The sequence below is a fragment of the Dendrobates tinctorius genome, unplaced genomic scaffold, assembly GCF_039654945.1.
Source record: "Dendrobates tinctorius isolate UK_male_01 unplaced genomic scaffold, ASM3965494v1 ptg000021l, whole genome shotgun sequence".
In the NCBI taxonomy this organism is placed as follows: domain Eukaryota; kingdom Metazoa; phylum Chordata; class Amphibia; order Anura; family Dendrobatidae; genus Dendrobates; species Dendrobates tinctorius.
The window spans coordinates 2666775-2793013 of NW_027361689.1; the positions used below are offsets into that span (position 1 = coordinate 2666775).

The window sequence follows — 126239 nt, forward strand, 5'->3', positions numbered from 1 at the left end:
AGACTGGATATAAGACAGCCGACGCCCTATCCTGTTGCTGGTGATTCAGTCTGCTTCTCAGGTCTTGGACTTCAGCTCTGCTCCATTCTTCTCAAGTTAAGTTTGTTTTTTGCTAATGTTCACACTTGCTCTTGTTGGTCAGCTCAGTTTCTTGTGTGGTCAGCCAGCCCGGATGGGCTGTGCTGAATCTCCACTCTTATTTATCTGTATTTGCCAATTTGCCTTTTATTAGATTGGCCTCTTTTTTGCTCTGTCTCAGAATATTTCAGAGTGCTGATATAGTGGGAGAAGTCTAGTGACTTCAGGGATAATTTTGTTATCAGAAGTGTTGGACATTATTTTGGGTAGGGTTTTTTGGCAGATTGCAGACAGTATCTTTCCTTTCCTGTCCTTTCAAGTTAGTTTGGCCCCATCGTTTGCTCAGCCTATTTTTCTGCCTTTGTTTGTGTTTTCATCTTGCTTCACCGTCAATACATGTTGGGGGCTGTCTTTCCTTTGGGGTCTGCTCTGGGGGAGTTAGTTTTACCTTTTCTTACTTTAGGCTTATTTAGTTCTCCGGTTGTGACGAAGCGTCCAGGGCCATCGTAGGCACGCTCCACGACTGCTGCTAGTTGTGTGTTAAGATCAGGAGATCTGCAATCTGCATAGTTACCAACCTCTCTGGTTTTCTGAGACTTAGCGTGTGTTGTTTTTCTCCTCGGTGACCCATTCATAACAGACGGCACCATATATAACTAGAGAGGATCATACATAATAAGGGATGGTGTTATACATAATAAAAGAGGAAACTACTGTATGTAACTAAGGATGGTGTTATACAGAATTAGTGAGTACACTATATGTTAAGGGACTGTGTTATACATAATAAGTACGTACACTATATACTAAGGGACTGTGTTAGACATTATGTGAGTACACTATATACTAAGGGACTGTGTTAGACATAGTAAGTGAGTACACTATATAGTAAGGGACTGTGTTAGACATAATAAGTGAGTACACTATATACTAAGGGACTGTGTTACACATAATAAGTGATAATGTCTTCCTCCACCTCCCCCTGTTCCTAATGCCATTATAAGTCCCCCTTCATCGCATCCCAATCCCCTACACCCCTCATTGTCCTCCCACCCCCGCATCCCATTAAGTAATGTGTTCTGCAAGTGGAGCTCTAGATAACTGTGTTATTTCCTGCAGAGATGAGCCCTGGCTGGAAGACGTGATGGCGGTCTGTGCTGGATGAAAGATGAAAAGCGAAGCTGAAGGACTTTACCTAGAGACGTTACTGGTGAGTCAGTGTGTTACCTGTACACTGACACTATACAGTATATACAGAGTGCCTGTGTACAATGTCACCAGTGATGACTGCATTACCTGTACACTGACACTATACACTATATGCAGAGCTCCTGTGAACAATGTCACCAGGGATCACTGTATTACTTGTTCACTGGCACTATATACAGAGTTCCTGTGTATAATGTCACTGGTGATCACTGTATTACCTGTACATTATATACAGAGCTCCTGTGTATAATGTCATTGATCACAGTATTACCTGTACACAGACACTGCATACTAAGTACAGATATCCTGTGCATAATGGCACTTATAGTGATAGTATGTTTTTTTTTAATAATGATTAGTATTGTAGTATTCAGTCACCATGTGGTGGTAATATGGTGTCTGGTCATGGTGCGGTGGTATTTGTCCCTTGTATGTGCTATTATTCTGTCACTGTGGTGGTAACTTGTGGTCTGGCCATGGTGTGGCTGTATTTGTTCCTTGTATGTGGTATTAGTGGTCACCATGTGGTGGTAATATGGTGTCTGGTCATGGTGCGGTGGTATTTGTCCCTTTGGATGTGATATTATTGGTTATTTTAAAAATTGAAAACTAAATCAAAAATATACCTAAGTTGTATTGGATATTGTAACAAATGTTTAATAGGTTAGAGTAGAGTAGGGCCTGGCGAAAAGAGTATACCTTGTCGGGTGGCAGATTTCAAAAATCTTTTGGCCAAAACACGAGCTGCTGGCTATGTGTGTGATCTGGAGATGGGAACTGTTAATGTGTGATTGGTGAGAAGTGAAGTTTCCAAGAGAGAGCGGTGGGACTGTGGACAGTTTGAGGGGTGGAGGCGGGGCTGGGGTGGAGCCTAGGCGGCGTCTCAATGGTGTCCCGAAAATTTTGCCAGTATGGGGCCCTGTAAGTGATACATATCTACAGCCCATAATTCTGATAAGAAGACTGTGCTCACTGTAAACAGTAAACAGTAAAATGATGATAATTACAGTTGAAATAATCTGTAATTAAAAAAAAAAATAAGGATGCCTTCAAAAAATTTTATGGACAGGGCAAAAAAGACTTATGGACTGCCCTGGAATTTCTGAACAGTTGACCATCATGATCTACACCTCATTAGATAATTTGGTTTTCTATTTGAAGGTATGTAGTATGGCAAAATGTACAAAGAACTTTAATAAATCCGACTCGTTACATAAATAGGTCACTACTGGTTTACGTTCTGGTCTTGGCATAAAAACACGTTCCACGATCATGATGGACAAGAGGCCCAAAGTGTATTTGATAGATAACGAGCTGCAATCAAGGAGAATATTGGCTCCGCTCTATCACTTGTTCGGTCTGGTGCTTTATTGAAGTCAGTGCCGATCTCATCCAAACCTTGTGCTTCATCTACAACTCATTGACATCTTGTGCTGCTCCTAACTGATGGTGGGTTACATCATGGACCATTCTCTTGTTTCCCACACTTTTTTTGGTGCCTAATTATCCAGAAGAGCAGCTGAAAAGTTTCAAGCAGGAAACAGTTTACAGATAACACTTGTGACTCCTTGAGCTCCAGAGCTGAAGGCATCTTTTTCAATTAAGATCTGTCAGCCTTCTGTAAACAGCAGCAATGAGGTTCACGAGCCTTGCGAAACAGAGGACAGTTCCAACCCAAATCCTCACGGGAATATCAGGTAGGAAACTTGCTCAACTTTTTTTTCAATATACTTCTTCTACCTGTATTTCTTCGTCTTCTACGTCTTTTGAAAGATGAGGCTTTTAGGTCATCTCATTTTTATTTTTTTCTTCACCTGCATTCATGCATACGTAGCAATGATGATCGCTTCCATCACTGCAGCTATAAATCTTGGAAACCAGAATCGGATCCAAATCTTGATGCTTCGCACCTATGTGACAGGCAGAGGTGACCTGACATTTTGGTCGCAATTGCGGGAAAAATTGATTTACGGTCGTGGATGCCTGTGATAGAATTTTTGTTCCAGTGGTAGAGTTGTGATCTTCTATTCTTCAAGCATGATTGTCACATCAAAGCTATAGAAAGTCATAAGTCAAAGTTACAGTATAAAATATATTATAAAACTTAGACATGTTGGGTGGCTTTTTTAGTGCAGTTTTTGAAAAAAGAATTAGGAAGGGGTTAAAAGGAAAAGTGAAGAATTTACTTATGTCCTTCCCTTTATCGTCTATCCATCAATAACTTAAAACAAAAATTGCATAAAAGATGCAACAAAAAAGTGTCAGCATTGTGACTTCTTGTAATTAGCACAAAAACTGAGAAATGTGTTTGGCAGTGAGCTGTGAATGATAAAAATGACGCGTTGCACATACTGGATGTGGGTTAATATGAGCTGATCAATAATCCACAGTCAGCTAAAGGTATGCTCCGTAGTGCCATTTTTATCAATTTAATTTTTTTAGATTTTTTTTTATTATAAAGCATTAAAGGAAATGCACTAAAAACATCACATATCAACATACTGCACCCACTATGATACACAGGAGTGACACGAGACCGAGGAGTATTTCCCTAGATTTCACTGTGTATATGACTGTACTATGAGGCTACGTGTTTGGATGTAGTTTTTGGTGCAATTTTTGCTAAAAATGTAAATCATACCAGTGCAATCCGATAAAAAAAGAAATTTCACTCGGGCCAATGTTATTCAACGAGGCCGTGCAAATCTGCGTATTTTTTTCTTAGCTGTATTTGGCATGAGAAAAAAATTGCAGCATGCTATGATTTCACTCCGAGATTGGATGAGTGCGAAAAAAATATCGGATACCGTACGGATTCCGATTTCAATGGATATATTACAATTCTGTAACATAGGAAACTGCAAATGATTAATAACTGCTGAGTAAGATCATGGATTGCACATGGGTGACAAATTAAAAATTGTCCCACTTTCCTTCATGCAAATCGGACCGATTTTTTTTTATACGATCATGTGACCCTGGCCTTAGTCAACGTTTGGCAACTTCTACTGAAAAATCAGCTATGTTTCTTTCTTCTTCTTCTTTTTTTTAGGCCACGTTCGCACGGTCAGTTTTTGGTCAGCATTATACATCAGTATTTGTAAACCAAAATCAGGAGTGGAACTATCAGAGGAAAAGTATAATAGAAACCCGTCACCACTTCTGGATTTATCACCAACTCCTGGTTTTGGCTTGCAAATACTGATGTAAAAACTGACCAGATACTGCTGTGTGAATGTGGCCTTTGAAATGAAAAACTGAGCTGTTTTGTCTTTTGGCCTTCCACATTTTTACTTTTTAGCAAAAAAATAGTATTTGGCCATAACTTTCTTTACATTGTAGACTTCACAAAGTACTAAAGATCTAGATATTGCCACTTGTTAATCCTGTGATATATACAACCCCTATTTACGGATAGTACATGCAGGATGGTAAAAAAAAAAATAGACTATCCTAATATCAAAGGGCTTTTTATGCTGCTCCAATCACAAAGGTGAGCAGCCGTTGTGGTGGGCGCATTCACTAATATTTATTGTGCAGCAGATGAAAGAGATGCCACATTCTCCTTGTGTTTGCAGGATGCAAAATTTGGCCGGAATGACATTTTTAGGTTTGTATAAATGCTACAATTTCCAATTATTAATTATACAGCAGAAACATTTCTTGCGGCATAAAACAGAGTAGAAAATATGCTCACAAATATAATTAAGACTCAATTAATTGTTAGACTTAAAGGTAGCGATCGGAGAATTAATTTGCAACATTCCAGTCTATCTGACAGGTCCGTTATCTGTGCCCGTCAGACATGACCCCTGTGAATCTCCTCTTCCTTACTGGAATTCTAAGTTCTTCTGATTAGCCAGGTTAATCATTGCATCATGACGCATACACAACTTCATACCAGCCCGGCTAATCAAAAGAAGAGCCGGGGATGTTGGGAGGTAAGGAGATTCGCATGGCTCCTGTCTAGTAGTCACAACTTACTGACCTGGCTGATGGACCAGAGCCCTGCGAATTGAAGTCCTCCCATCTCCACTTAAAGGGGTTTTGCAGCCAGGACATTTTTTTTTTTTAAACAATATAATTTGTTTTACTATAGGAAAAGAAGCCATACTTGCATGACTGATCCCCCATCACTCAGATGGTTAACCCATATTACAGGCAAGGTACAAGCATGCAGGCTTAAATGGATCTATGTTGTATAGCTCTGTAATGCAGCACCCACAGAAATCGATAAGTATATACTGTACGTCTGTGTGCCTACAAATTTATACAGACGACATGTTCCATCAGGTGTTCTTTCATAGAAGCAACGCATTTCTTCCAAGGAAAAATATAGTGATGTGTAGAAGCTTTATATGTGGAAGTGCAAAGGCTTCAATTATGACCATGAAATAAACTCACTAAAATTATGTATAACTAGGTGAAGAGCCCGGCATTGCCTGGGCATAGTAACTAACTGCCGTCATGCTCTCTCCCTCCGCAGCCCTGCTCTCCACTCACAGTCCCGCTCTCTCCCTCCGAATTCCAGCTCTCCACCCACTGTCCCACTCTCTCCCTCCGAAGCCCAGCTCTCCACCCGCCATCCCGCATTCTCCCTCAGCAGCCCGGCTCTCCATCCATCATTCCGCTCTGTCCCTCTGCAGACCCAGTCTCCACTGGCCATCCCACTCTCTCCCTCAGCAGCCCAGCTTTAGCTTCGCAGCCCCGCTGTCTCCCTCCGCAGCCCCTGTCTCCACTGGCCATCCTGCTGTCTCCCTCAGCAGCCCGGCTTTCGCTCCGCTGCCCCTCTGTCTCCCTCCGCAGCCCAGCTCTCCATCCTCCATCACTCTCTCTCCTTCCGCAGCCCCACTCTCCAATCGCCGTCCTGCATTTTCCCTCCACAGCCCCGCTCTCTCCCTCTGCAGCCCTGCTCTCCACTGGTCGTCCTGCGCTCTTCCTCTCCAACGCCGCTCTTAACTCGCTGTCCTGCTCTTCGCTCGCCATCCCACTCTCTCCCCTACCGCCTCTGTCTCCACTGGCCTTCCTGCTCTCTCCCTCAGCAGCCCCGCTCTTCACCCCTTCACGCTTTCTCCTTCCGCAGCCCCACTCTCCACCCGCCATTCCGCTCTCTCCCTCTGCAGCCCCGCTCTTCACCCCTTCACGCTTTCTCCTTCCGCAGCCCCACTCTCCACCCGCCATTCCGCTCTCTCCCTCTGCAGCCCCGCTCTCCATGCGCCATCCCTTTCTATACCTCCGCAGCCCCGCTCTCCATCCGTGTCCCACTCTCCCTCCACAGCCCCACTCTCTCCCTCCACAGCCTCGCTCTCTTCCTCCACAGCCTCGCTCTCTTCCTCCACAGCCCCACTCTCCACCCTCATCCTGCACTTTCCCTCTACAACCCCGCTCCATCCATCAGTGGGCGGGGCTATGTGGAGTGGGCATGGCTTGAAACATACACACACACATACAGTACATACACTCAGCTTTATATATAGATATACATACCTTAACCCCAAATGATCATCTAAAAAATACAAGACCATAAAGGGTCAAGTCATCTTCACTATCTCTACATGACTCATACTAGACAAGTAACTGGAACCATCTTACTGGACTTCTGGAGCCAGTGACTGTATTTTAGATCCAGTGATTGTTTGTTTTCCCCACATTGTATCTAGATGATCTATCTTTTCATGAATTTACAACATATGACCCTCAGAAGAGTGGCCCCATGCAGGAACCTGTATACTACATTGCCCCTATGATTCCTTAGATTATTATTGCTATGTGTTGGGTTAGCATAGAGGTGTAGCTAGGTTTTCTGGCGCACGGGGCAAGAATTCAGTTTGGTGCCCCCCTCCAGCACACTTAGTCACATGCTAACGAGCTGCTTTTTTTTCTAATTCTGAGAGAAAAACTGAGAGAAAAAAGAAGAAAAGTTCTTTGTCACATGACTGTAAGTATGAAAATAGCATATGAGTGAAGAGCCATGTAATGACTGACGAAATTAGCAAGCAGACCTGATTTCCTACAGTGAGTATATTACACACTGTTAGGATTGGCTACAGGGCTTAATTTTATAATTAAAGAGCTTGTCCAGGTTTGAGATGAAAGACTACAGTCACTATAGGTGGCTGCAAGCTTGTGAATTCTCACAGCGAATGCACTGCACACTTTTAAGATTCCCCCTTGCCAGTGGTAAAAGTGGACGGTCATGTCAGCACAAGTATGCGATTTGTATACTTCTGGCCACATTCCGACTACATGTGTCTGGCCTCGCTCAATTCATTTTCATTGAGTGAGCCCATGCATGTCTAGTCGGCAGGTGACCACATGTATGCAAATCGCTGGCACCAGAGAATCCTGACAGTGTGCAGTGCGCACAATGAGAATTCAGAAGTCTGCAGTCTCCTCCTCCCAACATAAAGAAAAATATGAAAATTAAAAAAAAAAAAACAACTTTACATCTAGGTACCTGTTAGATGACGTAGTCTCTGGAGTTATTCTCTTTGTTCTTGTCCAGACTCAATGATGACTTTTCTCATCCATAGTTAGTTTCTGCAGACTTCCATGCTCTCTGGTCTTCTGCAGCACATCCCCACACGATACCCATAAAATTAACAGTGTTTTTATAATGATCCTGAATAAAAATATCTGCCATATGCTGAGACCCTGAATAAATAATTGCCGCTCAATATATTCCCTGCACAAAATATGATCCCACACGCTGTCCATCCTATAGTTAGTACATGCCCTCCACACTGTCGTCGCCTTTTCATACTGGGCCCCCTCTTCACACTGTCCTCTCACACTGTGTCCCCCTTCTGGGGACCAGTCTCTATACTTTGTTCACACCCATCCTCCCCATTTTATGTCTGCACCAATCCCCCACACTCAACATACTGTGTCTGCACCTCCACCCCCCAATAAATTTCTCCCGCCTCTCACTCCTCATACTGTGTCCGCATCTACCCCCACTCATCATACTGTATTCACACCATCCCACTGTTAGGCAACCCCTGCATGTGTTGCAGCTGTGGAGAGATCTTAAAATTGCTGTTGGGAGAAGGTGCTTTCAAATATGAGAGACCTGGAGCAGTTTGCAAAAATAAGAGTGGTCCAAAATTCCAGTTGAGAGGTGTAAGAAACTTGTTGATGGTTATAGGAAGCTATTGATTTCATTTATTTATTCCAAAGGATGTGCAACTAAACATTAAGTTGAGGGTGCCAACAATTTTGTCCAGCCCATTTTTGTTTTTTGTTTTTGTGAAATCATGTCCTATTTTCCTTTTTTTTCTCAGTTTTTTTGTGTTGTTCCAATACACACAAAGCTAAAAAACGTGTATAACAAAATGTGTAATTGCAATAATTTTTGGGGATAAATACTTCATTTTCTGAAGCAATTTCAAGGCCATGACGGTGATTTCGGCCATGATCTTATATTTATTGAGTGTCTAAAGAAGTATCCCCAGTTTATGGAGTGATGGCATACTACTGGCTCATGCCATTACTTTATGATTGGTGTGGGTTACCCTCTAGAACCCCTAATGATCACTGATCCTGTTGCTCCAAGGCATGCAGGAAGCTTGTGCAGGAAGCTTGCAGCCCTACATACATGAATGGAACTCCAATGGACTGTGTGTGGCAGGGTAAAACTCCTGACAAAAGGCTCATTTTTCCAGAGAGATGAGTTTGTCAGTTTTAGGATATGTTCACACTTTTTGTATTTGGTCAATATTTTATAAGCCAAATCCAGGAGTGGGTTAAAAATGCAGAAGTGGTGACATGTTTCTATTATACTTTTCCTCGGATTGTTCCACTCCTGATTTTGGCTTCCAAATAATGATGTAAAATACTGACCAAATACTGAAGGTGTGAACATGGCCTTAAAGGTTTATACCCATCTTTAGGAGCGTAGTGCTGCACAGCCTCATGATTTCCTTGTTGCTGGGGGACGCAGGTGCTTTTACTTGCGTGACAGTTCAGGTCAGCAGCATTGTTGTGCCACTGGTGGTGGGAAAGGTGGGGTGTTGAGCGGCTCAGTTGATCGGCTACTTAGCTTCTGTGTTTGCCGAGGAGCCGTTTTATATAATGGGTGCTGAGAGCTGGACAGGATCAGGAGTTGATGCATGCTTAGAAGCTAAAGGGGTTTCCTAACGTTTGACACTTGTACCTATCTGTGGGATACACTATAACTATCCGATTGCTGCGTAGCCAAGCTCTGGGATCCCACTAATCTTGTGAATTGGGACCTTGAAGAGCCCTGGCTAAATAAGCCGTTGTTGATCATGAATACTGGTTTTCCATTCATTCTTACTGGGAACGCCAGAGACTGCCGAGCGTTGCGCTCCTCTGGACTTCGGCACTCCAATGAAAATGAATGGAGCAGTATGGCGCATGATCAACCACCAGTCCATTCAGTCAGAGCTTTTTAGAGTCCTCGTTCTTGGGATCAGTGGGGGGCCATAGCAGTCAGACCCCCCACAATTAGGAAGGTATTTTGTATCTCCAGATAATGGATAACCTTCCAAACTTGAGAATACTTCTTCAATAGAAACTGCATACGTTTAGGGAACCGGTGACCACTGCCATCTTGGATTGGTGGCTTGTCCTCCAGGCATAAAAATGTAAGTAATAAAACAGGAACAGTGGTATATTGGGAGATCTGGGGGGAGAGGGGAATGTAATATGGATGTAAATAGCAACTACCTAAATACCGTAACACAGTTAAAAAGAAGGGTATAACACTTCAAAGAGGGTTTTCACTGTTAAAATAGTGGCCCCAAAATGATAGCAGTCACGTAAAATAACAAAATCAGATAGCACTAATATTGCCTGGATCCAGAGCTTTTTGTCAGCTGAGGCTCCTGATTTTGTGGTTTGTCTTCAGTTTAGAGACATTACATTTATAGCACTCCAGACCGCTGCAGCCAATCTCTAAGTTCTGTAACTCATGCAGTCTCCATCTGCAGAGTAGCTGAGCTCAGTGATGTGCACTGTGGACTTGATATCACTGCTGCAGCCGAAACATAGGGACAGGAGCAGTGTTGGACAGCTGGTGCTGGATCCGGGGTGGGTGAGTACTAACTAATTTTGTTATTTTACATGAGGGCTGTCATCTGGGGACCACTTTTTTTTAAAGTTGGAAAACCAATGTAAATTTCCCTGTAGCATATAAGTATAGCAGTACATGGCAGCCATTCAGATTAAGGAAGCAAATATAACAAACACTTTCTCACCAAGACAATCCTTAATTTAAGAGTGAAATGAGTCCAAGCCCTGGGGTGTAGGTATTACTGAAGGGGGGGGGGGTCAGGGCTGACAACAAATTGTCAGTACAGAAGTATAAGTGTAACACTACATTGTGGACATTGTAATAGATGGGTGGCATCTACCAGAGGGAGCAGTTAGGCCACGTTCACACGTTCAGTATTTTACATCAGTTTTTGTAAACCAAAAACCAGGAGTGGGTGATGAATACAGAAGTGTTGATGCGTTTCTATTACACTTTCCCTCTGATTGTTCTATCAGCAGGTGACAGAATGCAACATGCAGATGGAGACAAGGCGACAGTAAACAATTAAACTTTTTACTTCTCTAGTAAGGCAAGAAATTGTAGTAACTATAGCAACAGTGAATAGTGCAAAACCGAGTAATTACAGCGTTAAATACAGGTTTACGTCAACTAATACAATAGTTTCTTGTTATATCTTCTTATGACCTTCTAACAGTGATAATGATCGTAGGACTATGTGAGACACTGTACTGCTTCTTCCTCTAACACAGGCCCTAGCGGAGGTCTCTGGTTTTTCCAGCTGGGCCGCAAGTCCTCCTGACAAAGTCTAACAAGGTTCGTTGGGCCTACTTCGCTTTAACCAGCCCCTGCCCTGTCTGTATTAGCCCAGGCCAATGGGTCGCCCTCCCAGGGCAGTGGGGTACTCAGTACCGGGCCGGTCTCTCAAAGGGGAATGTCACAGCAGCGGTGACCCAGTCCGTGGCCCTGGGCGCCCATGTAAAAGGGGATAAGTGATGGAATAAAGTTTATGAGTGAATGATTCGTGACGCCACCTGTGGTGTTCGGCAATGAAGATGTTAAGCCGACGCTGCGGACAGATCCCCTGGGACAGATGGTGTGGTGCAGCTATGATGTTGTGGCCCTCCACAGGTAGGGCAGTAATCCCAGGGCAGTGAGGATAGGTGTTGAGGAAAAGGGTGCAGTGTCTGGCACAGGGGTGAAGCAGTGCTGACGGGGTTGCAGGAAGAAGGCAAGGACACAACAGGGTGCAGTTTCTTTACCTTTACTTTGCTTGGCAAATGCAGTCCAGGGTCCAGATTACAGATGGCACAGGAGCTATCTAGCCTGGAAGCAACTTATGAATCTCTCTAGGCAGATGGGTTGTGTAGTCTCCTTCCTAGCGCTTATTTGAAGGTACTTGCAGTACTGTGTTACACTGAAGTTCCACTTGCTTATTCTCTTTAGAACTCCCTCGTATGGCAGACAGCTGTAGCCTTCCTCTTCTGGCTCACACATCGCTGTTGTGCCTCCGAGTCTTATGTGGGAATAAAGCATTTACAGCTTCCTATTCCTCCGGTTTCTGTTGCAGGACCATCAGTGTCCATACAGCCTTGGAGACCGGGCTCCAGATCATGTGCTATAGCTGGGAATGAGCCTGAACTCTCTGCTCAATCTCCCAGCTCTTCTCGTCCACACACGTTTCCCTCCTCACACGAACTCCTAATTTTCCCTTCCTGGCCCCCAGAGAGTAGCTCTTCCCGCAGTTTTGCTTCAGAGCTCCCTCTGCTGACCTGGAATGGAAACTGTGTTGTGTGTTGTGGTTAACTGCTAGAGAGATCCTTTATTGCTTCCAAGCATGACATCACACTCCCTAGGAGGAAGGCTATGCCACTGTGGCGACCATACTCCTGGGGGCGCCACACCAACCCCCGGTATCGTACATCAGTGCTGGAAGCAACGGCTCAGCTCACTCACACCTCCCATTCACCACGGCTGGCATCCACTCCCACCGGCGTTTCCTCACAGATTTTCGGTGCTTGACCGACGGCGGATGTCTCTCATACTCAGTGGGATGAGGGCCAGGCCTCGGCTCTTGACTGACTTTGTCTGGGCTCCGTGTCTTGACCAGCACAGGTCTGGTCTTCTGGCCTTGACTGGCGTAGTCTGGATTCTATACCTTACCTGAAGCAGGTCTGGTCATCGGGTCTTGACCGGCATCGTCTGGGTTCTGGAGCTTGTCTGGCCTGCCTGGGTTCTGCTTCTAGGTGTGCCACAATCTGCTGGCTCACACATTCCTGCCACCCCGGACTCAGCATCTTTCTCTACAGATGACTTGACCGTCCCTTCCCTTGGCGCCAAATTCACTCCTGTTTGAGCGCGCTGGCTTTTTATACAAGGGCACTGCGCCATCAAAGTCACCTGACCTGGTACTCCATCTAATCTCATCCCTCCTGAAACTCTTCCAGTTGGTTCTGCAGGGTCCCGTTTGGACAGTACATGGCAGTCCTTATGCACAAATGCCACACAGCACTCGGGATTCTCATCCTTTGCCACACCGCCTTACAGTTTCATTCCTGATTTTGGCTTACAAATACTAATCGTGTGTACGTTGCCTTACACCAAAACTCTCTGGTTGGGCTCGTAGAAGAAAGTCCTGAAAAGGGTAATGGACTGATATTGTTTTATTGTTAATGCATGGATGGTTAGAGTCTTCTTTCTAATTGGGTATATGAAGAAATAATTTTTTTTCAACGAGTCATTTATCCTATGTCAACCTTATCACAACAAAATGATTGTTAAAAACAAGTACATAGTACTAATGAAAGTAGTCCTAACAAAAAAACAAAAATAGGCGCTGATGACATCCGATTTCTCTCCCGGAAACATGCGCCGCTATTAGCGGTATATGGGACACATGGAGTGGCGGTATATAAGGTGGACAGTAAGACAGTGAATATCGCAACGTCCCCCGGAAGAAGCCCTCGCGAAACGCGCGTTGGGGCACAGCGTGCAGATCTTCCTGACAGCCATGGGTAAGACACAGTGATTGGGGTTACAACCTGCTAACAGATGGGGAGGGATCACTAGGTTATGTGCACACCTCACTGTGGGTTTATCACACCTCCGCCTAATTTTGTTTTGTGGGGCCCTGTATATATTATAGCACTGGCAATATACATAATTAAATACCCTATTGTCTGGAATACTGCACTAGTGTTGCACTTTGGGCTCTCGGATTTAACTCTGCCATGACTTTGCACTATCCTTTTGTCTTAAATGTGTGAGGCTATGTGCACACTCTGCGGATTCACCTGCGGGTTTTTCCGCGTGGATCCGCAGGTAAAACCACAGGTAAAGTGACCTGCGGTTTTCCTGCGGATTAGTCTGCGGTTTTGCCCTGCAGTTTCACACCTCTACTGTGCTAAAGGTGTGAAACCGCTGCGTAATCTGCACAAACAATTAACATGCTGCGGTTTGTAAACTGCAGCAAAACCGCGCTGAAAAAACCGCATCGTGTGCACAGCGGATTTGAATTGCCATAGGCTAACATGGTACTGTACCATGTCTGCGGAACTGCTGCGTTTCCGCAGGGCCAAAAACGCTGCGGAAACGCAGCAGAATCCGCAACGTGTGCACACAGCCTGATATTATTTATCCAATAAAATAGTGAGGTGATTTTACAATATGGATATAGACTCCTTTCTTTCTGTGTGTTCACTAACAAAAAAGGAATGTGACTTAAAGAAAACCTCTAAAACGATAAGCTGAAGCCTACAGGTCGTCTGTTTTTCCCTGACTTACAGATAGGAGAAGGTGGAGAACATTTTTTTCAGTGAAAAAAAATAAATGAAGCTCTGACCAAACTCACTCAATGCTAAACATGGTCTTTTTTTCATGTAAAAACTTGATGTCTGATTGAGACCTAAGGACATGTGTACACGTTCACTATTTGATCAGTATTTTACATCAGCATTTGTAGGTATCATTATTCATAAATGTGATAAAAATGAGATGTGTTCAATAATATGATGTACATGTAATATTTTTTCAACACGACACGTTTTTGAGGACCGTTGTAAAGAAAATGAAAATGGACCTGAATACCATCATAATGCTAAAGAGAAAATATCAATTTAGTAATATTCGATTCGTCTAGCTATTGTTTTTCTTGAGGTAAGGGTAATTTGGAATGAGACAGAATAATTCTAAACCAGATTACTAGGAATTTACCAGATAGTCTGGAAGTTGAGACACTGGCAGGCAGGCTCGGACTGGCCCATAGGGTAACAGCGGAATCCCCCGGTGGGCCCCTGTGCAGATCCTGGCCCCCAATCCCAAAGTGTGGGCATAATTCACTCTGTACAGCAAAAAGCATCTCATCTTTCATTAACCAAACTATCCAGTTTATTATTATATAGAGCTATAGGTAAATTTATGATCAAGGGTAGTGTAATATTTGTATGCAAGTGAAAAGGGGGCCCTCCCAAAGTCAGTTTTACTGGTGGGCCCTTGGCACCTCAGTCCGACACTGCTGGAAGGCACATATAATGCCCCTGCAAAAGAACATTACATAGACCCTTTGCAGTCCAACAGCTTATCCGAATGCCATATTAACTGCAGATTTTAACCCCAAGCCTGGACAACCCCATACAAAATAGAAAGTTGGACTAACCTGCCAATATTGGCAAGATCGGTCGACAGTCTTATGTACTGTACAAGGGGACCTCCTGACTTTGCCCTGACAGATGAACAATCATTCAGTTGATAACTTTCTAACCGTGCTCATTTCACGGTAGTATTGCCAATCACCCGATGAACAAGCAAATCGTTATTTTGTCGGATGAAATGATGTTTTGGTTTACCCAAATGGTCATAGCATAGTTCTCGGCAGTGCATCGTCCTATGCAAAAAGCAGTTGTGTTACTGAGAACAATGGCCACCTATGTGCACTGAAAGATCTATTATTGCATGTGGGTGTTTTTAATCCTCTTAAAAAGAAACTGTCACTTGCTTAAAAAAAATGAGTAAAATATATTGTCAAAATCCCTGAACTACCCTGATTCTGCTGCTCTTTTCTGTTTTGTGATGCGTCGCTCCATTGCGGAGATATTCACATTTGTCGCTTTTTGAGTGCAGTAAGTAAGTGAAATCTCTGATTGTAGTGTAACTGGGCGTTTCTACAGAGTCTTCTCAGGGGTCTTGTGCTTTATCCTCTCCCTCCCAGACCCTGTGAATCACAGCTCGTCAGCAAGCAATTTATCAGCCTCAGATACTTCTGAACTGTGAATGCTAGCGCCTGGTAGAGAGGGGTGAAATTACACACCCCAGAAGAAGAAAAGCCTAGTTGACCTACAAGTAGAAATTTCACATACTGAGCTCCAAAACAAACAATTGTGAATATTTCTGAAATGGAACCACATAGAACAAAATGGAAAAGAGTGGCAGAATCGGGTACGCTTAGGGATTTTTAGAAGGCATTTAACCCAATTTTTTGAGCAAGTGAAAGGTCCCCTTTAAGTAAGACAAACTTCTGTGACAAGTTATCAAGAGGGTGTTTTGTGATCATGATTACGTTTGCTACAGCGGTATATGCGAAGTTAAATCAAAATCATAATCCAGCACCTCAGTGCCCCTGTGTATGCCGGATTATCGGAATTTTACGAAAATGATAATAATAATAATAAAACAGCAACAGGGACGTAAACGTTTCCTATTGAAATAGGCAGAAGAACACCTCCGCCTGTTTTCCTGGTATTTGGCTCATCATGGGGCCCCCTGATGGGTAGAATTAATAGTTACACCTATTTGACATTCAGTTCTGGGTATCTGTGCTCTTGTGAAATTTCCTGCCTGGGCACGGTCGCTTAAGAGTTTCCTTATTTGAAAAACATTTTTGGGAATCTCTGCTTAAATCTTCTTTTCTGATGTGGCTCCAATTCCTGCAGTCAGCAGCAGTCCGTGTTTGGAGAGGAGCTCGGCCGGTTCCATCCCTGTGTTGTGCTTGGACTGCACTCTGTCCACAGTTCTCAGAAGAACTTTTCATAACATCTTTATTTGACTTCTCTACCTCCATGCAAATTTCACTTGCGGAGAACAGGAGAAAAGAATGCAACGTTACATGTCATTAAAAAGCACATGAAATTCAAGTGCGATGTAGCTGCTGGGGGCAATAATAACCATATAATAGGGCCAGGTTCTACCCGACACTACACGCACGGACCCTTAGTTATAGCAGAACCACAAGAACATTTTCTCTATCGTCTTCATTTGATTTGGTTAAATGCAGAAAAAGGACAGATAAGAAGCATCTGGTCGTCTTTGCTGGTAATAAAGGTGAGGTTATCTACTCCTTAGTAGTCATTTTGTATAGATGTAGCAGAGCTGGATGGGTTATTTAATGGTGCGTTACCATAACTGTCTTAGTTAAAGGATATATGCACCTTGCAACATCATCTGACACATCCATGACACTTGTCAGACAATGTTCCATCAATTAAGACCCCCCTACCCACAACCTTATTGATTTCAGTGGCAGATGGAGACATAGCGGACTTAGGTTTGCAGAAGATCCTTTGGTTTAGTGTTCAGTGGAGTTTTCAGCAAAAGGATCCCCTCTAATAATGTCTTCTGCCGTGTCTCACAGATGTTTCTTTTTTTTTAAACTAAATGCAAGGATTTTTAGGGCTAAAAATAATGTTTACAGCTGGGTTTCTTTAACAAAGTTGCACCATTTGCCTTTCATACCCTCGTCCATTGCCGGCTGCTGAATGAGTTAACTGAGAGTCTGTCAGTCAGTCTGTTATGATTGTTTGACGGGAGAGTTTGTAACGTTAAAGTAAAATTAAATTTACTAGGAAATAAAGCCAAATTGTGCAACATTTAGGCAGTTAAATACCCAAAAACATTTTTTCTTTTCCTTTACTTTTTATAGGCTAAAATATATGTATTTAAGTAAATAAAAAAAATATTGCTTCCAAAGATGGACAACCAAATGTTCAGCCCCAGATGCAGTTTATTACCAAATAACAGGTTGTGCTGTATTCACCGTCCTCGGATCTATTGCTGAACACGTTCATTATTTGCTGCAGATGTCGGTGCAGAAATTTCTGAGACTGAAAATTGATTCTATTCATGTGAATGAGTTCATTTCAGATAAATGGGACCGATGCAAAATTTTCTACAGCAAATCCGCAGCAAACAACCAACTTGTGAAGATGCCCTAAACGTTATGTGATTGTACCTGGGTCTGAATCTGTGTAATCCTGGTACAGAAGGGGCTACAGAGATGATGCAGTCATTATGGCCTCCCTGCAGTTCCTTGTGCAGCACTACATGAGCATTGTGGCCCCTTTAGGATTAGTGGTGGTCCTGGACCCCAACAATTGTAAATTAATGTGTTATCTAAGCAATGTCATGACATTAAAGTGTTGTCCACTTTATTTAACAAACATGTTGGGGACAGGAACTTGTGGCACTTAGTGATATAAGCGTTATAGTCTTCTCCTTTGTCAGACTGCACAGCGATCCTCTTATAATAATGTACAGTGATGGAGGAACTTGTGACCAGACCCGGCCATCAGCCTCCTTCAAAAGAAAAGCAGCTGTCCAATTTTAATGTTTTCCACTGAAAAAGACCGGTGGACAAATCTGTTGACATGTTCCTCCACAAGCAACAGCCATTTATATAACAAGGGAGCTGGGCAGTCTTTCAGGGAGGAGAAGAACCTATAATACTTATGACGCCCCCCAGAGGCCGTGGGATACTCGGTACCGGGCCGGTCGTCTTAAAGGCATGTGTCACAGTGGCAGAGACCCGGTCCGTGGCCCTAGGCGGTCATGTAAAAGGGGTGTATTGATTAGGGATAAAGTTTATGTAGTGATTCGTGACACCAGTTGGAGTGTTCGACTGTAGTATAGCCGACACTGCAGATGATCCCTGGGGGAGTAGATGGTGATGAAAGTGCAGATGTTTAACCCTCTCCAACCAGGGCTGTCCCCCAGAGATTGTGATGGAAGTAGAAGGCACGGAGTAATAAGGCAGGAGATAGGAAAAGTCACTTTATCATTTACTGTAGTTCAGGTGCAGTTCAGAGGAGACATTACAACTCTCGCCAGGTTACAGTCTGTTCTGGAGAATGGGAGTTATCCTTCTCTCTGCTGTGACTCAGTGTAAGATTCCTGCTATTCTAATCCCTTCAGGGACCAATGCTTCCCAGAGTCTGGAACTTCTAGTATAGCCTCTACTCACTGTGATTTCCTCCGCTGGCAACTTGCAGCTTGGATCCTGTGTCAAGCTCGAGTTCCTTCTTGCACAATCCTTCACTGATCCTAGTTTGCGGCAGTCTTCCTGGGGAAAACACTATGCTGTTGGTTGTATGAACTTGCACAGTCTCTCTCAGCTTACCACCCTGCTCTGAAAGCATGGATGGCCTAGGGGTTGACCCCCTGATGCTTCTTAGCTTTACTCCTGGAGGAAGCACATGGCATAGCTTCCAAGAGCGTTCTCCATCTTTCTTCCTTCTCCTTCACTGAAAACAACTCCCGACTCCTCCCCCTCCCATTAAGGGTATGTCTGCAAAGCTCTAAGCTTCAGACAAGTAAGGGAGTGAGGTAAATTGTGTGTGGGTGTTGTGGTCTCTAGCAGAGAAAGCATAACTCCCATTGCTCACAAAACACATGCAAAACAGTACATATTTAACCCTTTTGTAGCGGTAAAGACGCAGGGCGCCACACTTATACATGAGTAAGTGCCAAAAATTAATGTCCCCAAAACGCCTGATAAACTAAGGCTAAAGTGAACATCCAGGGATGGGGTTCAATTTATTAACAAAAGGCTCATTGTGTACTTGAGGGAAGTACCATCCCTTTTTCAGGCCATGCCCTTTATTGCAGACCACACCCAGTTAGACGTCCCTTCCTCACCCATAAAATAATTGTAGGTAATGAGTTATGTGTTCCCTGCAGTCCTATGTAACACCACAAATATCACACAGTGATACCTCTTTGAACACATACAGTCATATGTTCAAGTTTGGGCACCCCTATTAATGTAAACCTTTTTTCTTTATAACAATTTTGGTTTTTACAACAGCTATTTCAGTTTCATATATCTAATAACTGATGGACTCAGTTATATTTCTGGATTCAAATGAGGTTTATTGTACTAACAGAAAATGTGCAATCTGCATTTAAACAAAATTTGACCGGTGCAAAAGTATGAGCACCCTTATCATTTTCTTGATTTGAAAACTCCTAACTACTTTTTTCTGACTTCCTGAAGCACTAAATTGGTTTTGTAACCTAATTGAGCTTTGAACTTCATAGCCAGGTGTATCAAATCATGAGAAAAGGTATTTAAGGTGGCCACTTGCAAGTAGTTCTCCTATTTGATTCTCCTATGAAGAGTGGCATCATGGGCTCCTCAAAACAACTCTCAAATGATCTGAAAACAAAGATTATTCAACATAGCTTTTCAGGGGAAGGATACAAAAAGTTGATTTAACCTGTCAGTTTCCACTGTGAGGAACATAGTAAGGAAATGGAAGAACACAGGTACAGTTCTTGTTAAGCCCAGAAGTGGCAGGCCAAGAAAAATATCAGCAAGGCAGAGAAGAAGAATGGTGAGAACAGTCAAGGACAATCCACAGACCACCTCCAAAGACCTGCAGCATCATCTTGCTGCAGATGGTGTCACTGTGCATCGGTCAACAATACAGCGCACTTTGCACAAGGAGAAGCTGTATGGGAGAGTGATGCGAAAGAAGCCGTTTCTGCAAGCACGCCAGAAGCAGAGTCGCCTGAGGTATGCAAAAGCACATTTAGACAAGCCAGTTACATTTTGGAAGAAGGTCCTGTGGACTGATGAAACAAAGATTGAGTTGTTTGGTCATACAAAAAGGCGTTATGCATGGAGGCTAAAAAACACAGCATTCCAAGGAAAAAATTTGCTACCCACAGTAAAATTTGGTGGAGGTTCCATCATGCTTTGGGGCTGTGTGGCCAATGGCGGCACCGGGAATCTTGTTAAAGTTGAGGGTCGCATGGATTCAACTCAGTATCAGCAGATTCTTGACAATAATGTGCAAGAATCTGACGAAGTTGAAGTTACGCAGGGATATTTCAGCAAGACAATGATGCAAAACACCACTCCAAATCTACTCAGGCATTCATGCAGAGGAACAATTACAATGTTCTGGAATGGCCATCCCAGTCCCCAGACCTGAATATCATTGAACATCTGTGGGATGATTTGAAGAGGGCTGTCCATGCTCGGCGACCATCAAACTTAACTGAACTGAAATTGTTTTGTAAACAGGAATGGTCATAGATACCTTCATCCAGGATCCAGGAACTCATTAATAGCTACAGGAAGCGACTAGAGGCTGTTATTTTTGCAAAAGGAGGATCTACGAAATATTAATGTCACTTTTATGTTGAGTTGCCCATACTTTTGCACCGGTCAAATTTTGTTAAAATGAAGATTGCGGCACGGTGGCTCAGTGGTTAGCGCTGCAGCCATGCTGCGCTGGGGTCCTGGGTTCGAATCCCACCAAGGACAACATCTGCAAGGAGTTTGTATGTTCTCCCTGTGTTTGCGTGGGTTTCCTCCGGGCACTTGGGTTTCCTCCCACATTCTAAAGACATAGGAATTTAGATTGTGAGCCCCATCGGGGACAGTGATGATGATGTGTGCAAACTTAAAGCGCTGCAGAATATTTTAGCGCTATATAAAAAATAAAGATTATTATTATTATTAGATTGCACATTTTCTGTTAGTACAATAAACCTCATTTGAATCCAGAAATATAACTGAGTCCATCAGTTATTAGATATATGAAACTGAAATAGCTGTTGCAAAAACCAAAATTGTTATAAAGAAAAAAGGTTAACATTAATAGGGGTGCCCAAACTTTTACATATGACTGTATAATGTATTAGGTATTACTATGTATGTGGGCCTGTAATGTGGGGGCATAATACTGTATATGTGGGACTGTACTGTGGGAACATCATACTGTGTATGTGGGAATGTTCTGTGGGGGCATAATACTGTGTGTGTGGGACTGTACTGTGGGGACATCATACTGTGTGTGGGACTGTACTGTGGGGACATCATACTGTGTGTGGGACTGTACTGTGGGGACATCATACTATGTGTGGGACTGTACTGTGGGGACATCATATTGTGTATGTGGGAATGTACTGGGGGGGCATCATACTGTGTGTGGGGAATGAACTGTGGGGGCATCATACTATGCGAGGGAATGTACTGTGGGGGCATCATACTGTGTGTGGGGGAATGTACTGTGGGGACATCATACTATGTGAGGGAATGTACTGTGGGGGCATCATACTATGAGGGAATGTTTTGTGGAGGCATAATACTGTGTGTGTAGGAATGTACTGTGGGGGCATCATACTATGCGAGGGAATGTACTGTGGGGGCATCATACTATGCGAGGGAATGTACTGTGGGGGCATCATAATGTGTGTGGGGGAATGTACTGTGGGGGCATCATACTGTGTGTGAGGGAATGTACTGTGGGGGCATCATACTATGAGAATATGTATTGTGGGGGCATAATACTGTGTGTGTAGGAATGTACTGTGGGGGCATCATATTATGTGAGGGAATGTACTGTGGGGGCATCATACTATGCGAGGGAATGTACTGTGGGGGCATCATACTGTGTGTGGGAGAATGTACTGTGGGGGCATCATACTATGCGAGGGAATGTACTGTGGGGGCATCATACTGTGTGTGTGTGAGAATGTACTGTGGGGGCATCATATTGTGTGTGAGGGAATGTACTGTGGGGGCATCATACTATGTGAGGGAATGTACTGTGGGGGCATCATACTATGTGAGGGAATGTACTGTGGGGGCATCATACTGTTTGTGAGGGAAAGTACTGTGGGGGCATCATACTATGTGAGGGAATGTACTGTGGGGGCATCATACTATGTGAAGGAATGTACTGTGGGGGCATCATACTATGTGAGGGAATGTACTGTGGGGGCATCATGCTGTGAGGGAATGTAATGTGGGGGCATAATACTGTGTGTGTAGGAATGTACTGTGGGGGCATCATATTATGTGAGGGAATGTACTGTGGGGGCATCATACTATGCGAGGGAATGTACTGTGGGGGCATCATACTGTGTGGGAGAATGTACTGTGGGGGCATCATACTGTGTGTGAGGGAATATACTGTGGGGGCATCATACTATGTGAGGGAATGTACTGTGGGGGCATCATACTATGTGAGGGAATGTACTGTGGGGGCATCATACTGTGTGTGGGGAATGTACTGTGGGGGCATCATACTATGTGAGGGAATGTACTGTGGGGGCATCATACTGTGTGTGGGGAATGTACTGTGGGGGCATCATACTATGTGAAGGAATGTACTGTGGGGGCATCATACTATGTGAGGGAATGTACTGTGGGGGCATCATACTATGTGAGGGAATGTACTGTGGGGGCATCATACTGTGTGTGGGGAATGTACTGTGGGGGCATCATAGTATGTGAGGGAATGTACTGTGGGGGCATCATACTGTGTGTGGGGAATGTACTGTGGGGGTATCATGCTATGTGAGGGAATGTACCGTGGGGGCATCATACTGTGTGTGGGGAATGTACTGTGGGGGCATCATAGTATGTGAGGGAATGTACTGTGGGGGCATCATACTGTGTGTGGGGAATGTACTGTGGGGGCATCATACTATGTGAGGGAATGTACTGTGGGGGCATCATACTGTGTGTGGGGAATGTACTGTGGGGGCATCATACTATGTGGGGGAATGTACTTTGGGGAATGTACTGTGGGGGCATCATACTATGTGAGGAAATGCACTGTGGGGGCATCATACTGTGAGTGGGGAATGTACTGTGGGGGCATCATACTGTGTGTGGGGAATGTACTGTGGGGGCATCATACTATGTGAGGGAATGTACTGTGGGGGCATCATACTGTGCGTGGGGGAATGTACCGTGGGAGCATCATACTATGTGTATGGGAATGTACTGTGGGGGGCATCATACTGTGTGTGCAGGGCTGTACTGTGGGGAGGACATCATATTGCGTATGGGGGGAATATACTGTGGGCAGGGGTGGACATATCATTGGTGCAAACTTTTCAGCCGCAATACTTCAACCTCCAAAACAGCAAGCAGCTTCTGTCATTGACAGAACTATTAAACTGTTTGTTCAAAGAGGCCCTTTTCTGTCGGTGTCTTCCACTGCCTCTGAGTACTGTTAATGTAGTAGATGCTCTCTGCAGTCCTATGTAACACCACAGGTAAAACAGTGATAACTCCTTGAGTCTAATAATGTAGTAGATGTTAGACAAGCATGCCATGAACAAACAGAATCTATACAGATTGCACACCACATCAAAGCAGAACATTCATCTTTCAATCCCCCCATCAAATCCAAAGGTTTAATGCTCATAACATAGTAACCCTTACTACTTTATTGACGTAGTTATGTAGCATGTCATCTGACGCGTTATGGGTTGCTTCATCTGTAGTACAGGATCAGATCATGGAGTACATGCCGATAGCACCGACTGTAGCACAGCGATCAATGGCAAAGTCAGGTCACCACTCACCATATACATACAATTCTCAGGTTCTCGTATACATTGATAAGGACTGGAGATACTGGTTGTTACCTGTCATCATCAGACTGCGGACCATACAGGGACCACAGTATTAATGGGAAGTAGTCAGTATCACAAATAAACATTTACATCCAGGTACCTTATAGTTGACATCTTCTCTGATTGGAGTCATTCTTTTGCTTTTTTTCTTCATTTGGTACAGATCCCATGATGACTTTTCCTATCCACAGTTCGTCTCTGCAGACTTCCATCTTCTCCGGTCTTCTGGAGAACATGGTGCCTTTAAAAATAACATTGTCATTTTAATGCTCCTATATAAAAATATCTTCCCTTTTGTGCCATAAATAACCCTATGCTGTGTCTCTAAATAAATAATTGCCATTTGCCGTCTTCCCAACACAAAATATGACCCCCACACTTTTGTTTTTAAGACATATGCCCTCCACACTGTTTTCTATCAAATATTACCTCCACATTGCCCACTCCCCCTATTTCATCTGCCCTTATGAACTATCTGCATATCTCTTCAATTCTATCCCGCTGTCATTGGCCCTGATAAAATTGAACCCATTGGGGATCCGTACTGAATTGTCGAACTGGCTGTTAATTTTACAACCGGTTTTGCAGTACCAGGATGACCCAGCTGAATCTCACCACTGTAGATGTAAGCAGGTTGCGGGATGCAGTGACAGACAGAAGGCAGAGCAAGGGTTAACAAATTTAATAGTTGTAATTTAACAGGGGTTAACTCCTAGCAGGGAGATAAATGGTTAAATGAGGGTTAAACAGTTCAATGGCAAGCAACAAGCAAAGTTAATGAGCAATAAACAAGATAACAGCAGTTCTTTAAATCACTTATCATGTCAGAGGCTTCCCAGTCCACAACTGAAGCTTTGAAGGTAGTGGGCGCCAACAGTGGCTGGCGCGGTGCTGTTCCAGTTTTGTCCTGCAAACAACGGTCTGCCTTCTGGCAGCAGTGGTCGGTCTCCGGCACTTTTCGCTGTGCCCCTAGTCCATAAGTTGGTGCGGCCAAAGCAAACAGGGTCACAGCACTGACAGAGTCCAGTGTGGACTGGCAAGTGTCAACTGGCAAGGTAGGCCGCAAATGTCTGTCCAGTACTTGGTTTTCTCTATGCGGCATGTTCGCTGTACTCACAGTCATGGAGCGCACTTATCTCTCTCTCAGTAAATCTCTCACACAGTAAGTCTCTCACACAGCTGTCCCAGATCTGTGCTCTGTGGCCAGGAGCTTTTCCAAACCAACTCTCGCTCGGAGTACTCTGCGCATCTATCAGCATTGGAGAACATACCTCAGGATCCTGCACCCGGCCCCTACTCCTCTGCGCAAGCACCGCACTGCACAGCCGGGCACACGGCGCTCTGCACACACACTGTCTCACCGGAGTGCCCACTGAAGTTCTGCTGGAGCACGGCTCTGGGCTGCCTCTCTCGCTGCGGAGCGCACCGCACACCTGCCTCCGCTCTCACTGCCGGCGAGGAACTGACTCATTCTTCGTGCGTTTTCTCCTCACTGCCTGGCTTAGCCACACCCCTTCTTCTTGGGTCATGGGGCCTGTCCTGTCCCCTATTCTTTCCCCCAGACAACAAGGGACGCATCCTCAGCAGTTCCGGACCCAGCATGATGTAGGCTCCTGCAGCCTGGTGTTCCTCCTTACACTTCTCCTCTCCTTCAGCTCGCCATTGCACGGGCGAGGATTCTGCGCCCCTTTATGTTCTTCGGAGGTGGGCCAGAAGCCCACATTTTTTTCACCCATTTCTGCCTCTCTCTTTCATTTCGTTTTGCCAAAGAGAATGAATCTACGTATATTGTATGGGCAGAACACCAGAGTGGTCATTCTGAGTACTTTGAGGCACCTCTTGAATATTCGCGTCAGGAGTACTCAGAACCTCAGGTATCTCATGCAGAATTTCAACATCGGGCTCTTATCCATAGCATTCAATGCCCTCCTCCACTAAGTCATCTGACTGTGCACTAGGTGTGAGCCCTACCTCCGCCTCTTCACTGGGGTTGTCATCATCTTCGACATTCTTCGCGCACTCTGGCTCCACCCGATTCACCTCCATGCTCTTGAGTAACGCAGACATCTCGCTGTAGGCAGATGATGCCTTCTCCCTCACTTCTCAGCATCCAATGTCGAGCCTCTATCTTGCTCTGGGTGAGACTCCCATCCGCTCACCCTACCATTTGTTCCAAGTGTTTGTCCGTAATCCATGGTCACTCTGCGATGGGTGGACCTTCTCTCTCCACTCTGTTCCTCGAGGGCGGGTTTCCCTGTCCAAGGTCTGTCTCCAGGTGCGGCTTTCTCTCCTGTGAGCATGACCTTTGGAGGGGTGAGCGAATCTCCGCCATCGGCTGTCTCATGTAGGGCAACTCCTTGACAGGTGTCCCATTTTTCCACTAGTCCAACACTCACTTCTGCACCTGTCTGGTGGGCGCTTCGGTCTGGATCGCCGTCCTCCAGGAGAGGCATACCCCCTCTGTAATCGCTCTTCATCCCAGGATATGGGATTAAATTCTGGGGCTGCTGCTGTTGTTTCTCTTACCCTCCATATCTCTCCTCTAACTTCACTTATCTCTTGCCATAAGTTACCCAGGGCATGGGATTGGACTCCAAGGTAGCAGCAAGGGTTTCCTTTAGGCTCCCTATTTCTGCTTTCATTTTCCGCATTTCCTGCCGTAATTCGAGGGACCACTCCGGCTCTGCTGCGATCAGGGTTAGGTACTTCGAGACTCCGGACCATCCCTGCCAAGCCTGCGGTCCTCTGCTCCTGCTCGTGTGCGCATCCGGCCCGATTTCCAGGAAAGACATGCACGGATTGGCCCGCAAGCGCTCACGCAATGCCTGCTTTAGCAGCGCATCTGTAAAAAGCCTACCACAAGCTGGTCTCTCAAAATTACATCAAGAGGCCCCACACCCACATCGTCCCGCTTAGCGATCGCCGCATGGATCTCTTGCAACGCGTTCATAATTTGAGTCATGGACTCCCCCTCCCTTTGGCCTTTGGACACGTGGAACAAGCTCATATGCAGTTCCCCAACATCAGTGGGATCTTCGTGCATTTCCTCTAGGATCTGGAGTACCTTGGTCAAAGTTTCCCCTCATTAGGGGGGTGGAACATTACAGAATACCGGGCCTCACCGTCTAGGGACATTAACTCTATCTCTGCCTGCAACGCAGGGGCCTTGGGGTACATCCGCAGCATTCTCCTAACTCTTTCAGTCTAGTCCCACAACATCATGTTGCTCCCCAGGAACTTTGGGAGATAACTATGCATCGCCCCCAACGGTTAGCTGGCCCTTGGGGCACCGATGACCGCTTGGTCTGCCACCTCTGTGCCTTTGGACTGCATCCTGCCAACTATGCCAAGTGTAAGCAGGTTGTGGGATGCAGTGACAGACAGAAAGCAAAGCAAGGGTTAACAAATTTAACAGTTTTAATTTAACAGGAGGTTAACTCCTCAAAGGGAGATAAATTAAACAGTTCAATAGCAAGCAATAGGTATATATATACTGTATAATGAGCAATAAACAAGATAATGGCAGTTTTTTAAAATACTTATCGTGTCAGAGGCTTCCCCGTCCACAACTGAAGCTCTGAAGGCAGTGGTGCCAACAACGGCTGGTGGAGTGCTGTTCCAGTGGTGTCCTGCAAACAACGGTCTGTCTTCTAGCGGCAGTGGTCGGTCTCCGGCACCTACCGCTGAGCCCCTAGTTCATAAGTTGGTGCGACCAAAGCAAACAGGGTCGCAGTACTGACAGAGTCCAAAGTGGACTGGCAAGTGTCAACTGGCAAGGTAGACTGCAAATGTCTGTCAAGTACTCGGCCTTCTCTATGCGGCACGTGCGCTGTACTCAAAGCTGCCGTAACCTGAATGGCTGCTCTGCATGGCTCTGCTCGGTTTGCTCTGCTCTGCGCTTCCACCGATACGAGTAAATCTCTCACGCAGTAAATCTCTCACAGCTGTCCCAGATCTGTGGCCAGGAGCTTTTCCCAACCAACTCTCGCTCGGAGTACTCTGACCAACACGGGAGCTGCTGCGTGTCTATCAGTCTTGGGGAACACACCTCAGGATCCTGCACCCGGCCCCCGCTCCTCCGCATGAGCACCACACTCTGCACACACACTTTCTCACTGGAGCGCCTGCTGAAGTTCTGCTGGAGCACGGCTCCGCGCTGCCTCTCGCACACATGCCTCCGCTCTCACTGACGGCGGGGAGCTCACTCTTTCTTTGCGCGCTTTCCGCTTTCTCCTCACTTCCTGGCTTAGTCACAACCCCTCTTCCTGGGTCATGGGGCCTGTCCCCTATTCTTTCCCCCAGGCAACATGGGACGCAGCCTCAGCAGCCCCTTTAACTCAAACCATATGTGATGTAGCATGCAAACTGGAGACATATGCCAATATGGATAAACATTTTAAGAATTTGCCACAAATAAAAATACCATACTTGAGATAAGTAGTCGCGATCTATTTCCGAAGCTTCTTTCTTTCCGCTTTGTTATCTCAAGTTACATGGCTATTTAAGGATAAGTCATTGCCATTGCATATTTTGTGTAATGCAAGGAAATATGCTAGTGATTTAGTGATGCTTGTTCTTGCGTCTGAAGTCCAATAGGCAAGGCGACCACACAGTCCACATCTACTGTAGCCGCCTAAAAGATGGAATAGTCATAATCAGGTTGGCACAGGCTAAACCGGTTTTCACATTCTTAGCGACCCATCCTTTACCTACACTGGACTTTGCTTCAAGTAGTCTGCAGATCATGGTCCTAGTATAGTCCCCAGCAAATAGCCCAGTTGCAGGTGAAGGAATATAATCAAAATAGAGATTAGCCGTGGTCAGGGGTACGCACAGCTTGGTTCACCAGAGAAAAAGATCAGCTCTGGCCACTTGTATACACAATTTGGCTAACTGGAGAGAGATGGCAGCCATGGTCAGGTGCACGCAGAGTGTGGTAGCCAGGTAAGCAGAATGACTGACGAGCCAAAATAATTGGATGCAGATAGTACAGCGCTGTGGCAAAAGTCGGACAGAAATGACTGTTATTGAAAATGGCGTAACTTGAAGCTTGTGTGCGCCAATGCAAAATCTCCAACAGGGCCCCCAATTATTACAGGTCTTAGTATAGGCCTTCTTATGTAGGCCAAAAGGTCTTTTGGGGCTTCCCTAGGCTTAGGTGCAACTGCAACCTGTGCACCCAATACAGTTACGCCAATAGTTTTTGGCCACAAAAAAAATGTACAAACCATAACTAATCACCCTGGCAGGCACATGGCTGGGGCAAAGCTTCAGTAGTCAAGGCTGTAATGCAAGGCTGAGTTATGTCCAAAGTACAAGCATGCAAGTATGGGTAACTTAAGTTCCTGACAGATAATTTTATGCAAATCAAATGGGCATTCATCAAATTATGATAGGTGGTGTGAAGATCTGAGATTGTGGGTTGTAATATTCACCTAGGCAGGTTAACGATGCAACCATTTTTATTCCATACATCCATGGTATTGCAACAAATCCAGGTAGATGAACAAAATACAATGTCCTCAGTCCACAAAATCCCCTCCCGTGTGCCGATAGTCCCACTGCCCCATACCAGGCGATACTCACTGTCTCTCAACTTTTGGTTGGCCCACAGATTTCGTATCGCCCGTAGTCACAGTCCAGGCTCCTCCAGACAAATAACACAACCGATGTCTATGTATCCAGGACCAACAATCCTTAAGAATGTTTGTGAAATCCAGACGACATATCCCTCAACCATAGGAGGAGGAACCAGCCCAGCTGGCAATCGATCTCCAAAACTCCATAGACCATCCATCCATCCCAGGTTGGAACCTCTCCCTTCAAAGTCACTGCAACAACTGCCTGACTAAACCTTTGGTGTCTTTTTCTCCCTTCCCCAAACATTTTCCTTTAGATAACAGAATAAAGCATATTTACCTTTGGCAATCTTGTGTCTGGCCGTAGGTATATATAAGATTCAACTTGCACGCCTTCCTCTGCTCGCTGTCACTGAATGGAAACATTGATTCCTGAGTCTGAACTGATGATCAAGCAAATATCTAATAAGACACAATAATATCGATGTAACCGATGCTCCAAGCTGGAAAAAGTCTTTATCCTTTAGATCTGTGGACTCCGCTCTATGTCTGTTTGTCCTATAGTCTTTATTAAATGACCAGTTCCTCACAGGTGGGGCAAATGGACAAAATCTTTGTACAATTATCAAACATTAGATAATGGTTCATAGATCACACTGATGTCAAGAGGATTTGATAGCAAGCTAAGGGCTCTTTCAGAAGTAAGTTTTTCCACATACGGGTTTGTTCCACGTTTTTCACGGATAGAATTCATACCCATTATACTCTAGTGAGATGCTAATATGTCTGTGTATTTCTGTGGACGGAATGCTCCAGACAAAATCAAGGAGACATGTCCGATCTGAGTCATGGATTAAAATCGCCAATACAAGTCTATGGGTCGGGGAAAAAAAATCAGATAGCGCTCAGATGCCATCCACTGTCGCTGTTTGATAGAAGCTTCAAAAACCTCAATAATTTTTTTTTACATACGAGAAAAACGGATGAAACTCTGATGTTAAAAACTGAAATTCAGAGTAAAATTGAATCAAAAGCATTAATGATACTAGAATCGTTTTTGTGTACCACAGTAATCACTGACAACTAATGTGTATGAGGGTAAAAAGTTGGCAAAATTTCATACTTTAAAGACTGGCAGCTGTGTCTCCAAAGTTGCCCTTCTTATCATCTAGCATTGCATATTTGTGGGACTTTGTTGCTTTGTGGTTAGACATGGAGGCTAGGAGAACTCTATTGAAGGAAAGTGCCAGAGCCTAGAATGTGGTTTAGATCCTACATTAAGAGTCCCTTAGTTACATCATTTTATATCACTGTGAAATGAAATACTAAAAGTATTAATAGCCTCATATACAGTGGGTGCTGAAAGTATTCAGACCCCTTTAAATTTTTCACTCTTTGTTTCATTGCAGCCATTTGGTAAATTCAAAAAAGTTCTTTTTTTTCTCATTAATGTACACTCTGCACCCCATCTTGACAGAAAAAAAACAGGAATGTAGAAATTTTTGCAAATTTATGAAAAAAAGAAACACTGAAATATCACATGGTCATAAATATTCAGACCCTTTGCTCAGACACTCATATTTAAGTCACATGCTGTCCGTTTCCTTGTGATCCTCGTTGAGATGGTTGTAACTCCTTCATTGGAGTCCAGCTGTGTTTAATTAAACTGATAGGACTTGATTTTTAAAGGCGCACACCTGTCTATATAAGACCTCACAGCTCACAGTGCATGTCAGACCTAATGAGAATCATGAGGTCAAAGGAACTGGCCAAGGAGCTCAGAGACAGAATTGTGGCAAGGCACAGATCTGGCCAAGGTTACAAAAGAATTTCTGCAGTGCTCAACGTTCCTAAGAGCACAGTGGTCTCCATAATCCTTAAATGCAAGAAGTTTGGGACCACCAGAAGTCTTCCTAGACCTTTCCGTCCATCCAAACTGAGCAATCATGGGAGAAGAGTTTTAGTGAGAGAGGTAAAGAAGAACCCCAAGATCACTGTGGTTGAGCTCCACAGATGCAGTAGGGAGATGGGAAAAAGTTCCACAAAGTCAACTATCACTGCAGCCCTCCACCAGTCAGGCCTTTATGGCATAGTGGCCTGACAGACGTCTCTTCTCAGTGCAAGACATATGAAAGCCCGCATAGAGTTGACTTTGCTAAAAAACACATGAAGGTCTCCCACACTATGAGAAATAAGATTCTCTGGTCTGATGAGACAAAGATAGAACTTTTTGGAGATAATTCTAAGCGGTATGTGAGGAGAAAACCAGGCACTACTCATCACCTGCCCAATATAATACCAACAGTGAAACATGGCGGTGGCAGCATCATGCTACGGGGGTGCTTTTCAGCTGCAGGGACAGGACGACTGGTTGCAATTGTAGGAAACATGAATGCGGCCAAGTACAGAGATATCCTGGATGAAAACCTCTTCCAGAGTGCTCTGGACCTCAGACTTGACCGAAGGTTCACCTTCCAACAAGACTACGACCCTAAGCACACAGCTAAAATCTCAAAGGAGTGGCTTCAGAACAACTCTGTGACCATTCTTGACTGGCCCAGCGTTAGCACCACAACGGGTCTCTGCTCTGACAGGCAGGGTCTCCGGCGTGTCAGTTCACTCACCCACATTGCAGTTGGATCCTCTCTTCCTCATGCTTCGCATGCTCCCAGCAGCACTTCTAGCCAGGTCTCTAGCCATGTCCTAAGGGCATGTGCGTATGCACTCCCGCCCTCTTAAAGGGCCAGTGTGTGCACTTGCTATTTCCTCCCCAGCCAATGGTTATGAAGCATTATGTATATATTGCTTCCTCTCCACCGGGGAGGTGCGTGAGCAACCTTCCTGTTTACAGTCTATGATGTGAAAGGTCGCATACCAGTGCAAGTCCTGTTTGCTGTGCTCCAAGTGTAAGGGGATGGAACTAACTAGGCATGTCTCCTCCGTGAAGAGTCCGGAACCATCGGGGTTGTCACCCATATTGTGGGGTAGAAAGCTTGAGACTCCAGACCGTACTCTGTGTTTGAGAAAAGGGGGCGTGGCTAAGCAGACAGAGCTGCAGCGCGAGTGACCAGACAGTTTGGGGTGTTTCCTAACTAGCAGCACTCACCATGGTTGATTGCTCTGGTACATGGCCGCTGACATTTGAAGCAGCCAGGGGAGGATGCTGCTAGTTAGGGAATATAGTGGAGGCTAAGAATCTGTAAGTGCATTGTCATACCTCCATGCACTTCCAGACAGAACTTCAAAAAGTAATTTATCCCTGCTGGAGCAGGACTTTGGTTTCAAAAAGTGATCAACTGGCTTATTTTTAAAAGCTACACATGGTTTGGGGAGGACAGATAAAGGGCTGATTTAAGAGTTCAAGGTACCTAGCTTCGGCGTTCTCACCATCAGAAATAATCCGGGGAGCTAGGGGGTCCCTAGTGTTAGGCACAGGGAAGGAGCCCCTGACCCCATGTATTCCAACAAAAGAACTGTGACATTAACACTGGCCCATACTATTTTTTAAGATAAGATAAGATAATCCTTTAATCGTCCCACCATGGGGAAATTCAGAGCATTACAGCAGCAAGGCAGGAACAAGTACAGATACAGATGCATAAAGGCATTACATTGACAGTAGGCAGGTACATATACGAAAAAAAAGAAAGATATAACCGGACTATCACAACTTTGGATCTATCAGTTTTTGATCCATCTTAGAACTTATTACTGCTCTGGCTGGGCAACTACAGCCACTTAGCCTGGAGGTGGCAGATCTTCACTCTGTTGTTACACAAAACTCAAACATGACTGGTCTGGGGACCACTACTCCCATGCAGTCCCAGGTGGAGCCCAAGATTGCTTTGCCTGACGGGTTCTCTATGGGGTGCAAGAAGAGTTTGTTGTGTTAAGGGAGGCAGATAAGTTATACTTTAACTTGCGTCCTCATTCCTCTGGAACTGAGGAGCAATGGGTGGAGATCGTAATTTCGCTACCTCAGGGTGACCCTCAAGCCTGGGCACTTTCTCTTCTGGCTGACTCTCAGTCACTTTGGACGGTTGAGGAAATTTTTCAGGCGCTGGGTCACATATACGATGACCCTGACAGTTTCTCCCTGGCCAAGTCAACACAACATCAGCTTCGGCAGGGAGATTGGTTAGAGGAGTATTGCTCCGAATTTCGGAAGTGGTCCACCGATACTAAGTGGAATGATCCCGCACTCCGTAGCCAGTTCTATCTAAGGTTATCTCCAAGCTTAAAGGATGCATTTGCCCTGCATGCGACTCCGGTCTCCCTTGAGGCGGTCAGGTCTCTGGCCTTCCATGTCTACCGCCGTCTTCGTCAGATACATAAGGACGCACTCCAATTTGCGGGGAGCCTGGAGTCAAGGGAACCTGAGTCTAAGTCAACCAAGAAACCCATGCAATTGGGGCGATATGTTCTGTTGGTCCAACGGTAGTTCGGCGTAAAAGGGGAGTGTGTATCTTCTGTGGTGGAAAGGGTCATTTTATGGGTGCTTGTCCTTCCATATCCCACCATAAACAGTTGCCAGAAAACTAAGAAGCTTGGGTTGCAGGGAGGTTGGCAACCCAGGTGTACTTATTTCCGATATCTATCTTGGCAAAGATAAAATGGTCATTTCTGCCTTTCTGGACAGTGGGACGGGGTTTAATTTGATCAACGTTAGGTTCGTTCAGGATCATGACCTCAAACCACAAATATTCTACAGTAGATGAATACCCCTTATCGCTATTGACTCTGTGCTCTTGAGCCAGGGGTATTTTACTCAGGTTGTTCGTATGTTGCATTTACAGGTAGGGGCATGCACTCTGAATTTATTGACTGTTATGGGCTAGAGGGTTTGAGCTCTCCTGTGATTCTTGGACTACCTTGGTTTACGCTGCGCAACCCTGTCATAGACAGGTAGACTCGGGAGGTGGTGAAATGGAGTCAGTATTGCCAAGAACATTGCTTGAGCACCCAGCTAGCCAGGGTGGGTGCACAATGGCTGCCTGAATACTTGTCAAGAAAAACGGAGGGGGAATTACACCTTTGCCTTGACTTTTGCAAACTCAATCAGATCACGGTCTGGGATCCAGACCCTCTCCCTCTTATCCCGGGCCTCTTCAATAAGACTGTGAGAGCCAAATGGTTTTCTAAACTAGATCCCCCTTGGGACTTACAATCTGTTTTGCATCAAGGAGAGGGATGAGTGGAAGACAGCCTTCAATACGCCTAAGGGACACTGTGAAAACCTTGCGATACCATTTGGGATGACTAATGCTCCTGCCGGCTTTCAACACTTTGTTAATGACATTTTTAGTCACCCGGCTGGAAAGTTTGTTTTGATCTACCTTGATGACATTTTGATTTAATTTGATTTGATATATCTGACCTCGAGTCACATCAGGTACATGTCAGGCAAGTCCTTCAGATACTCTGAGATAATAAATTATTTGTCAAACCAGAGTAATACATGTTCTTGGTTCAGGAGATCCCTTTTCTGAGTTATTTTTTATCATCCACAGGTTTTGGCTTATCTCTGGTGAAAGTCTGAGCGGTACTGGATTGGGATTGTCCTGAGGGCCTATAGGCCTTACAAAGGTTTTTGGGTTTCGCCAACTAGTAAAGTTCATCAAAAACTTTTCGGTAGTAGCCAAACTCCTGACGGATATGACCAAGAAAGTGACAGACTTTTCCACATGATCCAATCCAGCCCGGGAGGCTTTTGATACCTTGAAAAGATGTTTTGCAACTGCGCTAATCCTTATACATCTTGACATCACTGAGCTGTTTATTGTAGAAGTTGTGTCGACTTAAGTTGGGGATGGAGGCTGCATTATCGCAGGATGCATCTCCCAGTAAATGGCAGCAGTGTGCATATTTTTCTAAAAACTATCTTCCACTGAGAAAAACTATGATACTGGTAACAGGAAACTCTTGGCAATTAAGTGGGCTTTTGAAGAATGGCGTAATTTTCTGGAAGGAGCAGTTCATCCTTTCATGGTAATCATTGATCTTGAAAAACTTTTATCTATAGAATCTGCTAAGCGTCTGACGTCTAGACAGGCAAAGTGGTCTTTGTTCTTCACCAGATTCAACTTTTTTGTAATGTATAGGCCGGGGAATAAGATTGTTAAGACGGATGCCTTATGCCATTGTTTTCCTGGGGGTGGAGATATTTGTGATCCTGTTCCAATACTACAGAAAGGGGTAGTCATTCCTGATATAAGTTCTGACCTTGATAAAGAGGTTGTAGGGAGACGGCCCTGATCCTAGTCCTTCAGGTAAACTGTTCATACCTGTGAACATCATGATTGTCTTGTCTTGACACCCTGGTAGTAAAGCCATTACAGATCTCCTTACCTGGCAATTTGGGTATCGGGGGGTACTTCAGAATGTTCGGGAGTATGTCGCTGCCTGTAGTGTGTGTGCGCGTTCTAAGTCTCATCATACTCGTCCACTGGGTCTCTCAGTAGACCTTGGACTCATTTGTCAGTAGATTTCATCACTGATTTACCCATATCCGCAGGTAATACAGTTATTTTGGTGGTATTAGATAGGGTCAGCAAGATGTCTCATTTCATTGTGTTATCTGACTTACCCAACGCCAAGACCCTGGAGCAAATTTTCATAAAAGAAATCATGAACATACATAGAATTCCTACCAAATATTGTTTCTGACCAGGGGTGCAATTCATTTCCAAATTTTGGAAAGCGTTTTGTTCTCGGTTGGGGACTCATCTGTCATTTTCCACAACCTCTCAGCCACAATCTAATGGGCAAGCTGAACGCATTAACCAGAATCTTGAGATCAGTAGGATTGACTTACTTATGTACCTCTAGTTGAATTTGCAGTGTATAACCGTTGTCATGAGTCTATTGGGAATTCCCGATTCTTCCTCAGTTCAGCTCTTTTAATAGGAATCGCTCCTCAGGAATACCTGAAGAGGAATGTTTTCATCATCTATTATGCCTGTGTAGCAAGGGTTCTTAATAATTTCAGGAAGGTGGGTTTCAAATATGAGTGTAGCTGATCAGAGAGGTTTGGTGGGTCCGGATCTGTGTGTTGGTGATTTGGTGTGGTTTTCCTTGAGCAACATTAAGTTAAAGGTCCCTTATTGGAAACTGGGTCCCAGGTTCATTGGTCCTAATAAGATTGTGGCTGTCGTCAATCCTGTAGCATTCTGTCTTGCTGTGCCACTTACTTTTAGGATTCATAATGTGCTTCACCAGTCTCTGCTCAAAAAATACTTTGTGTCCTCTGAACCATCACCACCACCTCCATCTCTGGTCATTGTTAATGGAAATTTAGACTTTCAGATAGCCAAGGTCATGGATTCTCACTTGGTTCATCATTCTCTTCAGTATCTGGTACTCTGGAAGGGTACCAGCATCTGATGTCCATGCGGTCAGGTTAATCCGGTACTTTCGCACAACACACCTTGTTAGACCTGGCCATGAGGTTCCGGAGGTCCCTCTTAAAAGGTGGGGTACTGTAATGGGTTTACCATGACAGAGAGGGGCCAGAAGACCACAGTCTGATTTCCCTCACTTCTGGACTGATTAGGAGCACTTTACCTTCATATCAAACGGTGCAGGTTTCTGGTAGCAGGGCAGGGGATAAACTGTTCAGCTTAGAGTCTCTGGAGCTTTCTTGCTTGGATGATCTCAGCTGTGCAGTATTGGCTACTCCCCTCTCCTATTCAAACTCACCTCTGACAATCTGCAAGAGCATCAGATGCAATATGCTAATGAGCCTTGGCTCCTGCTCTGCTGCGAGTGGGAGCAGAGTGTCATGCTACTGTGCTCTGAACCTCTCGTACAGAGAGGATCGGCGCACAGCTGGGGAGGATGCGGAGAAAGTAATTCCTCCATCTCCTCTTCTGTCAACGTATGATATTCAAGTGATGTGCGTTGTGTCACTCGCACCCATTGACTTATATTGGTGCGAGTGAGCCGAGACTTGTCCGAGTCTCGGTACGAATCGCAGCATGCTGCGATTGTTCTCGCATGCCGATTCGGCATGATAAAATAATCGCAGACGTGATCTACCCCATAGATTAACACTGTGCCAAGTGCTACAGTCATATGTAAAAGTTTGGGCACCCCTATTAATGTTAACCTTTTTTCTTTATAACAATTTTGGTTTTTGCAACAGGTATTTCAGTTTCACATATCTAATAACTGATGGACTCAGTTATATTTCTGGATTCAAATGAGGTTTATTGTGCTAACAGAAAATGTGCAATCTGCATTTAAACAAAATTTGACCGGTGCAAAAGTATGGGCACCCTTATCATTTTCTTGATTTGAACACTCCTAACTACTTTTTACTGACTTCCTGAAGAACTAAATTGGTTTAGTAACCTCATTGAGCTTTGAACTTCATAGCCAGGTGTATCAAATCATGAGAAAAGGTATTTAAAGTGGCCACTTGCAAGTAGTTCTCCTATTTGATTCTCCTATGAAGAGTGGCATCATGGGCTCCTCAAAACAACTCCCAAATGATCTGAAAACAAAGATTATTCAACATAGCTTTTCAGGGGAAGAATACAAAAAGTTGTCTCAGAGATTTAACCTGTCAGTTTCCACTGTGAGGAACATAGTAAGGATGTGGAAGAACACAGGTACAGTTCTTGTTAAGCCCAGAAGTGGCAGGCCAAGAAAAATATCAGAAAGGCAGGGAAGAAGAATGGTGAGAACAGTCAAGGACAATCCACAGACCACCTCCAAAGACCTGCAGCATCATCTTGCTGCAGATGGTGTCACTGTGCATCGGTCAACAATACAGCGCATGCATAACGCCTTTTTGTATGACCAAACAACTCAATCTTTGTTTCATCAGTCCACAGGACCTTCTTCCAAAATGTAATTGGCTTGTCCCAATGTGCTTTTGCATACCTCAGGCGACTCTGTTTGTGGCGTGCTTGCAGAAACGGCTTCTTTCGCATCACTCTCCCATACAGCTTCTCCTTGTGCAAAGTGCGCTGTATTGTTGACCGATGCACAGTGACACCATCTGCAGCAAGATGATGCTGCAGGTCTTTGGAGGTGGTCTGTGGATTGTCCTTGACTGTTCTCACCATTCTTCTTCTCTGCCTTTCTGATATTTTTCTTGGTCTGCCACTTCTGGGCTTAACAAGAACTGTACCTGTGTTCTTCCATTTCCTTACTATGTTCCTCACAGTGGAAACTGACAGGTTAAATCTCTGAGACAACTTTTTGTATCCTTCCCCTGAAAAGCTATGTTGAATAATCTTTGTTTTCAGATCATTTGAGAGTTGTTTTGAGGAGCCCATGATGCCACTCTTCATAGGAGAATCAAATAGGAGAACTACTTGCAAGTGGCCACCTTAAATACCTTTTCTCATGATTTGATACACCTGGCTATGAAGTTCAAAGCTCAATGAGGTTACAAAACCAATTTAGTGCTTCAGGAAGTCAGTAAAAAGTAGTTAGGAGTGTTCAAATCAAGAAAATGATAAGGGTGCCCATACTTTTGCACCGGTCAAATTTTGTTTAAATGCAGATTGCACATTTTCTGTTAGTACAATAAACCTCATTTGAATCCAGAAATATAACTGAGTCCATCAGTTATTAGATATATGAAACTGAAATAGCTGTTGCAAAAACCAAAATTGTTGTAAAGAAAAAAGGTTAACATTAATAGGGGTGCCCAAACTTTTACATATGACTGTATGTAATGTTTTATCGCATAGCACTCGTCGTATTCTACGATAGTGTGACTCCGGCCTTAGCCTTATACTGCCTGGTGTGGAATGGAGGTGGCAGTTGTTGGTAGAGGCGTTTTGAGTGTTGATCTATGACTGTTGCTTGGTGTTTCGGCTGTATGCAAATCTTCATCCTCTCCTATTTGGTTTTCCTGTTTTCCTTCCTTTTCTCCCTGGTGTTCCTCATTGTTGTTTGAGTGCATATTCATATGTTTGGTATTTTCATTTATCCCTGTATGTCTTCCCTTGTTTGTCTGATTTGTGTATATACATACACCATTACTCCCCACTTTCCTTGGTGGGGGAGGGAGACAGATATAGGGCTGATTCAGGAGTTCAGCAAGGTACGTCGCCCAGGCATCTTCATCATCAGAAGAAATCCAGAGAGAAGGGATAGCTAGTGTGCCCCTAGTATTAGGGACAGGGAAGTAGCTCCTGTTCTCAGGTATTCATTTCTGACAACAAAGTTGTGACACTACTCCTCTGCGTGAAGGATTTTGGGGCACCTTAATTTTATAGCAGTCTCTAAAGGATCTTTCACCAGGATTTCATTTTTGAATGTAGGGAGATACAATGCCCAGTATAGGCAGCTTCTATTATAACTCCACTGCTGTCAGAACCTGTGTTTGTCTTGTGTACTCTGAGTTATGTGGTTGACCAAGGAGCCCCAGATAAAAATATAAATGATCATGTCCCACTCGGTAATATTCAGACAGCTTCCAGTAAACGCTGTGGTAGCAATGTGGCAGGCCTAATTCACTGAGTGTTTATGCATTCTTGTGTGCAGGAGTCAATGACCTACAACGCCTCATTATGAAGAGTCTTCTGGTTTCTGTGACAACTCTGATTAACCTCCTGCTCCTGATATTGTCAGGATCTGGGTATTGTCAGCACATTACAGATGAGTCCTGTTCTGTTCAGATCCTCGTTCCTGGTTTAAAAGGTACATCGTCCCACATAACACACTTTTATTTCATTGTTTTCTGTTGTTACTTTGTTTTATTGATATTTCTATTGTTAAAAAGCTTAAAAGGATTTCATGATTTAGTAAAGAATGTGTGAAAATAAAGGTATTGAAAAATGTTCAAAATTTCTGCAGGAATATGTGACAAAAAGACAGAATACAACAATTTGAAAAATTTTTAAAGGGCTTTTTCAGGCTTCCAATAAAAATGACCTAACTTTAGGATACATTCACACGTGTGTGTGGTGGTTTTGTTTTCCCGGACAGCACACTGACCCCTAGAGTTTAATTCATCCATGCACACATCAGATTTAAAAAAAACGGTTCTATGTCTCTAGATCACATTCAGCCATTAAAGTCTATATAGGAACATATTTTGTATTTCATAGTTTCAGCAATTTTTAATTTATACATTAAAGCTGTGTGCACACGTTGCATTTTTTTTTGCGTTTTTGCAGCGCTTTTCCGCTTCGGAATCGCCGCGAAAACGCAAAAAAATGCATCCCATGCAATCCTATGGGATTCCGCAATGCAAAAATCCGCAGCATGCCCATTCCTTTTGCGGAATTGCGGCGATTCCACACCCATAGGAATGCATTGATCCGCTTACTTTCCGCATGTGGCTATGCCCACCATGTGCAAAGTAAGCCGATCATGTGCGGATGGTACCCAGGGCCTGGAGGAGAGGAGACTGTCCTCCAAGCCCTGGGTACCATAATCCTGTAAAAAATAGAATAAAAATAAAAAATAGGCATATACTCACCCTCCGGCAGGCCCCGGAGTCCTCTCGCGAGCGTGACGTCATCTCAGGTCCTTCGCGCAAAGCATTACTGGGACCGGAAGATGCCGGGAGCACCGCAGAGCAGATTGGAGCCGTCGGAAGGTGAGAATAACAATATTTTTTATTTTTTAAATTATTTTAATATTCTACCTATCACATTCCAAGTGATGCTAAAACGCTTGTTTTCTGCGGGAAAAACACATGCAAATTCACATGCATTTTACCCGCGGCAGGAGTGCAGAAATGTTGCGGAAATTTCGGCAGCATTTCTGCAACGTGGGTACATAGCCTAAAGTGAACCTGTCACCTCATTTTTAGCAACTAAACTGTCCCCGGCGTGTTGTTAGTAATGCAATGTGCATCACTACCAAGTTGTTTTCAATCAAAACGGGGACATAATCATCTCCAAAAATCACTTTGTATAGTTATATAGAACCTTCTCTTTCGTCATATGGGTGGTGCTTCATTTTCTTTCAGTCACGAGCTTGTCATATTGTCGAGGCCCACACGCTCTGATCGATGTTCTGGGGTGCGCCGACTACACGGGAATCTGCTCTAAAATCTTGCTCTTATGCAGTGTTGAGCCACTCCCCATGCTTGCGCAGTGTAAAGTGGCTCCCCGCGCATGTGCAGTGAAGAGAGGCTCCCCGCGCATGTGCAGTGAAGAGAGGCTCCCCGCGCATGCACAGCGAAGAGAGGCTCCACGCGCATGTGCAGTGAAGAGGCTCCACGCGCATGTGCAGTGAAGAGAGGCTCCCCGTGCATGCGCATTGAATCTGGATGTACGTACTCAGCTACATTGACTGTGCTGTTGTCTGTCACGGGCTCAGTGACCACACTCGTCACTATGCATGCGTGGGGAACCGCTCGACTCTGCAGAAGTGCAGGATTCCCGTGACATGGGCGTCCACAATATGACGAGCCCATGACTGAATGAAAATGATGCGCCAACCCTATGACTGAAAAAGAAGATACTATATAACTATACAAAGTGATTTTTGGAGATGATTAAGGGGGTCGTTTTGATTGAAAACAACATGTTAGGCTAGTTTCACATTAGCGTTTTTTAGCGCAGCGCTTCGTGAGCAATAGAAACGCATGCAAAAAACGCATCATGCGTTTTGCATGCGTTTGCATTTTTAAGCGCATGCGTTTTAACCAGTTTGTAGCCATGTTAACTCTTAATACGCATGTGATTTCAATCGCAGGCGTGCGCATGTCCATGCGCACGCCTGCACTCCCATAGACTGCAATGTGTTATTTTTGTGCATTCCATGCGCTAGCGTGTGCATGCATTTTTTGGATGGACCCAAACACGCAACAGGTTGCATCGGGCGTGCCTAGGCGCACACTACAAAAAACGCATGCGCACGAAAACTCATAGGTGCGCAAGCAAACGCTAGACCATGCGCCCACCATGTTAAACATAGGGGCGCTGCGCTAAAAAACGCTAATGTGAAACCAGCCTTAGTGATGCACATTGCATCAATAACAACACACTGGGGACAGTTTAGTTGCTAAAAATGACCTGACAGGTTCCCTTTACGTGTGAATGGATAAAAAAGTTACGGTCTACCTGCTTCATTGAAAACCAAGCGATTAGGAAAAAAAGCATGCAGCTAGGATGACACCTGAGGAAAAAAATCCACCCGTTTCTCTCGGATCGTTACACTAACACAGAAGTGTGACCTTACTATAGGTCATCAATATCCAACGCCTGATAACCCATGATAAAAATTTATTAGCTCCGCAGCTGGCTGTAAACAGTGAACAGATCCAGAACAGCACAGCTTCATACCCTCTGTAGTAGCAGGCTTAGGTTTCAGGTGATAAAGCTCAGCTCCTAGCTTAGATGAGACCCTGATTACATCGATGTGTCACTTGCTTGTCTGCATGCTGTCATTTTGATACGATCACAGTTTTATCTACTGCAGATCTAGCACTGCTCAGAATGCTGAGTTGTATATAACCTCGCCCACATCACTGATTGGCAGCTTTCTCTGTACACTGTGCATTGACAGAAAATGTTAATCAGTGGTCGGGCGAGGTTACACAGAGCAGTTGACTAAGAGGAACCAGCAGGGGCGTAACTAGAACTGATTGGGCCCCATAGCAAACTTTTAAACGGAGCCCCCTCAAAGACACCCCCCTCAAAGACACCCCCCCTTCAAGACATTCCCAGAGGTCCATGCGGGCAGCTCTGCAGAGAGCTAATAGACAGTGAGGGCTCAGGGAAGGGGCGGGACTGAACTAGTCTGAAGCAATACACTCTGTGACTGGCTGCAGGCAGGGAGGCGGGCCCAATATGTGCTTCGCTCCGCACAGCAGGCACAGAAATGCAGCGTAGGCTGCGAAATCATAGTGTACTTTTTTTTCTGCCGGGGCCCCGGATCCCCTACACTACACGCACCGGGCCGGCGGGCCCCCAAGACAGCGTTGGCCACCCACAGCACCCGCCGGAGCGCCGCAGTAATGTACTTAATTAAAATTACACTACCGGGTAGCGCAGGGGTGGACAGTGACAGCTTGGGGCCCCTGTGCAAGAAATGTGTCTGGGCCCCCCTCCTTTTATGGCGTCAAAGTTATATATATATATATATATATATATTGATATTATATAGCCACACACACATACATGTATATATATTACAGTCTCCTTTATTATGTATATTGCTGTCCCTTACACAGTGCCCTCTCTTATGTACAGTACCATCCCTTACATATTGAATTATATAGAGCCCTGTTTTTTATTACATACCGTCCTGTCTTGTTAGCTGTATAATGCAATGATGGCTGATGGAGCATGGGAAAGCTTCCTTTCTAATGGAGGAGCTGATGGACTGGTAGTTTGGTCACCGGCTGCTCCATCAGCAGTCATTTTATATCTAACAAGAGAGGGGACTATGTAATAAAAGAGGGCACTGTAAATAACAAAATTAATAAGAATACACTATGTAAGAGACAGCACTATACATAACAGCAGAGGAAGCTATATAATAAGGGACGGCACCATATATAACTAGAGAGGATGGTACGTAATAAGGGACGTGTTATACATAATAAAAGAGGAAACTATGTAACTAAGGGTGGTGTTATACAGAATTAGTGAGTCCACTATATACTAAGGGACTGTGTTAGACATAGTGCGTACACTATATACTAAGGGACTGTGTTAGACATAATAAGCGATAATGTCTTCCTCCACCTCCCCCTGTTCCTAAGGCCATTGTAAGTCCCCCTTCCTAACATCCCAATCCCCCACACCCCTCATTGTCCTCCTCCCCTTGCATCCCATTATTGTCATCTCCCCCACCCCATCATTGCCCTCTTCACCACCTCCATCATTTTCTTCACCCCCACCACTCCCATCATTGCCCATTCCACCACCTCCATCATTTCCTCCTCCTCCACCACCCCATTATTGCCCTTTCCACCACCACCAGTGCATTCTCCCCTACCACCCCATCATCATTTCTTTTTCCCCCACCACCCCATCATTGCCCTCTCCATCACCCCCATCATTGCCTTCTCCCCATCACTCCCATCATTGCCGTCTCCATCATCCCTTCACTGCCTTCTCCCCATCACTCCCATCATTGCCGTCTCCATCATCCCATCACTGCCTTCTCCCCATCACTCCCATCATTGCCTGCTCCATCACCCCATCACTCCCATCATTGCCTTCCCCCCATCACTCCCATCATTGCCTTCTCCATCACCCCATCACTCCCATCATTGCCTACTCCCATCATTGCCTGCTCCATCACCCCATCACTCCTATCATTGCCTTCTCCCCATCACTTCCATCATTGCCTGCTCCATCACCCCCATCATTGCCTGCTCCATCACCCCATCACTCCCATCATTGCCTTCTCTCCATCATTGCCTTCTCCCCATCAATGCCTTATTTCCATCACCCCCCATGGCCTTCTCCCATTACCCCTCATGGCCTTCTCCCATCACCCCGGGCATCATGGCCTTCTCTCCTCATCACAGTCTTCTCATGTCCGCATCTCCTCCAGGGCCAGGCTAACCTACACACACACACACACACACACACACACATACACACATACATACACACAGACATACATACATACACACACAGACACACACACAGACATACACACAGACAGACATACACATATACACACACACATACATACACACACATACACACACACACATGCATACACACAGACACAGACATACATACACACACAAATACACACAGACATACATACACACATACATACACACACATACATGCACACAGAGACACACACATATACACATACATACACACATACATACACACACAGACATACACACATACATACATACACACAGACACACATACATACATACAGACACACATACATACACATACACACAGACATACACACACATACAAACATACATACACACATACATACACACACATACTCACACACACACAGACATACACACAGACATACACACACAGACATACACACATACAGACATACACACATACACACAGACATACACACAGACACACAGACACACACACACATACATCATACACACATACATACACACAGACACACACACACATACATCATACACACATACATACACACATACACACACACAAGTGACTGACTGACCTGCGGCTGCAGCCACCGTCCGGTCGGCGCCACAGGCACAGTGAGTGAGACAGTCTGTCTCCTCCTCCCCCACAGCAGCAGCGCAGCACAGCGTGACTGACGCTGATATCATCTCACCTCAGGCTCAGGGCTGGCTCCTCTCCTCCTTGCGCCTGGCGCTCCACATCGCTAAATTGAATAATTAGCCATGCGGTACTGGAGGGGCCCCCTCTCCCCTGGGGCCCCCGTGCAATGCACGGGCGGTAGGTCTTCCCCTGGGGTAGCGCCGATCGGAGCCGGGGCCCCGGGCCCCTATATGGGCCGGGCCCCAAAGCCACCGCTTAGGCTGCTACCCCGGTAGTTACGCCAGTGGGCACCAGACACCTGTTCCTTTAGTGATAATCTCCTGCTGATAAAACACTGATTTTATTAAAATACAACACACAGCCTAGTAAGTGACACATCACTGGAATCAGGCGATCAGCCCCTATTTCATGTTGTTAACAGATTACATAGCAAAAACCTGTTGACAGATTCACTTTAATATTGGTCTCTTTGTGTCTATATCAGAAAATATGTACACGTCATTAGAATCAATCAGTTTGTATATTCCATAAACACTTTTTTTAACTTGTGATACGTATGTGCATATGTGGCGCCCCTGAGGCTCAGTTGCCACAGAGGTACTACACCTCCTCCTGAGGTGTGGTGCCCCACCATCCAGGTAAGGTGGAGACACCTGACCACACTCCAACACCTGCACCCCGCACCACAAAGTAGTGTAGCAAAGCACCTTCGGCGCTCCCTGCTTGGAGTATAGCAAAGCACCCATTGGTGGCTCCTTGCTTGGAACACGAAACGTGCTGGGAGGTGGGTGGAGTTAGTTTACATTACAAGGAGCGGGAAGAGTGTAGGATTAGAGGTCACTTGGTTAGAGGGTTGGAGAGAAGAAGATCCCTGGAGAGAGGGATAGATGGATGGAGGTGCTGCAGCAGATCCCAGTGACCTGGGTCTGCTGACACGGGAAGGGAAGAGAGAGAGCAACATAGACTGAAAGCCTGATTCTTGGACTCTGGAAGCCGCTGGGTGTTGTCCTCAGGTATATTTGATTTGGTCTTTACCATCATTGTGGCACCATTTATGGTGTATCTGTATAACTATGGGAATGTGCTCTATATTTGCTAGCTATTTCTAATTGAGGACATTGGGGATTTGTGCATATATTAAGACACTATTAGATTACCACCTTTGACTGGCTTTCCATTTTCCAGCCCCTTTGCTGCTGTGCCCATTTGGTATGGTTATGACACTACACATCCCTGTACCCCTATCTGTCCATAATCTTCTATTTGTTGTTATTTGTAATTAATTATACTAATAAATTTACATTTTATGACATCAAGTGTGGACCTCTTCATCGCGGTTTTCTGGAGCTTTGCTCACGTTTTTTTTGTATAATTGAGGCAGGAGGCGTTATGGAAGTTAAACTGGCAGCATGCCCCAGAGGGGCCTACGCCATGGGCACCTCTAGTCCCGGTACCTTCCCCCTTGGTACCCACCACCGCCGCACTGGACTTTTCTCAGGCAGCGCCCGTTTACATCTCTACGCTATCAGTACAGTTGGTCGTGTCCTGTACGGGAGAGCCTCCGGAGGGCCCGGGAGCTGAAGCAGTGCTCCCGCCTGGACCTGACGTGGCCGCGCAGGTCCCACCGAGGACTCCTGCTGATCCAGAGCCGCCATCTGCTCCACCACCACCGACATCCGGGCAGAATGCCCCTGTGGTAATCCCTGCAGCTGCCCACCGCTTCAAGCCTGCACCGGAGCCGGAACACCGCCAGGAGGCCCAAGGTACGTCTGCTGTCCCTGCACCTGGGAAGGCCCTGGGGTGTATGCCCATGGCAGCATCAGGACAGGTCGTGCTGGACCTTGTATGGGACCGGGACTCTGATCCCTGGAGGGGAACGTCTGAACCCCTAGCGGTGGTACCCTTCTCCATAGTGGGTAAAAGCAGGTCCCGGGAAAAGGAAGAATCTTACTACCAGCAGACCCTCCGCAAGTTGGCAGCGGAACAGAGGTAGAGGGAGCAGCAGAGACTGGCGGCGCTAGGCCCTCATCTGGACCGGAAGGAGAAGGTCCGTGCTGGTCACTACGGTCCCCGGGACTCAGCTGGATGGGGACAGGTCCTCAATGAAAATCAAGAGAAAGGATTCGGGTTCATTGCAGACCCCAAGAGGATCAGTGACTTGTTCTTCAGCAGGAGGGATGTCGAGTCACTCCGGAGGAAGGGACACCCTGCTAGAGATCTACAAGCGGGGGAGTATGTGACCTTCACCCGGCATGAGGGGTTAAGAGGATGGTACGCCATGAACATCCGCCGCATCCCTGAAGAATTTATTGCGGTCTATAAAAAGGAGAAGGTGTATGTACCCCCAGCGGGAATACCCCCTGCAGTGGTGATCACCCCTGCCAAGGAACCTCAGGCCGCAACCCACCTAGCTGTCACCACCTCGTCCTATATGAATCCGTCTGCAGGAAGAGGATGTCAAGAGATTCTCCCCTGGAAGCAGCAGCCAAGAAAACCAGCTTCCAGTAATCCAGGAGGGGATCACTAGCCATACCTTTGATTTAAACTAACTTTTGTTGCCCAGGAGGGTATTAGCAGTTTCCAGTTTTTCTATTTTTTCTATTTTTGATTATGATGTTTATTTGTTGATCCCGTTGTTGCCCAGTTTTTTTAGCAGTGTTCTTCTATTACTTGAACTGTGGAGATCATGGACGCTGAGTGATCCAGAACTGTAAATGTAAATAGTTTGCGCCTCTTTAGGTGCTTTCTCTTGGTTTTACATAGGAACCTCACCTTGGAATAAGGACTACCTCATTATAAGGACATTTTCAGACATGATGGCCGGACCAATGTCTACTCTTTGCACTTATGAATAATGCTTAGTATTTTTGAACTAGAAATTGGAAAGTGATAGTGTGTAGTGAAAGTATTAATGACAGCTTTCATAGGGTTTAATTGAGAAAGAAATATAGTGAATGTTTTACCATGTTTTAATAAACATGTGAGAATTGAGCAATGATATGCAGATGATGAATCAGACACCAGCAGTTGTCACTTGAGAGTAAGAAGAATAGAAGTAGAAAATGTGAAAGATAACAGAAAAGAAATGTGTTGCTAGAAAATGTGTTCTGATAGTGAATTTGCTTCCATAGCACTTTAAATTAGGTAGAATAACTTCAAATAGCGATAGACAGTTAAATAGTTTGTAACGTTCAAGAAACAGTGCCTCCCACATTGGGACGTTTAGTGTAAGACATGTTTATTATGCAATATAAAAATTTTGTATGTTCCTCTACTGTCAACTGTGTTTGCCTTGCAGCCCGCGGACGTGCTGTGTTTAACGGGGGGGTATGTGGCACCCCTGAGGCTCAGTCGCCACAGAGGTACTACACCTCCTCCTGAGGTGTGGTGCCCCACCATCCAGGTAAGGTGGAGACACCTGACCATACTCCAACACCTGCACCCCACACCACAAAGTAGTGTAGCAAAGCACCTTCGGCGGCTCCCTGCTTGGAGTATAGCAAAGCACCCATTGGTGGCTCCCTGCTTGGAACACGAAACGTGCTGGGATGTGGGTGGAGTTAGTTTACATTACAAGGAGCGGGAAGAGTGTAGGATTAGAGGTCAGTTGGTTAGAGAGTTGGAGAGAAGAAGATCCCCGGAGAGAGGGATAGATGGATGGAGGTGCTGCAGCAGATCCCAGTGACCTGGGTCTGCTGGCACGGGAAGGGAAGAGAGAGAACAACATAGACTGAAAGCCTGATTCTCCATAGAAAGAAAGATTAGTACGGAACGTGAGGAGTAAAAGAGGACAGAGGACGTGGGTTAGAAGGGAACCCTTCCTAGAAGTTCTAAGCGCAAGGCCGGGGCCCGGTCCCCAAGGTTGTATGGATACTAATGGTCCTGCAGCAGACACCGGAGGAATAGAAGTAGTGACCACTTTATTCCCACACAAGACTTGGGGGCACAACAGCAACTGGATAGTGAGCCGGGACTTAGTAGCAAGGAGTCCCCGAAGCAGGCTACAGCTGTCTGCCGTACAAGTAGAGTTCATAGGAACATCGGACAGGAGGAACTCCAGTGTAACTCAGTACTAGGAGTACTTCATTTAAAGGCGCTATAAGAGGAGACGTTCAGAAAGGCACATGTTGGCAGAGTGTTGGAAAGGAGTATTCCATCTGGCCTGGAGGTTGACTGAGTCCCTGACCCAGAGGACACGGCACGGAGGCAGGTGCCTGTTTTACAACAGACTGTGAGTAAAGCTTTGGAACTACATGCCCTGGTGTCCTCCACTTATTCCCTGCGCCATCCTGCCTAGCACAGCTGCCACCTCTGCGCCTGACACTACACCATCTACGTGTCACTTCACCTACACTGCCCTGGGACTCCAGCCTTGCCTGTGGAGGGCTGTAACATCACTGCTGCACCACACCATCTGTCCCAGAGGATCTGTCTGCAGCGTCGGCTTAGGCTGGTTTCACATTTGCGTTTTTTAGCGCTGGAAAAAAACGCACACCTGCGCATGCGTTTTTTCCCCTATATTTAACATGGGTGCGCATACCTGCGCGCTGGTAAGCGCATGTATGCGATTTTCATGCGCTGCGTTTTTTTGGGGTGTGCGTTGGGATTTTCCAGACGCAGCATGTTGCATTTTTTGGCCCTGCAAAAAAGCGCATGCGCACATATGCGCACGTTTTGCGCTAAAAATGGCCATTATAGCCTATGGATGCGCATATGTGCGCACTGGCATGCTCATGTATGCGTTTTTTTGCATATGCGTTTTTTTTTTTAAACCATGGAATTTAGGGGTTTGGGTTAGAGTTAGGGTTAGTTAAGGGGGTTTAGGGTTAGGGTTATGGTCAGGGTCAGGGTTAGGGTTGGGGTTTGGGTCAGGGTTAGGGTTAAGTATGGTTTTGTTAAGGATTAGGGTCATGGTTAGGGTCAGGATTAGGGTTAAGTATGGTTTTGTTAAGGGTTAGGGTTAGGGTTAGGGTTAGGGTCAGGGTTAGGGTTAGGGTTAGGGTTAGGGTCAGGGTTAGGGTCAGGATTAGGGTTAAGTATGGTTTTGTTAAGGATTAGGGTCATGGTTAGGGTCAGGATTAGGGTTAAGTATGGTTTTGTTAAGGGTTAGGGTCAGGGTTAGGGTTAGGGTTAGGGTCAGGGTTAGGGTTAGGGTCAGGGTTAGGGTCAGGATTAGGGTTAAGTATGGTTTTGTTAAGGATTAGGGTCAGGGTTAGGGTCAGGATTAGGGTTAGTATGGTTTTGTTAAGGGTTAGGGTCAGGGTTAGGGTTAGGGTTAGGGTCAGGGTTAGGGTCAGGATTAGGGTTAAGTATGGTTTGGTTAAGGGTTAGGGTCAGGGTCAGGGTTAGGGTTAGGGTTAGGGTCAGGGTTAGGGTTAAGTATGGTTTTGTTAAGGGTTAGGGTCAGGGTTAGGGTTAGGGTTAGGGTCAGGGTTAGGGTTAGGGTTAGGGTTAGGGTCAGGGTTAGGGTTAGGGTTAGTTAGGGTTTAGGGTTTGGGTTAGGGTTAAGTATGATTTGGTTAAGGGTTAGGGTCAGGGTTAGGGTTAGGGTTAGGGTCAGGGTTAGGGTTAGGGTTAGGGTCAGGGTTAGGGTTAGTAAAGTCATGGTTTGGGTAGTGTGAGGGGCCACCTAAAAATGTTGGAAAAAAACGCAAACGCGGTAAAAACGCGCTAAAAACGCATACAAACGCATAAAAACGCTGCGTTTTTTTCATGCATGCTCATAAAAATGCTTGAAAAAAACGCAGCAGTTGTATGCTTATGTATGCGTTTTTTCAATGCGTTTTTTTGCGGGAAAAACGCGCTGCAAAAAAAAGCAAGTGTGAAACTAGCCTTACATCTTCATTGCCGAACACCAGAGGTGGCGTCACGAATCACTTATAAACTTTCATCACCATAAGCACACTGAACAACCCCTTTTACAATGGGCGCCCAGGGCCACGGGCCGGGTTACAGCTGCCGTGACATCTCCCATTGAAGCTCATCGGGCCCGATACCGAGTACCCCACAGCCCTGGGAGGGCAACCCACATATATACTGTACTACATATACATCACTGTGGCAGTACAAGCAAAGTAAAAATGCTTTAAAAAAAGAAGTCCTAATAGTTTATTGTTATCAATTAACAAAGTGAATGAACAAAGGGGAAATTGAAATCAAGTCAATATTTGGCATGACCATTAATTGCTCTCAAAACAACATCAAATCATCATTTTTAGGTACAACTTGTAGGCAGTTTTTAAAGAAAGTTGGCAAGGAGGTTGTTCCAAACATCTTGGAAAAGTAACCACAGATCTTCTATGGACAGGAAATAAGAAAAAAAACAACAACTTTTCCCTACAAGGCATTTTACAATTAGGTAAATATAATTTGGGAAGAACAATAGCACATGACAAATTGAACAAAATGAAGAAGCAGTGTGTAAAATATTAAGTACACCCCATGAATCAATAGCTTGTAGAATAGTTTTTAGTAGCAATAACTTGGAGTAATCATTTTCTATTTGACTATCAGTTTCTCTGTTTTGCAGGAATTTTGTCCCACTCTTCTTTACACCTTTAGATAAGTTTATCAACTGTTGGCGGGCATTTGCTTATGAATAGTTTCTTTAAGATCCCGCCACAACATTTCTATTCGGTTCATGTCTAGACTTTTCCACTATAACACCTTGATTCTTTTTTTTCCAGCCATTCTGATGTAGATTTGCCTTGGGATTGATGCCTCGCTGCATGACCAAGTTTCAGCCAAAAGTAGCTTTTGAATAAATGACCTCACATTTGACTTTAGATTACTTTGGTATTCAGAGTTCATGGTCAACTCAAGCACTGCAATGTGCTCAAGTCAGATGCAACTTTGCTAACTTTAGCCTGCTGTCTATTTTTAGAAAGAAAAGGTTTTCTCTAATAAACTTACCAAAGAAGGTAGGCTAACCCTATAATGAAAGAAAAACACACAGGCAGAAAACAGAAAAATAAATTTTATGTAAAAAAAAAAATCACTCCCCGGTCCATCAATTTATTTTTGGAAAAAAAAAAAAACCATGCAGGTCCACAGCAGTCCTGGGAATCCACCGTTGTCCACAAATAGAAACTTGAAAAAAAAAACTATACGAGTGAAATAAAGACAAGACACTGTCCCTCATTCACCAATTTATTAGAAAACAAAAAATTCCCATGCAGATCCGACGTAGTCCATCACGTTCCCTGAATCCGACATCAAAAGGCTATGGAGCCTTGTTCTGAGAACCAAGCACTTAAGGCTATGATGAGTGGTGATGCCAGTAACAAGACTGCTTATCAGAGTCGCCGAGTCCACAGTAGAATGGCCCCATATAGTGCTCCACAGTATAATGACCCTATAGAGTGCTCCACAGTATAATGGTCCCATATAGTGCCCCCCAGTATAATGGTCCCATATAGTGCCCCACAGTATAACAGCCCTATATTGTTCCCCACAGTGTAAAAGCCCCATACAGTGCCTCACAATATAATGACCTCATTCAGTGCCTCTTGGTATAATGGCCCCATACAGTGCCCCACAGTATAATGGCCCTACATAGTGCCCTACAGTATAATGGCCCCATGTAGTGCTCCACAGTATAATTACCTCATACAGTGCCCCACACTATAATGGCCTCATACAGTACCCCACAGTATAATGGCCTCATACAGTACCCCACAGTATAATGGCCTCATACAGTGCCCCACAGTATAATGGCCTCATATAGTGCTCCGCAATGTAATGGCCCCATATAGTGCATCCTGGTATATGTCCCCCCATTTTGGTATAGGGCTCCATCCTGGTACATGTTGTCATCCTGGCATATGGCCCCTATGCTCGTATATGTCCCTCCATCCTGGTATATAGCCCCCATCCTGGCATATGGCTTTATCATATGTCTCGCCATCCTGGTGTATGTCCCTCCATCCTGGTATATGTCCCTCCATCCTGGTATATGGCCCCCTTCCTGGTGTATGCCCCTCCAACCTGGTATATGGCCCCTCCATCCTGGTATAAGGCCCCCATCCTGGTGTATGCCCCTCCATCCTGGTATATGACCCCTCCATCCTGGTATATGGCCCCATCCTAGTATATGTCCCTCCATCCTGGTATATGTCCCCATTATTTTATAGATTCATCATCCTGGTATATGTCCCTCCATCCTGGTATATGTCCTATCCTAGTGTATGTTCCTCCATCCTGGTATATGTTCCTCCATCCTGGTATATGGCCCCGATCCTGGTGTATGCCCCTCCAACCTGGTATATGGCCCCTCCATCCTGGTATATGGCCCCTCCATCCTGGTATATGTTCCTCCATCCTGGTATATGGCCCCGATCCTGGTATGTGCCCCTCCATCCTGGTATATGGCCCCTCCATCCTGGTATTTGCCCCCCCCATCTTGGTATATGGCCCCATTCTGGTATCTGTCCCTCCATCCTGGTATAAGGTAAAACAGAGAAGAACCCTTTTAAAAAAATAAGACTATCCAGACCTCTTAGAAGGAAATCTTGTGGGTGGTGCATGAGCAGAAAAATGCAGATCCAGGTGCTTTTCACAAAATTAGAATATCATCAAAAAGTTAATTTATTTCAGTTCTTCAATATAAAAAGTGAAACTCATATATTATATAGAGTCATTACAATCAGAGTGATCTATGTCAAGTGTTTATTTCTGTTAATGTTGATAAAAAATGACCCAAAAGTAGGGATGTGCGAGTAGTCAAGTATTCGGACTCGCTGTACTCGTTACGAGTACCTCCTAATACTCGGGTACTCGTAACAAGTAGCGAGTCCAATGTAAGTCTATGGTAAATGCGAGTAATGGGCTGTGTGTGTGTGTTTGGCTGGGCGGGGACTGTGCGACGACTGTGCCAGGCTGTGCGGGACTGTGCTGGCCTGTGAGAAGACTGTGCCGGGCTGTGCGGGACTGTGCTGGCCTGTGAGAAAACTGTGCCTGGCTGTGCGGGACTGTGCTGGCCTGTGAGAAGACTGTGGCGGGCTGTGTGGGACTGTGCTGGCCTGTGAGAAGACTGTGCTGGGCTGTGTGGGACTGTGCTGGCCTGTGAGAAGACTGTGCCTGGCTGTGCGGGACTGTGCTGGCCTGTGAGAAGACTGTGGCGGGCTGTGCTGGCCTGTGAGAAGACTGTGACGGGTTGTGCGGGACTGTGCTAGCCTGTGAGAAGACTGTGCCGGGCTGTGCGGGACTGTGCTGGCCTGTGAGAAGACTGTGCCGGGCTGTGCGGGACTGTGTTGGCCTGTGCTAAGACTGTGCCGGGCTGTGCGGGACAGTGCTGGGCCTTGCAGGTACTGTGCAGGGACTATGCCGGGCTGTGCGGGACTGTGCTGGGCTATGCGGGTACTGTGTGGGGATTATGCCGGGCTGTGTGGGACTGTGCTGGGCTTTGCAGGTACAGTACGGGGACTATGCGGGGCTGTGTGGGACTGTGCTGGCCTGTGCGGGGACTGTGCGGGGCTGTGCGGGTACTGTGTGGGGACTATGCCGGGCTGTGTGGGACTGTGCTGGGCTTTGCAGGTACTGTACGGGGACAATGTGCAGGGACTGTGCGGGGACTGTGCTGGGCTGTGCGGGGACTGTGCCAGGCTGTGCGGGACTGTGCTGGGCTGTGCGGGGACTGTGCGGGGACTATGTCGGGCTGTGTGGGACTGTGCTGGACTGTGCTGGGCTGTGCGGGGACTGTGCTGGGCTGTGCGGGGACTGTGCGGGCTGTGCCGAATATTGCGAGGCGAGTAGTGAAATACTCGCCAGGATTCGAGTACTGCGAGTACTGCATTACTCGCCGAGTATCGAATCCTAACGAGTATACTCACTCATCCCTACCCAAAAGTTATTATCTCAGTAAATTAGAATAATTAACAAAAACACCTACAAAGGTTTCCTAAGCGTTTAAAAAGGTAATTTAGTCTGTTTCAGTAGTCTCCACAATCATGGGGAAGATTGCTGACTTGACAGATGTCCAGAAGGCAGTCACTGACACACTCCACAAGGATGGTAAGCCACAAAAGGTCATTGCTAAATAAGCTGGCTGTACACAGAGTGCTGTATCCAAGCATATTAATGGAAAGTTGATTGGAAGGAGAAAGTGTGGTAGAAAAAGGTGAACAAGCAACATTTCAAATTTTAAAATCATTTTTCAAGCAAGTATTATAAAGTACCGTATATACTAGCGTATAAGCCGAGGCACCTAATTTTGCCACGGAAATCTGGGTAAGCTTATTGACTCGAGTATAAGCTGGGTATGCACTGTCCCCTCATCCCTGTCTGGTATGCATGGCTTCCCCCGTCGCTGTCCTGCTATGCGTGGCTCCCCCTGTCCCGTCGTTGTATATATGGCTTCCCCGGTCCCGTAGTTGAATGTATGGATCCCCCTGTCCTGTCGTTTTATATATGGCTCCCCCGGTCCCGTAGTTGAATGTTTGGCTCCCCGATCCCGTCATTGTATGCATGGCTCCCCCGGTCCCGTGTTGTATGCATGGCTCACCCCTTCCTTTCCTGGTATGCATGCTTCAAAAAAACCCCATCTTACTCACCCTCCTCCAGCATGCCATCGCAGGCGCAGCACCTCGTTCTGGCTTCCAGCAGCGCTTCCTGTAGTGAGCTACCGGTGTCGGGAACAATGGAGATGCAGCGACGGGGCGAGGAGGGTGAGTATGATGTCTTCCGGAAGCCGGCAGCTGCAGTTGTCACTGCTATAAGAAAAATTAATATTCACTTCTCTTTAGCAGTGGCACAGTTACAACCACAGCCACTGGCTTCTGCCGCTTATGACTCGTGTATAAGCCGAGGGGGTTGTTTTCACCACAAAAAATGTGCTGAAAATCTCAGCTTATACACAAGTATATACGGTATTCTAATTTATTGAGATAATGAGTTTTGGGTTTTCATTGACTGTAAGCCATAATCATCAACATGAACAGAAATAAACACTTGAAATAGATCACTCTTTGTGTAATGACTCTATATAATATATGAGTTTCACTTTTTTGTATTGAAGAACTGAAATCAATTAACTTTTTGATGAGATTCTAGTTTTGTGAGAAGCGCCTGTACCTGTGCCCACAATTTGAAGGCCGTTATACAAAAGAATGGCATATGTGAGATTTCCTTCACAACCAGATGAAGACACTGAGCCAGCAAGGTGTCAGTCAAGTATAACAGGATGGTGCTTGGTGGGGGATAGAGCTGGGGGGCTCCGGAAGTCCTTTGTAATGCTCAACACACTTTCATGCTCATTTACATATGGATTAAAACTGCAATTCCTCAGTAATGAAAATACAGATTGCCAACATAAAGAAATGTAATACCTCACCATCTTAAAATCTACAGTATATGCCCAGATAAATGGTTTAAGAGGAGGGAGAAATTTTCTTGACAATTTTCTTTTAAGGTCACGTTCACACGCTCAGTATTTGGTCAGTATTTTACATCAGTATTTGTAAGTCAAAACCAGGAGTGGAACAATCAGAGGAAAAGTATAATAGAAACACATCACCACTTCGGGATTTATCACCCACTCCTGGTTTTAGATTACAAATACTGATCTAAAAAACTGACCAAATACTGAACGTGTGAACGTGGCATAAGACTAAGGCTACTTTCACACATCAGGTTTTCGGCGTCAGGCGCGATCCGGCGTCGTGCCGGAACGCCGGATCCGGCAAATGTTTCGTAAAACCTGATGTGACGGATCCGGTTTTCTGCCGGATCCGTCTTTTTCTTGACAGACAAAACCGGATCCGTCTCATCCGGTTCATCCGTTTTTCTATCCGTTTTTCGACGGATTACGCCGGATCCGGTTTTTAAAATTGACCCTTGTGGCCTTCCGAACGGGATTGGCTACTGGAAAACTATATATAGCATGTTCCTACAGCCCTTCTTTGACAGGTTGTAGAGGAGAAAGTGCAGGTTGGAGAGAAGAGCAAGTTTACTGGCGAAGATGGATGTTGTCATTGGAAATATTTTGAAGAATTTGGCGGATTTTATAGCGGAGGCGAATCGTTTGAGGGTGATTGTTCTGGAGAAGGAGAGAGCGAGACAGCAGCGCATCAGGCATCGTAGACGACGTTTGTGGATCCACCCCATCACAGCCAAGAGAATGACGCGTGGGGTCTATTCTACACTCTGCATGGACCTTCGACGAAACCCGGATACATTTTTTGGATATGTTAGGATGAAAATGGAGAATTTTGATTACTTGGTGGAGCGCATTGCACACCTCATAAAAAAAGCGGACACCTATTGCCGCTTCTCTGTTTCACCCGCAGAGCGTCTGATGGTGACTTTAAGGTAAGCCACATTTATTCGATATGCTCGCATCAGAGCACACTTTCACTGCAATCTTGTTGGTGGTAGTTTGTATCTCCAAGTGTTATAGGTCAGTTTTGGTATGTAATGCTGTGAGTTAAAACTAATTTATTGTTTTTTAATTCCCCACAGATTTCTTGCAACTGGAGAATCCCTTTCGTCACTGCATTTCCAGTACAGACTCGGGATTTCCACCATATCTGGAATTGTGAAGTACACATGCCGTGCACTGTGGGACTCCTTAGCTGAAGAGTTTTTACCAGAGCCCACAACAGAGAGGTGGATTGAAATTGCTGACAAGTTTCAACAGATATGTCAGTTTCCAAACTGCTTGGGCGCTGTGGACGGGAAACATATCCGCATTGTAAAGCCAGCTGGATCGGGATCGGAATATTTCAATTACAAGAAATATTTTTCAATTGTCCTCATGGCCATCGCTGACGCGGAATACAAATTTATTGCGGTTGATATTGGGGCCTATGGCCGCTCCAATGACTCTCAAGTTTTCAAACTGTCTGCCATGGGGCGTAAACTGTATGGAAACACCTTCCAGTTCCCACCACCTAGACCGCTGCCGCAAACATCTGGTCCACCTATGCCATTTGTCTGTGTAGGGGATGAAGCCTTCCAGCTGTCAGAACACCTTTTGAAACCGTACTCTAGCAGAGGATTGACAAGACCAAAACGCATTTTTAATTACCGCCTCACAAGAGCAAGAAGAATGGTTGAATGTACCTTTGGTATTCTGACAGCCAAATGGCGGGTCCTATTGACTGCGATCAACCTCAAGACAGAAACTGTGGACGAGGTGATCAAAGCGTGCGTGGTACTCCACAATTTTGTTATCTGCAAGGAACCCATTTCCATTGAGGACACCTCTGAAGAAACCACCTTGCAAGATTACCATGACATTACCACTAGAAGTTCTGTGACGGTTTCAGTAATGAGGGACAATTTTGCACTATACTTTATGTCACCTCAAGGCAGAGTACACTGGCAGGATGACAGAGTGTGAAAGATTTGTGCCCTAACCAAACTTGTGTACCTTCTGTACCAACAGTATATACCTTTGCCAACCAAAGTTGGCTATCTTGTCATGGTCTCTATTTTTAGCTTTAGGCCACAGGTGTGTACCTGGTTGTGTTTTATGCAAAGTATTTCACCTTTTAACAAAAGTTGTGTACATTGTTAGGAAATCACCAACAATAAACACAACTTTTTAGGTGAAATACTTTGCTTCAAACACAACCAGGAACACAACTGTGGCAAAAAGCTAAAATTTACCCACAGTTATGTAGAGTCGGTGATGGGGCGAGCTGGGGGGGTGGTCCCTCTTTCACTACCGCGCAGAGATGACACAGAGACAAGATGGAGGCAGGTACTGGGTGCAACAGGTCCAAGTTTATTTCTTCACTTGCCGTCCGCCTGACGGCCTCCGCAGCACACCGCACATTTCTTCACTTATCGGCCCTCCGTTTCTAGAGCCGTTTACACACCGTACTTTTACAATAGGGACGTACATATGCGTACCGTCCCTCCTTTACTGTTTGACGCTCCTGACAGGTCCGCCACTGTGGCCGCCCTAGGCCCAATAACCAACAGCGCTTTCACTGGTCAGTCGTCGTGTCCAATACGGTATATATCACTCACTGCCTCGTCTCTTCTGCGGTATCTTCCTGTCAGGACCACCCCCCTGACGTTTCCTCTCCTCAGTCCCCTTGGTCGGATTCTCCTCAGAGCGCACAGACTGGCGCAGTCATCCTGTCACCTGAGCTCCCCCTGGGGACTGGAACTTTCTGGAACCCTCCCTCAGTATTTATAACTCCCCCGGTTCCTTGAAACTGTCACTCTGTCACCACGCCCCCCATGACCAACGGTTTCTAAAACCCTAAGCTGCTGTAAAGTCCTTTGCTCACACTCCACCCTGCCATCTAATGGTCATCCCAAGGTACTGCACGTCCACTACACTTTCCTAGTTGTTTCCCCACTGTAATCACTGACTCCTACCTACACTGTGCAAACCTATCTTTCTTCACTCTGACTAGTCCGTCCGTCCGTCAGGTCACCTTCCCTACAGTTATATACCTAGTTTTGAATACCATTTCACCTTTTAAATACCCTGTATTTAACCTTTTTCGCCGCAGAAAGAAATGACAGACAACCAGTGTAAAATAATTTAACTTTTATTGAAAAATGTTTTTTTTAGTAAACTTTTTTAAAATTTTAATAAACTTGTTTAATAAAGCTTTGAAACCATAAAACTGGTCATTTTTATTTAAATACACACATTATAAATCTGTGTAGTGTGTGGTGGAAATACTGCTGGAGGGGCTGCGGGACACTTCGACACTGGGAGTGTGGAGAGAGGACTGGGATCGTGGTGGGGAAGGAACAGTTAGAGGTGAAGGTGTGGAAAAAACTACAGAATGGGTGGACATGTGGGAAGCAGAAGAGGTGGTGGGTGGTGGAGTGGAGGGTTGGGCAGGGACTGTAGGAGCAGATGATGTTGATGGCAAGTTGTATGGGGAAGGAGTTTGGTACGGGGCAGGTTGCTGGAAGTGGGGAGATGTCTGGTACGGGGCAGGTTGCTGGAAGTGGGGAGATGTCTGGTACGGGGCAGGTTGCTGGAAGTGGGGAGATGTCTGGTACGGGGCAGGTTGCTGGAAGTGGGGAGATGTCTGGTACGGGGCAGGTTGCTGGAAGTGGGGAGATGTCTGGTACGGGGCAGGTTGCTGGAAGTGGGGAGATGTCTGGTACGGGGCAGGTTGCTGGAAGTGGGGAGATGTCTGGTACTGGGGAGGTTGCTGGTACTGGGGAGTTTGCAGGTACTGGGGAGGTTGCTGGTACTGGGGAGGTTGCTGGTACTGGGGAGGTTGCTGGTACTGGGGAGGTTGCTGGTACTGGGGAGGTTGCTGGTGCTGGGGAGGTTGATGGTGCTGGGGAGGTGGATGGTGCTGGGGTGATGGATGGTGCTGGGGAGGTGGATGGTATGTAATAGGAGGGGGAGGATGGAAAGTGGCTGGAGGGGGTGTAGATGTAATAGGAGGGGGAGGATGGAAAGTGGCTGGAGGGGGTGTAGATGTAATAGGAGGGGGAGGATGGAAAGTGGCTGGAGGGGGTGCAGGTGGAGGAACTACTGTGGTGGGAGGAGGAGGTTGGGAGGTAACTTGCTGGAGAGCAGCGTGGCATGAATGCATTACATGCATCTGCTGGGCAGGAGAGAGCGTTTCCATGCGCTCCACAACAGACCTGAAAAAGGTGTGGTTTGGCGAAGATCTTGCTTCTGAATGCATGGTTTGCAGAAGTGTCTTCACCTCCAGAATGCTGGAGTTGATCTGCTGATAGCCTGCGGAGATTTGCTCTGACAAGACTTTTAGACAGTTCTGGAAAGATGCATTCAGATGCAAGAACTCTGGCGCATAAGTCTTTTCCTGACCCCTCTGCCGCTGCCGCCCAGTACCCGCAGGTGTACTAGAGGTGGCAGGGGCAGAAGGGTGGGGTAAAGGGAAAGCGATCTCCTCACCAGCAGTTTCATGTAATGTAGGCGGCCACGATGCTCCTGTGCTGGTGGATGGGACAGATGGGTCGAATGTGTGGGAAGGCTGGGAAGGTGCAGATGTACCGGGGCGGTCGAAGTGTCCCTCGGTGCCGGTCTCCTCAGGGATCGCCTCAGAAGGGTCCAATCGTGCAGGCTCCCGAGTGCTGCTCACCGTGCTGTGGAATAAAGAGAAAAAAAACCAATTAAAATACTGACATGGTATGGCCCTGGCTGAAAAAAAAAATTTACATCTAACATTTTTTTTCACATGTGGTGTGTAATTTAATACCTTCTAGTGACCATTGTTTCCCGGAGGAACGACAGGGCTTCTGCGTACTTGTACTTGCTCCTGCGTCCTCCTGATCCACTCGGGGCCCGCATCTCTTTATTGAACTCCTTCTTGAAACGATCCCTCACAGACCGCCACCGATTCACAATTCTGTTCCCTGAAACGAGAAAGGAGTGGTTAGTATACAACATCAGTGTTTCACAAACTCCAGTCCTCATGGTCCCCAGGGGCCATGTTTTCAGGATTTCCATAGTAAATAGAAATCCTGAACACATGATCCGTGGGGACCACGAGGACTGGAGTTCAGGAAACACTGGTTTACATCAAGCAACCGGTACTGTATATACTTACGCTCTTTAATCTGGGCCCGAACATCGAGGTCCTCCCAGGGGCCCACAAGGAGCGAACAGATTTCCTCCCAGAGTCGTCGGGTAACGATAAGGTCAGCGTGGCGGCGGTCAGCCATATTCCAGAGCGGCTCCCTTTCTCTGACGAGATCGATGAGGTGATCCACATCGAGTCCTCCATCCTCACCGTCAGAGTCGGGAGCACGCTGTGAAGGCTGTTAAAGAAAAAGACAAAAATAACATAATTAGCCTCCACAAAAGAAATGAAATAAAAAGTGCAAAAAAACAAAGCAAAAATATTTATACTTACACGCTGGTGACCGCCGCGTTGCTGTCGCCGACGACCCTGGGAGGCACTGCGAGGACCTCTTGGCCGAGCATCAGATTGGGAAGACTAGAGAAGAAAACAAAAAATGTTATGTCTTTGGATGTAGGCATTTGTTTGCTGTGTGTGGTCTGCAGAACATTGTTTTCTATGTGTTGTGTGTAGTGTGATGTTGTGTTTCTGCGTTTGATGCAAAAAACTTACCAATTGTGAGCCCACTCCAGGTGTCTGTCCACCCCTTCCTTCTTCTTCTGGGAGCTCCTCTTCATCTTGTGAATCCTGTTTTGAAATAAAAGGCAATGAATAGACATATATTACAGAGAAGATGGATTTTGGAAATAAAAACTTACCGTCAAACGCTGACGATGCGAGGGAGGGCTCCCAGAAGATGATGTGCTGTCTTCCTGGTGGCCACACTCCATGCCTGTGGGTGGTGTTCCAGCTGCTGCCATTGCTGCTGCTGCTGCATCTATTGGGCGGCTGTTGAATAAAGAGAAACAAAGGGCCAATGAATATCTTGATATTCAATAGCCCTAGTTTGGAGGAATGGGGGATTTGATAATTACCGTCTCTCATCTGCTGCTGGCCTCCCCTCCTCAGCATGTTCCATTTGCTGCTCCATTTGGGGTGGTGGTGGTGCTGATGGTGCTGCAGTGGTCTCCTGCCTTCTCCTGCTGCGCTTGGTTGCTTTCTTGGGTGGCATGTTGGGTGTGGCTGTGGGTCCCACTGTCTTGCTTTTATATATGTCTTGTGGGCAGAGCTACTGAGCATGCTCAGACCAAAAAACCGGATCCTGCCGCCGGATCCGGCTTTCGCCGGATCCGGCGCATTGCGGCGCTCATAGGCTTTCATTGTGTGAAAAAGCCGGACGCGCCGGATCCGGCGTGTCCGGCTTTTTCGCCGGAGACAAAAAACGTTACAGTAGCCGTTTTTTCCAGACGCCGGATCGCGACACATTGCCGGATCCGGCGAAAACCGGATGAAACGCATGGCCATCCGGCGCGATCCGGCGCAAATGCAAGTCAATGGGGGGGAAACCGGATCCGGCATTGCATTTCGCCGGATCCGGTTTCTGTCAAAAGCGCCGGATCGCGCCTGACGGCGAAAACCTGATGTGTGAAAGAGGCCTAATCCTAGTCTAAACTAAGATTTTGCTCTCTTAAAAATTAGACAGAATTTGTAAATCTTCCCCGTTTTTTTCTATAAAATATACGAATAAAATAACTAAAATTAAATACATAAGCTAGTCCCATTAATGGTTTTGTATGAGATAAATTATTGTGCTTTTTGTCAGACATAGTGACACTATTGAAGCAAAGGCAAATTGTGTGCCACTGTTGTTTTCCTCCTCGAGTTACATGTGTTCTATAATAGAGCAGTCTGAAAACTGGGAATATTTTACTGATACTGAATTACATTTGTAGGTGATATTGGCGAAAAAGGAGAGAAAGGAGCACCGGGGAGACCAGGAAGGGTTGGCCCACCAGGAGAAAAAGGTACAAATGTCTTCCTGAATATTTGCTACATTCATAGTTTTAGCATTGGTCCTGAGAGTGTTACTAAAGGTAAGGTAATTTTTTTTAATATACAGTTAGGTCCATATATATTTGAACAGAGACAACATTTTTCTAATTTTGGTTCTAGACATTACCACAATGAATTTTAAACAAAACAATTCAGATGCAGTTGAAGTTCAGACTTTCAGCTTTCATTTGAGGGTATCCACATTAAAATTGGATGAAGGGTTTAGGAGTTTCAGCTCCTTAACATGTGCCACCCTGTTTTTAAAGGGACCAAAAGTAATTGGACAGATTAAATAATTGGAAATAAAATGTTCATTTCTAGTACTTGGTTGAAAACCCTTTGTTGGCAATGACTGCCTGAAGTCTTGAACTCATGGACATCACCAGACGCTGTGTTTCCTCCTTTTTGATGCTCTGCCAGGTCTTCACTGCGATGGTTTTCAGTTGCTGTTTGTTTGTGGGCCTTTCTGTCTGAAGTTTAGTCTTTAACAAGTGAAATGCATGCTCAATTGGATTGAGATCAGGTGACTGACTTGGCCATTCAAGAATATTCCTCTTCTTTGCTAAAACCCTGCTGTTCTGTTCCCATGTACACACAAGTGTATACACTTGTATTGCTTCTGGGTCACTATGACCCGGTTCATTAAATCTTGATTTTAGATACTCTAACTCAATTATTTTTATACCTTTTGCTTTACTAGACTGTATGGGAACATGTTTGGAAATATAAAAAAAGAAAAATGAAATTGAAATCTTTATTTTTTTTTATTCAGAAAAAACTTGGTAATAAGCAAAACGAAAAATAGCAAACTACACATATATGGTAAAAAAAAACAAACCAAAACAAGCAAATCAAACATTTTGTGAAAAAAAATTAAAGATAATAAACACTTCAATTTGAACATATTTACATGGTAATATTATTTTATGTATTCTTGCATGAAGAACAATAAACATGGGTTTTGCATAAGAATTTTTTGCATCCAGAACATGTAATACTTGTTTTATTATCCCAAGAATAAGGGCAATAGCTGCACCTTTTTCTTTTTATTCTTGAAGCACCGCTGGTAGAGGCCATGGGTGTAGAAGTGCTTGTGGAGGCCATGGTTTCACTTTCCTGAGCATGTTGCTGGATGCTCTGTACAAGGCCTGCTGCTCCTTCCGTTCTGGGTGTTACCTTTCTTTCCTCAATATACGGCCTAACCAGTGATTTTCCAAGTTCTTCTATAAAGAGTCTTTGTTTATGGAGTTTGTTTGTATTCCAATTCGGGTTGATTTCCCTCCACAACACAAAAGCATTGTATGCCGACAAATTCAGAATGTTATAAAACAGAATCATAGGCTACCGATTTGTTTTTCTTTTGCAGGTATATGTACTAATGAGCTGATCTAATGTGTCTACACCACCTTTGGTTGCATTATTAAACTCTTGGGTTGCTTTGGCTTTATGTTTTGGGTCATTGTCCATCTGTAGTATGAAACGACGACCAATCAGTTTGGCTGCATTTGGCTGGATCTGAGCACACAGTATGGCTCTGAATACCTTCGGCTGCTTCTGTCCTGTGTCACATCATCAATAAACACTAGTGACCCAGTGCCACTGGCAGCCATGCATGCCCAAGCCATCACACTGCCTCCGCCGTGTTTTACAGATGATGTGGTATGCTTTGGATCATGAGCTGTACCATGCCTTCACCATACTTTTCTCTTTCCATCATTCTGGTAGAGGTTGATCTTGGTTTCATCTGTCCAAAGAATGTTCATCCAGAACTGTGCTGACTTTTTTAGATGTGTTTAGCAAAGTCCAGTCTAGCCTTTTGATTCTTGATGCTTATGAGTGGCTTGCACCGTGCAGTGAACCCTCTGTATTTACTTTCATGCAGTCTTCTCTTTATGGTACATTTGGATATTGATACGCCTACCTCCTGGAGAGTGTTGTTCACTTGGTTGGCTGTTGTGAAGGGGTTTCTCTTCACCATGGAGATTATTCTGCGATCATCCACCACTGTTGTCTTCCGTGGGCGCCCAGGTCTTTTTGCATTGATGAGTTCACCAGTGCTTTCTTTCTTTCTTTCTCAGGATGTACCAAACTGTAGATTTTGCCACTCCTAATGTTGTAGCAATTTCTCGGATGGGGTTTTTCTGTTTTTGCAGCTTAAGGATGGCTTGTTTCACCTGCATGGAGAGCTCCTTTGACCGCATGTTTCCTTCACAGCAAAACCTTCCAAATGCAAGCACCACACCTCAAATCAACTCCAGGCCTTTTATCTGCTTAATTGAGAATGACATAACGAAGTGATTGCCCACACCTGTCCATGAAATAGCCTTGGAGTCAATTGTCCAATTACTTTTGGTCCCTTGAAAAACAGGGTGGCACATGTTAAGGAGCTGAAACTCCTAAACCCTTCATCCAATTTTAATGTGGATACCCTCAAATGAAAGCTGAAAGTCTGAACTTCAACTGCATCTGAATTGTTTTGTTTAAAATTCATTGTGGTAATGTCTAGAACCAAAATTAGAAAAATGTTGTCTTTGTCCAAATATATATGGACCTATCTGTAGTTTTTAACTAATATAATGACAGAATTGTTTGCAAAATTCTTTATTTTTTTTTAGCAAAAATTGCAATAAAAATATTCACATATTCGGCAATTCATCATAATTCTGTATGATGCACATTTACACATTGGACATGTTGATTAAGAAGGAATAATGTGTGACCATTGCCTTATGGAGGTAGGAAGTTGGTGTCAAATGGCAGTGTGCACATGTATTATACCTGTGAATATATATGTATATTATATGTGTTTATATATATATACACATACATACACACACACATACATACTGTGAGGCAGTGACTAGGGTCGCTACGTGTCCCCCAGGATGTGTAAAGAAGAATATGGAGGCCAGGGGAGTCCATTGCAGTCATAGGCATAGCTGTGATTGCAAGGCAGAATAGAAGTAAGTGTTGATCTTATGCAAACTTTTTGTCCAAGGGGGATTTGAGAAAACCTTCCATGGGCTTGTATTTTTGAAATGGACTACAGGATGGTAGTGGGATGGTCCATTTCCTTCCCCGGCCCCAGGTTTTCCATGTGGCCTAAGGCCATAGGTTCTGTTGTAAAAACCCTGCAGTAAAGAGGTGGGGTGTGTCAGTTTTGGTCTTGCAAGCCAAGTAGGCAGAGCAGAAGGCTTTGCAGAGCTCAGCCTGTGTGAGGCAACACAGGGCCAAGTGGAGCCAAAAGGCCTGGGACCCTAAGAGTACAAAGCAGTGCAGTCGCCCACGGCAACAGTCACGGACGGTCTTTGTTTTTCCGGCTGCGATCCGGAGGATACTGTGTGCTGTGCACGGTGTGTTTGGACATTAAACATGTTTTGCTGTGAACTTTCCTGTGGTCACTGCTTGTTTGTCATACCACGCCAACCCCGCTGCACTACATATGGTTCGAGAATGCGGGCAGTGTGAACTGAGGCATACCCCAAAGCGTGCTGCAGGTCAGTAATTAAGCTGGCAACGCTACAGCCCAAGCTTGCTGACAAGATAGAGGAGCTTTTGAAGCAGTTTGTCCTCGCTCAGCAGCAGCAACAAGAGCAGCACCAGCAGCACCTGCAGTGTCAGCAACGGCAGCAGGAGATATATAATCAGTAACAGCAGCAGACAAATAACCTGTTGATGCAGCAGATCGCGGCTATGCGAGAGGCGGCCCCACCAGCAATCTCAATCTGTTCAGAGGCTCGGTATAAAGTTTGGTCAGTGCTGAGGAAGATGGGTCCTGAGGATGACATGGAGGCTTTCCTCACAATGTTTGAACACACAGCAGAGTGTGAGAGCTTGCCGGTGACCCAGTGGGCTGAAATGATGGCCCCCTTCCTGACAGGAGATGCCCAGAAGGCCTACCAGGACCTCAGTCGGGATGATGCCCTGCACTATGAGAAACTGCAAGGTGAGATCCAGGCCCGACTGGGGGTTAATATATATGTGCATGCTCAACGGATGTTCCAGTGGTCTTTTGTGGAGTCTCATCCTGCCAGGTCTCAGGCATATGACTTGTTGCAGCTAGTTAAAAAATGGCTCCAGCCTGAGACCTTAAATCCATTCCAGATGGTAGAGAGGGTGGTGGTCAACCTTCTGGTGAGGGCTCTGTCAGTAGCCATACAGCGTTGGGTGGGACAAGGGGACCTGGGCATTCTGGACCAGGTGGTAGGACTGATTGAGCGGTTTACAGCCACTCAGGACTTTATATGGGACACTGCTCCACTTTGGCTGTCACGTAAGGCTCCACCAGCTCAGGAGCCTGGGAAATATCCACGACCCTCCTCTGGGGCCAATGCAGATCGGGCCTGTACTGAGGGGGTATCCCAAAAGGAGAGTGACAACAGACCCATGTCCCCTAAATCAGCCCCAAGGTTCCCGCTTGTCACAGCTATTAAGTGTTGGTGGGGTCAGGGGCCTGGATGTATGGTTGCCAACTGCCCCGTAACAACTGGGCCCATGGACTGCGGCAATACTTGTCAGGTGTCTGTGTATGCCCAGGCAGTCTGTACCACCAAGTCAGGCACTGCTGACAGCAAACCCCAACTGTGCCAGGTACTCGTCAACGGGTACCAGATGGAGGTCTTGGACTCAGGAAGCTTAGTGACTCTGGTTTATGGGTCCCTTGTTGCCGAGGACAACCCCAATGGACGTAAAGTGGGGGTAGTATGTATCCATGGGGATCTCCAAAAGTACCCGACCGCAGAGGTTACTTTTTCCACACTGTGTGGAGAAATCAAACATTTGATGGGAGTGGTGAAGAGACTTATGGGGACTGTGTTGGGAAGACTTGCCCCTTTTCTGGTCCCTGTGGGAGACCAGGGTTAACCTTCCCAAGATAAATGTTATTCCGGGAGCAGAACCCGAAGATACCAAATCAGGGATACCTGCCGTAGGGGTCGCCAACATAGGGACAGAGTGTAACCCTGATAGGCTTCCCCTAGAGATATTCGCAGAAGAGGTCGAGGAGACCCCACCGATCCCTGTGCTGGAGGTGTCCCCGGGTAAGTTCGGGACAGCTCAGCTCCAGGATCCCACCCTGACCTGGGCACGAGAAAGGGTGATGGAAATCCACCAAGAGTTGTTGTACCGGGTAGATAAAGTCTGGGATGAGGTGGTGGAACAGCTGGTGGTGCCCCAATCCTACCGTTGGATGGTGCACGACATGGCTCACACCTATCTGCTAGGAGGGCACTTGGGGGCAAAATAGACACAGGAGCGCATTCTGCAGTGGTTCTTTTGGCCTGGGGTCTACGTGGAGGTCCAGGGGTACTGTGACACATGTCCAGAGTGCCAACTATCCTCACCCACCGCAAACTACTGGAGTCCCTTGGTACCTCTGCCCATCATAGAAGTACCATTTGAGTGGACCGCTATGGATCTGGTAGGCACCATAGTGAAATTCACCCATGGCCTTCAACATATTTTGGGCATAGTGGACTACGTCACCCGGTACCCAGAGGCGATACCTCTCCACCACACATCGGCCAAGCTAATAGACCGCAAGCTATTTTCCGTGTTTTGTCGCCTTGGGTTACCAAAGGAGATCCTTACAGATCAGGGGACTCCTTTTATGTCCAAGGTAACCAGGGAGCTATGTAAGTTGCTCCAGATTAAACAGCTACGTACGTCGGTGTATCACCCACAAACCGACGAGTTTGTGGAGAGGTTTAACAAGACCCTCAAGGCCATGCTCAAAAAGGTGGTTGCCAAGGATGGGAGGGATTGGGAAATGTTATTGCCCTATCTGATGTTCGCTGTCCGTGAGGAACCACAGGCATCCACAGGTTTTTCCCCGTTCAAACTTCTGTATAGCAGACATCCAAGGGGACTGCACAATGTAGGTACGGAGACATGGGAACAGGAGCCAACTCCGCATCAGAGTGTAATTGAGCACGTGGCGAGCATGCAGGACCAGATTGCGGCAGTACGGCCCATAGTAAAAGAGCATCTACTAGATGCCCAGGCTGTGCAGAGCTACACGTACAGTAAGAGAGCCACGGTCAGGACCTTTAAAGAAGGGGACTGGGTGTTGGTACTTGTGCGCACCCCAGAGAGTAAGCTAAGGGCCATAAGAGATACGGGGGGGAAGATAGGAGAGGTGGGTAAATTATAAAGTGTATCAACCTGGAAAAAGGAAACCCGAGTAACTATACCAAGTAAACCTGCTAAATGCCTGGAAGGACTGGGAATGTTTGGTCATGGAGGCGACTCTGGATAGTACCAATGGGGATCCCGTTGGCACTGACCAAGGACACAGCAGGGTGTCAGGTTAAAATAAATGAGACTCTCACAAAACAGCAGCGGCGGGAGGCTCAGGCTCTGGTGCAGCGGAATACCGACGTATTCTCAGAACCTCCGGGGCGGACCTGTGTGATACAACATGACATTGTCACCGAGCCCCGGGTAAGGGTACGGATGAAACTGTACAGAGTGCCAGAAGCTCGAAGGCAAGCCAACACAGCCGAAGTGAAGCAAATGCTTCAATTGGGAGTCATTGAGGAGTCCCGGAGTGAGTGGGATAACCCCATTGTGCTGATCACAAAGGCAGGTCATTACGTTTTTGTAATGACTTTAGGAAATTGAATGAGGTATTGTCGAGGTATCTATTTAGGGAGGGCTAAATTAACCCTTCACGGTTGATCCAGTGATACCCAAATTAATCCACAGGGCGTTGCTAGCAACTGGGAATGACCACACGGAGACGGGGGTCTCTGTATGGGAGGATCGAGACAGATCACTAGTCCCCTTTATTTTAGTCACTTCTTTTATAATATTTTGCTTAATTATGCAAAGTTCTTAACTACCAATAGTATCATTTCACTTTATAAGCCAATAATATTGCAAGAAAACTGGAAACTGCATATATGTCCATATCCTAATAGCATAGAAAGTAGTATAATGGCATATTCTTCACCCCCGGTTCCCTTATCTTGCACCTGATGGGAACAGTCTGGTTTCATGACAGCCTGAACTTTTTCATCCAACAAAAATGGAGAAACGAAACCTTCAGAGAATGGAGAAAATGAAACTTCAGCTCTTATTTTAGTTTTAACCCTTCACAGTAAGTTTGCCGTCTATCCAATGCCCAGGGTGGACGGTCTAATTGAAAGACTGGGGAAGCCCAGTACTTCACCACGCTCGATCTCACCAAAGGTTACTGGCAGGTCCTGTTAAAGGCGTTGGCAAAAGACTGCTTTTATCACACCCAAGGGTCTCTATCAGCATGTTGTCCTGCCTTTCGGGTTACATGGGGCTCTGGTCACATTCCAGAGGTTGATGGACATTATGTTAGAGCCTCATCAGAATTACACGTTGGCCTATTTGGATGACATAGTCATCTTTAGCATCAACTGGGATACCCACCTGTCCCAAGTACAAGCAGTGCTGGAGTCTTACAGAATCGCAGGGTAAACAGCAAACCCAAAGAAATGCGCGATAGGACTCACGGAAGCCCGGTACTTAGGTTACGTGATCGGCCACAGGGTTATCAAGCCACAAGTAACAAGACTGAGGCAATTCAAAACTGGACCAAGCCATTAAGTACCAAACAGGTGAGGGCATTCCTTGGCATCATTGGGTACTACCGCTGGTTTATCCCCAATTTTGGTGGGAAATCAGCACCCATAATGGACCTGTTAAAAGGTAAGAAGACGGTGATGGTCCGGTGGAATCCTCAAGCGGAGGAAGCGTTCCAGTCCCTGAAGTCGGCGTTGTGTGGACAGCTAGTCCTCATCAGCGCCAACTTCAAGGAAACCTTTATCGTGAAAACAGATGCCTTAGAGGTAGGCCTAGGAGCGGTGCTGTCACAAGAGGTGAACAGGGAGGAGCATCTAGTGACCTATTTGAGCAGGAAACTGACCCCGTCTGGTAAAAAATTATAGCGTAGTGGAGAAGGAGTGCTTGGCTATTAAGTGGGCCTTGGAGTCCCTACACTAGTATTTGCTTGGGCGTCAGTTTCATTTAGTAACGGCCATTCACCCCTCCTCTGGATGAGAAACACAAAACAGAGGAATGCTTGAGTCACCAGATGGTTCCTGTCCCTACAAAATTTTGGTTTCTCAGTGGAACATCGGGCGGGGAAGTCACAGGGAAATGTGGATGCCCTGTCACGTACCAACTGTATGGTGACAAATGTTCAACCCAATAAGATTGAATGGGGGGGAATGTGAGGCAGTGACTGGAGTCATATGCGAGGGTCGCTATGTGACCCTCAGGATATGTAAAGAAGCATATGGAAGCCAGGGGAGTGCATTGCAGTCACAGGCATAGCTGTGATTGCAAGGCAGAATAGAAGTAAGTGTTGATCTTATGCAAGCTATTTGTCCAAGGCGGATTTAAGAAAACCTTCATGGGCTTGTATTTTTGAAGTGGACTACAGAATGGTAGGGGGGTGGTCCATTTCCTTCTGCGGCCCCAGGTTTTCCATGTGGCCTATGGCCACAGGTTCTGTTGTAAAAACCCTGCAGTAAAGGGGTGGGGTGTGTCAGTTTTGGTTTTGCAAGCAGGCAGGGCAGAAGGCTTTGGAGAGCTCAACCTGTGTGAGGCAAAACAGGGCCAAGTGGAGCCAAAAGGCCTGGCACCCTCAGCGTACACGGCGATGCAGTCGCCCATGGCAATTGGTCATGGACTGTATTTGTTTTCCCGGCTGCGATTCGGAGGATACTGCGTGCTGTGCACTGTGTGAGTTTGGATATTAAACATGTTTTGCAGTGAACTTTCCTGTGGTCACTGCCTGTTTGTCATATTGCACCAACTCTGCTGCACTACAATACATACACACATATACCGTACATACACACACATATACACATACATACACACATACATACACACACACACATGTACATATACATACATACACAGGAGAGGTGAGGAACAGTGCCGCATGCATAATCTGATGAACTCATGCTAATTATGCAAATTGTCTCTTCAAAGAGGAAGAGGACTAGAACTCTAGTGCCACCTATTGGAAGTAGCAATCCTGAAAGTCAATGTCGACCCTTTAACGAGCCTTGTTACATGACTTAGGATAAAAGCCAAGCCAGAATCTCAATTTGATGAAATCAATTACAGATAAAAGAACAATTAAATTTATGATTGACATAGTGAGTAACCACTATCGCGCTAAGGGCTCGTGCACACAAACCTAATAATCGGACAAGTATTATTTGTCTTTTTGACGGATAGCAGTCATCTCTATGTTATTCAATGGAGCCGTGCACATGTGCAATTTTTTTTCCTCGGACAGTGTTTGTCCTAGGAAAAAAAATCGCTGCATGCCCGAATTTGAGACAACTTTCCCATGATGAGCTTTTGTTGAGTTTTTGATGCAGAATTTGTGCACCTATTGTTTAAATTAGATTTCTGTTTTTTTATTGTGTTTTTGTTGCTTTTTTTACATGTATTTTTTGATGTTTTTAACGCTGCAGTTTCTGTCTCTTGTTGGTGTGTCATACTTTAAATAAAGTTGCTTTGTTTTTGATACTTTCTGGTATTTGGCTTTGACAAAACTTTATTGACATACTTGAACGTAAATTACATGCATTTTTCATGCGTTTCTGTCGCGGAAATGCACTAAAAGCGCATGTGCATTTTCTACCTGCAGAATTTCCGGCCCTAATGCAAGTCTATGGAGAGAATCTGCACAGAAATTTCAGTGTACCCGTGTCGAGGTAGCTATTTAGGGAGGGCCAAATTAACCCTTCACGGTTGAGCCAGTGATTTCCAAATTATTCCAGTGTTGCTAGCAACTCAAATGACCACACGGAGACTGGGGTCTCTGTACGGGAGGATCGAGGCAGATCACTAAGCCCCTTTATTTTAGTCACATCTTTTATAATCTTTTGCTTAATTATGCAAGGTTCTCAGGTACCAATAGCATCATTTCACTTTATAAGCCAATAATATTGCAAGAAAACTGGAAACTACATATATGTCCGTACCTAGATAGCGTAGAAAGTAGTATAATGGCATATTCTTCAGAGTTTTACACCCCCGCCTCCCTTATCTTATACAGATGGGAACAGTCTGGTTTCATGACAGCCCATGCCAATTACAAAAATTTATCTTACAACAACAAAAATTATGAAACAAAACCTTACAGAGAAATGGAGAAGTGAAACTTAAGCTCTGATTTTAGTATTAACCCTTCACATTCCCCCCTAGATACATTTTTTAACACACATGCAGCATCAGAGGTGCTATCCCAAGCTAACAGCTTGAGGGGTACTGGTCTTCACATGACTGATGCCGTGTTACCAGTCATGGCTGTTGCGGCGCACCCATCCCCCCTGTATACTGCAGTTCACGAATAACAATTTTTGATGACGGTGGTGGGGATCTTTTGTAGGTAGCCATGTGCTTGGCTTCAACATCTTCATCAAGTAGCCTTTTGAGATTGGTGCAGAGAAGAGCAGGGGCAACGACACCTTTGGTATCATCATTAGCTGTCTTAGTGCAGAATTTCCTAATACATACAGAAATACACAAAAGAACAAGTTTTAGTATCACATATACAACAAGGATACAGGCAGCAATGTGTAACAAGCTTTGTAAGATCCTAGCTACCCAGCCCCCAATTACCTTAAACCAATTGGCTGGATTGAGAAAGGAGAAGGTGTTTGACCACTAACTGTCCTTATTACAATCATTGTCTTTATCGTATTAATCTCTGAGTCTTTGAATATCTTCTAACTTTAACTTTTAACTTCTACCAATAATAATATGGAAAATGCGAAAAACCAAAACATTATGTCCCCTTCATTTGCTATTGGCTTGTTGGGTGATGAGGAGAACTTGATAGGGACCGTCATACAAGGGTTCTAGTCCGTGCTTCCTGACATGCCTCTTCACGACTACCAAATCACCAGGCTTCATGTTATAACTGGTGTCGGTTTCTGCTGAATCTGGAAAAGAAAAGAAAACTAGAACATAGGTGTTAGCAAGATTTTTACTAAGCTGAATAACATATTGAACAGCACGGTCAGTTTCTTCTGATAACTGCTGGGGCTGGAAATTTACAACTGGGGGCCTAGCACCAAACAATATCTCATATGGGGACAGGCCATATTTTACAGTAGGGGTAGTACTGATGTGGTATAGTACAATGGGTAGGAGCTCTGGCCATGGAGCCGTAGTCTACTGCATCATTTTGGTCAATTGTCCCTTCAGTGTGCCGTTCAGCCTCTCAACTTCCCCACTGGATTGTGGGTGGTACGGAGTATGGAGGGCTACAGTGGATCCAAGCATTGTCAGAACTTCTTAGTACACATGAGAAGAAAAGGCCGGACCTTGATCACTTTCAACAACTTCTGGAACCCCATATCTGCATATAACTTCCATCACCAGTTTCTTCGCTGTAGTTTTTGCAGTCATGTTGGTAACAGAGAATGCTTCCGGCCAACTGGAGAACTGGGGCCCAGTAGAATTTTTGCACCAGTGCGAGGGCCTGATTCTTTCCTCGATGTGTAGGCCCATGTGCCCATGTGGCAATAGCAGGGTACATCCGCTTAGGGAGACACACAAATCGGTCCTTTTCCAGAGAACATTATCCATACGTGCCCCATCAGTCTTCCATTGCTTCACCTCTTCCTTTGGAGACATTCTCTGCATCGTCATTAAGCGGTCTCGCGGGGTCCGACAGAAAACTTCAGTCTGTTGTAGAGCATCAGGTTCTTGTAGGGTCAGTGCTTTTTGTAACTGTTTACGCTGAGAGCGTGGTGTCACCATAGTTGGTATAGTTGGTTCAACGGGTAAAAGAGCGGCGGCTTTTGCTTGCATATCCGCAAATGTGTTGCCAACAGTCTGTGGACTGATCCTAGGACCGTGCGCCTTAGCTTTGATAATGGCCACCTGAGTAGGTAATTTGATCGAGTCCATGAGGGTTTTGACAGCTTCAGCATTTTTCACTGGGGTTCCGGCAGTAGTAATAAACCCTCGATTGGCCCATAGAGCCCCAAAATCGTGAGCAATACCAAATACATACCGTGAGTCCGTGTATATATTAGCCCGTCTGTTCTTGGCCAAAGTACATGTAGTAGACAGAGCCTGGAGTTCCGCTTCTTGTGCTGACTGTGAGGGCGGGAGCGCAGCTGCGTGCACTACAGTGTCCTCTGTGGTAACAGCGTATCCCGTGTGGAGTCTTCCAAACTCGTCAGCATATCTTGAACCATCCGTGAATAACACCAGATCGGGATTTGGGAGTGGATTCTCACTGACATTCGGTGGAGTAGCTGTTTCTTCAGTCAGAAGTTGGGAACAGTCATATTGGAGGTAATCCTCATCACTGCCATCTTCCCTTATAGTTCATTATTAGTTCATTATAGTTCATTATTAGTCTTTTAAGGCGTTGTAAAGGGGTTGCATTATGCGGGATGCATCCGGTATCCACTGACAACAATAAGTGCATAAGAAATTGCTGGAGTTCAGTTTCATCTTTTGGGAAAGGAAGGGAGCTGACAGCTATTTTTCTTTCTTCTGCGAGGTGTCTGGCACCCTGAAGGAGACAGTGACCCAAGAACATCACTTGACCAAGGCAGAACTGAAGTCCCGAGGCAGAAACCTGACAGTTCAGTGCTGCCAGATACTTTAAGGAGGCTAACAATGGCAGAAATGGCAAAAGACACCTGCTCATATTTTTTTTTTGCAAACTGGTTGGGACTGTTTTGGGCCCCTTGTGGCATAACTGTCCATATTAACTGTCGTTCCTGCTAAGTGAATGCAAATAGAAACTGACAGTCTGGGTGTAACGGAATGCTAAAGAAGGCATTGGTAAGATCAATAACTGTAAACCAAGCAGCATCCTGGGGTATTTGGGACAAAAGAGTATGAGGATTAGGCACCAGGTTTGAGAAACACTTTTACTGGTTCTACAAGCATTTTCCCTATATCATTTGACCCTTTTGACCAGAGTTTAGATGGTATCTCTGAGAGGTATGGGGTGAGTCATTGATCCTCAGGCAATATTGGGGGTGGATCTGAGCCTATCAGGGCCATCATAACTGTAGGAAGGGCATGTAAAATACAGATTTCCTCACTGTCTTCATCTACATAGGGATTATATAACAAAAAAAACCCATCTGACCATCATCTTGGAATTGTATTCTGGAGCGGAACTGTGATAATAAATCTACCCCTAGTAAATTTACAGGACATATGAGAGAGATTACAAACTGAGCAGTAACGAGAATTAGCAGGGAGGGGCTGAGGAGCAGGGTTCCCACTAGCTGAAGTCTGAGGAAGGGGGACAAGAGTTTGCTGTGTGCTCCAATGATACTCAGTGATACTGATAAGAGACTGGCTGTGTGCTCGCAGCTGCGGTGGGGGCGAAAGGGGATATGGTGTGGGCTAAGATAGGAGGGGGCAGTGAAGCAGCTGCAGCTGCTGTCTTGCTTTTTTTTTTTTTTCTCTCTCTCTCTCCTGAAAAGAGCAGGTTAAAGTCTTCTGAAAACTTTTTTTTTTTCCTCTGGAGCTGGTAAATGGAAGGGGTGGATACTCAACCACTAGCAATAACATAATAGGTACCGTCAGCAAAGGTGGGGGCTGCAACTCTCAGTCTTCTTGTGCCACAATTATAACAGACCTCTCTCCACTGAGGATTAGTAACTACACATACAGCACAGATCCACCCGGTAGGATCATAGGGTGGGGGCATACTGAGTTTCGGTAGTCCAGGATACATCAGTGCCTTAGGGTTAAGGGGCACAGAGCTTACAGTCGGGAGGAGGCTTGATTTCCTGGGGAGGGACCTTATCATCTAGCAGGGAAACTTCTTGTTTCAAATCATCACTTTTAACTATTCGACTGTCTGACACATTGGTATTAATCTTAATTCCTTCATAACCAATCACATTCTCACACCACAGTCACTTTCTTGAACCATAAAACATCCCATCCCTGTCATAATAGACAATTTTTCCTTCATCAACATAGCAGTAACAGAAACAATCAGAATTCACTTGCTGTTCAATTTCCACATAACCTTCATTATACAATTCATGTGCCAAGCCACAGAATTCCTCAGCTCCTTTAAGTAATCCATCATCAGTCAATCTCCCTTTATTTATTTTTTTTAACTCCTTCATCCCATAGCGTAGGCTGCAACCTCCCGCCCTTAGGAAATCCCAGAATCGAAAATATTTTTCCTGCATTCCTGACACATTTCTTTCCTTGTCTTTGAATCATAAGACTAACAGTATCTGATCCTTCACACAATTCCAAACTTTTCTTTTTCTTCCACAGAAACATAATTCTCTCCTTTAGAGCTAAATATCCTGACAAATTGTGCACAATACTGGAGCAGCCGTCTCCGTTTGTTCCACAGGGTCAACCCCCTCTGGGAAACCCAAAATTCGCGGTACTCAGTGAAAGGAGGAGGGCGTCTCAGACTATCCCTCCGGACACCTCTGGTTATATATATCTATCTATATATACCTGAGTTATGTATCCTACCCATCTTCGATCACATGACCACGCCCGATTACTAATAATGATCGGGAATTTCAGGGTATTTTGACTATAAAGAGAGCCACAATCACTGGTCAATCCGGGCTGTCCGTCCCTTATGAGGTACGGTTCGAGCACTGGGCCCCCAACGGGACTACACCTCTATATGATTCCACCCATGAATCACCCCACCAGGGGACAAACCTCAGATCCTCTTTGCAGCAACAAGCACAGGAAAACCACACCAACGGTCAGTCTGAACAGTATAACTGCCAACTTACCGTGGTTGTGGGGGGGGTGATCAGTCCCAATTTTCCAGCACCCGTGTCCGCTCTGAGGATCCTTTGTCTTGTTGTCCTCCGGGGGCAGAGGCGTCCCTGTTCAGGGGGCCCCATGTTGCGCGCCACTGTCGAGGTAGCTATTTAGGGAGGGCTAAATTAACCCTTCACGGTTGAGCCAGTGATTTCCAAATTATTCCAGTGTTGCTAGAAACTCAAATGACCACACGGAGACGGGGGTCTCTGTACGGAAGGATCGAGGCAGATCACTAAGCCCCTTTATTTTAGTCACATCTTTTATAATCTTTTGCTTAAGTATGCAAGGTTCTCAAGTACCAATAGCATCATTTCACTTTATAAGCCAATAATATTGCAAGAAAACCGGAAACTACATATATGTCCGTACCTAGATAGTGTAGAAAGTAGTATAATGGCATATTCTTCAGAGTTTTACACCCCCGCCTCCCTTATCTTATACAGATGGGAACAGTCTGGTTTCATGACAGCCCATGCCAATTACAAAAATTTATCTTACAACAACAAAAATTAAGAAACGAAACCTTACAGAGAAATGGAGAAGTGAAACTTAAGCTCTGATTTTAGTATTAACCCTTCACACCCGCAAGAGAAATTGACATGTTGTGGATTTGATACACGCACCGCAGGTCAGTTTACGCTGCCTTAAAAAGAAGCACAGTGGGCCGAAGATTTCTATAATTCCCATCCACTTTGCTGGAGCTATAAGACCATGCACTTTTGACGCAAAAGACGCAGCAAAAATGCACCATTAGCTCATCGTGGGAAAGTAGCATTATTCGATATTCGGATCGCACTTGGCCATGCAAGTTAATGAGTCTTGTGTGACATGCACATAAAGAGCCGTCTTACACCGCGTGCCCATACTAGGAAGCGCCTGTCTGAATCCTGTTCATTTAGACACTGTTCATATGTTCAGGTTTTAAATACATTAGATAGGGACTGCTCCAATAAGGGTTACCTTGACGAGGTGGAGTGGCTTGGTTTACACTTTTTTGCAAAAAAAGTATCGACTAAATACCCTGCATTTGTTGTCATCTTTTTACCAGCACTTGCTGATTACTGTCATATTTTTTACTGCAGGGTATTTTTTGCACATTAGTCATTCTGTGTTTTCTTTTTGTTTCAGTCAGTGGGTGGGGTGAACACTGTCCGACCGACTTGTTCACATTTGTGCATGTCACATGTGTTTTTAAAGTTAATGAGTCTGTGGAAGTCATCGGACTGCACTCTGATGACATCTGAGTGCAGTCCGATTTCCACGGACTGACAGAATTGAGAAGATGGGAGACTTTTTTTTATCCCTCTAATCACACTGTGTTCAGAGTCTGATCAGAGAGTTATTAGCATAATCAGTTTGATTCTTTTGGATGAGAGAATCTACGGCCGTCTGCACCTGCTCTTAGCTTCATATACTCCATGGTCGGACATACCGCCTGTGCAGCCTGTGCGGCTGCATTGGGGCCCGGACGTGGAGGGGGGCCTCTGCAGGGCGCCTAATAATGAGGGCAATCTGGCCTGTTTCTCTGGACCCGAGGCTCCGGGGGGCCCCTGGCCAGATTGTCCTCGTGTGCGGCAGGCATGAAGCGATCCCAGTAGCTCCGCTGCCTGCAAGAGAAAATAGCAGCGGAGCTGCAGGGATCCATCCTGCTTCCTGCCCGGCACACGTGCTTCCTGTCTCTGACACAGACAACAGCGCTGCTGGATGACGTCGTCATTCAGCGGCTGGCTGTGCCAGAGAGTGGAAGCAGCCGGAGGTGGTGATGCTGCATCTGCAGGAGAGCGTGCGGACAGGTGAGAGGTGCTGTCTGTGTGTTTTTGTATGTACATGTGTTGTGTGTGTGTAGAGATGAGTGGAGGTGTGTGTGTGCCTGTGAGTGCATGCGTAATGCTGTGGAGGAATGTGCAGAGGGTTGAATGGTGCTGTGTGTGTCTGTTTGTGTAGGTGGAGGAGAGGGCAATGATGGGGGAGGAGGCAATGATGGTGGTAATGGGGAGAAGGCAATTATGGGGGTGATTGAGAAGGCAATGATAGGGTGATGGGGAGAAGGCAATGATGGGGCTGATGGAGAGAAGGAAATGATGGGGAGAAGTCAATGATTGGGTGATGGAGAAATCAATGATGGAGAGAATGGGGTGATGGGGGAGGAGGAAATGATGGGGGTGATGGGGAGAAGGCAATGATGGAGATGAGGAGAAGGCAATTATGGTGTTAGTGGAAAAGACAATGATGGGAGTGGTGGGAAAGGAGGCAATGATGGAGGTGTTGAAGGAGAAGGCAATGACGGAGGTGGTGGAAAGGGCAATGATGGGGTGGTGGAGGAAAAGCAATGATGATTGGGTGGTGGGGGAGAATGCAATGATGGTGGTGGCGGAAAGGGCAATAATGGGGGTGGTGGTGGAATGGGCAATGATGGGAGTGGTGGGGGAAGAGATAATGGTGGTGGTGGTGGGGGAGGAGGAAATGATGGAGGTGGTGGAATAGGCAATGATGGGGTGGCAGGGGAGAATGCAATGATTGTGATGGGGGGAGGAGACAATGATGGAGGTGGTGAAGAGGGCAATGATGAGGTGGGGAGAGGATAATAATAGGATGCGGGGGAGGAGGACTTACAGTAAAATGGACTTAGGAACAGAGTGAGGTAGAGGAAGTAGAGTTGAGCGACTTTTGCTTTTTTAGGGTCGCGTTTCGTTTCGTGAAACCCGACTTTTCCAAAAGTCGGGTCGAGCAAGATCGTCCGATTATAGGGAAAAGTCGGGGTCGTCCCGAAACACGAAACCCAATGTAAGTCAATGGGGAATAAAAGTCGGCAGTGAGAGGAGGACAGGAAACACACCTACAGTGCCCATTTGAATGCCAAAAGCATCAATTCTTCTTACTTAAGCTTGTCGACCTTAATTAACTTCATAATACAAGTTACGCACTGAAAAATGGGGGTTATTTGGCTAAATTTGTGGGGGGGGAGGGCTGGCTGCAGGTTTTCATGTGCCCTGGGCGAAAGAGCGCCCCTTTAACACATACCACAACTCATCATGCTCCGATACGGCAGAGAAATAGCGGTATAGTACAATGAAAAATACCTCACTTTTTACATCTCATGACGAGGCCCATCTATTTCTCCATACAAAATCATTGGTCCCATATAATGTTTGAAACAGTATATGATGAGCTCCACATAATGCTACAGTATATGTTGGTCCCCATGGATGAAGCTCCACTGTCTTATGGGCCCAAATAATGCTCCAAACATAATGGGCCCCATTTCTACTGCTCTAGTGTATAATGGGCCCTGTAAATGCTGCTCCAGTGTCTGATGTCCACCTTTGGAATGTTCCAGTGTATGGTGGGCCCCATCTATCATTCTCCAGAGTATAGTGCTCCCCAAAAATTGCTGTCCCAACATAGAAAACAATCAAATAAGTCTCCTCGCTAGGGAATCCCTGTACTTGTCTGGACAGGTGCTGTAGCTTGCTTAACAGCTCGCCAGCCGTTCTCACGCCCAGTATGGATTGCACGTGATTGCACAAAGGTTAGAAAGGGTACCGTATCCCTGGATAACATGTATGGATAGCGTACACATTCAAAATATATGTCTATACAGCATGAGGAAGGCTCAGACGGTGTTAGGCCCAGTATGGATTGCACGTCATTGCACAAAGGTTAGAAGGGGTACCGTATCCCCGGATAACATGTATGGCTAGCGTACACATTCAAAATATATGTCTATACAGCATGATGCAGGCTCAGATGGTGTTAGGCCCAGTATGGATTGCACGTCATTGCACAAAGGTTAGAAGGGGTACCGTATCCCCGGATAACATGTATGGATAGCGTACACATTCAAAATATATGTCTATACAGCATGAGGCAGGCTCAGACGGTGTTAGGCCCAGTATGGATTGCACGTCATTGCACAAAGGTTAGAAGGGGTACCGTATCCCCGGATAACATGTTTGGATAGCGTACACATTCAAAATATATGTCTATACAGCATGAGGCAGGCTCAGACGGTGTTAGGCCCAGTATGGATTGCACGTCATTGCACAAAGGTTAGAAGGGGTACCGTATCCCCGGATAACATGTATGGATAGCGTACACATTCAAAATATATGTCTATACAGCATGAGGCAGGCTCAGACGGTGTTAGGCCCAGTATGGATTGCACGTCATTGCACAAAGGTTAGAAGGGGTACCGTATCCCCGGATAACATGTATGGATAGCGTACACATTCAAAATATATGTCTATACAGCATGAGGCAGGCTCAGACGGTGTTAGGCCCAGTATGGATTGCACGTCATTGCACAAAGGTTAGAAGGGGTACCGTATCCCCGGATAACATGTATGGATAGCGTACACATTCAAAATATATGTCTATACAGCATGAGGCAGGCTCAGACGGTGTTAGGCCCAGTATGGATTGCACGTCATTGCACAAAGGTTAGAAAGGGTACCGTATCCCTGGATAACATGTATGGATAGCGTACACATTCAAAATATATGTCTATACAGCATGAGGCAGGCTCAGACGGTGTTAGGCCCAGTATGGATTGCACGTCATTGCACAAAGGTTAGAAGGGGTACCGTATCCCCGGATAACATGTATGGATAGCGTACACATTCAAAATATATGTCTATACAGCATGAGGCAGGCTCAGACGGTGTTAGGCCCAGTATGGATTGCACGTCATTGCACAAAGGTTAGAAAGGGTACCGTATCCCTGGATAACATGTATGGATAGCGTACACATTCAAAATATATGTCTATACAGCATGAGGCAGGCTCAGACGGTGTTAGGCCCAGTATGGATTGCACGTCATTGCACAAAGGTTAGAAGGGGTACCGTATCCCCGGATAACATGTATGGATAGCGTACACATTCAAAATATATGTCTATACAGCATGAGGCAGGCTCAGACGGTGTTAGGCCCAGTATGGATTGCACGTCATTGCACAAAGGTTAGAAGTGGTACCGTATCCCCGGATAACATGTATGGATAGCGTACACATTCAAAATATATGTCTCAGGAGGCAGGCTCAGACGGTGTCAGGCACAGTATGGATTTGACGGCCCAGATTACACAGCAGAGGAGCAGGGAGAGGTAAAGATTGCAAATGCTGGGGCCCTGGCCAAGCAAGGGGGGCCCACTCGTGGGCGTCGGTACTGGCACTGGGCCCCTCATAGTACAGCGGTGTGTCTGACGGCGGGTGTGCACCACCACCGTCAGAGACACTTGATTGCACTATGAGGGACCCTGTGCCAGTGCCCGCGCCCAAGAGTCGGCCTACCCACCTGTCCAGGGCAACGGCACTCGCACGGTGTCGTGCGCTAGGTGGTGACCCCGGCCATGGGGGGGGAGGCAGCACAGTTAGGGAGTTTTAGAAAGTGGCATATGTTGATGTTGGACATTCAACTGATGCAAAAGGCGAAATAGGTGAAGTACCAGGAAGAGGTGGACCAAAGCAAGCCATTTTTCTGTCACCCTATGTGTCATCAGGGGAAGGTGGGACAAAATCCTTGGAAACCCATGCGTGGTTCATTTTAATGAAGGTTAGATCATCCACATTTTGGGTTGACAGACGGGTCCTTTTTTCTGTCAGGATTGATCCAGCTGCACTGAAGACTCTTTCCGATAGCACACTTGCAGCTGGGCAAGCGAGCTCCTGTAAGGCATATTGGGCCAATTCAGGCCAGGTGTCCAGTTTAGCGGCCCAATAGTCAAAGGGGAATGACCTGTGTGGGAGAACATCGATATGGGAGGAAAAGTAGTTTGTAACCATAGTTGACAACTGCTGTCTCCTGTCACTTTCCATCGATGCAGTATTACCAGTTGTGTGAGCGGTATTTGAAAAATCAGTCCACAACATTGTCATGAAACCCCTGTCTCCAACGCCACTTCTGCTGTGTGCACCACGAACACCTCTGCCAAGCTGCCCCCGGCCCGTACGGCTCGTGTGAGAACCATCACCGCTGCTGTGTGCTGGGAATGCCTCAAGCAACCGATTTACCAGAGTTGCTTGTTTATTAGCCAATATTAGGTCAAGGTTCTCCTGTGGCATGATGTTTTGTAATTTGCCTTTATAGCGTGGATCCAGGATGCTGGCCAACCAGTAGTCGTCATCGTTCATCATTTTGGCAATGCGGGGGTCCCTTTTTAGGATCCGCAAGGCATAATCTGACATGTGGGCCAATGTTCCCGGTGTCAATGATGCACTGCGAGTGCTGGGTGGAGAAGCACTTTCTGGCAAATCCACATCCCTCCAGTCACGCACAAACCCTGTACCAGACCTTGCCACGCCAACATTTTCACTTGCCCCACGAGATGCATCCTCCTCCCCTAAGTAATCATCCCCATCATCCTCCTCCTCCTCCTCCTCTTCTTCCTCCACCTCGTCCAGGAGAGGTCCCTGAGCAGACAATGGCTGAATGTCATCAAGGATTCCCTCCTCCTCTTCCTCCTCATCAACATTGGCTGCAGACGCCTGCTCCTTAAGGTGCGTCAAAGTTTGCATGAGCAGACGCATAAGTGGGATGCTCATGCTTAGGATGGCGTCGTCTGCGCTTACCAGCCGTGTGCATTCCTCAAAACACTGAAGGACTTTACAAAGGTCTTTCAGCTTCGACCACTGCACGCCTGTCAACTCCATGTCTGCTCTCAAAGTGCCTGGCCGTGTATCCTCCCACAAATGCATTATGGCCTGCCTCTGCTCGCACAGCCGCTCCACCATGTGCAGGGTGGAGTTCCACCTTGTTGCAATGTCGATAATGAGGCGGTGGTTGGGAAGGTGGAGCAATCGCTGCAGCTTCTGCATACGAACGGAGTGTACAGGCGACCGGCGGATGTGCGCGCACAGTCTTCGCACCTTCTGGAGCAGGGCTGTTAACTCCGGATAATTTTTGAGGAAGCACTGCACCACCAGGTTCAAGGTGTGAGCCAAGCAAGGTATGTGGCTGAGTTTTGAAAGGGCTATGGCTGCCACAAAATTACGGCCGTTATCACTAACTACCTTGCCTGCCTCAAGATGTACACTGCCCAGCCATGACTCAGTTTGTCGCTTCAAGTACTCGGCCAGCACCTCGGCGGTGTGTCTGTCGCCCAAACACATCATCTGCAACACAGCCTGCTGACGCTTTCCACTAGCTGCTCGATAGGGGGACACATCGTGTGCAACAGTGGCAGCTGCAGATGGAGTGCTCGTACGACTGCGCTCTGTGGACGAGCTGTCACTTCTGGAGGAGGAGGAGGAGGAGGAGGGTCGAACGCCTACAGCCAACTGTTTCCTATACCGTGGGCTAGGCAGCACTGTCCCACCACCGCTGTCCCCTGTGGACCCTGCATCCACCACATTAACCCAGTGCGCAGTGATGGACACGTAACGGCCCTGGCCATGCCGACTGGACCATGCATCAGTTGTGAGGTGCACCTTTCCACTCACTGACTGCTTGAGTGCATGGACAATGCGGTCTTTCACATGATGGTGGAGGGCTGGGATGGCTTTGCGAGAGAAGAAGTGGCGACTGGGTAGGTCATAGCGTGGTACTGCATAGGCCATGAGTTCGCGGAAAGCTGTGCTTTCCACCAACCGAAAGAGCATCATCTCAAACGAGATTAGTTTGGCAATGTGGGCGTTCAAACCCAGTGTACGCGGATGAGAGACTGAGTACTTTCTTGACCTACTCATAGTGTCTGGGAGGGTGAGCTGGACTTGAGAGCTGCATATGGTGGAAGTAGCGGTGGACAGGGCGGACTGAGAGAGGGTTGATGATGGTGATGGAGTTGGTGTTCTTTCTGATGGCCTAGAATCAGTCTTTCGTTGATATAACAGTGGGATTCCCTGACTGCTGTGGCCTTGCAACGACACCTCAACATTTGCTGCTGTGCTAACCGGTGGGCTTACAGTGGGGGAAACAATGTAGCGTTGCTGACTACCTTCATTGTGATCAGTTGCACATGTGGCACTTGAGGTTTGGTGTTGTGTCCACGCTTGCAAGTGCATGCTGGTTAAATGTCTAAGCATGCAACTGGTATTCAAATTTTTCAGATTTTTCCCTCGGCTAAAGGTCTTTGCGCACTTCTTACAGATAACCTTGGCCTGATCATGAGGATTTTGTTCAAAAAAGTGCCACACTGCACTCTTCCTACTTTGGCAGACATTTTGCGGCCTAGCACGCTGTGATCTTTTGACCCTCTGGACAAGCTGTCCAGCAACTCTTTTGATGTTTGGAACCTGTCTTTGGAGTGCTCCGGGCCTGCCAGATAACAGCTGTTGCGATGTCGATGTCTGCTGTGGATGCTCCTCATCTGAGCTATTGGAAGCAGCACCCTCTTCCCCCAATGGATGCCAATCTGGGTCAACAACTGGGTCATCAATCACCTCCTCTTCTATGTCATGTGCACCTTTCTCTGTGTCACCGTGTATGGTGGTATAGTTTGCGGGAAGGGGCACCTGAGTCTCATCAGGGTCAAAATCTGGCTCTGTACACTGCGAGGACAATGTAGTACTCTGAGTGAATGTACCAGCAGAATCATCCATCAGCGGCTGTGCATCAGTGCACTCCATGTCAGATTCATCTTGGCCTGGGTAATTCACCATTTGACTTGATAATCCAGGCATGGTATGTGAAAACAGCTCCATGGAGTAATCAGTAGTATGGCCTGCGTCATCCTTCAATCTTGGTTGGGGTGAAGGACACAAGGAAAGGTGTGGTTCATGAACATGAGCCTCCAATGACGACTCAGTGCTTTTACTTTTTACAACTGAAGAAGAGGAGGCGATAGAGCTGGAGGCTGAGTCAGCAATGTAAGACAAAACTTTTTCCTGATGCTCTGCCTTTAAAAGCGGTTTGCCAACTCCTAGAAAACTAAGCGTTCGAGGCCTTATGTAGCCAGATGATGACGCAGGGTCAGCACCTCCTGCATTCTGTCCTATTTTGCTCTTGCCACTACCATCAGATCCACCACCAACACCATCATTACCAGCTGCCAACGCCCGCCCAATTCCATGGCCTCTTCCACCAGCCTTCCTCATTTTTGGTAGAAATGTAGACAAAATCCAACAAACTATATAGTAATGTAAAACAAGGTACAAGGTGTCTATAGGACAGGGGAGTTTTAGAATTTCTGCACACACTTGTGGACAGTGGACACTTGTGGATTGTGTGCGGCCCACTGATATCTGAGCGCTATGTGACACGCTCGATGGCACAGCTGCCTGTGACCAAAGTGACGAGAGGATAATGGAGATTTTGAATCTCTGCGTACACTTGTGGACAGTGGACACTTGTGGATTGTGTGCGGCCCACTGATATCTGAGCGCTATGTGACACGCTCGATGGCACAGCTGCCTGTGACGAAAGTGACGAGAGGATAATGGAGATTTTGAATCTCTGCGTACACTTGTGGACAGTGGACACTTGTGGATTGTGTGCGGACCACTGATATCTGAGCGCTATGTGACACGCTCGATGGCACAGCTGCCTGTGACCAAAGTGACGAGAGGATAATGGAGATTTTGAATCTCTGCGTACACTTGTGGACAGTGGACACTTGTGGATTGTGTGCGGCCCACTGATATCTGAGCGCTATGTGACACGCTCGATGGCACAGCTGCCTGTGACCAAAGTGACGAGAGGATAATGGAGATTTTGAATCTCTGCGTACACTTGTGGAAAGTGGACACTTGTGGATTGTGTGCGGCCCACTGATATCTGAGCGCTATGTGACACGCTCGATGGCACAGCTGCCTGTGACCAAAGTGACGAGAGGATAATGGAGATTTTGAATCTCTGCGTACACTTGTGGACAGTGGACACTTGTGGATTGTGTGCGGCCCACTGATATCTGAGCGCTATGTGACACGCTCGATGGCACAGCTGCCTGTGACCAAAGTGACGAGAGGATAATGGAGATTTTGAATCTCTGCGTACACTTGTGGACAGTGGACACTTGTGGATTGTGTGCGGCCCACTGATATCTGAGCGCTATGTGACACGCTCGATGGCACAGCTGCCTGTGACCAAAGTGACGAGAGGATAATGGAGATTTTGAATCTCTGCGTACACTTTTGGACACTGGACACTTGTGGATTGTGTGCGGCCCACTGATATCTGAGCGCTATGTGACACGCTCGATGGCACAGCTGCCTGTGACCAAAGTGACGAGAGGATAATGGAGATTTTGAATCTCTGCGTACACTTTTGGACACTGGACACTTGTGGATTGTGTGCGGCCCACTGATATCTGAGCGCTATGTGACACGCTCGATGGCACAGCTGCCTGTGACCAAAGTGACGAGAGGATAATGGAGATTTTGAATCTCTGCGTACACTTGTGGACAGTGGACACTTGTGGATTGTGTGCGGCCCACTGATATCTGAGCGCTATGTGACACGCTCGATGGCACAGCTGCCTGTGACCCAAGTGACGAGAGGATAATGGAGATTTTGAATCTCTGCGTACACTTTTGGACACTGGACACTTGTGGATTGTGTGCGGCCCACTGATATCTGAGCGCTATGTGACACGCTCGATGGCACAGCTGCCTGTGACCAAAGTGACGAGAGGATAATGGAGATTTTGAATCTCTGCGTACACTTTTGGACACTGGACACTTGTGGATTGTGTGCGGCCCACTGATATCTGAGCGCTATGTGACACGCTCGATGGCACAGCTGCCTGTGACCAAAGTGACGAGAGGATAATGGAGATTTTGAATCTCTGCGTACACTTGTGGACATTGGACACTTGTGGATTGTGTGCGGCCCACTGATATCTGAGCGCTATGTGACACGCTCGATGGCACAGCTGCCTGTGACCAAAGTGACGAGAGGATAATGGAGATTTTGAATCTCTGCGTACACTTTTGGACACTGGACACTTGTGGATTGTGTGCGGCCCACTGATATCTGAGCGCTATGTGACACGCTCGATGGCACAGCTGCCTGTGACCAAAGTGACGAGAGGATAATGGAGATTTTGAATCTCTGCGTACACTTGTGGACAGTGGACACTTGTGGATTGTGTGCGGCCCACTGATATCTGAGCGCTATGTGACACGCTCGATGGCACAGCTGCCTGTGACCAAAGTGACGAGAGGATAATGGAGATTTTGAATCTCTGCGTACACTTTTGGACACTGGACACTTGTGGATTGTGTGCGGCCCACTGATATCTGAGCGCTATGTGACACGCTCGATGGCACAGCTGCCTGTGACCAAAGTGACGAGAGGATAATGGAGATTTTGAATCTCTGCGTACACTTGTGGACACTGGACACTTGTGAATTGTGTGCGGCCCACTGATATCTGAGCGCTATGTGACACGCTCGATGGCACAGCTGCCTGTGACCAAAGTGACGAGAGGATAATGGAGATTTTGAATCTCTGCGCACGCTTTTGGACACTGGACACTTGTGGATTGTGTGCGGCCCACTGATATCTGAGCGCTATGTGACACGCTCGATGGCACAGCTGCCTGTGACCAAAGTGACGAGAGGATAATAGAGATTTTGAATCTCTGCGTACACTTGTGGACAGTGGACACTTGTGGATTGTGTGCGGCCCACTGATATCTGAGCGCTATGTGACACGCTCGATGGCGCAGCTGCCTGTGACCAAAGTGACGAGAGGATAAGGGAGATTGGATTGCTTTTAAAAAAGCAGTTTGCGGAGCAGTGGGTAAACAGCAATGCCAGCGTGTCAGGAAGCCTTAAAAGGCAGCCCAACAACCAACACCACTGATACACCACAATATAGCCTCCCCTTGCACTGCACACACAGTGACTTGTGTGTTGTGCAGGCCAAATCGCTAGCAGCAGAAGCAGTTTTTTTGTCTTCTTCCCTGCCTAACGCTCTCCCTACAGAATCAGCAGCAACCTCTCCCTATACTAAGATCGGCAGAAGTAAGATGGCGGTCGGCGTGCACGCCCTTTTATACCCCCTGTGACGCCCACCAAAGCAAGCCAATCACTTGCATGCCCTTCTGAAAGATGGTGGTGACCCGTGCCTATGTCATCACGTTGCCCACAGTGTCCGTGGATCCTGATTGGCTGAAAAAGAGCGCAAAACAAACTTTTGAAACGCGACTTTGGCGCGTAAGTCGCCGACCTCGTGGCCGACCTCATCCTAGGGTCGGGTTTCGTTTCATGAAACCCGACTTTGCCAAAAGTCGGCGACTTTTGAATTTTTTCGACCCGTTTCGCTCAACTCTAAGAGGAAGACATTATTATTGCTTATTATTTCTAACACAGTCCCTTAGTATATAGTGTACTCACTAATTCTGTATAACACCATCCTTAGTTACATAGTTTCCTCTTTTATTATGTATAACACCGTCCCTTACCACGTACCATCCTCTCTAGTTATATATGATGCCGTCCCTTATTATATAGCTTCCTCTGCTGTTATGTATAGTGCTGTCTCTTTCATAGTGTATTCTTGTTAATTTTGTTATTCACAGCGCCCTCTTTTGTTACATAGTCCCCTCTCTTTTTAGACATAAAATGACTGCTGATGGAGGAGTCAGTGATCAGACTACCAGTCCATCAGCTCTTCCATTAGAAAGGAAGCTTTCCCATGCTCCATCAGCCATCATTGCATCATATATCTAACAAGAGAGGACGATATGTAATAAAAAACAGGGCTCTATATAATCCAATATGTAAGGGACGGTACTGTACATTAGAAGAGAGGGCACTGTATAAGGGATGGCAATATACATAATAAAGGAGACTGTGTAACATATAGTATACTGTATACATGTATGTGTGTGTGGCTTTATACCCATATGTAGCTTTGTCACCATTAAAGGAAGAGGGCCCAGACACTTTTCTTGCACAGGGGCCCCAAGCTGTCAGTGAGAGCGGTTATGAAGTTCTTTATCCTCTATCTTGGGCACCAAAAGAGACATTTATGCATTGAAACATAGCTAAATGTCACTGCTGATCTCTTGTATTGAAGTTCTCCACCAGGCACAGGTAAAAAAATACCAAGTGGCTGGAAAATACAGTTTTTATGTTAATGAGAACCTGAGAACCTGTTACTAGATTCATGGGAAGCATGAAATCAGATGCTGGCTGCTTTATTGCCGCCAGGTATGTTTTACTCTGAAACTCCGCTGCAGTTTTCAGACAAAGCATACTTGGAAAAGTCGGAAGAGCACTATGGTCCCAATGCATTAAGAATGGTGTTTCCTACTCCAATCTTAATGATGGTCATGTACAGGGTGGGCCATTTATATGGATACACCTAAATAAAATGGGAATGGTTGGTGATATCAACTTCCTGTTTGTGGCACATTAGTAGTAGATTTAGAGTGTGAGACAGTCTAGAGGAGTAGGTTCGAAAGAATCCAACAGGGACCTGCCTCAGTCTCGTCATCTGAGATACATGGTTTCCGTCCGGCTATCCAAGGTATGTTTCCTTTTCGTTTCAGAGAAAAATATATAAGGCTGAGATATTGCAGCTCCCCATTATTTGTGCAGCATGAATCTCATGTCGAGTTCCCTTTAACCCCTTCACCCCCAAGGGTGGTTTGCACGTTCATGACCGGGCCAATTTTTACAATTCTGACCACTGTACCTTTATGAGGTCATAACTCTGGAACGCTTCCATGGATCCCGGTGATTCTGACATTGTTTTCTCGTGACATATTGTACTTCATGTTAGTGGTAAAATTTAATTCAAATAACTTGCGTTTATTTGTGAGAAAAACGGAAATTTGGCGAAAATTTTGAAAATTTCGCAATTTTCCAACTTTGAATTTTTATGCCCTTAAATCACAGAGATACGGCACACAAAAAACTTGATAACTAACATTTCCCACATGTTTACTTTACATCAGCACAATTTTGGAACCAAAATTTTTTTTTGTTAGGAAGTTATAAGGGTTAAAAGTTGACCAGCGATTTCTCATTTTTACAACACCATTTTATTTTTAGGACCACATCACATTTGAAGCCACTTTGAGGGGTCTATATGATAGAAAATACCCAAAAGTGACACCATTCTAAAAACTGCACCCCTTAAGGTGCCCAAAACCACATTCAAGAAGTTTATTAACTCTTTAGGTGCATCACAGGAATTTTTTTGAATATTTAAAAAAAAAATGAACATCTAACTTTTTTTCATAAAAAAAATAATTCAGGTTCAATTTTTTTTATTTTACCAAGGGTAACAGGAGAAATTGGACTGCAAAAGTTATTGTGCAATTTGTCCTGAGTACGCAGATACCTGTTATGTGGGGGGGAACGACTGTTTCGGCGCATGGCAGAGCTCAGAATGGAAGGAGCGCCGTTTGACTTTTTCAATGCAAAATTGGCTGGAATTCAGATTGGACGCCATGTCACGTTTGGAGAGTCCCTGATGTACCTAAACAGTGGAAACCCCCTACAAGTGAGCCCATTTTGGAAACTAGACCCCACCACGGAACTTATCTAGATATGTGGTGAGAACTTTGAACCCACAAGGGCTTTACAAAAGTTTATAACGTACAGCGGTACAATTAAAAAATCATATTTTTTCCACAAAAATGATCTTTTCACCCCAATTTTTATTTTCCCAAGGGTAACAGGACCCTAAAAGTTATTGTGCAATTTGTCCTGAGTACGCTGATACCCCACATGTGGGGGTAAACCACTATTTGGGCGCATGGCAGAGCTCGGAAGGGAAGCAGTCCATTTGACGTTTTTGGCTGGAATTGAGATCGGACACCATGTCGCGTTTGGAAAACCCCTGATGTACCAAAACAGTAGAAACCCCCCACAAATGACACCATTTTGGAAACTAGACCCCCTAAGGAACTTATCTAGATGTGTGGTGAGAACTTTGAACCCCCATGGGCTTCACAGAAGTTTATAACATAAAGCCATACAATTAAAAAATCATATTTTTTCCACAAAAATGATCTTTTCACCCTCAATTCTTATTTTTCCAAGGGTAACAGGACCCTAAAAGTTATTGTGCAATTTGTCCTGAGTACGCTGATACCCCACATGTGGGGGTAAACCACTATTTGGGCGCATGGCAGAGCTCGGAAGTGAAGCAGCGCCATTTGACGTTTTTGGCTGGAATTGAGATCGGACACCATGTCGCGTTTGGAAAACTTCTGATGTACCAAAACAGTGGAAACCCCCCACAAATGACACCATTTTGGAAACTAGACCCCCTAAGGAACTTATCTAGATGTGTGGTGAGCACTTTGACCCCCCCAGTGCTTCACAGAAGTTTATAACGCCCGGGCGTGAAAATAAAAAATTTGTATTTTTTCCACAAACATGATCTTTTAGTCACCATTTTTTTATTTTCCCAAGGGTACCAGGAGAAATTGGACCCCAAAAGTTGTTGTCCAATTTGTCCTGAGTATGCTGATACCCCATATGTGGGAGAAAACTACTATATGGGCACACGTCGGGGCTCGGAAGGGAAGTAGTGACGTTTTGGAATGCAGACTTTGATGGAATGGTCTGCGGGTGTCATGTTGCCTTTGGAGAGCCCCTAATGTACCTAAACAGTGGAAACCCCCCACAAATGACACCATTTTGTAAACTAGACCCCCCAAGGAACTTATCTAGATGTGTGGTGAGCACTTTGAACCCCCCAGTGCTTCACAGAAGTTTATAACGCCCGGGCGTGAAAATAAAAAATTTGTATTTTTTCCACAAACATGATCTTTTAGTCACCATTTTTTTATTTTCCCAAGGGTACCAGGAGAAATTGGACCTTAAAAGTTGTTGTCCAATTTGTCCTGAGTATGCTGATACCCCATATGTGGGAGAAAACTACTGTATGGGCACACATCGGGGCTCGGAAGGGAAGTAGTGACGTTTTGGAATGCAGACTTTGATGGAATGGTCTGCGGGTATCATGTTGCCTTTGGAGAGCCCCTAATGTACCTAAACAGTGGAAACCCCCCACAAATGACACCATTTTGTAAACTAGACCCCCCAAGGAACTTATCTAGATGTGTGGTGAGCACTTTGAACCCCCCAGTGCTTCACAGAAGTTTATAACGCCCGGGCGTGAAAATAAAAAATTCGTATTTTTTCCACAAACATGATCTTTTAGTCACCATTTTTTTATTTTCCCAAGGGTACCAGGAGAAATTGGACCTTAAAAGTTGTTGTTCAATTTGTCCTGAGTATGCTGATACCCCATATGTGGGAGAAAACTACTGTATGGGCACACGTCGGGGCTCGGAAGGGAAGTAGTGACGTTTTGGAATGCAGACTTTGATGGAATGGTCTGCGGGTGTCATGTGCGTTTGGAGAGCCCCTGATGTACCTAAACTATTGAAACTCCCCACAAGTGACCCCATTTTGGACACTAGACCCCCCACGGAACTTATCTAGATGTGTGGTGAGCACTTTGAACCCCCAAGTGCTTCACAGAAGTTTATAACACTCGGACGTGAAAATAAAAAAATCATTTTTTTCCACAAAAATGATATTTTTGCCCCCAATTTTTTATTTTCCTAAGGGTAACAGGAGAAATTGGACCCCAAAAATTGTTTTGCAATTTGTCCTGAGTAGGCTGATACCCTACATGTGGGGGTAAAACACTGTTTGGGCGCATGGCAGAGCTTGGAAGGGAAGGAGCACCATTTGACTTTTTCAACTCAGAATTGGCTGGAATTGAGATCAGACGCCATGTTGCATTTGGAGAGCCCCTGATGTGCCCAAACAGTGGAAACCCCCAATTCTAACTCCAACCCGAACCCCAACATGCCCCTAGCCCTAACCCTAACCCTAGTCCTAACCCTAACCCTAGCCCTAACCCTACCCTAACCCTAACCCTAGCCCTAACCCTACCCCAACACACCCCTAGCCCTAACCCTAGCCCTAACCCTAATGGAAAAATGGAAATAAATACATTTTTTTAATTTTATTATTTTTCCCTAACTAAGGGGGTGATAACGGGGGGTTTGATTTACTATTTATGGCGGTTTTTATTTTTGGCAGCTGTCGCACGCTAAAAGACGCTTTTTATTGTAAAAATAGTTTTTGCATCACCACATATTGAGAGCTATAATTTTTCCGTATTTTGACCCACTGGGTCATGTGAGGTCTTATTTTTTGTGGGACGAGTTGACGTTTTTATTGGTACCATTTTCGGGCATGTGACATTTTTTGATCGCTTTTTATTCCGATTTTTGGGACGCAGAATGAAGAAAAACCAGTGTTTCATGAATTTCTTTTGGGGGGTGCGTTTACACCGTTCCGCGTGCGGTAAAATTGATAAAGCGGTTTTATTCTTCGGGTCAGTACGGTTACAGCGATACCTCATTTAGGTCTTTTTTTATGTTTTTGTCGGTTTTATGCAATGAAAACTATTTTATATACAAAATAATTATTTTTGCATCGCTTTATTCTGCGAGCTATAACTTTTTTATTTTTTCGCTGATGATGCTGTGTGGTGGCTCGTTTTTTGCGGGACAAGATGACGTTTTCAGCGGTACCATGGACATTTATATGCGTCTTTTTGATCGCGCGTTATTACACTTTTTGTTTGGCAGTATGATAATAAATCATTATTTTTTGCTTCGTTTTTTATTTTTATTTTTTAAGGGGTTCGCTAAAGGGGTTAACTAATGGGACAGTTTTATAGGGCGGGTCGTTACGGACGCGGCGATACCTAATATGTGTACTTTTATTGTTTTTTTTTTTATTATTTCCAAAAAATGGATTTATTGTGGGAATATTTTTTTTTTTTTCTAATTTAATTGGCGATTTTTTTAAAATTATTTTTACACTTTTTTTTATTTTTTTTTTTACTTTATTAAATAGTCCCAGGTGGGACATCACTGTCCTGTGACAGATCGCTGATCTGTCACATCACAGATCACTGTGACAGATCAGCGATCTGACACAGGCACTGCAGAAGGCTTCCTCATGCCCGATGTACTATCCCGTCCATGGGCATAGGGGCCCAGGTCCCATGGACGGGATATACCGTCGGATGTCAGGAAGGGGTTAATATACAAAACCTAAGATAAAAACAGAGTGAGCAAATACCCTGCAGTAAATAAATAGCAATAGAGCATGAAAATAACACAGGGGACTTGGTTAACATAATTTTGATCAAACAATGTAAAAGCCATTCCAACGTATCAAAGTGACCCTATTTGGGACCGTCCTAACCTCTAACCGTATAATATGTCAAATGATGTCAATGTGAATAAGGGCCGAGTAGGGCCAAGTAGGACCAAGACCCTGACTAGTGGACACCCAGCAATGCGGAGCTATATAAACGTAATGTCCAGCTAAAGGAAAAGGAAGATCACCCCATTGTTTGCACAACGTGGAAAATCCTGAAGAAATGAACTGGAATATAAGTTGGTGTGCATGCAACGTGTAAGCGCGTGTTCACACTGGCCACTAAACAGACAATACCTAAGATAAAAACAAAGTGAGCAAATACCCTGCAGTAAATAAGTAAATAGCAGTAGTGCATAAAAATAGAATAAGGTGCTTAGTTAATACTAGATTATGGCCCGATGCTATCGCATCAGGAGGATGCGATAGCATCACACCTCTTGCCATGTTAACCCATGTTAACCCATGGCGTCGCCGCAAGAACATGTCGCCGGCGTGGACGTCTGGATCCAGGATGGCGCCGGCGGAAGAAGATGTCGGGGATCGTGGATCAGCGGCGATGACGGCGTGAGTATGAGAGACGGAGTGAGAGAAAGGGTCGTATGTGGAGTGAAAGAGTGAGTGGAGATGGTGAAAGGTGAGAGGAGTGGTATGTTGAGGGTTAACATGGAAAGAGGTGTGCGGTGACGTCACCGGTTACAACTGGACGGAAGTTGTTACAACCGGAAGTTGCTTAGGGCATTTATTATTATAGATAATTTTGAAAAAAAAAAAAAATCCATCCCACCACGTCACGGTGACCCTATTCGGGACAGTCCTATCCTCTAGTATTAAAACCTTAACATATGTCAAAGGAAGTAATGTAAATAAGGGCCACAAAGGACCGATGTCTGACAATGGTATACTCTTTTTCCCAGAAACTGAATGCGGAAGTCAGGAGCACAAATGGCTGAGCTTTAGGTTTCACTCACACTCGGATTGCACTCGGACCAATGTTATTTAATGAGGCAGTGCAGATCTGCATATTTTTTCTCCTCTAAATTCAGCAGAAGAAAAAAATTGCAGCATGCATCACGTACAGTGCGAGGAAAACAATCGCATGCCATACAGACCATCAGTACGGCATCTGATTTTTAGGGATGCATTGGAATTCTGTAGCATAGGAAACTGTAAATGGTGCTTTAAAAATTAATAGCTGCCGGGTAAAAAAAAAATGAATGTCATAATGACAGCACACACATGATAAAAAAATCATCCCACTCTCCTGGATGAGAATGGGACTTTTTATATGTAAGTGTGAGTGAACCCCAATAGAGAAAGCACTCAGACATTTCACAAGCGGGTTATTAACAACTCAGAGGAAAATAAATGCTCCTACATTCGTAGCGGAGAGACTAGTCCATTCTGCTCATGTAAAATATAAAATAACCCTGCATTTACTACTTTTCCTTCTGGTGCCTGTGCGGTGAATATAGCAACATAAAGCTGACATGGAGGTTTTATTAAGAATCTGTGTATTATGATTCTGGCTTCTATAAACCGTGGCACTTCATACATCACATTAACAGGAAACAGTGACAACAGCTTATACACCGCTCTTTTATTGGCTGCATCTTCCAATATGTCGGCGGTGCATGCAAAAGTTTTATGTAAGAAGATATATTTACTAAAAAACAGAGCAATCAGTAATTAAGTACACAAAATACACAAATAGGATATTTTTTAAAATTTGCACCGTATTATATATTTTGCACCTTATTTATTATGCAATCTGCGCCTCATTATATAATTTGCACCTTATTTATTATGTAATTTCCTCCTTATTTATTATATAATTTGCATCTTTTTTAACTTAAAGAGGTTTTTACCCTTCAGAAAATCATGGTCGTGGGGCGCAGTGTGTCATGTCCGATTTCAGCTTTGAGTCTCTGCAGGCTGATTCAGGTGTCCGGTATTGACTATGGCATTGACACCACTTCAACAGCTCGATAGCCAATCAGTGAGCTCAGCAGCTCTGAACAGGGTTTTCTGTCTACATGGGAGAGCAGCTGAGCGCACTTATTGGCTGTCAATGTGATCTCAGTGTTGCAGAGACTCAATACTGGACCTGGGGACAATGAGCAAAGCGCAGTCTGTTTTTAACATCACAAATTGCGCATGGGGACAATTTTTCTGAAAAGGGACAACCCCTTTATCTTTACTTGGTTATATCTGCTTTTCTTTAATTTGACATTATGGGCATGGTCCAGATGTCTAATGATGTTTTAGCTTAATTCATCATTTGCTACTTTTTGAAATACCGCTACTTTTTTTTGCAAATGTTCTCCAGTACCTCAATGGAGTATGAAATCTGTACACATTTTGTGCAGTTGAAGACTAGCATGAAGCATTTTAAAGCTTATTAAATAAATTATATGACTTTTGTTTAAAAAGGGGCAAAATAGCTAAAAAATAAGCATCTTTGAATTTGCACCAATTCATCAGATATTGTGAATCCATATTGAAAATCTGCCAGTGGAAAAAGAAAGACAAAGCAAAAAAATGACTTAAAAACCCTTTAAATGATGATTTGGGTCCAAACTGCTCAATTTGATTTACACTGGGGTCTATGTTGGCAATATCACATGCGAATTTCAGCCAAAAATCCTTCAGGTTTGGATAATTGGACACATTTGTGTCACGGTCTTGTTATATCACATCACGCTAGGTATCTCTAGTTTAAAATATTTTTTCAAAAACTTTTCCTTTACATAAATTTAACATGAGATTTTATATTAAAAGTAGAGGGCATTGAACTGTGTAAGGAGCCTATAATTTACCAGGCCTGCTGTACACTGTACAGCAGCAGTTTGCCTTTGGAATTCATTGGTCTGAAGGAACTGTACAAATAATAAAAATGGGCATGGACAGGGAATGGGTTTCTTGGCAATGTATTTATCATGTTGTTTGGTTAAATAAAAGCTGTGGCCAGCCCGATTAACCCATCTTTGCTTTTCAGTGTCATTTTTTCAAAGTTAAAAATTTGTGGTTTCTGGTCATTGCAGTCCAAGTAAGTAGATGAGGGACTATTATGTTTTATGCACTCCTTGCAGTCGTGACAAAACTGCTGAGACTTGGCCTTCATGGCTCTGAATCTTTGCTAGAATGAGAGTTTCCAAAGTCGAAATATCCAAAATCAATAATTTTCACCCATCTTACATCTCCAAAGTAAAGAAATCCCCATAAAGGGTTTATCAATGACTATTTTTTCACTAAGGGCCGAAGAACATCCAGGAAAGTAGCTGCAAAGTACCTGCATGTTGTGCCTGGCATCGATCTCTGTCAGCACAGAGTGGTCACAGACCATTCCTGCCAGCGATTCAGCGACTTCCACTGTCATCATGTCGATAAAGCACTGGCTTCACATCTCCTCTGCTCTGTTGATGGGGCGTGCCTGCCGATGTCATGATTATTGATATTGGGCTTCTACCTGCCTAACTGTGGTGAGCCAGCAGTCAATCAGCATGTCGTCAACAGTCACGTACTGTCGACAGAGCAGCCGGAAGAGGAAGAGCTGCTCTGCTGATGTGAATCAGCTGAACCACCAGCAGGAGCGGTCAGTGACCACTCTGAGCCAGTGTCGGGTACAAGAGGCAGGTAGTTGCAACTACCTGCCTGTGTTTTTTTTTTTTTTTCAATGGGCTTAAAAACTAACAACCCCCCCCCCAGATAACCTATTTAATTAATTATGGATTGGGGGACAGAAACTTTCCTATATTATTGAGGTCCTTAATTGATTAGTACCATTTTTTTGGAGGCAGAAAAATCCAAAGTCGTTTTAAGAGGAATCCACTTCAGGAATTGCAGTTTTTTTTTTTTATAGAGGCATTTTTTTAAGTGTGTTCAAGGTTTTGAGGAGTTTTTTCCCCACACCATTTATTGCAGCCCATTGACTTGACAGAGTCCACTTGGAGTCTACCTTAAAGAAGTGACACGTCTCTTCTATTTTCTCCACGTAGAGATTTTCAAAACCTTATTGGGAAAAGCGCTTAGACTCATCATATGAACGGCAAAGTGGAGCTTTAATCAAAAAGAATGGGACATATGGTCTTGTTTTTCAGGTGAGATGGGCGACAAAGGAGTAAAAGGAGGCATAGGACGCCATGGGAAGATCGGCCCTATTGGTTCTAAAGGTATTTAGCCTGTGATTTGTATATCTGGTATGACTTCGCTTTCATTACAAATGACATGTTGGGTTCTTAGGTTCTTCTAACACACAGTAAGACACTGAATTAATGCTAAATAGCACAAAAATAATTGAAATTACTTTTTCATCTTAGGTGAGAAGGGCGACATTGGTAATATGGGTCCTCAAGGTGCGAATGGAGAACCAGGTATATTTCCATTTCTATTTCACGAATGATCAATCATTTGTGGCCTCCTTTCCAAAATAGCATGACAAACCCATCCAAAAAAAAAGAAATGGTAATCAATCAGAAGAGGGTTCTATGTTATCCATATAAAGTAATATGAAATTTGGAAAGACTTTGGCCTGATGGGCAACTCGTTATATCCTTATATTAGTAAAAGGTGATAGCATCTTAACAGGCACACATTGAATCTCATGTTGAGATACTAGGTCACAAAATTGTAAAACAAAGGTTTTAAAACTCTGGTCATATCCTCAAGACCATATTCCTAATGCTTTACCAGTTTGACCGTCCTGTGTTGTACCGCATTAATTGTTAGGCCCGTTCATCGTGCCCCACCCGAGTGATGTATTGGATATGTTTATATGTTGTAATAGGGATTCCATGTGAATGTGGACAACTGAGGAAAGCCGTGGGCGAGATGGACATCCTGGTGACGCAGCTCACCACAGAGTTGAAGTTTGTCAAAAATGGTATGTGTCACGTTATTCTCTTCACAAATGTAGATAAAATCTCCCCTCCCCAATTCTTGAAAAAAATAAGACCTGTAATACAACAATATGAGAGACTATCAATAACACAAGGTCATGAAAGTTCTGGATGGTTGCAGTACTTTCCAAATAGGGTTACCAATTATGCAAAGAAAAGTAGTTAATTAAATACATGGGCCTCTCCACTTCTTAGCATAGAATATTAAAGTGCAAATGACCAGTGTCCGCATTTTAAATATTCTAGTATCAACATGCCAAATTGTTAGCCGACACAATAAGAGAACAATATGGACAATCGCAATTTACAGGGAAAACTGAGCAATTGCTCAAAAAGAAGCGACCAAAAAATCCAGGATAAAATAAATAGTTTTTATTACACTTATTAGGACAAATCCAGACACAAAAGGGGCAATGGACAATGGAGTGCGGACATCCGAAAACCACATGGGCATACAAAGGGTTACTGGACAGTCAGAACTAATACATCATACATATATTATACATATATAAACGCACGTTTGGGAGGGTTACTCCTTCATCAGGGGGTGCCCCCAGATGAAGGAGTAACCCTCCGAAACGTGCGTTGGGGGTGGGTCGCTGGACAGCTGGAACTTGTGCCCTCCACTCACTGGGTAAATACTCATGCTCCGTATTTGGTATCTGTCCTTAGGCGTCTCTTAGGCATTTTAGCCATGGGGAAGTGTACATCTATGACATGGTAATGATTAAACTTATTCAGCCGGCTATTTAGGATGGTGGAGCTATGATGATATACTTTCTCTGGTGGTGCACCTGTATTTGATCATACCTATGCATGTACTATATGCACTTTGCAATACTTTATGCACTTTATTTATATATGTATGATTTATTAGTTCTGACTGTCCAGTAACCCTTTGTAGGCCCATGCGGTTTGCGGATGTCCGCACTCCATTGTCCATTGCCTCTTTTGTGTCTCGATTTGTCCTAATAAGTGTAATAAAAACTATTTATTTTATCCTGGATTTTTTGGTGGCTTCTTTTGGAGCCCTTCTTAGCATAGAAGTGGAGATGGCAGAAAGCTCTGAATCCTTCGTACAGACATTAAAGGGGTTGACTTGCCGTAGGCTACATGTCTGCAGTCACTCTAGGTGACTGCAAACCTGTGAATCCTCACATCACGCAGACTGATCGATGTGGAGATCCTCTAGTGCCAGAAGCGGTGGGCATGAGACCACATGATTTGCATACACGTGGTTACGTGCCGACTAGATGTGCGCAGCCTTGGTCAATCCATTATACAAGTGTATTGAGTGAGGTTGGACACAATCTATTCGAAATGTGGCCATAAGCATGCAAATAACATAACCTCCCACTCCTGATGCCAGCACTGGAGAATCCTCACAGCGCGAAGCGTGAAACTTCACAAGTCTGCAGTCACAATATTTTGACTGCAGACTTGTAGCCTAAGGATGGACAATTCCTTTAAGCCAAAAGTGGCCCATTTCTGATCTTACGTTAACCACACTGTTCTCCTGAGTATTCAGATTTTTTTTATTTTTTTTAAATCCGCCATACTGTTCCAGATGTACAGTTGTGGCCAAAAGTATTGACACCCATGCAATTCTGTCAGATAATACTCAGTTTCTTCCTGAAAATGATTGCAATCACAAATTCTTTGGTATTATTATCTTCATTTAATTTGTCTTAAATGAAAAAACACAAAAGAGAATGAAGTAAAAAGCAAAACATTGATTATTTCACACAAAACTCCAAAAATGGGCCAGACAAAAGTATTGGCACCCTCAGCCTAATACTTGGTTGCACAAACTTTAGCCAAAATAACTGCGACCAACCACTTCCGGTAACCATCAATGAGTTTCTTACAATGCTCTGCTGGAATTTTAGACCACCCTTCTTTGGCAAACTGCTCCAGGTCCCTGATATTTGAAGGGTGCCTTCTCCAAACTGCCATTTTTAGATCTCTCCACAGGTGTTCTATGGGATTCAGGTCTGGACTCATTGCTGGCCACTAGAGTTGAGCGAAACGGGTCGAAAAAATTCAAAAGTCGCCGACTTTTGGCAAAGTCGGGTTTCATGAAACGAAACCCGACCCTAGGATGAGGTCGGCCACGAGGTCGGCGACTTACGCGCCAAAGTCGCGTTTCAAAAGTTTGTTTTGCGCTCTTTTTCAGCCAATCAGGATCCACGGACACTGTGGGCAACGTGATGACCTAGGCACGGGTCACCACCATCTTTCAGAAGGGCATGCAAGTGATTGGCTTGCTTTGGTGGGCGTCACAGGGGGTATAAAAGGGCGTGAACGCCGACCGCCATCTTACTTCTGCCGATCTTAGTATAGGGAGAGGTTGCTGCTGATTCTGTAGGGAGAGCGTTAGGCAGGGAAGAAGACAAAAAAACTGCTTCTGCTGCTAGCGATTTGGCCTGCACAACACACAAGTCACTGTGTGTGCAGTGCAAGGGGAGGCTATATTGTGGTGTATCAGTGGTGTTGGTTGTTGGGCTGCTTTTTAAGGCTTCCTGACACGCTGGCATTGCTGTTTACCCACTGCTCCGCAAACTGCTTTTTTAAAAGCAATCCAATCTCCCTTATCCTCTAGTCACTTTTGTCACAGCTGTGCCATCGAGCGTGTCACATAGCGCTCAGATATCAGTGGGCCTCACACAATCCACAAGTGTCCAGTGTCCAAAAGTGTGCGCAGAGATTCAAAATCTCCATTATCCTCTCGTCACTTTGGTCACAGGCAGCTGTGCCATCGAGCGTGTCACATAGCGCTCAGATATCAGTGGGCCTCACACAATCCACAAGTGTCCAAAAGTGTGCACAGAGATTCAAAATCTCCATTATCCTCTCGTCACTTTGGTCACAGGCAGCTGTGCCATCGAGCGTGTCACATAGCGCTCAGATATCAGTGGGCCTCACACAATCCACAAGTGTCCAGTGTCCAAAAGTGTGCGCAGAGATTCAAAATCTCCATTATCCTCTCGTCACTTTGGTCACAGGCAGCTGTGCCATCGAGCGTGTCACATAGCGCTCAGATATCAGTGGGCCTCACACAATCCACAAGTGTCCAGTGTCCAAAAGTGTGCGCAGAGATTCAAAATCTCCATTATCCTCTCGTCACTTTGGTCACAGGCAGCTGTGCCATCGAGCGTGTCACATAGCGCTCAGATATCAGTGGGCCTCACACAATCCACAAGTGTCCAGTGTCCAAAAGTGTGCGCAGAGATTCAAAATCTCCATTATCCTCTCGTCACTTTGGTCACAGGCAGCTGTGCCATCGAGCGTGTCACATAGCGCTCAGATATCAGTGGGCCTCACACAATCCACAAGTGTCCAGTGTCCAAAAGTGTGCGCAGAGATTCAAAATCTCCATTATCCTCTCGTCACTTTGGTCACAGGCAGCTGTGCCATCGAGCGTGTCACATAGCGCTCAGATATCAGTGGGCCTCACACAATCCACAAGTGTCCAGTGTCCAAAAGTGTGCGCAGAGATTCAAAATCTCCATTATCCTCTCGTCACTTTGGTCACAGGCAGCTGTGTCATCGAGCGTGTCACATAGCGCTCAGATATCAGTGGGCCTCACACAATCCACAAGTGTCCAGTGTCCAAAAGTGTGCGCAGAGATTCAAAATCTCCATTATCCTCTCGTCACTTTGGTCACAGGCAGCTGTGCCATCGTGCGTGTCACATAGCGCTCAGATATCAGTGGGCCTCACACAATCCACAAGTGTCCAGTGTCCAAAAGTGCGCGCAGAGATTCAAAATCTCCATTATCCTCTCGTCACTTTGGTCACAGGCAGCTGTGCCATCGAGCGTGTCACATAGCGCTCAGATATCAGTGGGCCTCACACAATCCACAAGTGTCCAGTGTCCAAAAGTGTGCGCAGAGATTCAAAATCTCCATTATCCTCTCGTCACTTTTGTCACAGGCAGCTGTGCCATCGAGCCTGTCACATAGCGCTCAGATATCAGTGGGCCTCACACAATCCACAAGTGTCCAGTGTCCAAAAGTGTGCGCAGAGATTCAAAATCTCCATTATCCTCTCGTCACTTTTGTCACAGGCAGCTGTGCCATCGAGCCTGTCACATAGCGCTCAGATATCAGTGGGCCTCACACAATCCACAAGTGTCCAGTGTCCAAAAGTGTGCGCAGAGATTCAAAATCTCCATTATCCTCTCGTCACTTTTGTCACAGGCAGCTGTGCCATCGAGCCTGTCACATAGCGCTCATATATCAGTGGGCCTCACACAATCCACAAGTGTCCAGTGTCCAAAAGTGTGCGCAGAGATTCAAAATCTCCATTATCCTCTCGTCACTTTGGTCACAGGCAGCTGTGCCATCGAGCCTGTCACATAGCGCTCAGATATCAATGGGCCTCACACAATCCACAAGTGTCCAGTGTCCAAAAGTGTGCGCAGAGATTCAAAATCTCCATTATCCTCTCGTCACTTTGGTCACAGGCAGCTGTGCCATCGAGCGTGTCACATAGCGCTCAGATATCAGTGGGCCTCACACAATCCAAAAGTGTCCACTGTCCACAAGTGTGTGCAGAAATTCTAAATCTCCCCTGTCCTATAGACACCTTGTACCTTGTTTTACATTACTATATAGTTTGTTGGATTTTGTCTACATTTCTACCAAAAATGAGGAAGGCTGGTGGAAGAGGCCGTGGAATTGGGCGGGAGTTGGCAGCTGGTAATGATGGTGTTGGTGGTGGATCTGATGGTAGTGGCAAGAGCAAAATAGGACCGAATGCAGGAGGTGCTGACCCTGCGTCATCGTCTGGCTACATAAGGCCTCGAACGCTTAGTTTTCTAGGAGTTGGCAAACCGCTTTTAAAGGCAGAGCATCAGGAAAAAGTTTTGTCTTACATTGCTGACTCAGCCTCCAGCTCTAGCGCCTCCTCTTCTTCAGTTGTAAAAAGTAAAAGCACTGAGTCGTCATTGGAGGCTCATGTTCATGAACCACACCTTTCCTTGTGTCCTTCACCCCAACCAAGATTGAAGGATGACGCAGGCCATACTACTGATTACTCCATGGAGCTGTTTTCACATACCATGCCTGGATTATCAAGTGAAATGGTGAATTACCCAGGCCAAGATGAATCTGACATGGAGTGCACTGATGCACAGCCGCTGATGGATGATTCTGCTGGTACATTCACTCAGAGCACTACATTGTCCTCGCAGTGTACAAAGCCAGATTTTGACCCTGATGAGACTCAGGTGCCCCTTCCCGCACACTATACCACCATACACGGTGACACAGAGAAAGGTGCACATGACATAGAAGAGGAGGTGATGGATGACCCAGTTGTTGACCCAGATTGGCATCCATTGGGGGAAGAGGGTGCTGCTTCCAATAGCTCAGATGAGGAGCATCCACAGCAGACATCGACATCGCAACAGCTGTTATCTGGCAGGCCCGGAGCACTCCAAAGACAGGTTCCAAACATCAAAAGAGTTGCTGGACAGCTTGTCCAGAGGGTCAAAAGATCACAGCGTGCTAGGCCGCAAAATGTCTGCCAAAGTAGGAAGAGTGCAGTGTGGCACTTTTTTGAACAAAATCCTCATGATCAGGCCAAGGTTATCTGTAAGAAGTGCGCAAAGACCTTTAGCCGAGGGAAAAATCTGAAAAATTTGAATACCAGTTGCATGCTTAGACATTTAACCAGCATGCACTTGCAAGCGTGGACACAACACCAAACCTCAAGTGCCACATGTGCAACTGATCACAACGAAGGTAGTCAGCAACGCTACATTGTTTCCCCCACTGTAAGCCCACCGGTTAGCACAGCAGCAAATGTTGAGGTGTCGTTGCAAGACCACAGCAGTCAGGGAATCCCACTGTTATATCAACGAAAGACTGATTCTAGGCCATCAGAAAGAACACCAACTCCATCACCATCATCAACCCTCTCTCAGTCCGCCCTGTCCACCGCTACTTCCACCATATGCAGCTCTCAAGTCCAGCTCACCCTCCCAGACACTATGAGTAGGTCAAGAAAGTACTCAGTCTCTCATCCGCGTACACTGGGTTTGAACACCCACATTGCCAAACTAATCTCGTTTGAGATTATGCCCTTTCGGTTGGTGGAAAGCACAGCTTTCCGCGAACTCATGGCCTATGCAGTACCACGCTATGACCTACCCAGTCGCCACTTCTTCTCTCGCAAAGCCATCCCAGCCCTCCACCATCATGTGAAAGACCACATTGTCCATGCACTCAAGCAGTCAGTGAGCGGAAAGGTGCACCTCACAACTGATGCATGGTCCAGTCGGCATGGCCAGGGCCGTTACGTGTCCATCACTGCGCACTGGGTTAATGTGGTGGATGCAGGGTCCACAGGGGACAGCGGTGGTGGGACAGTGCTGCCTAGCCCACGGTATAGGAAACAGTTGGCTGTAGGCGGTCGACCCTCCTCCTCCTCCTCCAGAAGCGAAAGCTCGTCCACAGAGCGCAGTCGTACGAGCACTCCATCTGCAGCTGCCACTGTTGCACATGATGTGTCCCCCTATCGAGCAGCTAGTGGAAAGCGTCAGCAGGCTGTGTTGCAGATGATGTGTTTGGGCGACAGACACACCACCGAGGTGCTGGCCGAGTACTTGAAGCGACAAACTGAGTCATGGTTGGGCAGTGTACATCTTGAGGCAGGCAAGGTAGTTAGTGATAACGGCCGTAATTTTGTGGCAGCCATAGCCCTTTCAAAACTCAGCCACATACCTTGCTTGGCTCACACCTTGAACCTGGTGGTGCAGTGCTTCCTCAAAAATTATCCGGAGTTAACAGCCCTGCTCCAGAAGGTGCGAAGACTGTGCGCGCACATCCGCCGGTCGCCTGTACACTCCGTTCGTATGCAGAAGCTGCAGCGATTGCTCCACCTTCCCAACCACCGCCTCATTATCGACATTGCAACAAGGTGGAACTCCACCCTGCACATGGTGGAGCGGCTGTGCGAGCAGAGGCAGGCCATAATGCATTTGTGGGAGGATACACGGCCAGGCACTTTGAGAGCAGACATGGAGTTGACAGGCGTGCAGTGGTCGAAGCTGAAAGACCTTTGTAAAGTCCTTCAGTGTTTTGAGGAATGCACACGGCTGGTAAGCGCAGACGACGCCATCCTAAGCATGAGCATCCCACTTATGCGTCTGCTCATGCAAACTTTGACGCACCTTAAGGAGCAGGCGTCTGCAGCCACTGTTGATGAGGAGGAAGAGGAGGAGGGAATCCTTGATGACATTCAGCCATTGTCTGCTCAGGGACCTCTCCTGGACGAGGTGGAGGAAGAAGAGGAGGAGGAGGAGGATGATGGGGATGATTACTTAGGGGAGGAGGATGCATCTCGTGGGGCAAGTGAAAATGTTGGCGTGGCAAGGTCTGGTACAGGGTTTGTGCGTGACTGGAGGGATGTGGATTTGCCAGAAAGTGCTCCTCCACCCAGCACTCACAGTGCATCATTGACACCGGGAACATTGGCCCACATGTCAGATTATGCCTTGCGGATCCTAAAAAGGGACCCCCGCATTGCCAAAATGATGAACGATGACGACTACTGGTTGGCCAGCATCCTGGATCCACGCTATAAAGGCAAATTACAAAACATCATGCCACAGGAGAACCTTGACCTAATATTGGCTAATAAACAAGCAACTCTGGTAAATCGGTTGCTTGAGGCATTCCCAGCACACAGCAGCGGTGATGGTTCTCACACGAGCCGTACGGGCCGGGGGCAGCTTGGCAGAGGTGTTCGTGGTGCACACAGCAGAAGTGGCGTTGGAGACAGGGGTTTCATGACAATGTTGTGGACTGATTTTTCAAATACCGCTCACACAACTGGTAATACTGCATCGATGGAAAGTGACAGGAGACAGCAGTTGTCAACTATGGTTACAAACTACTTTTCCTCCCATATCGATGTTCTCCCACACAGGTCATTCCCCTTTGACTATTGGGCCGCTAAACTGGACACCTGGCCTGAATTGGCCCAATATGCCTTACAGGAGCTCGCTTGCCCAGCTGCAAGTGTGCTATCGGAAAGAGTCTTCAGTGCAGCTGGATCAATCCTGACAGAAAAAAGGACCCGTCTGTCAACCCAAAATGTGGATGATCTAACCTTCATTAAAATGAACCACGCATGGGTTTCCAAGGATTTTGTCCCACCTTCCCCTGATGACACATAGGGTGACAGAAAAATGGCTTGCTTTGGTCCACCTCTTCCTGGTACTTCACCTATTTCGCCTTTTGCATCAGCTGAATGTCCAACATCAACATATGCCACTTTCTAAAACTCCCTAACTGTGCTGCCTCCCCCCCCATGGCCGGGGTCACCACCTAGCGCACGACACCGTGCGAGTGCCGTTGCCCTGGACAGGTGGGTAGGCCGACTCTTGGGCGCGGGCACTGGCACAGGGTCCCTCATAGTGCAATCAAGTGTCTCTGACGGTGGTGGTGCACACCCGCCGTCAGACACACCGCTGTACTATGAGGGGCCCAGTGCCAGTACCGACGCCCACGAGTGGGCCCCCCTTGCTTGGGCAGGGCCCCAGCATTTGCAATCTTTACCTCTCCCTGCTCCTCCGCTGTGTAATCTGGGCCGTCAAATCCATACTGTGCCTGACACCGTCTGAGCCTGCCTCCTGAGACATATATTTTGAATGTGTACGCTATCCATACATGTTATCCGGGGATACGGTACCCTTTCTAACCTTTGTGCCATCACGTGCAATCCATACTGGGCCTAACACCGTCTGAGCCTGCCTCATGCTGTATAGACATATATTTTGAATGTGTACGCTATCCATACATGTTATCCAGGGATACGGTACCCTTTCTAACCTTTGTGCAATCACGTGCAATCCATACTGGGCCTAACACCGTCTGAGCCTGCCTCATGCTGTATAGACATATATTTTGAATGTGTACGCTATCCATACATGTTATCCAGGGATACGGTACCCTTTCTAACCTTTGTGCAATCACGTGCAATCCATACTGGGCCTAACACCGTCTGAGCCTGCCTCATGCTGTATAGACATATATTTTGAATGTGTACGCTATCCATACATGTTATCCGGGGATACGGTACCCTTTCTAACCTTTGTGCAATCACGTGCAATCCATACTGGGCCTAACACCGTCTGAGCCTGCCTCATGCTGTATAGACATATATTTTGAATGTGTACGCTATCCATACATGTTATCCAGGGATACGGTACCCTTTCTAACCTTTGTGCAATCACGTGCAATCCATACTGGGCCTAACACCGTCTGAGCCTGCCTCATGCTGTATAGACATATATTTTGAATGTGTACGCTATTCATACATGTTATCCGGGGATACGGTACCCTTTCTAACCTTTGTGCAATCACGTGCAATCCATACTGGGCCTAACACCGTCTGAGCCTGCCTCATGCTGTATAGACATATATTTTGAATGTGTACGCTATCCATACATGTTATCCAGGGATACGGTACCCTTTCTAACCTTTGTGCAATCACGTGCAATCCATACTGGGCCTAACACCGTCTGAGCCTGCCTCATGCTGTATAGACATATATTTTGAATGTGTACGCTATCCATACATGTTATCCGGGGATACGGTACCCTTTCTAACCTTTGTGCAATCACGTGCAATCCATACTGGGCCTAACACCGTCTGAGCCTGCCTCATGCTGTATAGACATATATTTTGAATGTGTACGCTATCCATACATGTTATCCAGGGATACGGTACCCTTTCTAACCTTTGTGCAATCACGTGCAATCCATACTGGGCGTGAGAACGGCTGGCGAGCTGTTAAGCAAGCTACAGCACCTGTCCAGACAAGTACAGGGATTCCCTAGCGAGGAGACTTATTTGATTGTTTTCAATGTTGTGACAGCAATTTTTGGGGAGCACTATACTCTGGAGAATGATAGATGGGGCCCACCATACACTGGAACATTCCAAAGGTGGACATCAGACACTGGAGCAGCATTTACAGGGCCCATTATACACTAGAGCATTAGAAATGGGGCCCATTATGTTTGGAGCATTATTTGGGCCCATAAGACAGTGGAGCTTCATCCATGGGGACCAACATATACTGTAGCATTATGTGGAGCTCATCATATACTGTTTCAAACATTATATGGGACCAATGATTCTGTATGGAGAAATAGATGGGCCTCGTCATGAGATGTAAAAAGTGAGGTATTTTTCATTGTACTATACCGCTATTTATCTGCCGTATCGGAGCATGATGAGTTGTGGTATGTGTTAAAGGGGCGCTCTTTCGCCCAGGGCACATGAAAACCTGCAGCCAGCCCTCCCCCCCACAACTTTAGCCAAATAACCCCCATTTTTCAGTGCGTAACTTGTATTATGAAGTTAATTAAGGTTGACAAGCTTAAGTAAGAAGAATTGATGCTTTTGGCATTCAAATGGGCACTGTAGGTGTGTTTCCTGTCCTCCTCTCACTGCCGACTTTTATTCCCCATTGACTTACATTGGGTTTCGTGTTTCGGGACGACCCCGACTTTTCCCTATAATCGGACGATCTTACTCGACCCGACTTTTGGAAAAGTCGGGTTTCACGAAACGAAACGCGACCCTAAAAAACCAAAAGTCGCTCAACTCTACTGGCCACCTTAGAAGTCTCCAGTGCTTTCTCTCAAACCATTTTCTAGTGTTTTTTGAAGTGTGTTTTGGGTCATTGTCCTGCTGGAAGACCCATGACCTCTGATGGAGACCCAGCTTTCTCACACTGGGCCCTACATTATGCTGCAAAATTTGTTGGTAGTCTTCAGACTTCATAATGTCATGCACACGGTCAAGCAGTCCAGTGCCAGAGACAGCAAAGCAACCCCAAAACATCAGGGAACCTCCGCCATGTTTGACTGTAGGGACCGTGTTTTTTTCTTTGAATGCCTCTTTTTTCTCCTGTAAACTCTATGTTGATGCCTTTGCCCCAAAAGCTCTACTTTTGTCTCATCTGACCAGAGAATATTCTTCCAAAACGTTTTAGGCTTTTTCAGGTAAGTTTTGGCAAACTCCAGCCTGGCTTTTTTATGTCTCGGGGTAAGAAGTGGGGTCTTCCTGGGTCTCCTACCATACAGTCCCTTTTCATTCAGACGCCGACGGATAGTACGGGTTGACACTGTTGTACCCTCGGACTGCAGGGCAGCTTGAACTTGTTTGGATGTTAGTCGAGGTTCTTTATCCAACATCCGCACAATCTTGCATTGAAATCTCTTGTTAATTTTTCTTTTCCATAAACATCTAGGGAGGTTAGCCACAGTGCCATGGGCTTTAAACTTCTTGATGACACTGCGCACGGTAGACACAGGAACATTCAGGTCTTTGGAGATGGACTTGTAGCCTTGAGATTGCTCATGCTTCCTCACAATTTGGTTTCTCAAGTCCTCAGACAGTTCTTTGGTTTTCTTTCTTTTCTCCATGCTCAATGTGGTACACACAAGGACACAGGACAGAGGTTGAGTCAACTTTAATCCATGTCAACTGGCTGCAAGTGTGATTTAGTTATTGCCAACACCTGTTAGGTGCCACAGGTAAGTTACAGGTGCTGTTAATTACACAAATTAGAGAAGCATCACATGATTTTTCGAACAGTACCAATACTTTTGTCCACCCTCTTTTTTATGTTTGGTGTGGAATTATATCCAATTTGGCTTTAGGACAATTCTTTTTGTGTTTTTTCATTTAAGACAAATTAAATGAAGATAATAATACCAAAGAATTTGTGTTTGCAATCATTTTCAGGAAGAAACTGAGTATTATCTGACAGAATTGCAGGGGTGTCAATACTTTTGGCCACAACTGTATGAGCCTTTTTATTTAGTGTTACTTACTATGATCTTTACTAAAGGGGCATGACTCACAGGTTATCAATAAAAGCTGCCTAAAGACAGCCCCCCAGAGAATCCTGTGGCTGCACGCTCTTGTAAAGATAATAAAATTAGCACCAGAAAAAAAAGGCCTATATCTCTGGAATTGTAAGAAAAACAACACAAAAATCTGATTACTCAGAAGAGCAATGGGAATAAAATGAGAGTACATACTGACCACTTTTGATCCCATGACAGGTCCTCTCTAAACTCTAACCACCTGCAGTCTACACTAGGAGGAGCCTAGGAGCACAATTTCAATGGATCATTCTGCAGTAAGCTCCAAAGTTCCTTCTAATGGTGACTCCAGAAGGTCATAATGTATTTATACCTTTTTAAAATAGTTGTTTCTGTCCATACAAGGCAGATGGAGATATACATCAATAATACAAAGGTGTGAGTATTCAAAAAATTATAATATAAAATTATTCAATGCAAAAACTTGATCTTCTTTACGTTGTTCTTTTTTGTGGCATTATGTACTCCTGATCCTGTACTGAGAAACTGAAATAATAATTTTTTCACTAAAATCCTGAATACCGTGGTCATTTTGAATGCCGTTTGTCTATTCTGCCAAATTTTATCGAACCCTGTGAGGTCCCTAATTGCATCAAGGGGATTACCATTGCACAGGGGATGTCTATACAGTTGTGGCCAAAAGTATTGACACGCTTGCAATTCTGTCAGATAATACTCAGTTTCTTCTGGAAAATAATTGCAAACACAAATTCTTTGGTGTTGTTATCTTCATTTAATTTGTCTTAAATGAAAAAACACAAAAAAGAATTGTCCTAAAGCCAAATTGGATATAATTCCACACCAAACATAAAAAAGAGGGTGGACAAAAGTATTGGCACTGTTCGAAAAATCATGTGATGCTTCTCTAATTTGTGTAATTAACAGCACCTGTAACATACCACATACCTGTGGCACCTTACAGGTGTTGGCAATAACTAAATCACACTTGCAGCCAGTTGACATGGATTAAAGTTGACTCAACCTCTGTCCTGTGTCCTTGTGTGTACCACATTGAGCATGGAGAAAAGAAAGAAGACCAAAGAACTGTCTGAGGACTTGAGAAACCAAATTGTGAGGAAGTATGAGCAATCTAAAGGCTACAAGTCCATCTCCAAAGACCTGAATGTTCCTGTGTCTACCGTGCGCAATGTCATCAAGAAGTTTAAAGCCCATGGCACTGTGGCTAACCTCCCTAGATGTGGACGGAAAAGAAAAATTAACAAGAGATTTCAACGCAAGATTGTGCGGATGTTGGATAAAGAACCTCGACTAACATCCAAACAAGTTCAAGCTGCTCTGCAGTCCGAGGGTACAACAGTGTCAACCCGTACTATCCGTCGGCATCTGAATGAAAAGGGACTGTATGGTAGGAGACCCAGGAAGACCCCACTTCTTACTCCGAGACATAAAAAAGCCAGGCTGGAGTTTGCCAAAACTTACCTGAAAAAGCCTAAAACGTTTTGGAAGAATGTTCTCTGGTCAGATGAGACAAAAGTAGAGCTTTTTGGGCAAAGGAATCAACATAGAGTTTACAGGAGATAAAAAGACGAATTCAAAGAAAAGAACATGGTCCCTACAGTCAAACATGGCGGAGGTTCCCTGATGTTTTGGGGTTGCTTTGCTGCCTCTGGCACTGGACTGCTTGACCGTGTGCATAGCATTATGAAGTCTGAAGACTACCAACAAATTTTGCAGCATAATGTAGGGCCCAGTGTGAGAAAGCTGGGTCTACCTCAGAGGTCATGGGTCTTTCAGCAGGACAATGACCCAAAACACACCTCAAAAAGCACTAGAAAATGGTTTGAGAGAAAGCACTGGAGACTTCTAAGGTGGCCAGCAATGAGTCCAGACCTGAATCCCATAGAACACTTGTGGAAAGATCTAAAAATGGCAGTTTGGAGAAGGCACCCTTCAAATATCAGGGACCTGGAGCAGTTTGCCAAAGAAGAATGGTCTAAAATTCCAGCAGAGCATTGTAAGAAACTCATTGATGGTTACCGGAAGCGGTTGGTCGCAGTTATTTTGGCTAAAGGTTGTGCAACCAAGTATTAGGCTGAGGGTGCCAATACTTTTGTCAGGCCCATTTTTGGAGTTTTGTTTGAAATGATCAATGTTTTGCTTTTTACTTCATTCTCTTTTGTGTTTTTTTCATTTAAGACAAATTAAATGATAATAGTACCAAAGAATTTGTGTTTGCAATCATTTTCAGGAAGAAACTGAGTATTATCTGACAGAATTGCAGGGGTGTCAATACTTTTGGCCACAACTGTATATGTGCTGGTTATCTAATAAGGTATATCCATTAGATTAGATTGGATATGGAGACAGCAGGTAGCACAAAAAAAAAATCACTTTCTCTTGAAGCCTGTGCCCCAGTAGTGAAAAAAATACAAGAAAATATTGGAAATTCAAATAAAATGTAAAATAAATCCAATGGGAAGAATATGGATGGCACTACCGTGTAGTATAACAAAGCTACAAGAAAAGTGAACTTGATCGTCTTGCTCCTGCATGTTACCACATGCTATCTGCGTTTCTGGTAATTGGCATGTCCCTTTATAAAATTTATTATATAATATATTGATAGGTAAACTGCTGAAAGGGACTGAATAATTACTTCCATTTATTTAAAAAATTGCCTAAAATAAAGGTGGTGAGAAAATCATAGGAAAAAAACATATACTGTATATTTCTAGTTTTCTATGTACCTACTGTATAAACTGCTAAATTGTACATTAAGCCTGTTATCGAAATACGAGTGCTCACTTTTCAGCACTGCCCTCCCCTGCAGTTGTTGCTGGAGTGCGAGAGACGGATACTAAGATTTACTTACTGGTGAAAGAAGAGAAGAAATATACCGAGGCTCAAGCCTATTGCCAAGGAAGAGGAGGAACGCTCAGCATGCCCAAAGACGAGACCACAAATAGTCTGATTGCTTCTTACATCAACCATGCTGGCCTCAGCAGAGTGTTCATTGGAATCAATGACCTGGAGAAGGAAGGTTACTATGTGTATTCTGACCGCTCGCCGATGCAGACCTTCAACAAATGGCGGCAGGGAGAACCAAATAACGCATACGATGAGGAGGACTGTGCCGAAATGGTGTCCTCGGGAGGATGGAATGATGTCTCCTGTCTCATAACTATGTATTTCATTTGTGAGTTTGATAAAGAGCATGTGTAAATGTTTCCCTATATTATATAATATACAGGAGGTTCTGCAGCCAGTTATGCATTTATGGTTAAAAGAATCTACCAAGAGCATAATAAAATAGCCTCTGTAACATAATTCAAATGGCTGCAAATTCTAGTTACATGTCAGGACGGTCTGCAGTCTGAAGAAACACAGTTCTTGAGACCTGTGTCTCAATGACAGAGGAGCTGTATCAGAAGACACGTACCTACGTGAGCCAAATAGAAGGGATGTGGCATTAGAAGAAATAAATCCTATCCTCGACTAACTGAACACAGAGGATGAAGAGTTGAGAATAATATCTTTTATGCTCAGTCAGCCGAGGAGAAGATTTATTTCTTCTCCTGTCACAGCTCTTCTCCCAACTCATGGAGATATGTGGGTTTACAATACAGCTCCTCTGTCATTGAGACACAGATCTTGTGAGCTGTGTTTCTACAGACTGCAGACCATCCTGACACGTGACTAGGTTAAGCTGCCATATGAATTACATGGCGGGAGCCATTTTATTACTTTCTTGAACAACCACTTTAATATGGCAGGAAATAATTCACTAAAGAAACATCAAGTCCAAGCACATTACAGAAAGAAAGAGGTCATACTTCTAAATACAATGACAATATGTGGCAAGATACAGACAGGCCCCAACATCTCTATTGGTATTGTGGCCAGTAATTGGTAAGTATAGCCTCTCTATATCTGTGGCGTGTAATAGGCATGGAGAAAGACTTGGTTCAATTCTTAGTTCCCCGTATTGCCCTCAGTTTGTTCATTTAAGGGGCAATTTTGTTTTCATTTAAAGATTTGAGCCAGACTGATAAAATGGCTGTTAGGGACATGCTGCATAACAACCCAGTGGAAAAGACTGTGTTGTTTGGCAGCATATACAGAGGTACCAACCTGTCAACTCTAAAGTGGCCTCATCACTGGAAGTATTAATTGGATTAATTAGATAAATTTGTGGAGAACCTTTTTCATAGCTGGTGTCTGAGATTAGAAAAAATAGTTACAGAACCCGCACCACTCTTGAACAAGTGCTGTGCCTGGTATTTAACCTCTGTCTGATTCTCTGAACAAGAGGAGCAAGCCTACCATTTTTCCTAATCTCAGACAATAACTATAATAACATATGAAAGCACGCAGTTGTAGCCCATTTTTACAAAGGTCCCCCTCTTTTTAAATTTTATTGTACTCAAAACTAACAACTTTATATGATGAGACCAAGAGTTTTTACATTTCCATAGGCTCTACACTTACCCTTTCTTGATATAGGGGATGTTTCTTGCTTTAAACCATCCTTTTTTGTGAGAACTAACCCCTAAAAATAAGCTGTTGACCTGGAAGCTCTATTGCTGAGAGCCCCATGTGGAGTATGGCAGTCAATGTTCAATTATTCTGCAGCACCTCCGCAGGAGATATGATGCATTACATGGTGCAGGAAGAAAGAAGGGAAAAGGAGGAAATAATTAAAACTTTTAAATATGTTAAACTTAAAAGGGTTGTCTAGACTTAGGTCAGGAATATCAGAAAGGATGGGGGTCCGACACACAACAACCCCACCGATCAGCTGCATTCAGCTGAATAGGAGCTGAGCCACTACAAACTGAATGGACAAGTTATTTAATAAGAAGCTAAACCTTTCAACAAGTGGGTAGAAAGTAAAATTAGTCTTTGGAGAGATTATGAGCAATGTCAGAAAATATTTTCTTACTGAAATAGTAGTTAGGAAAACCACAGTAAGTGAATTTACACAAGCCTGGGATAAAGGTTTATCTACCCTGGGATAAAAGGAAAAATTACACAACACATTGTACTAGGTGGACAAAGCAATTTTCCCATACCACTCTATTAATCTATCTTACTTATTGAAATATTGAGCTGTCCACGTTATGCTCTGACTTGCCTTGTCCTACAGCTTGAGAGACTTTACCGCCCCTTTTGCTCTCTTGGGTAACTAAAATTACATAACATGGTCAGATTTTAGCCAATAGCGATCTCAGAACTATAATATAACAAGTAAAATAATATGCACTCACCAATAAACTTTTGAAGATTTTTTCTAAGGTTCATTTCCAAAAATTCGCCACTACGACTGTTTTGCGTCCCATGTGATGCTTCTACACCTATTGAATTGAGCCCAATAAACTCTCATTTGCATGTTGGAGGATATAATGCGGATCCTAATCTATGTATAACAAGTGGATTATCGCTTGTCTAAAGGCCCTTTTACATAAGTTCAGGCAAACCATATGGGGACGAAGGATCGTTGCTACCATTCTTCAACCCCCATGTGGTTTGCATTTTTTTGGAAGTAGAACCCCAGTTTACACAGGAAGATGTGCTGCTGCTGACAATGCATATCTTATGCTGTGTAAAAAAATAATCAATCAGCCATCGAACAAGCCGTTGCTCATTTGTGGTGTGATTACTGCCACTTATTACATAGATGAATGATCAGGGTGGGACAAACGTTCTTAAAAATTCCTTAAAATCTGACAAAACATAATTTCATGCTATGCGACATATAAGAATTAATAATCTAAAAATACATAGGACATGTGAAGAAGGGAGTCACAGTGTAGAACTTTAAATTGCCACTCAAGATTGTAAATGCTAAAGTACTTGGTGGTTTGACTATTTAAAGGGTGCCCTCACTTTCATTGGAGTATGTTAGAAGGTAGCCCCTACTAGGGTAAACAAACTGGAACACATACTCACCAATAGTATGGAGGGTTATTGCTGTGCCCCTTTGGTTCACAGCTCATGGATGTAAGTGTCCGTAAAGCTGGCCATATACATTAGAAGTTGTCTGGGAAACAATCATTCATTTGACATCTTTCTCGCGATTTACCCCAAGGAACAATTTGCTTGGCTAAAGGCCCTTTTACATTTAGCGATGCACCAGCGATCCGACCAGCGATCCGACCCGGTCAGGATCGCTGGTGCATCGCTAAATGATCGCTAGTGAGCTTTCATACAGAAAGATCTCACAGCGATGCAGCAGCGACGCAGCGCACGATACTTACCATTCACACACAGCGATCCTGACGTCCTCCCGCCCGCGTCCACGCGTCGCTCGTCGTCACAGCAGGAAGTCTCAGCAGGAAGCGCCCGACGAGAAATGGAGCCGGACATTCTCGCGCGATCAGCGATGGACAGCGGGGGAGCCGGTCGCTGGTAAGTATCACACATAGCGATATCGCTAGCAATATCGCTATAACGTCACAAAACCAGTGACGTTTTAGCGATATTGCTAGCGATATCGCTTAGTGTAAAACCCCCTTAAGAAAGAAAGAGCTGCTGCCAGGTTCCTCCAGCAGAGGCTTATCTTTGTTCCAAACCCTTGAAATACAAAGGCTTGTAATCTTCTCTCCCCCATCATTATCTATTTAAGGAAGGTCAGGAATCTTCCCATACATACAGTGCCTTGCGAAAGTATTCGGCCCCCTGGAACTTTTCAACCTTTTCCCACATATCATGCTTCAAACATAAAGATACCAAATGTAAATTTTTGGTGAAGACTCAACAAGTGGAATACAACTGTGAAGTTGAACGAAATTTATTGGTTATTTTAAATTTTTGTGGAAAGTCAAAAACTGAAAAGTGGGGCGTGCAATATTATTCGGCCCCTTTACTTTCAGTGCAGCAAACTCACTCCAGAAGTTCATTGTGGATCTCTGAATGATTCAATGTTGCCCTAAATGACTAATGATGATAAATATAATCCACCTGTGTGTAATCAAGTCTCCGTATAAATGCACCTGCTCTGTGATAGTCTCAGGGTTCTGTTTGAAGCACAGAGAGCATCATGAAGACCAAGGAACACAACAGGCAGGTCCATGATACTGTTGTGGAGAAGTTTAAAGCTGGATTTGGATACAAAATGATTTCCAAAACTTTAAACATCCCAAGGAGCACTGTGCAAGCGATCATATTGAAATGGAAGGAGTATCATACCACTGCAAATCTACCAACACCCGGATGTCCCTCTAAACTTTCATCTCAAAAAAGAAGAAGACTGATCAGAGATGCAGCCACGAGGCCCACTCTGAATGAACTGCAGAGATCTACAGCTGAGATGGGACAGTCTGTCCATAGGACAACAATCAGTCGTACACTGCACAAATCTGGCCTTTATGGAAGAGTGGCAAGAAGAAAGCCATTTCTCAAAGATATCCATAAAAAGTGTCGCTTAAAGTTTGCAACAAGCCACCTGGGAGACACACCAAACATGTGGAAGAAGGTGCTCTGGTCAGATGAAACAAAAATCTAACTTTTTGGCAACAATTCCAAACGATATGTTTGGCGTAAAGGCAACACAGCTCATCATCCTGAACACACCATCCCAACTGTCAAACATGGTGGTGGCAGCATCATTGTTTAGGCCTGCTTTTCTTCAGCAGGGACAGGGAAGATGGTTAAAACTGATGGGAAGATGGATGGAGCCAAATACAGGACCATTCTTGAAGAAAACCTGTTGGAGTCTGCAAAAGACCTGAGACTGGGACGGAGATTTGTCTTCCAACAAGACAATGATCCCAAACATAAAGCAAAATCTACAATGGAATGGTTCACAAATAAACGTATCCAGGTGTTAGAATGGCCAAGTCAAAGTCCAGACCTGAATCTAATCGAGATTCTGTGGAGAGAGCTGAAAACTGCTGTTCACAAACGATCTCCATCAAACCTCACTGAGCTCGAGCTGTTTGCCAAGGAAGAATGGGCAAGAATTTCAGTCTCTCGATGTACAAAACTGATAGAGACAAACCCCAAGCGACTTTCAGCTGTATTCGCAGCAAAAGGTGGCACAGCAAAGTATTAAGTTAAAGGGGCCGAATAATATTGCACGCCCCACTTTTCAGTTTTTGACTTTCCACAAAAATTTAAAATAACTAATACATTTAGTTCAACTTCACAATTGTGTCCCACTTGTTGTTGATTCTTCACTAAAAATTTACATTTGCTATCTTTATGTTTGAAGCATGATATGTGGGAAAAGGTTGAAAAGCTCCAGGGGGCCGAATACTTTCGCAAGGCACTGTATTAGATGCTTGGCCTGTCCTGCTGAAATTGGTGGGTTTGGCTGACCTGCATCTAATGCGTATGGGAACCTAAAGTTACGATGGTGAAACAGGTCAGTAGATGTAATGTGCATCTCTCTCTGTACTATCAGACAAATGCCCCCCCCCCGTTCTAGTGATTGGTGGGCTGTCAGCACGTCGGCGCTACTTGTCTTGTCTCACCGACATGTCGAAGCTATATGGAGGCAATCTTTTGTGTCCACATGGGACAGTGAAGAGTGAAAGCATCGGTGATATTAACTCAGAAAAGGAACCGTCTTGTATGTTATATCAAATGAAGTAGCTCTTGAGGCCCTATGTGTGCTTTTATATGTTCCTTATGTGTGTTTATTTCTATGCTATTTAATGTCTTATCTTAAGTAACCACTTTTTATACAAGAATAAAGTAGATACTGTAGATGTGTAAATATAGTCGAATTATGTAAATGATGCCAAATCGTATGATATTCAGCTTCCACTTTAAATGTATTATTCCTTATTCACTAGCTATACGCTAGCTTTCGTATACACATTTGCACACAGTTGAAATGATGATTTAATATAATAGGTGTAAATGTGGACTAACCTAATATGTATACAGAGGAGAAACTGCTGCCATACAACAGATCAAGATGGTATTACCCCCCTCCAGTGCTAGGATTAGATTAAAAAAGCAAACTCTCTGAATGCTGTAAAATAATAATATAAACAATGCACTTCCAGTTTGAATGGACTTGTGACCATTTTAGTAAACTATTGGCTATAACAGGGCTGTGTTGGTCACTGCTGTGGCCACTGATTGGTTGCTGCAGTCACATGTCTGTCCAAACCAAGCCGGGAGCACAGAGACCAGCAGGAGACTCGGGAAGTGTTGAATGGGGTGTGAGAATCGTTAAAGTGGTGATTTACTTATTTTATTATATTACAGCATTTTGATTTTAATAACTAAATGACCACATGACCCCTTTAATCAGAGTTACACTGGCTCACCAGGGTTCTAGCGGATCCTTGGGTGGGCCCCGGCTTTAACACAATAATGAACCCTGCTTGCACTTTGCAGATGACCACTTTACACTTTTTTGAAAGAAAAAAAAATGACAGCACCTCTTAACAGAATAAAGCAAGTGTGAACAGGTACCAGCTGCTGTGACTGCGTAATGTACAAACAATAGAATACAGCAACCTCTGTAGCGTTAAGATGTGCAAACATTGAATATATGACATTTGGACTATATTACTGCTATATAGAATATACGTATAAAATAAAAGTACTTAGCGCGCAAATTAGCCAGTTCATGAGAGTCCACCAGCCATGACAAGGCGACCTTTCTTAGATGGGACCTTAATCCTAATATTTATCAAACATACCTCTCCCAGGCTATAAGATTACAATTTTTAAGGGCACTTAGGATCCAGCTCTAATTCAAAAACAACCTTTATGCACTAAAGGACAATTTTTCATTAGTACTGAGTCCTACCTGTCTTTTAAACTTGTAGGTTTATAACTCAGGAGAGGCATGTTTGATAAATATTAGGTTTATGGTCCCATCAAAGAAAAGTACTCCTTGTCGTGGCTGTTGGGCTCTCATGAATTGGCTAATTTGTGCACTAAGTGCCTTCAAGCAGTTAGTTACATTTTATATATTTAATGTTTGCATGGATCTTAGCACTTACAGAGGCCGCTGTATTCTTTTGTTAGACTTTAATGATCTGATAGATGCAAAGATAATAAAGATCACAATAAAAAAAAAATAAAAGAAAGAGGATAATTTCTGCTGTTTCAAGAAACCTTCGTATGATACTGATTTTAATCCATGATCCCTATGCCATGTACTACCTAGACAGTATTTGGGGTTAGCTAATGGTATGAAAATATTCAATATTGTATCCAAGGAATTAATAAGTTTTAATTGATTTCAATGTTAATCTATTTTTCAAATCAGGAACAAACTACACAACACATCACAGGCAAACATCTGAAACTCTTTTTGTGCCATATTGGTTTTATGGTATACACATAACTTTCAATAAATAGATAACTTTAACCTTGTGTCTGTGATTATAATACATGTGTTCCCCTTGTAAGTTATTGTCAATTGTCATCAAAGACCGAAAACACGTAATGGAGATGCATTGCCTAATTCTAGCTCACGGTAGTCCATTTAGTAATTTCACTAAATCATATGTTCTAATGAATTCTACTTCTTTTTGTATATAATATTGCCCATGTTAACCGCTTTCACATTGTGCAATGCCAGGTACTGCAGCTCAGCTCCTTTTTAAGAGGATAGGAGCTGAGCCTCATCCCTTGGCAGTGGCCACCAAGCTTTGAACGGTACCACGCTGTTCAGCTCTACTCAGTATATACGTCTATCCGCTGCCGGTGCCAATTACAGATAATTGGTGAGTAGGCTACGTGTTGGACGCCCACTGGTCTGATATTGATGATCCATCCAGAGAATAGGTCATCAATACTATATGCGAGGACAAACCCTTTCACACTATTTTTTATGTATTTATTAGTCAGCTCACAAACTTTTTGATCTTAGACCTCTTTGGTAATCCGCCCTGTATGTGCAACGATAACTGCACAGATTGTGATGCAATTAAATGTAGGTATAGCTGGGCGGATTGCGGTGCGGTTTCCATTAGCAAAGGAATGGCCTTATGTCTTTCAGAAAAAAAAAATGGGGATAGTTATTGGACTTTTGAGCAATTTCATTTCACCACTTCGAATTTCATAGGGAAAACATTGACTCACCAGAGATAATTAGGAGCTGCAGCAGTGCCAGTGAATAAGAACATCAGACATCTTTATGGACATCTAATTTAGCAAAAACATCTCTTGTTCAAAAGTGATTTGGTCAATTTTTCTAATTTGACCAAAAACGTAGTCATTCCCATGCCACCTGACTCTTCGGGATGCCCGGTATCCTCAATTAGCCAAACACTGGGTTTATGAGTTGGCCTCAGTAGACTCTCATTTTCATTACTATAGTTCTAGTAAGTTTGGAAATGCAGTTTAATGCTGGTTCCTGTTGGTGGGAAAATGAAATCCACTCTATGTTAACATCAAAAAAATGCGGCGGCGGTGGCACTCCGGGCCTGAGTCAGACAACAGTTGAGCTGCTCCTCACTCTTCACTGCCTTTGTGATATGGGTATCTTGGCCCATGATGAACTAAAGTAACCTTATTTACCTTTCCATCAGGATATTCTGAGATGAGTGGCTCGATACCAACTTTGAAAAATAAAGTTTTGTTGTTTTTTTTTGCTGGCTTCCATTATACGATCAGTGAGGCATCTGTTTTTCTCATATGCAATAATAAAAGTTCTATACTTCTCCTACACTATAGAAAGTAAAAAAAATGTATGGTGTGTGCTAACCATTTTTTCATGGATCCATTCAATTGAGTACGTGAGTTTGATACATAAATCATATGTCGGGGTTTTTTTCAATGTCCACAAAAAAGCGAAGACACAGTAACTATATATATTCTATCCATGGAAAACACATAATGGGTTTGTGAAAATAGGGTCGTCTGACTGTTATGCGCTGCTGGTAACAAAAATTTCAAGTCAAGAGGAAAATTAAGGAAGGATACCTTTATAGTCCATTGTACAAGAAAATGCATGGGCCAAGAATATGAGATATACAAAACAGAAGTCAAGACTCAAATTGCTTATTTTATGATGGAAAATATTTTACATACTGTTATTTAAAGGGAACCTGTCAGCAGGATTGTGCACAGTAACCTACAGACAGTGTCAGGTCGGCGTCGTTATACTGATTAAATACCTTGGTTGATGAAATCCGTCCTCTGGTGGTAATCTTTATTTTCAGTTTTGTGTTAAAGAGATTCTAGTGCCCTGAGGCGGGGCTGGGGTATGTGGTGCTCTGATTAGCTATTCATAATGCAGACTACTGTCAGGTCACTGATCCCTTACTAACCTGCCCCCTAGTTTGCATAATGAAAACCAGTACATACTGAAGAAACAAACTAAAAATGCTTCTGCAGGCGGGTGCCAGCCATGAACCCTGCGCTGCAGCATAATCGCATGTTTAGTGTCCAGTTAATAAGTATTCTTAATGTTATTGAGCAAGTAAAAAAAAAGAAAAATCAATTTGAAAATGGCGCCCGCCATCAGCGCCATCTTGGAGGAGGAATTTTTTTTCTTCTCCAGCAAGATGCCGGCGCCTGCGCAATACAAGCTATCGGATCTCTATACTCACCG

General features: G+C 45.0%; 1 protein-coding gene across 3 annotated transcripts; it reads left to right on the forward strand.

The window, feature by feature from the left end:
- The first annotated feature begins 2913 nt into the window (after positions 1 to 2913).
- On the forward strand, positions 2914 to 117076 carry COLEC11 (collectin subfamily member 11). 3 transcript variants are annotated; one of them, XM_073568100.1, is made up of 7 exons: positions 2914 to 2984; positions 40036 to 40191; positions 63955 to 64026; positions 101041 to 101112; positions 101260 to 101313; positions 101727 to 101822; positions 116526 to 117076. In XM_073568100.1, the coding sequence occupies exons 1-7, from the start codon at positions 2921 to 2923 to the stop codon at positions 116933 to 116935; spliced, it is 924 nt and encodes a 307-aa protein (XP_073424201.1). In that variant the 5' UTR covers positions 2914 to 2920; the 3' UTR covers positions 116936 to 117076. The 3 variants fall into 3 exon arrangements, with proteins under 3 accessions (XP_073424201.1, XP_073424202.1, XP_073424203.1); XM_073568101.1 differs by having other exon boundaries at positions 116544 to 117076; XM_073568102.1 differs by lacking the exon at positions 2914 to 2984 and adding an exon at positions 16198 to 16618.
- The last annotated feature ends 9163 nt before the right edge of the window (positions 117077 to 126239 follow it).

Coding starts and splice junctions, on each gene's coding strand:
- COLEC11 (XM_073568100.1), top strand. CDS start 2,921: ATGAGGTTCACGAGCCTTGCGAAACAGAGGACAGTTCCAACCCAAATC. Junction 40,192..63,954: donor CCTCGTTCCTGGTTTAAAAG/GTACATCGTCCC, acceptor TTACATTTGTAG/GTGATATTGGCGAAAAAGGA. Junction 64,027..101,040: donor TGGCCCACCAGGAGAAAAAG/GTACAAATGTCT, acceptor CTTGTTTTTCAG/GTGAGATGGGCGACAAAGGA.